The sequence below is a fragment of the Mauremys mutica genome, chromosome 12 (genome assembly GCF_020497125.1).
Source record: "Mauremys mutica isolate MM-2020 ecotype Southern chromosome 12, ASM2049712v1, whole genome shotgun sequence".
NCBI classification, from domain to species: Eukaryota; Metazoa; Chordata; order Testudines; family Geoemydidae; genus Mauremys; species Mauremys mutica.
The window spans coordinates 8,854,827-8,973,276 of record NC_059083.1 but is presented as its reverse complement, the minus strand read 5'-3'; the positions used below and the strand labels follow the sequence as shown (position 1 = coordinate 8,973,276).

Sequence of the window (118,450 nt, the reverse complement as noted above, 5' to 3'; positions counted from 1 at the left end):
TGAGCCCTTAGGGTGCACTGGGATCACATTTTGAAGCTTTCTCCACAGCCATGAGGGCTAGAAACTTACTTTTTCTTTAGGCATGAAGGCTGAAATCATCACATCTCCATTGGACTCCAGGAGCTGGGGCTTTAAGGAAAACAATTATCATGAGATGCATGACAAAATCATGGGAGTTGGCAGCACTGAGACTGGCTCAATAGAATTTGTGCCCACAGTAAAACTGTTCGGTTTGCATTCACACAGTGTCATGTCAAGTGGGAAATAGAGTTGGAGGGCACTGGTCATATGCTGGTAGCCTGCATCTCCTACAACACTCACTGCCACCTCTCAATTCGTTAAATAGAAGGCTGACGATACAACTATAAAGTTTCAAGTCTCAACTGTACAGCAAGCCCAGCATCTTACGTACAACAAGGAAATAACTGCCCCACAAAATCTGTCTTAATTTATAGGTAAGGCTGCTGAGTGCAATTCAAAACATTAAACATCCCTAGATGTTCAGGTTGAAAGAAGTCACAAGCTAAGGTTACATCAACAATCTTGAGGGGAAGCAGCGGAAGAGCTCTCAGGCATTTAAAAAAGGAAGTACTTATGCCTCTTAGCAGTACTTGGTGAGTGGTGGCTGCAGAGGTGAAAGTAAGCCAGTACGGTTTGGTACGGCATACCAGCAAGAGCCAGTACACCGTGCTGGATCGCACCAGCTTCTGCGGCGGGGATTGAAAGGGCTTGGAGCTCCCTGCCGCAGCGGGGAGCCCAGAGCCCTTTGAATCCCGCCCGCAGCTCCGGCAGCTGGGCTGGGGCCGGGATTTAAAGGTTTTCGGAGCTCCCTGCAGCGGCGGGAGCTCCGGGCCCTTTCATCATCAAAACTGACGGACCCTTTCATCATCAAAACTGGGGTTAAGCAAGGATGCGTTATTGCCCCAACCCCGTTCTCCATCTATTTAGCAGTCATTTTGGTCCTCATTAAAGACTGCCTCCCCAAAGGAGTTGACATTCAATACAGAATGGATGGGCGACGTTTTAATCTTCAGTGTCTCTGATCGAACTCTAAAGTTCTCAGGGCATCCATCAGTGATCTTCAGTATGTTGATGGCTGTGCCATGCTTTGCACACTGAGAATGACCTTCAGTCCACACTGGATTTTTTACACAAGCTTACAGAAACCTAGGACTCTCACTCAATATTGAGAAGACTAAAGTGCTCTATCAGCCTGCTTCAGACCTTGCACGTGACCCACCACAAATCACTATCAAGGGACAGACTTTGGAGACAGTCGAGCACTTTTGCTACCTTGGTAGCCAACTCTCTCAAAAAGCAAAAATTGACAGTGAGATCCAGCACAGGATCCAGTGCGCAAGTGCTTCCTTTGGGAAATTGCTCCAATGTGTTTTCACGGACTGTTACCTATGGCAAGACACCAAGATCCAGGTCTATAAGACAATTGTTATTCCCACACTCCTTTATGGATGAGAAACCTGGGTGACCTATCGACAGCACCTCAAGAGTCTGGAGAGGTACCACCAACAATACCTCCGGAAGATCCTTCGCGTCAAGTGGGAAGATTGCTGCACTAATGCCAGCATCCTCACTGAAGCCAATATCATCAGCATGGAAGCAATGATCCTCATGCACCAACTCTGCTGGACTGGACATTGTGTGCGGATGCCGGACTCTCGCCTCCCAAAACAAGTCCTCTACTCTCAGATCATCCATGGTCAGAGATCCCGTGGCGGTCAGAGGAAACACTACAAAGACACACTGAAAGCATATCTCAAGAAAACTGATGTGGACAACACAAGCTGGGAGGAGCAAGCCACCAACCGATCCCAATGGTGCCACATCCTCCATCAGGCAATGGCCTGCTTTGAGAAGAAGCGCCTTGTCCTCGAAGCTGGAAAGAGAGAGAGAGAGAAGAAAAGAGAAAGAACATTCTCCCAGCAGCCAACTGGCCTGCCAGGAAATGTCTGTACCTACTGCGGGAGGATCTGTGGTTCCAGGATAGGACTCCTGAGTCATCACAGGACCTATATGGAAATTCATGGTAGAGCTCATCCTCAAATCAAGGGATCACCGATGATGATCATGATGAATATAATATTATTAATTTTCTCCTGGAAGTTATGGTTCTCTTGCCACAGTATCAGAATGCGTCAGAAATATTAATGAATTGATCTTTGCAACACCCTTGAGAGGCAAAGTGGTATTATTATTCCCATTTTATAGATGGGGTATAAGGCAAAGGGAGATTAAGGTCGAAATTGTCAAATGTGGACACTAATTTTGGGTGCCCAACTAGAGACGTCTATGACTTTTTTTCAGAATACTTAGCATTTTTCTACCACTTTGTATGTTCAAAGAACAGTCCCCATCAGCTTCAGTAACAGTCATGAGCACTGAGTGCTCATCGCCTCTGCAAGACAAGCCCCTCTGGTGTCTTACACTGGGCACCCAAAAAATGAGGAACACACAATTGGTGGCCACCTATGAAAAGTTTGGTTTAAGTTACTTGTTTAGCATCACACAGGAATTCTGTGGCAGAGGCCGGGTTAGAATCCAATTTTTCAGGGCTGCAACCAACTGCATTAAACAATGAGATCTTCCTTCTTCTACCTGCAATCCCCTGTTTCATTCACTGTCACTACACACATTCCTACTTCCTCAACAAATGAGGCAGGGGCTCTCCTGAACTGCACAACCCCGATTCATTCCCAGATCACCAAGTATCCTGTGTACTGAATGAGGCAGGGAACCTGTGGAAATATAGTAGGTGATCACGTAATTAAAGACAGTTACACACAATGTATGCACAAAGGGACAAAATTAAGGTTGCACAGGCAACCTTAATTCTAGCATTTCTTAATTGCAGTGCTTGACTTCCCAACCATAATATTTTATTAACACAGTTTTTTTCAAAATGTAATACAGCTAGAGATTATTAATGTTCTGTAGGGACTAGGAGACTGGGACCCTTATGACCTACCCTTACACTGAAATACTTTAATGGAATGCAACAATATCATGCAATTCGCCCTGCTTCCCTGGTAAGCAAATATTACCTCAAACTCTGGCTTGAACTTTCTTTTCTTTAATGCTATTTTTTCTGTCTGCTCCACTATCGTAATGGAAATTATTTACCACAGAAGCTTCAACAGTGACAGGAGCCTGCCTAAGCAATGGTATACTTTGTGCTTCTTTCCTGTGTGATCTCAGGTGTCAGAACGTGCTCTGCATTTCACACTTGTGAAGGGCCTCTTCCCCTGCATCTTCTTTATAATCACTGAAGGGGACCAAAATCCTGCCATAGGGGAATAGAAATATCATAGAAAATCCTACCATAGGGGAATTGACATTTTTTTAGAGAACATATACAAAAATAGACTGAGACCTATGTGCAAATAGTCACAATTTCCCAGTGAAACAGATTCTCATGAGAGTGCTGTCCACATCCAAATATTGTACAGACTCATGCTGTGTCCTCTACACAGTTCTGCCAGCATACTTCAACCACCACCGCAAATCCCCGGCTAGTCCAGCCTTAAAACCATCATTAACATTTTATAGAAAAGTTACTTACTTGTACAGTAACTATAGTTTGAGAGTTGTTGTCTATCTGTATATTCCACTCTTGGTGTGCATGCACCCGAAGTGCTTGAGATTGGGGTGTTTTGGCCAGTGGCGTTGTTTGTTTGGGCCACACGTGTGCTCTGGTTGCCCTCCTGCTCCTGTATTAAAGCTATAAAGGGCAGCATGGATCCAACTGCCACTCAGCTCCTTCTCCACCACAGCATCCACGTACGTAACAGGACTCTAAAGTAAGAGGGAAGGAGGACAAGTCATGGAATACACATATGGACAATCCATCTTGACAAACTCCACCTACTCTCCAAGTAAGTAATTTCTCTCTTCAAGTACTTGCCCATATGTATATTCCACTCTTGTCGACTCACAAACAGAGATCTCAAATAAGAAGAGTCTATCTAAAAAGAGTTTGCAATACAGGTCTCCAAAGGAAGCATCTGCTCTGGATGCTTCCACCAAGTAGTGTTTGGAAAAGATATTTATGGCAACCCAAGGTTCTGCTTTGCAGACGTCTAGAATGGGAATGCTTCTCTAGGAAGCAGCAGAGGCTGCTTGTGCCATAGTGGAACAGGTTTCAATATTATTTGAGGACTAGCCTGTCTCTCACAGATCTTCAGAGAGACAGGCAAAGTCCTTGCTTACAGACAGCCCCCAAACCACCAGCAACCACACACCACAGAACAAAAACACTAACCCAGGAACCTATCCTTGCAACAAAGCCCGTTGCCAACTCTGTCCACATATCTTTTCAGGGGATACCATCATAGGACCTAACCACATCAGCCACACCATCAGGGGCTCGTTCACCTGCACATCTACCAATGTGATATATCATATGCCATCATGTGCCAGCAATGCCTCTCTGCCATGTACATTGGCCAAACCAGACAGTCTCTATGCAAAAGGATAAATGGACACAAATCAGATGTCAAGAATTATAACATTCAAAAAACAGAGAACACTTCAACCTCCCTGGACACTTGATTACAGACCTAAAAGTCACAATATTACAACAAAAAACGTCAAAAACAGACTCCAATGAGAGACTGCTGAATTGGAATTAATTCGCAAATTGGACCCCATTAAATTAGGCTTGAATAAAGACTGGGAGGGGATGGGTTATTACACAAAGTAAAACTATTTCCCCAGGCTTATTTCCTGCCCCCCTACAGTTCCTCACACCTTCTTGTCAATTGCTGGAAATGGGCCATTTTCATTACCACGACAAACAGTTCTTTTTCTCTCCTGCTGATAAAAGCTCACCTTAACTGATCACTCTCCGTATAGTGTGTATGGTAACACCCATTGTTTCATGTTCTCTCTGTGTGTGTATATATATCTATATCTTCCTTCTGTATTTTCCACTGCAGGCATCCGGTGAAGTGGGCTGTAGCCCACGAAAGCTTATGCTCAAATAAATTTGCTAGTCTCTAAGGTGCCACAAGTCCTCCTAGTCATTCTTCCTATCTAGTGTCCCATCACCAGCTATTGGAGGTATTTGCTAACTGCAGTAATGGATAGACTATTTGCCAGCGTAGCAACCTCATCATACCACCCGCTCCATAAACTTATCAAGCTCAATCTTAAAACAAGGTAGGTTTTTTGCCCCCACTACTTCCCTTAGAAGGCTGTTCCAGAACTTCCCTCCTCTGATGGTTAGAAACTTTCATCTGATTTCAAGCCTAGATTTGTTGACTTGCCAGTTGATATCCATTTGTTCTTGTACTAACACTGGCCCTTCACTTAAATAGCACCACTCTCTCCCTGGAGCTTATCCCTCTGACATATTTATAGAGAGCAATTATACCTCCCCTCAGCCTTCATTTTGTTAGGCTAACCAAGCCGATATCCTCAAGTCTCTTCTTGTAGGAGTTTCTCCATTCCTCTGATCATCCTAGCAGCCCTTCTCGGCACCTGTTCCAGTTTGAAACATGGGAGACCAGAACTGCACCCAGTACTCCAGATAAAGTCTCATCCGTGGCTCGTACAATGATGACACCACTTCAAGTTCCCTATCTCTACTGGAAATGCCTTGCCTGACATCCTAGGATTGAAGTGGCCTTTTTCACAGCTGCATCACATTGGCAGCTCAGTCATCCTGTGATCCGCCAATGCTCCCAGGTTTTTCTCCTCCTCTGTCACTTCCAGTTGATAAATCCCCTGCTTATTCTTGTTGCTAGTCTGTAAGTGTCCTTGCACTATTAAATTTCATCCTATTTCTATTACTCCCATTTTCAAGGTCACCCAACTCATTATGATATTCTATTCCTCCTCCATATTGGCAATACCGCCCAACTTTGTGTCATTCGCAAATTTTATTAGCACACTCCCACGCTGTGTGCCAAGGTCATTAATGAAAATGTTAAATAAAATTGGTACCAAGACTGATCCTTGAGGAACTCCACTAGTAACCTCCCTCCAGCCTGACAATTCACCCTTCAGTCTGACCCAGGGTAGTCTCCCCTTTATCCAGTTCTGTACCCTCCTTTTGATTTTCATATTAATCCCCAGCTTCTCCAATTTAACTAATGATTTCCCATGTGGATTTGTATCAAATGCTTTACTGAACTCCAGGCAGATTAGATCTCCTGCTTTTTCTTTGTTTAGAAGAGTGGTTATCTTCTCAAAGACAGATCAGGTTGGTTTGACTGTCTGGCACATCTATTGTAAAACCATGTTGTATTTTATCCCAGTTGCCATTTACCTCTGTCTTTAATTACTCTCCCCAAATTTGTTCTAACACCTTGCATATAATTGAGATCAAACTAATGGGCCTTTAGTTTCCTGGATTGCTTCTGCCCCATCTCTTAAAAAAAGGTACTGTATTTGTTCCTCCTTCCTCCTCCTTCTTCCAGCCTGACAGCAGCAGCAAGAGGTAGAGTAGGAGACTCAGCATTGTTAACCAGTCAGGTCCTCACACTTTCCTTGTAACCCAGGAGAGCACAGCTTACAGTTTGAAAACCAAAGCTTTAAAATGAACAGCACCACAACAGCATAGAGCTGGAAGCAACTGTGCATTTTTAAACAAAACCTTTAGCTCTTTGGAAACATTTTGAGACACTGCAGAACAGCTAGCAGCAAGTGCTCTGGTTGCTTAGCAGAGGCAGGCAGCAAAGAAATGTGCAATATTAGTGGTTACCAAGTGGTAACACAGGTATGCATGGCCACACAGGCTTTTGCTAGTAGTAAATAAACAAGTCTATTCTACTGAACTGACCAGTGTTAAGATGTCTTTATAAAAAGGCAGCTGAGCTGAGGAGCTTGCGGTACTGCACATTGAAGTGTACAGTTGTATTGTTGACACCCTGCATTTCCTTTCGTTGAAAAGAAGTAAACCGCAGAAAGTTTTGCAGAGCTACATTTAAATAAATGGGTTTAATGCCCACTCAAATGGAAGTTACTGGATGAGAGAATAGATTTAGAGGGACATCAAGATGTTTAATCACATCAAGCCTATCTTGAGACTATGCGGTCAGTTAAGAAATGCCTATAGAGTCTAAATCTCTGTACGATAAGTTCTCAGTATACAATGCCCATTTAAGTAGTCGTATTACTGCATGGATATTGGTATGATTGGCAACTGAGGAAAAAAATAATCGAATTCCAGCCCTGCAGTTACCATATTGTTCTTCACATCTTGATCTAAAGTGTTGTGTAATGTTGCTGTATATTAAACATTTCAGCCCAGAGACAACTGCCGTGAATGATGCTATACTTTAGAGTGTCTAATCCTGCAGTCCTTATTTCAAGCAAAACTCAAAAATATGGGGCCACTTTTCAAAAGTCAGTTTACTCAACTTAAACCTCAGACAAGATTGTGCATACAAAATCCTGACACGTTTAATAGCTAGGTTATAAGGTCACTTTGAACATTTTGCTTTGAACAAGTATAGTTTTCATTTACAAAATCTTTCTTTAAGTTCCAAAAAAAAAAAAAAAAAAAAGAAAAAGTCGAGACAGAATTCTTCTTCTTCCTAGGGAGTACAGAGGAATGTGTCTGTGGGTCCCGAGGCAAATTGCCCCACTTTCCGCCCCCCCGGGCAACCCTGGGAAAAATAAACATTTAAAAACCCTCCACATCTCGGCACAAACCCAGTTTTGAGAAAACTTCTTTTCAAATCACCTTTACAAGGTATCGCTGGTTCTCAGCATCAGCTCGTGAGAAAAGGCACTAAAGCTCAGTAAAAGGGTTTGCCGAATATTTTCCATCAAAACTTTTTTTGGATAAAATAACGAGTGGTTTTTAAAGAGCAGAAAAAAATCACGGACAATGTCTGTTTTCCTTCAAAATTTGTTGTGGTTTTTTTTATTGAAAAGCTGAAATTAGTCTGCCAAAACCTGAACGTGGTTTGGGGTTTCAGAAGTGTGTGGCCAAATATTTGCTGCTTGCTGTGTTTATTTAAAGAAACAATAACAAAATTCTGCTTAAAAAAAATCCAAAACTTTTGAACCACCTCAGCTTGTGACCAAATGCCTGAGCCCATCGAGTCAGAGATTTTTCCAGGTTTCTGATACTCTGCTGGCTTCCTTGACTCTTATCTGTCTCCATAACTTTGGGTTCATTTAGCTTAGAACATAAGAATGGCCATACTGGGTCAGACCAAAGGTCCATCCAGCCCAGTATCCTGTCTACCAACAGTGGCCAATGCGAAGTGCCCCAGAGGGAGTGAACCTAACAGGTAATGATCAAGTGATCTCTCTCCTGCCATCCATCTCCACCCTCTGGCAAACAGAGGCTAGGGACACCATTCCTTACCCATCCTGGCTAATAGCCATTAATGGACTTAATCTCCATGCATTTAGCTGTTTCCTAGAGACTGGCTCCATGTGGTCCCTCTGATCCAATGTCATTGGTGCTATAGAAATCACTGACTACTAATCACTCCTTTCTTATTTTCATCTTGTCCCTGGGGTGAGATCTGAGCACCACGATATCAGAACTGTAGAATGAGAGGTGGAACTGGAGATAAAGGGTCAGATTTCAGGAGGGAGCAAATATGGTTGGACACCAGGATCTCAGAAAGGCAAGATGGGGCCATGCTGCTACCAGACAGGCACAGCCCTCAGCAAGTGAGGCTGGCCCCTGTGCATGGTCAGTAAAGATCTCTGTCCTACAACTCTGCCCGCTGCATTGCTTAGTGCTAAGGAAATCAGAACTGTGCCGATTTCCTGAGAGAAGACCGGAAGAAGAGCTCTGTGTGGCTCGAAAGCTTGTCTCTCTCCTCAACAGAGGTTGGTTCAGTAAAAGATATGACCTCACCCACCTTGTCTCTAATACCCTGGGACCAACCTGGCTACAAAGACTCTGCAAACGATCTCCTGAGAGGCTAGTTCAGAGAAAAGCAGAAAAACAATGGCTCCTAAACAGTACTGCAATATAAATAATAATGAAGGGGGAGGGGAAGATATCTGGGGAGAGATTAAGAGCTAAATCTATCCAGCTTGGCTAGTGATGGCTCAAGAGGGTTCCTGTATGACCACGGTCAAGCCGGATAGATTTAAGATGGCCCATTACAGACAGTTTGACAAGAAGGTGTGAGGATACTTAACATGGGGAAATTGATTCAATGTGTGTAATGGCCGCTTAGCCATTCCCAGTCTCTATTTAAGCCTAAATTGATTGTATCTAGTTTGCATATTAATTCAAGTTCAGCAGTTTCTCATTGGAGTCTGTTTTTGAAGCTTTTTTGTTGCAAAATTGCCACCTTTAAATCTGTTACTGAATGGCCAGAGAGGCTGAAGTGTTCTCCTACTGGTGTTTGAATGTTATAATTCTTGACGTCTGATTTGTGTCCATTTATTCTTTTGCGTAGAGACTGTCCAGTTTGGCCAATGTATATGGCAGAGGGACATTGCTGGCACATGATAGTGTCACTTGACGATTTTCTAAATCCTTCCCTTGCAGCCTTTTTGCACCATCTGACCAACCATCACTTTCTTCCCTAAAATTTGAAAACTATGTGCAAACGTCAACATAGCAAGTTACTAGGAGACTAGTTTCCCATTCAAAGAATTCACTGTTCAAGGGATTTAAAAACTGTATCATGTTCAGAAATTATTCTGCAGATTTGAATAATGAAGTCAAGATAGTCACAATCTGCTTGCAGATGTAAAGAGAAAGAGAGGTGACCTCTAATTATTTTCTCAGCTCAAGTTGTACCTTTCCCATGACAAGAAGACACTGCTGTACAACATGGATATTTGTAGATTTGACAGAATATGCAAAAGGAAGGCGATACAAGGGATCTTTCCTCCAAGAATTTTCAAGCCCCACCAGTCACTGATGGGGGCCAGACATTCAGGAATCTGATCAAACCTTAATGGAGACGACAAACCCAAACCTCCTGCCCCAGTAGAACTCTAGGTTTTGGTGGAAACTCCATCAGCCACTGTCTGCTCCAATTCTTGTGCCTCCTCCATCAGCACTGGCACTGGCTGAGCCAGCAGCGGCCTAGCCTACTGTCCCTCCACACTGGTTTCTGAGACAATGACGTGTGGGACGGTGATGCTTCCATTTGGGGACACTACTTGTCCTGCATGAGAACATCGTCTTTCTGTAGTGTCGCCTCCTGGTGACTAGATAGTTTCAAGAGCATCTCAGAAGAGGGCCAATAGTCTGGAGCTTGAGGTAGGTACCTCTGCAGTGGAGTTGTTCAATGGTCTGCAGGCCCAGGTGAAAGAAAATGTTATTCCCACCAGACAGGGGCTGACAAATCCTACAAAGGACATTTGGCTGACTCTTGTGCCTTTCCCCCTAGTCTCTAGGAGAACAGGCCACAGGTATCCTCTCCCATTAGAAAGATGTCAGTTCCTTCAGCAACACCGTACCCCCAACTCTGTGATGGTGTCAGTGGCCCAGGACAGGCCCAGAGCCTTGCCTTTGGCTCTCACAAACAGACTGATTATTCCTCAAAAAAAGGCTTGTAATGACTTTCGACTATAAAGACAACACAGACAAAATACGAAAAACAGAATTAAAGACCAGCACTAAATAAGGATTAATATAAATGACCAGTTATACTGAAGGCAAGCACAAGTATATGTAATATTATGCATCAGGTACTTACTACTATTTTTAATACTGCAGTATTGATATAACCTGAGGTCAAATTATCCCTGCAGTATTGATATAACCTGAGGTCATATTATACTATTCTTAATACTGTAGTGTCAACACAACTTGAGATCAGATCAGCTCAAGCAACCCAGACTTCTTTACTCCGTAACCTTACCCTGCATTCATCCAAAAAATACATTACCCTTCAGTAGGCCGTTTTCTGCACTGGCCAGATACAGACGGTCATGAAGGGCACGTCCCTCCAGTTCTGGGGGTGTGAGTCAAGTTTCCCTTATGACCAAAACACACACACAGTCCCGTGCCTTCGTTCTTTTTATCTTATCTGTCAGCCATGTTCCAAAACAGACTGACCAATCAGGGTGAGCCAAATTCCCATTGTGGTTTGTGCTGTCACTTTTACTGTATAATTTATGTTTACTTATCTCCTTGTAGCCAATTGTTCAAAATATAGTTAATGTGAGTTAGACAATCTGTGCCTGCGGGGGGTACAACTTATCTCACTTTATAGGAGTCAGCTTAATGTGTTATCTGGTTGCAGTGCATTTTGACCACATGTTTCAGCTTAATTTTGCAAAGCTTGCTTTTTGAAGCTTCTGGAAGTTTGAGGCCTAACATTGACAACTTTTATTCATTTTAAGCTTGACAATACTTCTGTTCAAATTATTCACATGAGGGTGATGTGGTCTCAGAGTTTTAAACTCTGAGCATGATCATTTTCCTCCTCATATTACATGAGCCTGAACTTAATCCTTATCTCCAGCTGAGCAGCCTCCAATGGAGAAGAAGTTTCCATGTTTCATTATGAATCTTTACACAAATCCCTCAGTGCCCACGCTGGCATCAGATGGCTCTATGGCTTGGATGGGCTGGGAACATCATCCTGGTGGCAGCTGTGATCGTGTTTGGTGTTTGGGGTGAGTATCTCAGCACCACAGATTCATCGGCTCAGTGAATTCTCCTCTTCCTCTGTAGTTCCATTTAGATTCTATATTTTGGCCTCCAAAACATTTCTGAATAAATTACCAGGCATTTCATCACTGCCATAGACATCAAAAGTGTTACATAAACAAAGTAGAGTTGAGATCTTGATACATGAAACATGCATTATTTGGCTGTAACAGCTCCACTGTGAGATGTGCAAAAATGTGGAATGAACCTTACAATGGATAATTAGTCAGATTCCATCTCATGCTGCTTCTCTTCCCCATCGTAACTTGATAGATCTCCGACGGTATTTGGTGAGTTGATACTTTTTACCTTCTCTCTTTTGTTACACATCCCTTGTGAAGGTCAGACTGGAAGAGAGAGAACAACAAATGGAATTGAATGTAATTCCAGCCTGAAGGTTTCCCAGTCTTGGTTGAATCAAAGTTTGTATCCAAAGCCAGACAACAACTCAACAGGTAACTGTATCTGCTATTCTTTGCAACGTTGTGTCCACCTGGAAGAACGCTCACTCCAAACTCACTGATTGAAAATTCAGCTACTGTGTTAAAATTACTTCTACATCATTTCCCCGTCTTTATTTTTCTTGTCATTTGTTCTGTTTGATGGCTGCAAAATAAATACTACAACTGGCTGAAACATTTCTGATTCTTAATCAGAGAAGAGGGTTTTGTCAAAATTTATTTGTCATGATGACAAAATTTATTTTTTAATTATCTGAAATTTTTCCAAAGGGGAAATTTTCAGAGAAAAACTTAATATTTAGTTTCAAAATCATGGCCTTTTCCCCACTTTCCTGTACATTTTATCTTTTCACATCTTTTCTCCAGCGGGGAGAAAAAAGGAGAGAAAGCAAATAAAGTAAAAAAGGGGAAACCCCTTTGAAAATGTTTTGGGGATAGTGCCACATTTCAAGCAGCTCTAATAAATAAATTTTCAGCTGTTTGTGCAAAATAGTAGGAGTGACATCTAGTGGTCATTCATAGTACTTCCATTGTGTACGAAAAGGCACATTTTATAGGTTTCAAAGTAGCAGCTGTGCTAGTCTGTATCCGCAAAAAGAACAGGAGAACTTGTGGCACCTTAGAGACAAACAAATTTATTTGAGCATAAGCTTTTGTGGGCTACAGCCCACTTCATCGGATGCATAGAATGGAACATAAAGTGAGGAGATATATACACACATACAGAGAACATGAAAAGGTGGGAGTTGTCCTACCAACTCTAAGAGGCTAATTAATTAAGAGAAAAAACTTTTGTAGTGATAATCAAGATAGCGCATTACAGACAGTTTGACAAGAGGTGTGAGAATACTTAAGATGGGGAAATAGATTCAATGTGTGTAATGGCTCAGTCATTCCCAGTCTCTATTCAAGCCTAAATTGATGATGTCTAATTTGCATATTAATTCAAGTTCAGCAGTTTCTCATTGGAGTCTGTTTTTGATGCTTTTCTGTTGCAAAATTGCCACCTTTAATCTGTTACTGAGTGCGCAGAGAGGTTGAAGTGTTCTCCTACTGCTTTTTGAATGTTATGATTCCTCATGTCAGATTTGTGTCAATTTATTCTTTTGCATAGAGACCATCCGGTTTGGCCAATGTACATGGCAGAGGCAGGGCCGGCTCCAGACCCCAGCGCACCAAGCACGCGCTTGGGGCGGCATTTTGCCGGCAGGGTGGCAGGCGGCTCTGGCGGACCTTCCACAATCATGCCTGCGGATGCTCCACCGGAGCCCCGGGACCAGCGGACCTCCCGCAGGCATGCCTGCGGAGGGTTCGCTGGTCCCGCGGCTCGGGTGGACCTCCCGCAGGCATGCCTGCGGATGCTCCACCGGAGCTGCGGGACCAGCGCGCCCTCCGCAGGCACGTCTGCAAGAGGTCCACCGGAGCCGCGGGACCGGCGACCGGCAGCGCCCCCCCTGCAGCGTGCCGCCCTGCTTGGGGCGGCCAAATTCCTAGAGCCGCCCCATGGCAGAGGGGCATTGCTGGCACATGATGGCATATATCACGTTGGTTGATGTGCAGGTGAACGAGCCTCAGATGGTGTGGCTGATGTGATTAGGTCCTATGATGATGTCACTTGAATAGATATGTGGACAGAGTTGGCATCAGGCTTTGTTGCAGGGATAGGTTCCTGAGTTAGTGTTTTTGTTGTGTGGTTGCTGGTGAGTATTTGCGTCAGGTTGGGGGGCTGTCTATAAGCGAGGACAGGTCTGTCCTCCCTTAATTAATTAGCCTTTTAGAGTTGGTAGGACAACTCCCACCTTTTCATGTTCTCTGTATGTGTATGTATATATATATCTCCTTACTGTATGTTCCATTCTATGCTTCTGAGGAAGTGAGCTGTAGCCCACGCTAGCTTAAGCTCAAATAAATTTTAGTCTCTAAGGTGCCACAAGTACTCCTGTTCTTTTTGCACATTTTATAGTATAATAAAATTTCTATTACATAAAAAAATCTACATTAAAAGAATGTTTTGGCTGCGAAGTCAAGCACTCAGAAGTTAGGAAATGACAGACTAATAGTTGTCCGTAAAATCTTCACTTTGCCCTCTTGCATTAGAAAGACTCTTGCTGAACATCACATAGGAAGTCTGTGGCAGAGTCCAGTCCAGTGCTTTCAACACGAGAGCATCTTTCCTTTTTCTTAAAACCATCTGACTCATCCACTGTCATCCTATGCACTGAATGAGGCAGGGTCTCATGGAAAAAACAGAATGTGATCATGTCATTCAAGACTTTATCAATGTTTTACAAAGGCTGATTAAAAGTTGTCTGGGCAATCTTATTTCTTACACTTCCTAGCTTTCAGCTGCTTGCCTTTGCAGCCTAAACAACATTCTTTTAACATATCTGTAAATGTAACTTAAGGACTTCTTCAAAAGGGAAAAGAGAGAAACAATTTTTTATGTGACTGTATAACACAGGAATCCTTTCACTTACCATTGCAGTGTGACCACATGTGGGGTGAAACTTGCTAGCTGTTTAGCTGTACACAACACTATACAATACCTCAGGAAAGGGAGTGAAGAACAATTCCAAATCCCAGAGTATTTCAAATGTTTTTGTATAGTGCTGAACATTTGAATACAGAGCACTACTGGACGCCTGCCCTCCCATTTGTAAACCCACAGACCCTTCCCCCTCCCTTTTGCAATCCTATAACATCCCAATGACAATTGCAGCAGTTGCTCACATAAACAAGTAGTACTGGGAAAGCATTACATGTCATTGTAAATGTCTTATAGTGAGAAATAGCAGCTGGAATTGAGGAGGAGCCAGGCAGATGTGACCTGTCAGCTTTCATGGAGCACCTACAAGCACCCCAAAGACCACAATTGGAAATATCTTCCTCATCATCCAATTGAAATTGCCAGAGAATTTTAGGGAGGAAAAAATGTAGTTACACAACAAGATGGTAAATCCTCTGTTAGTCAAACGAGGATGCTGGGATTTTAATGATCACAAATGTAGACGCAGCCAGAGTGGGGCAGTGTCAGAGCTGGGTTTAGAACCCAGGTGTTCAGCCTCCCTACTCCACCACTAGCTAGCGCTGGCTTTCCCTATACTGACTTTTGAGGCACTGAGCACAGGTATTCAGGATGTGCATTTGCAGATTATAGGTGAGGCTGGTAGCACCACCTATTAAGATAGCACAATACTGCTCACTATGAGAGCCTATTTTCAGTTGCTTATATTTTTTCTGAAGATTAAATGTTGAGACCGAACCTTTCCATGTGGGGGGGTCTGCCTCAACCTGATTTTTTTTATTTATTTTTTATTTTTTTAGTTTCAGCCAAAACTGTCCAGCTGTTTCTGAGAACCAGGCTAGTGAAAATACATTGTTTTTCTCACGTTAAAAAATTCTGGAGATCTTGTCTTTCAGAAGCTCTAGTGCTGTCCCCATGCTGTGGAATAGGGACTTGAAATTTGGCAAGGGGGTGGCTTACGAATCAGGGATCTGTCTCCCTTTTGCTGTGCCTGTGAATAGCCACTCAAATTTGGCCAAGTTATAAGCCTTTGAAAATTCATGATTCTATCAAGAATGAGCATGCTCCAGCCCAGAGCTCCAGGGGGCTGAGTAGGACATTCCATGCAGGTCTGGGTCCTGACAGTGGAACTGAGAGCGGGGAGCCTGTCTCGCACATGCTTGCTGTGTCCTCCTGAGCCCTGGCAGCATGGAGGAGGAAGTTGCCTGAGTTGAATGCAGAAGGGACAAGAGCTACAAGGCTGGGGAGAGAGTACATTGGGGCTGGTGCTGGTGCTGGGGGGGAGTTACTTAGACCAGGGGAAGGCTCCGCCAGAGCATCTCTCTCCTGCTCTGCACCTCCATCTGCTATTTGAATAACGGGCCTTTCCTCAAACAAACAATGAATAAAGAGAAATGTCTTGGCTGAGAATGTTTGTCATTTGAAAGCCCCTCATGAACACAGGGAAGCTCAACATTGTTCAGAAGCTTCCAGCCCATGTAATGCTGCCTTTTCCATGTCTGTTTCTAGGGTGCAAACTGTGCCCCGCTGACTGGCTGCTGCACAGGAACAAGTGCTATTGGGTCTCTAAAGAAAGTAAAACGTGGAATGAGAGTCGTGAGGACTGCTCAGTAAAGAATGCTCAGATGCTGGTGATCCAGGACAAGGAGGAGATGGTACAGTAAATAAAAATGGCTTAACCCACCCCTTGAGAGATGAGTGTCACTAGTTATAATGTAATACAATGGACGTGCAGCAAAATAACAATGCCCCAGCTGTATGACATTTGGCTTCAGAAAAATCTATTCCAGAGCACATTAAAATATTATTGATACGTGGAGGGGAAGGAGGGGGTAAAACTGGGAAAGGGAAACACCAGAAACTGGGTTTATATCTATTGCAGAGCTGTGTAGCAAGTTCTCTTCCTTCATTTGCCGAGAGAGCAAAGAAGCCAGAGAATTCCAGCAGGTTATATTCACCCAGACTCCTCTGTCCTGTCACTTACAGGCGTATGTACTGAGTATTTCACAACTGAACCTGGTCTGGCTTGGACTCAGTGTTACATCCCCAGAGAGGAAATGGACCTGGGTGGACGGCTCCACATTTGATGAAACACTGTGAGTGTTCATGGTTCCTATTCTGGCTCTGAAACTGAGTGTGTTTTGCATGGTGCACACGTGGGAACACGAGATTAGTGCTCTCTAGTGCTAGCGGGAGCAGAGGCTGTCTGTGAGCACAAGTAAAGTTAAGCAGCAGGCAGAGTCCTCCCCATGGAGAGATGGTCAGTCTCAAGCCCCCGTGTGCTTGCAGGACCCCGGGATAAAGGGGGGTCAGGGTCTGTTTGGAGAATGGGCATGTCTGGGAAGACACTAGTTTAAGCACAATCCTTGTCTTGCTGAAGAGGCACTTAGCTGTTCACGCCTATGTCAGCTCTCAGCTGTGCTGCTCTGCCTGAGTAAGGTGGCCCTTGTCCAGCAATGCACTCGTTAATGCAGGGTCAGGGTCCCCTCTCCTGCTGAGCAGCACATTTTACCTTCACCAGGGCTGCAATGGGGGTGGGGAAAGTGGAGGTATTTTCCCAAGCCCCGCCCAGCACTAAGCTCCACCCGCTTCAGACACCACTCAGTGCACATGGCACAGTTGTACAAAATAGGACCACACAGGCGCTGTTGGGCTCCTCGGCTTGGCTCCCCAGCAGTGGGGTTTGAACACACCCACGGGCAGTGTTGGTCAATCATTACGGTTGGTTTTGCAAGTGGACAAGTGTTTTCCAGCACTGAACTGAGCCTCCCCAGCTCCTTCCCCACTCTGGGAGGCACGTTACTAACTAGGGCACTGTAGAAAAGTAGGGATGAAGGAAGCTAGTTTGGAGACAGGCCACCGCTCCGAACGAGGGATAGCTGCTATAGATCTTACTCATTAAAGCTAAACACCCAGTGACGCCTGCTCTTTGTTCCCCAAGTTCCAGCTCACAGGCGCTGCTGACAGGGAGAGCTGTGGGATGATCAAAGGGAACCACACTATTTCAGAAACCTGCACGGCTATAACTAAATGGATTTGTGAGAAAGTTGCCCTGAAATAAGCAGTCACACCAGTGAGCTGTACTTGCGTAACTGAAATAGCAAGCACCCTTGTTTATTTTCTAAAAGAAAAACACATTTGCTAATTAAAGAATTCTAAAGCCTCCGACAAACTCATTTTCCAAGGAAGATCCAGTCACTTGTTCCTCAGGAGCTGGGTCTGATTTCACGAGGAGCTGGCTGCCTCCTGGGCAGCGTGTGGGAGCAGACACTCTTGGGTCTTAGGAATAGTTTGAAAATTAAAAGTCGTAAAGCACCAATGTCACCACTGGAGACCTACGTGCCATCTGGCCACATCTCAGAAAGGCGCCGTTTTGAACATTCTTCCACCCTGCCCCACTTTCAGCCATAGCCTCTAATTCTGTGGGAGATTTAGGGGAAGAAGCGCCAGTTTGTATTCCCACATCTGGTAGTTGCTTACCATTTACGCACCCAAATCTGAGCACACAATAGTTCTCGTCACAGATCCACAGGGTCTGGTCTACGCCCAGCCTTAACTAGTACCTCAGTAACCAACTATCCTTCTCTCTCTCTCTCTCTGTGGCTCCCTGCAGCAAATCCAGACTCCTACACTGTGGAGGATTTAGAGGGCCCTGTGCTCAGCTTCATTTTTGGGTCCTCTCCTTGGGACCCAGCCAAGAAAAAGAACATTCTCTCTTATCTCCCCCTGAGCCCCGTTTTTCATTCTTTTTTTCTTCCTCCTCCTCCTATAAGTAATAGGAAGTAAATGAAAATAAAGTGAGGCACCTTGATTGTTTTTGTAGTCTAACTTATTTTTACCAACCACCTGAAAATCGCTGAGGGTCTTGGCAGACCAATTAATGATCTTTCCAAATATTGTTTGTACCGTTAGCTAACTATTGTAACTAAGTAAAAAAAGCATTGGGGTGCAGGGTCAGACCTGGACTTAGGATGCAGGAGGGGGTCAGGGCTGGGGGTGCAGGGTCTGAGAGAAAGTTAGGGTGCAGGAGCAGACTGGGGGCTGGAGTGCAGGGTCTGGCCAGGAGTTAGGGTATGGGAGTGGGCTCAGGGCTGGGGCAGGGAGTTGGGGTGTGGAGCACTTACCTGGGACAGCTCCTGTTTGGTGCAAAGGGTGCAGGTGGGGATGTGGAGGTGATGGTAGTGGTACAGGAGTCAGGGTGTGGTGGGAGGGTGTCATAAATATAGGTGGAAAGGTAGCAACTTTTATGTATGCAGTAGCATAAAATCCCGCATTGGCAGCTGTAGTGGCTTGCTTTACCTGTAAGGGGTTAAACAGTTCAAATAAACTTGTTGGCACCTGACCAGAAGAACCAAGAAGGAAAGAAGATGCTTTCAAATCTGCGGGGGTGGGGGGGGGGAGGATTTGTTTGTTCTCTTTGTTTTGTTCTCTCTCCAGACAGAGAGAGAAGCCAAGCAGGTACAACATCTCCGGAAAATATACCTGGAATAATCCATCTAGAAATCACAGAAATTGTAAGTAGGGCAAGGAAATACATTAGATTATCTTTTGCTTTAGCTTGTGAATTTTTCTATGATACAGAGTAGTTTTATTCCTATTTTTGTAACTGTGAAGCTGAGCCAGAGGGGAATCTGCTGTGTTTATTTACCCTGCAAAGTTACCTTCCATCCTGATTTTGCAGGTGTGATTCTTTTATGTTTTTCCTTATAAAGTTCTCCTTTTAAAATCCTGATTGATTTTCAGTGCCCTGAAGACAAAGGGTCTGGTCTTTACTCACATTGCATAGGCAATTGGTTGGCATATTATTCTCAAGCATCCCCAGGAAAGGGGGTGAAGGGGCTTCGGGGGGGGGGGGCCGTGCATGGGCACCCTGTGTTTGACTGTAAATCTGTCTCTGCTCCTACAGGAGACTTGTGTACACTGCACCCCTGAAGCACACACTGCTCCCAGGGAGTATTTTCACTCTTGTGCCAAGGCTTTAGATTCCTGTCCCGTTCCCCCCACCCCTCCTGCCCAGAGAGCTCTGCCAGTCCCACTGCAGTCCCTCGCTTTGCCAGCGAGTCCTTCCTGCTGGTCTCCTCCTGCCCTGGTACCTGACTCAGCTCCCTCCCCGTGGTTAAGGGACCCCACGGCCCTTCTCCTCAGAGCTGTGCTGCAATTCGAGCTGGCTTCCCCAGTCTCAGTGCTGGTTCCTATTCCAGAGAGACTCAAGCTTCCCCTGCAATTCTCCCCAGGCTCTCTGCCCTCAGCCTCTTCCTGGCAGTTACCCTAACAGCTGGGTGTTAGCACGCTAAGACGGCAGCCACCTTCTTCAGCTGGTCTGCTGCTTCTTTGGGTACCTCTTTCCTTAACGTAGCCATGTGATGGAGCAGGGTTTGCTGGCCCCAGGCTCCACCACCCCTTCAAGGGGACCGTACATGATTCCACCTCAGCCCCACGTGCCCCCTTGTGGCTCAGCCCCCCAACACTGGGTTGCCATCCCCGCTTGCCCTCTTCCTTAAGAACTATGTGACAGGCTCTTGTTTCTATCATACCCACGGTGGATTAATTTAAATCACTTTTGATTTTAAATTAACAATTTTAATCATGATTCAAATCAGCAAACAGGAACCCTGGATTTAAATCATCAATTTAAATTGTTTTGCATATGTACTTTTTATTTTCCTGAATTCTTCTTGGTTGATAACCATGAGTTCAGATGAGCATGTCTTTAAATACAGCCTTTACACTCAATGTGGTGCTTCTTTTTGCTAACCAGGAGGATACACCATACCTAGACACATGCATTTGACAATTATAGAGCTTACTGTACATTTATTCAGATTAATTTGTACATGTTTTATTACTAGATTAATCTTTTACTTGTGATTTATGTCAAGCTCTATTTGGATATACATTCAATCAAAAGTGCACAAAAATCAGCATTTTTATGTTTTATTTTAAAAAACTACCTTAACTGTGTTGGCTACATCAACTTATTTTCTTATCAAACCATAGTTTGCATTTAAAGCCGATTTATTAAACAAAGGCAGTAGTAGCTGCAGTTAGTGAATTGAACTGATTATTTATTTCTGGTCACCATGTCCCTCAGGATTTAGAACTAATAGATCTTGTCTTCTCACACCTAGTTTTTTATTCACACATTGGGGAAAAAACAACCAGAAAAACTAGTTTGCCAACTCCCCAGGTGGTTCCTTAACTTTAAATGAATTAGTTGAATACACTGAAAAGAAGAAAATATTCTCTCTACACCTACAGAAGAGGCTATTGCTGTCAAAAGCTGGTTTAGCACTTCAGCAAACTCTGGTACATGGTGCTTAGCCCAGGCTTTCCAGCAGTTCAGTGTCTGACCGTCATTAAAACTTGGCAGCAAATATATCCTGCTTAGTATTAAGTTTTATATGTAACATCTTATTGTAAGAGACATGTTTAGGCTTCAACACAAGTTTATTTGTAAAAATAAATAAAAAAAACCCTGTTTTAATTTAAATAATCAAAATTTGATCTTTTCAGATTTTTTTTAAAAATCACAGCTTATCCACCCAGATGAGACCCATCCCTAGGCTCAGTTTATTTAGTCCACGGCAAGGTTCCAAAAGAGAGTCCAATTATCACCCCCAGCGCATATAGTCCTTAAAATCCCATGACATCTGGTCCATCAATGGAGCACACTCCAGTGTCTTCCACCACATCTGGGCTGCTCTTGGTTCTCTCCTGTCCTTCTGCCATGTCAGCCAGCCCGGGTGTTCCAGCGGGAGTGCAAACCCACTCTTCCCAGTAGCAACCCCCACAGCCTCTCCCCTGGGAGTTCATCCTCACCAGGGAAATATCCAGCACTCGCCTTGTTCTGTTACCTTTCATCTCTAGCAGATCGGCCCTGCCACTGCTCCCCTGGCCCTCAGCTCCCTCTGGCTCCAGCATGGGGACATCAGCGGGTAAATCCATCTGCCAATCCCATCATCAGCCTTCCCCTAGCAACATCCCGTAACTTCCTTCAAGGACTTCCTCCTCCATGGCCAGTCTATAGCTCCAAGCGCTGCCCTGCCCTCTTAACTGGCCAAATGTGGAACTCCTGTTCTAGCACAGGGGCACTGGACCAACGTCATTTAAAGGGGTCAGCTTGTTACTGTGTATCCCTTCCAACGAGCTCCTCTACCAGTTTGGGAACCTCTGTGCTGGGCCACGATCTGAGAGGGGAGAACCCTAAGGAGGGAAGAGGCTGGTTAAGCAGAAACCATGTGGGGGCAGAGAACTCAAACTAATGGCATTAAACTGAGCAAAGGAAAAATATCATCTAGTCCTGAGGAATCTAACTCCGGAGACCTATTTGCCCCAGGGAAGCCCTGGGGAGAGTCTATAAAGAATACAGACCCAGCCTCCTTCATCTTCAGGTAGTGGCAGGTGTTATCCCCAATAAAGCTTTTCCAAGCCTAGTTCCTAAGAGTCTCAAAGTTTTGACTCCACAATACATTCCTTCTCCATTGTACAGGCATCGAGTTTGCTGCAGATCCAGCGTCTCCCTGTGCTGCACCGCGAGCTGCCGAACCAGTCCTCATCAATCAGAAAAGCACAGTCGCCACCTCCTCTTATCGGAAACCTGCAACACAGACCCAGGGGTGGGAGTCAGGGAGGGGCTGGGCATTACCCAGCAGTCACGGACAGGGGGAGACTCCACCACAGGGCAGGGCAGCCAGAGGAGCAGCTGCATCCAGAGGCATCGGCCTGGCTTTAGACTCCTCCCTGGCACAAAGGGGAAAATAAAGGTGTAGGAACACAAGTAGTGGCCATTGCAGGGCAGGGAGAGGAGAAAGGGGGTGGGGCTGAAAGACGACAGCTGGGGCTTCCAGAGAAGTCTCTGTGCTGGTAGATATTAGGCACGACTTGCCCACTACTCAGCTTTACCTGACGCTCTCCCCTAGCCCCAACCTTCTCTCCAGTCCCATTCGGTGCAGAGGGGAGAGAATCCACAGGCCTCTCACAAGGCAGCGAGCAGCAGCAGCTCTCTGCGGAGAAGAGTTTGATACGATCCTCCCCGGGCAGCTGGGGGACTGTCAGAGAGGCCGCGGGCCTGTTTCAAACCCGATGGGCTGTCAGGACAGACTGTTAATAGTGAAATGAGATGTCTCCCTACAGCCTCAAATTACCCCAACAGTGAAGGACCCTGTTCTTCTCCGCACACCACTCCTCAGAGCGGGCTTAGGGAGTCTAACTTCCACCCGGACAGCCCAATGGGGAAGGGGGAGCTCTGGTTAGTGTCTCCTCCAGCAACCGCCCTTGGGCCCAGAACTATGGTGTATTGTAAACCCCGTGGGGCAGGGACCATCTTTCTGTTCTGTGATCGTACAGCGCCTGGCACAATGGGGCCCTGGTCTAGGGGTGCTACGTTACTATGAATTACAAACAATAACAACACTGCATGGGGGACTCAAACGCTGCTGGAATACTGGTTTTAGTCCATGAAAACCAAATACCAATAAGACCCCAGACACATTCCCCCAAACAACCTTGGTTAAATATATTCATCTTTTGGCAGCACAGCAGGCACCTGTGATCTAACCCAGAAAATGTTACTGGAGGGAGAATGTAGCGCTGGGGTGCGGTCTCCCTCCCTGATGGGCGGAGAGAGAGCCACAACTGCCCCCTGGTGGGCAGAACCGGGATACCTGCAGCCACCCTGTCGGAAGCAGGGGGCGGGGCAGGAACAGGAACTATAAAAGGCCAGCCCACGAGCTCATTTGGGGCAGAGCTGCCGGAGGAGCTGGATGTTTCTCCCCTGCTGCTGGAGCCTGGACCTGATGGAGGCTGCTCCCATGCCAGAGACCCGGAAGGGCTGCCAGAGCTGCCAGACACTGGGGACACGGAGGAGCTGTTGAAGCTACTGCTTGCCCTTTACCTGAGCAAGACCGATGACAGCCCCAAAATGCAGGTACCCGGACTGGGGGTGTAGGAAGGAGCCCAGGGAAGCTGAATAGGGTTTCGCTGTGTGACTGGTTGCAAGCCAGACAGAGTATTGTGGTCGGATTTCCCTGCTGACTCATGGCAGAGCACTCCACCACTGTTAGGGCCCTGGGCTGGGGTGCGGTGGAGCAGGAGGGCCTGTGTCCCCCTACCCATCGTCAGGGGAGGCAGCCTCCCCACTTTGTGGTCAGGAGGCCTGCACTGGTGGCACCTGCCTGAACTAGGACACCAGATGGTTTGCTGACTCTCCCACCAGAGAGCTGATCTCCCCTACACTGCTGTGTGGCTCTGCATGACAGCCGGCCAGAGCCCCTTACCTGCCCTGATTGGGGGCCCTGGGCGAATACGCTCTCTGCGACTGCCTGAGTGACAGCCGGCCAGAGCCCCACTGGATCACTGTCCCGCCCTGACTGAGGGCCCCGGCATATAGACTTATCGCTGCTCGGCTGGACTGCAGGCCTGGGACACTAACTGAGCCCGTTTCCCCCTGAACCGAAGCACTCTGGAAGCGTCGTAGCGAAGGGGCGTGGTCTCCTGCCCTGACGGACAGGGAGAGCGCCGCGACCGCCTTACAGAAAGGGACTCACCAGTTGTTGAATTTGGTGCCGTTGGGCCATCTCCAGGGCTGGCCTGGCTCCCTCTGGAGGCCGATCCAACGGTCGAGGAAGCCCTTATAGCGCAGCAGGAAATCCTGAAAAATAAGGCCAGTCAGATTACGTTTAGGCCCCCAGCTGTGGTGCTCACCTGCCCCTCTGGCTCTGTGTGGCCCCTTCTCCGTTCAGGTTTGGATGGGCCACCCATAGTTTGCCAGCTGAGAGCCCTGGGTCCGATGGCACCAGCTCAGCCCATGCTGGAGGGAGTCTGAGAACAAGGCACAATCGAATGAGCCAGTTGTGGGTCATGAAGACAGGACTCAGTAACGGCAGGAGTTCTCCCCTCCACTCATCCCCTTCTAGGCTGGTAGGGGTCAGAGCTGGCAGCTCCCTCCTCTGACAGCAGCTTCAGCCGGTGAACCGATCGCTGGCTGAGAATCCCGGTTTGCTGGACGTCCCATCCGACTGGGGCCTGCTCAGCTGGGAGCCTGGGGACACGTGCAGGAGCTGGGGGCTGCTCAGAGGCCATTTTACCCCCGTCTGTCTCCATCCCCACATCCATGTTACATGGACAGACCTGCCCCATCCTTCTCCACTCCCCTCTGGGCACCTCTTTGCAGGCACCTCTGCCCTCCTTGCCAGGCTCCTTCCCAGAAGCTTTGCACATAGCAACTCCCCGCCCCCGCACACACACACTCCCCGCTGCCGCCAGACAGGTGGGAGCTGCTCTGAGGACAGGCAGAGCTCACCCCTTGCAGAGCCCAAGAGCCTGAGTGTTTCCCCTGGCAGGGGCACGGAGCCCCCACCCCACTGAGTCACTGGCTGTGGTGAGCTGCAGAGGCAGGTTCTCCACAGGCCAGGAGCTGATCAGGCCGGCCCAGCCCTACAGAGGGGGATCCTCCCACCTGGGGCTCTGGGAAAGAGGAAGGGGAGCTGGGCATGAGTGATCCCTGACTGTGAACCCAGCTCTAGCCAGGCCTGGGATTCAACCACCAGAAACGCTCTGAGGAGAGGCAACAGGGCAGTTTGTGGGACCCTGGGGCTGAGCCCAGCCCGTTTCCAGCCCTGCCAAGCCCAGTCTGCTGGGATAAAGCATCTGCCGCTCTCTCACCTTTTCCTGCTCACTATCGATCGCAGCCAGGGAGGCGTTGAGTGCAGAGCACTGGCTCTGGCTGTAGGTCCAGTTCCCGTCAGTCTCTGAGAAATAATAGCATTTCCCTCGGTACCCGATCCAGCCGTCCGGGCAGCAGGGCCCAGCAGGGAGGCCTGGAGCAGCCAGAGGTGGTTTGGATTTTTCCACTGAAAGAGGCAAGTGACAGGGTCAGAGTCTGTGTCCTCTACCCCCAGCCTGACTCTGTATCTGAGTGAATGAGGGGAGAGAATCCCTCAGATCCAGGCCGCAGGTGCCTTACACCCCAGGCAGCTGTGCTGAGGGAGAAAATAAGCCATTTGACACAAGCAATGGGCAACCGACCCCCTCGTCTTTAGTGGCTCAGCTTCTGGGGGTCAAATTCACAGAAAGTGCAGCTGACAAGCCACGCAGAGCAGAGCGCAGCAACACCAGATTCACCATGAAGGTGTGGAGCAGGCAGGTAGGGGGAGCGTTACCCAGTGGCTGGCACAGACAAATATTGACACCATATAAAGATAAAGTTCAATAAGATTGTGTGGGACACTAGTTCTAACCAACCCAGGGACGTCTTCCTAACCCAGCTAGCTGGCCCCCCCTCCCCAGGCTCTTTGCTTTAGAGATGCACCTTGGGATGAAGATGGGATTAAACCAGGGGTGGGCAAACTTTTTGGCCCAAGGGCCACATCTGGGTATGGAAATTGTATGGCAGGCCACGAATGCTCACGAAATGGGGGTTGTGGTGTGGGAGGGGGTGAGGGCTCCAGCAGGGGGTGTGGGCTCTGAGGGGGAGGCAGAAATGAGGAGTTCAGGGTGCAGGAGAGGGCTCTGGGCTGGAGCAGGGGGTTGGGATGCGGGGCAGGGGGGGCTCCAGCTGTGGGTTTGGGCGCTGGGGTGGGGGGGGATGAGGGGATGGCGGTACAGGAGGGGGCTCTGGGCTTGAACTAAGGGGTTTGGAGGGGGATCAGGGCTGGGGATTGGGGCATGCGAGGGGCTCAGGGATGCAGGCTCCAGGTGGCTGTGACCTCAAGCAGCTCCCAGAAGCAGAGGCATGTCTCCCCTCTGGCTCCTACGCGGAGCACGGCCAGGTGGCTCTGCGCGCTACCCCATCCACAGGCACCACTCCTGCAGCTCCCATTGGCTGTGGTTCCGGGCCAATGGGAGCTGCGGGGGCAGGGGTAATGTGCAGAGCCACTTGGCCTTCCCTACGCGTAGGTGCCAGAAGGGGGACATGCTGCTGCTTCTAGGATCCATGCGGAGCCACAGCACACGTGGAGCAGGGCAAGCCCTGGACCCCACTCCCTGGTGGGAGCTCGAGGGCTGGATTACAATGTCTCAAGGGCCGGATGTAGCCCCTGGACCATAGTTTGCCCACCCCTGGATTAGACTCACATCAGGAAACAAACCCTGACTGCACTGATCTGTGCAAGGGACAGCCTCCCCGAGAATCTGACACTAGACCCAGCCCAGCAGGGATGTGTTTTATGTAAGTGTCTGCACCAGTGAGAATCCCCAGCACGTTCCCATTCCAGGGTGGGGGGACTAGCACAGCCCAGAGCACTTTATCCTGGGCTTAAAAGTAGCCTGTGCCGAGTATTTGGAGCCACGTGAATTAGTTTTAAACAAGTGCTGTAATTCTCAGTGACAAATAATGGCCACAGCGTGGCACCAGAACCTCAGCAATAGGAACAGTCTCTAGGTTAAGACAGGGCTTCCCTGGACCCCAAACTGTGCCCCCCCCCCCGCCCCGGGGGGTGCAGATGGGTCACCGGGGAGGGAGCACCACCCAGCTTTGCTCTGCCCCCAGCCCCAGCAAAAGTCCGGTTACCCGCAGTAACTAGCTTCCACCATGGGGGGGCAGGAAGAGCCTGGAGGAGCACCCAGCAAAGGCTCCAAAGAGAGGTACCGGCAGCTCCCCAGTCCTGCCCCACTCACCCCCCTGGCTCTGGCTCCCCCTCCTCCATCCTGCCCCACTCACCCCTGGCTCTGGCTGCAGGCATGGACTGGGTAGCAGGGGGGGCATGACTGAGACAGTTTGGGGACCGCTGGGTTGAGCTGGGTTGAAAAGGTCAGTGTCGGAGTCACCCTGTCCAGAGACAGTTTAGCTGGGATCTCCCCAGCAGCCTCAAGCCAGCGAGTCTGTCACAGGCTCCCGGGGAATTTCAATGGGCACTGTAGCAGGGTGGACCCCTGCTCCGGCCCTGAAGGGGTTAAAAACAGCCCTGGGAAGGGGCCGCAGCTCAAGAAAACAGCCTTTAGGCTGGGCTGATTGGGAAAGTGGCTGCAGCTGGGGCCACGCCCCAAGGGAAGTCAGAAGCACAGACAGTCTCTCTCTGCCTTCAGAGCAGGGCCGGCTCCAGACCCCAGCGCGCGCTTGGGGCGGCATTTTGCCGGCAGGGCGGCAGGCGGCTCCGGCGGACCTTCCGCAGGCATGACTGCGGAAGGTCCGCCGGTCCCGCGGCTCGGGTGGACCCCCCGCAGGCACGCCTCCGGAAGCTCCACCGGAGCTGCAGGACCGGCGACCGGCAGCGCGCCCCCTGCGGCATGCCGCCGTGCTTGGGGCGGCCGGATTCCTAGAGCCGCCCCTGCTTCAGAGAGAGAAGGGCCTAGCTGCAGGGAGCTAGAGACAGGGTACCAGAGTAGAGTAGGGCTGGGGAAAGGCAGAGGGGCTGGGGAGCTCCAGCCTGGAAAGCCCCAGGCTGCGGCCTAGCATTGGGCTAACAGGTACTGGGGGTTGCAGAGGGCAGCCCAGGGGTAGGCCAAGGCAGCAGGTCCAAACCCTCCTTGCCAGTGATGAGTGGCTGATACTGCAGCCTGCCCCAGGGTGTGGGGCTAGACAATGACTGGCAGTAGCCACATACTGAGGCAAGGTGGGGATAGAGGGTGGGGGTTCCCTGAGAAGGGGAAACCCTGAGAGAAAGGGGTTACTGCCAGGGGGCAGCACCCCCATGTAAAAGGGCACCGGGTCCAGGGAGGGGCACGGGGGCCAGAGGACAGGCAGATCACCAGCCTGCAGAGGGCGCACCAGGGCTGGAACAGAGCTAATTCCCGGAGTCACCAGCAGGAGGCGCTGCAGGGGTGAGTCTGACCTGTCTACAGGCACCAACCCCCACAGCTGCCTTTTGGAGACCCCACCCCCGCCTCCTTCCCCCCGTGCAGCAGCAGGGACAGGGTCACACAAACTCCTGGGAAAGCCTCCTGAAGATTAACCCTTTCGGGGAAGCAGCAGCGGTGGGGTCAGCCAGGCCTAACACCCAGGCTACATCTGAAGGGCCCGTGCAGTTGGCTCACACACAGAGGTAGGGAGGGTTATTGTGTCACTAACAGGTGAGCAGGACAAGCCATTCTAGACCCACTGGAGTCACTGGTTAGTAGCTTCCCCGCCGCCCCACAGACAGTCCAGGGGAGCAGAGACAGGGTGGACCATGCACTTACCTGCTAAAAGTGCTGCTAGAGTAACGATGATGATGATCAAAACTGTGATGGTAGCTGGGACAAGGACTTGATGGGAAGCACGTTTCCTGAGCCAAGACCCAGGGGCTGAAAGAGACAAAGCCATGAGTGCTTCTGGGGAGCAGAGTCATTAACGGTATCGATGCCTGAGCCGCTGTCAGCAAATATCTACTGTGATTCCCAGGGTGCGCTGAGTCGGAGAAACAAGGGGTCTGGTTTTTCTGTTTGCAGCTACAATACAACCAGGTTTGCAGCATTTAACAGGGTCTCCCAGTGACTCTTCTGAGGGGAGCCATTCTGGGACAGACCCACTGGGTTCTCTCAGGCTCCTTCTCTAGCTCCAAGTGCAGTTACATGAGGGCAGAGTAGCCAAGGTGTCAGATGTACAACGGAAGCTTTAAATCTCCTCCCGGCCCCCCAAGACTAAGGACTGGCCTCTCTCGGCCCTACTTCAGGGTTCACACAGGGGGTCTGATCTCTCAGACTCCCTGCAATCCTTGACCCTCCTTGTCTGAAGGAACAAATTTCCTTTGAAGTCTTGATTCTCAGGACAAAGGGGATTTCAGTTAGTGACTGTGAGACACAGACACAGTGTTACTCAGGGGAATGACCCCTGGCCGCCCCCATGCGAGATGAGGCTCCCAGCTCCAGCAGCTGAGACATTTGGAGATCTCAACATCCCCTCTTCACACTTGGTAGGTGCAGCAGCAGCGCCGGCAAAACCCGCAGGAACAGACGGCATTACCTGCCACCCCCAGACACGGGCTCACTTTCATGCACACCCAGGGCCCTGCCTCCGTGCGATGGTGTTCGGTGTGAGTCTCTCACACAGAGAGGGAACGCAAAAGTGAAGTGGACCAGAGGGAGATGGGGGCAGGGCCGGCTCTAGACCCCAGCGCAGCAAGCACGCGCGTGGGGCGGCCCTTTCCTGGGGGGGCGGCAGGCTGGGCCGGCGGACCTGCCGCAGTCATGCCTGCGGGAGGTCCACCGGAGCCCCGGGACGACCGGACCTGTCGCAGGCATGACTGCGGAGGGGGCGCTCGTCCCGCAGCTCCAGCGGACCTCCCGCAGGCATGACTGCGGACGGTTCGCTGGTCCCGTGGCTCGACTGGACCTCCTGCAGGCATGCCTGCAGCAGCTCCAGCAGAGCCGCCGGACCTGCGAACCGTCCGCAGCTGCGGGAGGTCCAGCCGAGCCGCACGACCAGCGGACCCTCCGCAGTCATGCCCGCGGGAGGTCCGCTGCTCCCGCGGCTCCGGGGCGCCTCCCGGGCATGACTGCTTGGGGCGGCCAAAAACGTAGAGCTGCCCCTGGATGGGGGCCAGGATTTCAGAGGGGTAACAGCCCCTGCCCACTGCGAGCCCTCTGGCCACATCCAGGCACGCAAAGTACAAGTAGCAGGAACAAGCTGGGTACCTGATCCATCGGAGCTCATTGAGGCAATCAGTTTCCTGCAGCGTCCACACATGAGAGTTTGATCAGTTCCATCCACCACTGAAAGTGTGGCCCCGTCTGGCCGTGCCTCAGTGTCTCTGCCCGGCCTGTTCCCGTATTATAATCTCTTAAAAGATTTAATTAAAAAGCAATATGCTGAATCCATCAGCCTATATCAAAAACTTTGAGTTAACGGCTGCTTTTCTATATAAAGAGAAAAAATCAGGGGACAAACATCAAACTTTCCATGTTGAGCTTTATACATATGGCACAATAGGCCATGGACGGTATAAAGGGCTTGATCCTCCGAGGGACCCAGGAGCTATGCTACTGGGTGCAAGATTGTTTAAGAAAGAAATGTTATCTGCAGCTTTATTTAATTAAATGCCACTTACCATCCTAATGCAGCTTGGCACACGTCACCAACGAAAAGTTAATTATGTAGTAAATAAGCAACATCTCATTCGTCATTGTCTAACATACTCAGGGCCGCCCAGAGGATTCTGGGGGCCTGGGGTCTTTGGCAGCAGGTCCCAGGGCAGCCTTCGGCAGCGAGGGGCCCCTGCCGCGGGTCTTTGGGGCTCTTCGGCGGCGGGTCCCGGAGCGGAAGGACCCCCCACCGCTGAATTACTGCCGAAGCGGGGGCCCGCTGCCGCCGAAGACCCCAGGCCCCCTGAATCCTCTGGGCAGCCCTGCTCGGAGCAGAGCCAGGCTGGCCCCGAGCTGCAACCCCGGCCAGAGGGGGCAACACACGTCATTTTGGAACAGGCGAAGTTGAAAGCGCACTGAACTGATCAGCTCCTTCAGCCTGCAACCCACACACAGTCTATGGGTCTGTGTCCTTCCCCCCCTGCCCCAAGCAGAGAGACACACACACTCACAAAGCCCATGGGTCTGTGTCCTTTCCCGCCCCCTCCCCGCAGACACACACAGCCACAGCCCGACAGTCTGTCCTTGCCCTCCCCGCCCCCCAGCAGGCACATACCCTGCTCCCCCATCCCCGGCGCCGCTCTTCTCCTCTCTCCCTCCTTCCCACCTCCCCCCCCCAGGGACCACCCCTCTCTGCCGCCTGGGGCCCACTCTTCTCCCTCTCTCTCCCTCAGGCCTACCGGGGACACCCCTTTCTTCCTCCCTCCCCCCCTCACCACTCTGGGACTGGGTCTCTTCCCCCCTACCCAGGCCTGCTGTCCCACTCCTAGTATCTGTGGGGCTGGGTCTCCCACTCAGCTAAAATGGCCGCTTACCGACTCCTGGCGCAGGGGAGGACGTGACAGTGGGGGTTCACTGCCTTCATACAGCTACTTCTCCAACGCACCTCCCACAACCCTCGTGATCCTCTTGTTCCCAGTATAGGGAGCGTCTGCCCTTTGTCAGCAGTTCCCCTTCCTTAAATTTTCCTGCCGTTATATGGCCTGCCCAGCTCATTTCTGGGTCGCTGTTCTGTGGGGTTTGCAGGTCTCTGGCCTGGTTCCCTGCTCCCTGTGCGCCATGGTGCTGTCCCCCCCGTCCCTTCGCTATGTACGTGTCTGAGGGACAACAAGGTGCAGGGCAGCGGGGGAGAATCAGGCCCATGGAGCATCAGGAACAAACGGGGCCTTTCGCTTCAGTGGGGCCCCACCGACACTTCCATTGGGGTCAGCGTTACCTGCCTGTGGCTGAAAGACAGCTGTCAAAATCAGGGCAGGCCAAGCTGGACACGTCAAATGTGGGTCACAGAGGCTTGAATCTCTCCCCTCTCCTTCCAGTTCCCCCCTCACGCCACTACCCGTTGGAGCTAGTGGTGGAGGCTTGGAACCAGGGTGGGCTGGCAGCCCCCTCCCCACTCCCCTAAGTTCCCTGTGTGGTAGCTGCCCAGCAGGCTAATGATTCCCCCCACTGCCGTGTGCTGCTCCTGCCCTCTGCCTTGGAGCTGCTCCCGGGAGCCTCCTGCTTGCTGTGCGGGGGGTGTGTGTGTGCAAATGTCAGCATGTCTCCTGTCCCCTGCTCCTTTACCCCATCTCCACAGAGCAAGCGGGGACACGACAGGGCTCAGGACTAAGGGAGCTTGCTGGCAGCAGCTGCTGTCTCCACTTGCTGATCTGTTTAAAAAGGCAGTGTGCTTAGAGGGGGGTCAGCGTACAGTAACAGAAAATGTGGAAATGGCAGAGCTGCTTAATGACTTCTTTGTTTCAGTTTTCACCAAGAAGGTTGGTGGTGATTGGACATCTAACATAGTGAATGCCAATGAAAATGAGGTAGGATTAGAGGTGAAAATAGGAAAAGAAGAAGTTAAAAATTACTTAGACAAATTAGATGTCTTCAAATCATGAGGGTCTGATGAAATACTCAAGGAGCTGACTGAGGAGATAGCTGAGCCACTTTGAAAAGTCATGGGAGACGGGAGTGATTCCAGAGGACTGGAAAAGAGCAATTATAGTGCCCATCTATAAAAAGGGAAATAAGGACAACCCAGGGGATTACAGACCAGTCTGCTTAACTTGTGTACTCAGAAAGATAATGGAGCAAATAATTAAGCAATCAATTTGCAAACATCTAGAAGAAAATAAGGTGATAAGTAACAGTCAGCATGGATTTGTCAAGAACAAATCGTGTCAAACCAACCTGATAGCTTTCTTTGACAGGGTAACAAGCCTTGTGGATGGGGGAAAGCAGTCAATGTGGTATATCTTGACTTTAGTAAAGTTTTTGATACTTTGTCACATAGTCTTCTCAGAATCAAACCAGGGAAATGCAACCTAGATGGAGCTACAATAAGGTGGGTTCAAAACTGGTTGGAAAACCATTCCCAGAGAGCAGTTATCAGTGGTTCACAGTCATGCGGGAAGGGCATAACGAGTGGGGTCCTGCAGGGATCAGTTCTGGATACGTTTCTGTTCAATATCTTCATCAATGGTTTAGATAATGGCATAGACAGCACACTTTTAAAGTTTGCGGATGATACCAAGCTGGGAGGGGTTGGAAGTGCTTTGGAGAATAGGGTTAAAATTCAAAATGATTTGGACAAATTGGAGAAATGGTCGGAAGTAAATAGGATGAAATTAAATACGGACAAGTGCAAAGTAGTCCACTTAGGAAGGAACAATCAGTTGGATGCACACAAAATTGGAAATGACTGCCTAGGAAGGAGTATTGTGGAATGAGATCTGGGGAGTCATGGTGGATCACAAGCTAAATATGAGTCAACTGTGTAACGCTGCTGCAAAAAAAGGGAACATAATACTGAGATGTATTAGCAGGAGTGTCATAAGCAAGACACGAGAAGTAATTCTTCTACTCTACTCTGCGCGGATTAGGCCGCAACTGCAGTATTGTGTTCAGTTCTGGGCGTCACATTTCAGGAAAGATGTGGACAAATTGGAGAAAGTCCAGCAAAGAGCAACAAAAATTATTAAAGGTCTAGAAAACATGACCTATGAGGGAAGCCTGAAACATGATAACCGTTTTAAAGTACATAAAAGGTTGTTACAAGGAGAAGGGAGAAGAATTGTTCTCCTTAACCTCTGAGGATAGGACAAGAAACAATGGGCTTAAATTGCAGCAAGGGAGGTTTAGGTTGGTCTGACATTGCACTCGACATGATTTTATAAAAATATGCTAATGAGTGTGAATATAATGTAACTGGAATAGGCTTCATGTAAAAGGTCTCTTGTAAGGTATCATTACAAAGTTTATAATCTACTGAGTGTGGTCATCCTGTTTGTATAAATGTATCACTCTTGTATCTGAAACTAGAAATATGAAATATAACTCTGAGGGCCTATTGTAATTATGCAAAGTGTGGGCCATTAATGGTGGTTTGTAATCTTGCTGGCTCCCATCAACCAGGACAATTGATTGCAGATGGCTCTGTTTTACTGGTAAGTCTTCCTGTATACCTGTGTGCTGGCAAGTGGATAATGAAGTCTCTCAGTGACATGTGACCATGTCATCTGAACTGGAATCCATCTTTAACCTGGTGCTTTTCCATTGAGAAGGAGGGCTGGGAACCCAGAGAGGGACAAAGGATTCCCTCCTTATGCAAAAGATATATAAGTGGGGGGAAGAGAACAAAGGGGGCGGCCATCATGAGAAATCCCCTAGCTACCACCTGAGCTGGAACAAGGTCTGTACCAGGGGAAAGATTGGGCCCAGACTAGGAAGGTGTCCAGTCTGTGAAAGAAACTTATTGAAACATCCCTGAGGGTGAGATTTCATCTGTATTCAGTTTTATTACTGTATTAGGCTTAGACTTGCATGTTTTATTTTATTTTACTTAGTAATTCACTTTGTTCTGTCTTACTACTTGGAACCATTTCAATCCTACTTTCTGTATTTAATAAAATCACTTTTTACTTATTAATTAACCCAGAGTATGTATTAATAAGCTTGATACAAGGTAAAATGGATTTATTTGGGGTTTGGACCCCATTGGGAGCTGGGCATCTGAGTGTTAAAGACAGGAACCGTTTTGTAAGTTGCTTTCAGTTAAGTCTGTCGCTTTGGGGCACGTGGTTCAGCCCTTAGATCTGTGCTGGAGCAGACTGGCATGTCTGGCTCAACAAGACAGGGTGCTGGAGTCCCAGGCTGGCAGGGAAAGCAGGGGCAGAAGTAGTCTTGGCACATCAGTTGGCAGTTCCCAAGGGGGTTTCTGTGATCCAACCCATCACAGTTGGACATTAGGAAAAACTTCCTAACTGTCAGGGTGGTTAAGCACTGGAATAAATTGCCTAGGGAAGGGAATCTCCATCAGTGGAGATTTTTAAAAGTGGGTTGGACAAACACTCATCAGCAATGGTCTAGATCAGAGGTTCTCAAATGATGGTCTGCGGAACATGCTCCATTTAGGTGGTCTGCAGATAGTTTCCTCTAAGGTGCGTGCCTGGGCTGCCATACATGAGATAATGAAAAGCCACCCAGCTAATTAGTAAAGTCATACAGGCATGGCTCCACTAATTAGGTGCCTGGACCCTGGAGAAGATGCACATGTAAGGTGAGATGGTAGCCTTGGAGGGAATAGGGGGTAGGTGGGAGCGGACAATGGGGTGAAAAGAGGGGTGGGGGAATTTGGGATGTGCAGGGCTGCGGCGGCCAGAGTAAGGTGACTTTCTCCAGCTCCAGGGCTGCGGCTTCCGGGGAGAGACCCCGCTCCTTCCCGGCCCCAGCTCGGGGGCTGCCACGGTGGGGGAGAGAGGGCACATCCAGTGGTGAGCTGGAGCCGGTTCGCGGAAACCGGTTGTTAAATTTAGAAGCCCTTCTAGAACTGGTTGTCTTGTGCGGGACAACTGGTTCTAAAAGGGCTTCTAAATTTAACAACCAGTAAGTTGAAGTGACCCAGGAGTGTAGCTAGGGGGAGGAGGCGGAGCGGCCGCTCCCCCCGGGGCACGTTATCCAAAAGTGGCACCTTAGGCGCTGACCCCGTGGGTGCTTCAGCTCCCTGTCCCGCCCCCAGCTCACCTCCACTCCGCCTCCTCCCCTGAATGCTCCACCCCACTTCTCCCCCTCCCCCCTGCAGGGGCAGGGATTCCAGAGGGAGTCAGGGGACAGAGTGAAGGGGTGGTTGGATGGGACAGGGGTCCTGGGAGGGCCATCAGGAATGAGATGAGGCGTGGATGGGGCAGTGGGGGGCAGTCAGGGGACAGGGAAGGGGGGTGGATGGGTCAGGAGTCCCAGAGGGTGGGAGCGGGCCACGACCCCCTTGTGGGGTGAGGAGGGAACTGGTTGTTAAGATTTTGGCAGCTCATTACTGGGCACATCCATTGCATTAGGAAGGTAAGACTACTGATATTAAAATATGAGCTGTGTGCTTTTATATGTAAAACAAAAAAACTTGAATTATTATTAAGGCTTCTTTTTAATATAGCGCTTTTATCCACAGCACTTTACAATAGTTGGCTAACGGTACAAACAACATTTGGAAAGATCATGAAGTGGTCTGCCAAGACCCTCAGCAATTTTCAAGTGGTCCCAGAATAAAAAGTTTGAGAACCACTGATCTAGATAACACTTTGTCCTGCCATGAGTGCAGGAGACAACAAGAGTGCAGGGGACAAATTGCTCCCTGTCGGCATTTGCTACGTCCAGTAGCAGTATTTTACAATAGCAGTTACTTGCAATCCATTGCCTACCAGTAACTGCTACAGGTAGCACATTCCTACAGGGAGCCGTTTCCAATACCATAATGTGTGTGTTGGTTGTGGTGTGCTTGCTGCTGGACTGAAATATACATAAAGTTGCCAAGTCTCCTGAGATAAATGCGACCCTGCCATTCTAAAACAAGCCCAAGCCGCCCCAAAACAAGCAGCTCCGTAAGTGATGATTTGAGCTTCCTCTCTCCCCTTCTCTCCCTCCACAGGCTGGCCAGCCCCGAGCTCCCGGTTTCATTTCCCCTTTCCCTCTGCACTCCTGGTTCCACTTCCCCTTTCCCAGTGCCTCTTCTCCTCTCCGCCTCTCCTCTCCCTCCAGTTTCCCCAATAACGATCCCATCTCCAGCCCCTCCCCCCAGGCTCCCAACCGAGGGCTTGCTCGTCTCTCTGCTCCCCCCCGCCCACTTTAGGAGCGCTAAGTAAACACACGGCCTGCAGGTAAAGCGCTGTGCTGTTAATGTAAAAGGCGGGGCTTGGGGGGGGGGGAGAGAAGTAACCTGGCCCCTTCTCGTTGTATTTAAAAACCTGCCAAGGGCACTAATCAGAGCTTCCCACAGACTAGGTTCCTTTGAAACAAATGGTCCTGAAAGGACGAAACCGCCCACAGTGCAGCAGAAAGGGAACTATGAGCCTTCCTCTGACCACGGGCAGCCCTCCCCTCCCAGATGCTAAAGCACGTGAAAGTTGTCAGTACAGCAGTCACATGCCAGGCTCTTTAGAAGGGTCATGGGACCCCGTCCCTGCCCCCAAAGAGTTTACAGTAGGTAGGCCCACTGCTCAGTGAGGAGGGAGAAACAGTAACAGGAAACTTGGAAATGGCAGAGATGCTTAATGACTTCTTTGTTTCGGTCTTCACCGAGAAGTCTGAAGGAATGCCTAACATAGGGAATGCTAATGGGAAGGGGGTAAGTTTAGAAGATAAAATAAAAAAGAACAAGTTAAAAATCACTTAGAAAAGTTAGATGCCTGCAAGTCACCAGGGCCTGATGAAATGCATCCTAGAATACTCAAGGAGCTAATAGAGGAGGTATCTGAGCCTCTAGCTATTATCTTTGGAAAATCGTGGGAGACGGGAGAGATTCCAGAAGACTGGAAAAGGGCAAACATAGTGCCCATCTATAAAAAGGGAAATAAAAACAACCCAGGAAACTACAGACCAGTTAGTTTAACTTCTGTGCCAGGGAAGATAATGGAGCAAGTAATTAAGGAAATCATCTGCAAACACTTGGAAGGCGGTAAGGTGATAGGGAATAGCCAGCATGGATTTGTAAAAAACAAATCATGTTAAACCAATCTGATAGCTTTCTTTGATAGGATAACAAGTCTTGTGCATAAGGGAGAAGCAGTGGATGTGGTATACCTAGACTTTAGTAAGGCATTTGATACGGTCTCGCATGATATTCTTATCGATAAACTAGGGAAATACAATTTAGATGGGGCTACTATAAGGTTTGTGGATAACTGGCTGGATAACCGTACTCAGAGAGTAGTTATTAATGGTTCCCAATCCTGCTGGAAAGGTATAACAAGTGGGGTTCTGCAGGGGTCTGTTTTGGGACCAGCTCTGTTCAATATCTTCATCAACGACTTAGATATTGGCATAGAAAGTACACTTACTAAGTTTGCAGATGATACCAAACTGGGAGGGATTGCAACTGCTTTGGACGGCAGGGTCATAATTCAAAATGATCTGGACAAATTGGAGAAATAGTCTGAGGTAAACAGGATGAAGTTTAACAAAGACAAATGCAAAGTGCTCCACTTAGGAAGGAACAATCAGTTTCACACATACAGAATGGGAAGAGACTGTCTAGGAAGGCGTACAGCAGAAAGGGATCTAGGGTTATAGTGGACCACAAGCTAAATATGAGTCAACAGTGTGATGCTGTTGCAAAAAAAGCAAACATGATTCTTGGATGCATTAACAGGTGTGTTGTGAGCAAGACATGAGAAGTCATTCTTCTGCTCTACTCTGCGCTGGTTAGGCCTCAACTGGAGTATTGTGTCCAGTTCTGGGCACCGCATTTCAAGAAAGATGTGGAGAAATTGGAGAGGGTCCAGAGAAGAGCAACAAGAATGATTAAAGGTCTTGAGAACATGACCTATGAAGGAAGGCTGAAAGAATTGGGTTGTTTAGTTTGGAAAAGAGAAGACTGAGAGGGGACATGATAGCAGTTTTCAGGTATCTAAAAGGGTATCATAAGGAGGAGGGAGAAAAATTGTTCACCTTAGTCTCTAAGGATAGAACAAGAAGCAAGGGCTTAAACTGCAGCAAGGGAGGTTTAGGTTGGACATTAGGAAAAAGTTCCTAACTGTCAGGGTGGTTAAACACTGGAATAAATTGCCTAGGGAGGTTGTGGAATCTCCATCTCAAGATATTTAAGAGTAGGTTAGATAAATGTCTATCAGGGATGGTCTAGACAGTATTTGGTCCTGCCATGAGGGCAGGGGAATGGACTCAATGACCTCTCGAGGTCCCTTTCAGTCCTAGAATCTATGAATCTATGAAAAGTATGCAGGGACTTGCCCATGTGACTCCAGACTCCATTTTGCTGTAATTTTCCACAGTAAGGACAAAGAGGTGTTCTTACACCTGGAAAAGAACATAAGAACATAAGAATGGCCGTACCGGGTCAGACCAAAGGTCCATCTAGCCCAGTATCTGTCTACCGACAGTGGCCAATGCCAGGTGCCCCAGAGGGAGTGAACCTAACAGGCAATGATCAAGTGATCTGTCTCCTGCCATCCATCTCCATCCTCTGACGAACAGAGGCTAGGGACACCATTCTTACCCATCCTAGCTAATAGCCATTTATGGACTTAGCCACCATGAATTTATCCAGTCCCCTTTTAAACATTGTTATAGTCCTAGCCTTCACAACCGCCTCAGGTAAGGAGTTCCACAAGTTGACTGTGCGCTACGTGAAGAAGAACTTCCTTTTATTTGTTTTAAACCTGCTGCCTATTAATTTCATTTGGTGACCCCTAGTTCTTGTATTATGGGAATAAGTAAATAACTTTTCCTTATCCACTTTCTCAACATCACTCATGATTTTATATACCTTTATCATATCCCCCCTTAGTCTTCTCTTTTCCAAGATGAAGAGTCCTAGCCTCTTTAATCTTACCTAAACCCCTAATCATTTTAGTTGCCCTTTTCTGAACCTTTTCTAGTGCTAGAATATCTTTTTTGAGGTGAGGAGACCACATCTGTACACAGTATTCGCGATGTGGGCGTACCATGAATTTATATAAAGGCAATAATATATTCTCAGTCTTATTTTCTATCCCCTTTTTAATGATTCCTAACATCCTGTTTGCTTTTTTGACCGCTTCTGCACACTGCGTGGACATCTTCAGAGAACTATCCACGATGACTCAAAGATCTTTTTCCTGACTCGTTGTAGCTAAATTAGCCCCCATCATGTTGTATGTATAGTTGGGGTTATTTTTTCCAATGTGCATTACTTTACATTTATCCACATTAAATTTCATTTGCCATTTTGTTGCCCAATCACTTAGTTTTGTGAGATCTTTTTGAAGTTCTTCACTATAAAAGGCTGATGCCTCATCTCCATCTTGTCTTCAGTCCTGCTTCTTACCTTTGGAGGAACTTTGCTACAAACAGAAGCTCTACACAAAGGACTGATGACCCATCCCTGTGGGGGATGTACTCCAGAGACTTGATTTGAACCTGCAGCAGTTTATTCTATCACTGCTACAAGCCTGAACCAAGAACTGTGCCGTTACTGTATGTAATTGATTCCATTTACTCTCTCATCTGTATTTTTTTCCTTTTATGAATAAACCTTTAGATTTTAGATTCTCAAGGATTGGCAACAGCGTGATTTGTGGGTAAGATCTGATTTGTATATTGACCTGGGTCTGGGGCTTGGTCTTTTGGGATCAAGATAACCTTTTTTCTTTTACTGGGGAATAACCATTCATCCCCATAACAAGTGGTGCTGGTGGTGATACTGGGAAACTGGAGTGTCTAAGGGAATTGCTTGTGTGACTTGTGGTTAGCCAGTGGGGTAAAACCGAAGTCCTCTCTGTCTGGCTGGTTTGCTTTGCCTTAGAGGTGGAAAAACCCCAGCCCTGGGCTGTAACTGCCCTGCTTTAAGCAATTTGTCCTGAATTGGCACTCTCAGTTGGGTCCCACCAAGGCCAGCATCATTACAGTAGGCACCATGCCAATGCAGGGAGATGAAAGGAAGGCAATAGAAAGCCACACACCTGAACATCAGAGTAAGGCGCAGGCGCAGTGTCTGGTTTGTTCCCTAATTGTTTTGAAGCATGTGTTGGGAGGGAAGTCGGAGGAATGGTGGGAAGATCGGGGTTTGAAGGAAGACATGCATGTTAAAGGTGGGCATGGAGGAGAGAGTGGGTACATGGCAGCTTGGTGCTAGGAGGGGGATCATCCAAAGTGCATGAAGTAAGTCAATTCATCCACTCCTGGGCTCTTGGTTCCCTGAATCCCTTCCCTCATTGGCCTGTAGTGCCCTGTCAATCAGGCTGACCTGGAGCGTTGGCCTCTTCCCATTGGCCCTTGGGTCTGTCAGTCTTCTCCAGATCCTTTCTTTTGGTTATAGGGATTGTGCAACCAGGAGCCAATCATGCTCTCCGGAGGGAAATTAAAAAAAATAAAATAAAAAGCAGCAGCCACTCCTTTGGAAGCCCAAAACAAGCAACAATCAATAAGCCACTTCAAGCAGGAAGCCCAAAACAAGAAATAACAAGCCCCTTAAAGAGCCGGAAAAGCCCAAAAACAAGTCAAAGAAATTACTAGCCACGTCCACTGAAAAAGAAGTGAAAATTGGCTTGTTTTAAACCTACTGGGCAAGCTGATGTGGGCGCTAAGCCGAGCTTCTTAACGAGGCTTTGATCCCTAAGCCCTTTATCACCCATCAGCCCTTAACCGGGGGACGGGGCTATTCAGGAAGACCAGGGCTTTAAAAAGCTCACTCCTAAGTGACCAGAGGAGCTAGTGAACAGGAGCAGCTAACAGGGGAGTTTTGCGAGGGGGTTTATAAAGGGGAACTGGAGGATGGGCTACTAGGGTGACCAGATGTCCCAGTTTTATAGGGACAGTCCCAATTTTTGAGTCTTTTTCTTATATAGGCTCCTATTACTCCCCAACTCTGTCCCGATTTTTCACACTTGCTGTCTGGTCACCCTACGGGCTACATACACTTAACATTCCTTAAACTTCTTTAAACTGAAGCCAAAAAACACCTCCTGATAAAAACAAAACAACAACAAAGGAACGAGCTGCAGGAGTAAAAAGAGAACGCAGGCAGAAGCCCAGCAACAGAGGTGCTACCCAGTTTATTACACCCAATGCAGCATGTATGATTCCCTGCCTTATGGGCGGGTGGTGTTTGTGTGCATTCGGTGCAAGGAGCTCCTGGCCCTCAGAGACTGTACGACTTTGAAGACCAGGGTGGCTGAGCTGGAGGAGCTAAGGGAGGCAGCAAGGTACATAGATTAGGCTTTCTGGGACAGTAGAATGGTCCCGCCTCCGGGTCTAACTGCCTCTGTGCTGTTGAGGAGGATGAAAGCCTCAGGGAAGGAGAACATCCCACTGGAGCAGAGAGAAACGATTCCATAGTTGGGATCCTCCTTCCAGATGATGTTGTGGTATCCTCTCGCACTGAGGATACCTCTCCAAGGGAGGGAACTCCAGTTTTTAGGGAGAGACAGCTATTAGTAATGGGCGATCTGATCATTAGAATGTGAGGCTACATTAACAACGTGTTAACCCTTGAGGCCTCAGCTGAGTGCTAGTTCATCATTTAGCAGCAAGGCATCCCTGGGAAATATCCCACCCTCTGACTCCACCACCTCAACCAAGCTTCACAATTATCATTGCTGTGCACAGTATTAAATTGTTTGTTTAAAACTTATACTGTGTATATGTGTGTGTATATATACAGTACATAGCGGAGGGATGTGGAGGGACAGTACCATGGGACACAGGGAGCAGGGAATCAGGCCAGAGACCTGCAAAACCCCACAGGACAGTGACCCAGAAATGAGCTGGGCAGGCCATATAACAGCAGGAAATTGGAGGGAAGGGAAACTGCTGACAAGGGAAATTGGAGGGAAGGACAGAAACTCTCTGAACTGGAGACAAGAGGATGACGAGCTGTGGGAGGTGCGTTGGGGAAGTAGCTATATAAAGGCAGCAAATCCCCATTGCGACATCCTCCCCTGCATCAAGAGTTGGTAAGCGGCTGTGTTAGCTGAGTGGGAGACCCAGGTCCCCTGATACTAGGACCGGGAAGGCAGGCCTGGGGCGGGGAGGGAGAAGAGACCCAGTCCCAGAGTGGTGAGGGGGGGAGGGAGGGAGAAATGGGTGTCCCCAGGGAGAGCAGTGGCCCCTGGGGTCAGGGCCAGCTCCAGGGTTTCTGCCACCTCAAGCAGCTTAAAAAAAAAAGGCATGATCGTGATCTGCGGCACTTTGGCAGCAATTCAGAGGCTGGTCCTTTGCTCTGAGTGGGAGTGAGGGACCCACTGCCAAATTGCCGCTGAATAGCCCGACATGCTGCCTCTCTCCAGGACTGGCCGCCCCAAGCACCTGCTTGCTAAGCTGGTACCTGGAGCTGGCCCTGCCCGGGGTGGTGGGAAGCAAGGAGGGGGAGAGGGGCGGCTCCAGGGATGGAGGAGAGGAGCAGCTCCGGGGAGGGGGAGAAGGGTGGTGCTGGGGAGAAGGAGGGGGCAGCTTCAGGGAAGGGGTGGCCCTCGGGGGGGGGGAGAAGGGGTGGCCCCAGGGAGATGGGGAAGAAGGGAGAGAGAGGGGCTGCCCCAGCTGGAAGGGAGGGGGAGCCATGAGGGGAGAGGGGTGGCCCCCGAGAGGGAGCCATGACAAGAGGAGGAGAGGGGCGGCCACAGGGAGGGTAGGGGAGAAGGGTGGCCCTGGGGGGGGGTACCGAGGGAGAGAAGGGGAGAGGGGCGGTCCTGTGTGAGGGAGGAAGGGGGAGAGGGTTGGAGGGAGAAAGGGGCAGCCCCGAAGGGAAGGGGAGAGGAGAGGGGTGGCCCGGGTTGGGGAAGCGACGGGGAGAGGGGTGGTCTGGGAGGGGCAGTCCTGGGGGGGGGGGGGAAGGTGGGCGGAAGAGGGGGAGAGTTGCGGCTGTAAGGGGGGAAGTCTGGTGGGAGCGGGGAGAGGAGCTGAGTCAGGATGCCTGGGTTCTATACCTAGGTCTGTTACTTACTGAGTATGTGAACACGACCAGGGTGTTGGTTATTGCCTCTGCCTTAATTTCATCCTCTCTAAAGTCCGTGTAAACAGGCTCACCCTAAGCACCTTGGGATCTGTGGATGGTTGGCTGTGTATAAGTGCAAAGAATGGATAATCCGTTAGTGTTCGCAATTATCCTTGGAACTGCTCGGCGCCACCACGTAAAACATAATTCTGCTCTTGATTACGGAGGGGCGTGTCTGTGTAATGCTGACACCTAGTGGAGACTCTCAGCACTGATACAAACAAGTTACGTGTTACTCCCTAGATCAGTGGTCTCCAAAGTGGGGTGTGCGCACCCCAGGGGATGCAAGAGGATCCTTCGGGGTGCACGGCAGGAGGAGCGCTGCCAGAGCAGCGCTGCTTCGGCAGTTCGGGCGGGAGTCCAAGTGCCTTTTTCTTTTTTTTTTTTTTTTTTTGCTACGGGCGGCAAAAACTATAGAGCCGCGCCGCAGGGTCGTGCTCAAATTTTTTTTACTGATAGCGGTGCACGATCAAAAAAGTTTGGAGACCACTGCCCTAGGTATCGTTAGTTACCATCCTTATCCTTGTACATCGAACAAATCATCCTCATTCACTATCCTGCCATCCCCTCTTTATTTTTGAGAGGTCGGGGTGTTCCTGGACCATCTCAGGAAAGTATTTACATAGTTACTTGAGAACTCTTGTCTCTGCACCATCCTCTCAGATCAGGAACGTGTTTACTTGGTTAGCTGACACTTACTGTGTTACTATTCTGCCAAGGCCTACTCTGGATTGTACGTAGCTCCAGCAAGGCTACATTATGACTAAAATAGTGTGTAGGGAGCCGTACTAGGGGTCATTCTTCTGAGTTAGCATTAATAAGCAATCGTGAGGTTCCTTCCACCAATCCCTGCTTCTCCAAATTATTAGTAATTTGGGAGATTAAAATTACATCATGATCAACACCTTAAATTAAAACAACCCTTTCATTCCAGGTTGCATCCACAAGCACCGCAGAACTCCTTCCAATGGATTATTGACTTGATCCTCAGGAGATGGGTCTATCACAGGAGTGGGTGGGTGAGGTTCTGTGGCCTGCAATGGGCAGGAGGTCAGACTGGATGATCATGATGGTCCCTTATGACCTTAAAGTCTGAGCTTTGCTTAACAACTTTCCAATACTTCCTTTGCAGGAACGTTCCTGGGGCCTATGGAGACTCTCACTGAGCACTGACTGATCAGATAAGTATTCTCCAGTCACTCTGCTCCTGCTCAAACAAACTCTAATCCCAGTCTTGGTTCTCTGTAGGTACCATTGATTCTTTAGAGGATCTTTCTGCTCTCTCCCCTCAGGTTCTGCTCAGAGACCAGCTCATCATTCGTCCCAGGAAATGACAATCAGTTTATTTGACTACTGGGGAGGATTAGGCTGCCCATCCTCTGCTGGGATTTCTGATAGCTAGGAAGGGTTCAGGAATCTCAGAAACAGGCATGAATCAGGTGAGTGGCTTCCCTTCTGAATGACCCCAGGGGTTTCAGGCCTGGCTGCTTTGGTGAAGGTTGCAAACCCCAGTTTACTTTGTAGCTCCCCTGTTCTCAGATGCTCCTGAGTTTGTTGATTTCCCAGAGCTGGGAGGGAGCAAGGCCTAGATCCTCAATGGTATTTAGGTGCCTAACCCAAAATCTGGAGGGGTGTTTTAGTTTGATCCCAGCAGTGAGCCTGCTTAGTAGATGGAGAGGGACCTTGCAATTGGAAGGAGGTTCTCTGGCTGTGGGCTTCTCTCTCTGTGAGTAGCTGAGAGCACAATGAGAAGCTACAGCTGGTTGTACGGTTCAAGTGTTCTCAGCCTAGGAGGCTTGTGAATGGGTGTCAAACAGCTGCATTCGTACCTCCCTAATTGATAGTGGGGTCCAAGCTAGGACAGGGTAGGGGGTCCTGGCAAGGAAAAAGTTATAAACCTGTCATGGTTATAACCATGCATCTGTCCAAGTAATGAGAGCTCAGGAGTGACTCTGTTTGAATGGGATTGAGCAGGGTCAGTTTAAGGCATAACCATTATCAGCCCTGACTAGGGCCCTGGCTCCTGGAGTCATGTGATTACCAAAGACTGGCTTTTGGTTGTTTTTGTTTTTGTTAAAGTTTTGAGTCCTTGGGAAGAAAAGATTGGAACTGTGACTTGAATGTAAGCAATGCAGAAACATCTGCCTGAGTCTGCAGAGAGCCTGAGACCATTCTCTGAAATGGGGGGAGTTGCGCCATGCATCTCAATGGAGTGTTAACCCAAAGACCTGCTGTTGTGGAGGCCCCCCATGAAGATCATTCCAGTAAAGGACCCTGCATGTAGCAAGAGGGGAAGCGTACAGTGGGCCCAGTTCCTCTGCCCCCATCCAAATAAAGACACCAGCCTCTCATGATCTCCTTGCCCCCTTCGCTCCCCTGCATCTTGGGAGGAAAAGGTGGCATGAAGACCCTGGAGTGGGAATTGTGGACTTCTGTGAACTCTGCAACCAAGGGGCGATGCTGGGACGAGGACTGTGGCCCAGGAAGGGCGAAGGGCTTGTGTTGTTTTGTTTGGATTCTCGCTTCCCCTGGAAGAGGAGGGAGGACACTTGTTGGCACGGTGACTGTGGAGAGCTACACTGAATTTTCTACCCAACTGCTGAGGGGAAAATGAGGCATGGCCCAAGTTAAACTGAGGAACAGACCCACTGGATGCCAGGCCAGGTAAGGGCCTCTTACAGAACCCATTCACTGAGAACTTGTGGCTGTTTGGAGTTTTTGATGCACAGTTTTATGCTGCTTCGGAAGGTGGTGGTGGGGATTTTTGTTACGTAAAGCTATTTATAGCATGAAGCTCTGCTTTCGTATGTGATTATTCAGGTTTATACCACACCATCCCTGTGGTATCTGAGCGCTGTCCAGTGCTCTAGTGGTGTGATTAGCATCCGTCGTGCATGGTTCTGTTTTAGGGGTTTGTATTGCCTCCCATCCCCCACAATATCTGAGTGTCCTCCATGTAGCCCAATCTACAGATAGATAACTTGAGAATCCCCAGTCATCACTTTGAATGTTGACAGGTTCTTGTCCCAAGATCAGGCCCAGTATTATTAAAATTATTGTATAGTTGGGAACCCCAAGGTGCACAGTTGCGACACTTACAGTATAGGAATCTTCTCTATTTACAAATAGTTTTTTAATGCATTTAGCACAGTCACAAACACCCCAACTCAGTAAGGTAGGTAGAGGTATTATAGAGAGCCCATATACTCACCCCATCCCTCGTAGAACAACCTGAAATATTAGCCATCGTCTTCCTCATGACCATCATCCTTCGCCCTCATCATCAGTGGCCATCATTCGGGCACCTCCCAAGGGCGACATCTCCTTCTTCTACTGCCCCTAGGCTGGGATGCCACTTTTATAACATGATACACGGACGCCCTTATGTTTGATGCACATTCAGTGGGTCCTTTTTCCCCTTTTCGTTATTCTTATTTCCTCACCTTACTGGTAGGGAGGAGAGCGGGCCCGGGGCTGTCTAAGCGCGGGGTCCCCCTATGAGTGCTGATGGGCTCCACGTCAGAGCCAGGGGCGGCTTTAGCCATTTCGCTGCCCCAAGCACGGGGGCACGCCGCGGGGGGGCGCTCTGCCGGTCCCACGGCTCCGGTGGACCTCCCGCAGACGTGCCTGCGGAGGGTCCGCTGGTCCTGCGGCTCCACTGAAGCCGCGGGACCAGCAGTCCCTCCGCAGACACGCCTGTGGGAGGTCCACCGGAGCCGCCTGCCGCCCTCCTGGCGACCGGCAGAGCGCCCCCCGCGGCATGCTGCCCCAAGCACGTGCTTAGCGTGCTGGGTCCTGGTGCCGCCCCTGGTCAGAGCTGAGCCAATCAGAAGGGGCGGCAGAGTCTGGCCTCGCTTTGGGGCGGGTCACTGCCTTGGGGGCCCCGCGCTTGGCTCCGGGGCTGCCAGGTCTCGGGTCTCAGGTGAGGGCCGGGCGGCGCGTCTCCGAGCCGGGTCAGGGGCGCGCTGGCTGGAGGGGGGCGGGGCTGTTGCCCCCACACATCACGGGGGCAGTGGGAGAGGGAGGGAGGCAGCAGAGGAGGAGAAAAGCAGAAGTAGGTGCTGCGCTGAGCGCCGGGACTTCCGGAGCGATGGCGGCCCTGGGTGCGGGAGGGGAACCACCGGCAGCCGCCCGCGGAGGAACATGGGCCCGGCCCAGCGACCTGCGCTGCTGTCGTGGGGAGCTCAGCCCGGGGCAGCACGTCCAGATCTAGCCGGGGGGGGATACGTAACCAGGTGCCCAAACATAACGCGCCACCCTGCCCAACCCCCACCCCACCCCAATGCAGAGCCCTCTCCTGTCCCTGGCCCCCAGAGCTGTCAGTGCAGGGTGGGGCTGATGCCCCTCCAAGCCCTATGCAGCGCCCCCCCCCCGGGCCCCTTCCAGTGGTGTCAGTGCAGGGGGGAAGTGACCCCCCCCATCCAGATCCCCACCCCTCAGAGCTGTCAGTATATGGGTGGGAGGGATAAATTGTTCAGCGTGATTTCAAGCAGCAAGCAGGTACCGCCACTTAAACTGCCAGTTTTCATCTAGTTTGGCATTTTTACTGTTTAGTCACTTTTCCTAAAGGGAGGCTGATTTTTTGTCAAACTTTATTTGGATGGAACTCAGAATTAAATTACATTTGAAAATTCAGCATTTAAAATTTTTAAATAAAAATATCTTAAATATGCTGGATACATAACCTTTTTTCCCTTATCAAAACATGCTTTGTGTTTAAAACTGATTATGTAAAGTCATGTGTCCTGGCCAAGACCAGGGTTCCTGGATGCTATGATGATATAAATACATAACAAGGTAACAATTACCTGTAGTTAGTAAAATGAACTGATTGTTTTTAGTCACCATGGGTGGGATCAGCAAAAGTACTTAGATGCCTAAATCCCAGTTTTGGCTCTGCTGCAATCCACAAAGCTTCGGACGAACCTAATAGCCCCCCTAAACTCCCTTGGCACCTAAGTTTATGAGAGTAAAAGTTCTCTAGGTGTCTCCCCCACCCCCAACTTCCCAGAGTTGCCAGTGCCAGCGCAGTTCTGCATTCTGTTCCTAGTACACTCCAGATAAAAAAGACATGTGCACATCCCTGCCTTCACACTACACCCAGCGTCCATGTGTCCCTCTCCTGCCCAACTCCCAATTGAGGAGTGAGAGGAAATGGGGAATCTTCAATGAGGGGCCTGATGACACAGGAGGGGGTTGGTTACTGCACTATTCATACTCTGGACTTTTGTTCTGATGAATGGCGGATGGGGCACCACAAACAAACCCACTGACCCTTATGCTGTCCTGACTCTGTCATTGCAGATTCTAGGTCACCTGGGACTGGAGCTGACTCTGCCATGGCTGCGTAGAGCCATCTCTTTCAGCTGGCTCCGAGTTGATCAGAGTCCAGCACCCACTGCTGCCTCCCTGAGAGGAGAGATGCTGGAGGGAGCAGAAGCAGATCCCTCTGAACAGCCTCTTAACAGCTCCATAGACTTGAAGAGTAGAGGAGAACCAGGTAACTGGAGCTTCCCTGCCTAGGAACAGGCTGGAGAGAGATGCTGCATCTCCTCCCCCCGCCCCATGCAGCAGAGGCTGGATTGCTCCAATGGTCTCAGCTTGTGCTGCACGTGCTCTCTTGTGTGGCAGTTGCATGTATGGTTTTTAGGACTGTACGTGTTCTATCCTTCTGAAAATGTTTGGCTCACGTCTCCCTGGGTCGCTACTTTCACTGCTCTTTCTTTCTGGTTGTTTGTCCTTCTAGTGTGTGAGTTGAGGTGTTTGCACTTGTAACACATGCAGAGCCCTGCCTTCATGCACGGCAAGGAGCGGGTGTAGAGCGGGTGTGGCCACAGCACATTCATTTGTGTTGTGCCAGTGAATTTATCATGCCCTCAGATGTGTCTCTGGGTGCTAGGGAAGAGGATTTGCTAAGATTGAACTCCAGCAGGGGTTCCCTGGATTTACTCTCCCTGGGATGGAGGAGGCTCTTCCAAAGTTCCTGCCAACCTTTGGTTGTTAATTATGACAACTCTGGATATTCATGTTAACCATATAAATGCTCAATCCCTTTTTTAACTTTCCTAAATTATTTTTACCAATTTCCTGTGGCAGTGAATTCCACAGTTTAATTATACATTGGCTGGAAAAAATAGTCCCTTTCCCACCTTTTTAATCTCATTGAACACCCCCTTGTTCTTGTGTTATGAGACAAGGAGAACAATGGGAAGGGGATAACTGTCCCTTTAAGGGACAGGCAGGAGGCTACATCTGGCACAGGTGTAATCAAGGCGGCCCTGCCCCACCATAGGCCTGGGCTATCTGAAGAGGAAGAGGGAGCTGAAAGAGAGAGGGGAGTTAGAAGCCAGGCAGGCTGCAGCAAGTGGTGGTAGTTTCTCGCAGGCTCTAGGAGACCAACCTAATCAGCCTGAGACTTGGTTTGATGGACGTTAACTTTGGGATCCCTGACCCAGGGTCCTGAGGTGAGGACCATATGAACTGTTTGTTGAAATTGCTCCTGTCCTGAAGCCTTATTAAAAGGGGACAAGCTGTTTTGTTAATTAGTGTTGGCAGTGATGAGCTGCCAAAATATTAACAACCGGTTCCCTCCTCCTCATCCCATGAGGGGGTCATGCCCCCCCCGGGGACTCCTGCCCCATCCAACCCCCCAATGTTCCTTGACAGCCCCCCCCCCGGGACCTGTGCCCTATCCACCCCCCTTCCCTGTCCCCTGACTGCCCCTTGCCACCCCATCCAACCCCTTCTCTCATTCCTGATGGCACCCCGGGACCCGTACCCCATCCAACCACCCCTTCTCTCTGTCCCCTGACTGTCCCTGGAATCCCTACCCCTAACTGCCCCCCACCGCCCCATCCAACCCCTGCTCCTTCCTGACTGCCCCCCCGGGACCCTTGGCCCCGTTCAATCCCCCTGTTCCCTGCCCTCTGACTGCTCCGACACTAATCCACCCCCCAACTCCCCTGCCCTCTTCCAACACCCGCTCCCTGCTCCCTTACCGTGCTGCCTGGAGGTGGGGGCCCAGCTGGGCTGGGGCTGGGACAGGAGCTGCCCGGTTGGGGCCGGACCCGGGGGCCGGGCAGGAGCCACACCGCTGGGCCCCAGGGTCTGGCTGCGACCTCATCAGGAGCCCTCCTCCCGCTGGCGCCCCGACCCCCCAGCCCCAGCTCACCTGGTGGAAGCCTCTGCTTTCTTCTCAGCCTTCCCGTGTGAACAGCTGATTCACGGGAAGCTGGGGAGGGGGAGGAGAAGCCCGAGAAGCTTCAGAAGAGGAGGCGGAGTGAGGTGAGCTGGGGCCGGGGGAAGGGCAGGGAGCTGCTAGAGCTTTTGTTAAATTTAAAAGCCCTTTTGGAACTAGTTGTCCCTCCAGGAACAACCGGGTTCTAAACGGGCTTCTAAATTTAACAACCGGTTCTAGCGAACTGGTGCGAACCGGCTGCAGCTCACCACTGAGTGTTGGCTTCTCCTTGCCTTGGGCTTTTAAAACAAATGTACTGCTGTCAATCAAGGGAAATTAAGGAGGGGTGCACACACAGTGCCACACCAGTCCACAAGGGGGTGTGCAGGGACTGCCCACAGCTTTACCAACAAAAGCTCCCAGTCTGCCATCTGTCCTATCTGTTATTGCATAGACTGTTTATCCTGTCCCCTCTCATTCACCTCCTCTCCATGGCGAACAATCCCAGGCATTTCCTCAGACTCTTGTCATGGATTTTCCAGGCCCTTGATCATCCTCCACCCTCTGATATCTGAATCCCTCTGATATCTGCAGGGTCCCTTCTGGGGATTAATTGAACTAATTAACCACACAGTGGTGATTTGGGGAGTGATGTTCTCCTTCGCAGTCTGGATGGGAGTTCAAGTTAATATTTGTGTCCAGAGCTGGGACAGAACCATTTACGACAAAATAAATATCTGGTGTGTGTCAGATCAGAGCCTCATGGCAAATAATTCTGATCTCCGTAGCCCCAGGAACATTAGCAGGTTTTTATCTTCCAGATGATCCAGCTAACGACAACTTCAGGAAAGCTGCTGTATCTAAAGGCCGAGCTGCATTCATTGCCATTGTCGGGGTCTTGGTGGTGATCATCATTGCTTTGGCAGCAGCTTTGGGAGGTAAGTTCCCATGGTCCCACCCACTGATGATTCAGTCTCTGACCGTGGGGGACTTTTTCCCTTCATGACTCAGCTTCAGGTCCCCTCTCCCTGGCCTCTCTGCTTTAGCAGTCAGGAGTCTCTCTAGGTTCTTTCATGCCTCCCCCCATCACTGTGGTACCTGAGAGTATCACAGACACCAGTGGATTTCTCCTCACACCCCTGTGAGGTAGGGATGTGTCCTTGTCCTTGTTTTGTGGCGGGGGAGCCAAGGCACCGTGGCCCAGTTCCACAAAGGGCACTAAAGGCCTGAAGTTCCCATTTCAGGCACCCTGTGATCTGCCAACCCCCTGCCCGGCTGCCGCTGAACCTGGGGGCGCCTGAGCTCAGCTGGGGACGACACTTTTGCTGTAGAAGTTCCCTCAGCGCTTCATGTTCTGCCTCCAGGCGTGTGCTGCTGCTTGGCTCTCGGCACCCAGAGGCCTGTCGTACCCGTGGGGCGGGATCTGGCAGGTGTGCTTAGGCTGCCGGCCTCTGTGAAACAGGTGGAGGACAAGGAGACCACCCCACCCTTAACCCTGCCCCAGTGGTTAGGGCCCTTCCCTGGGATGTGAGAGACCCTGGTTCCGGTCCCGCCTCTTTCTGAGGTGAGACAGGGCCAGAGAGTTAGAATCCCTCTGTAATCTCGTGATTAGGGCATCCACCTGAGAGGTGGGAGCCCCCTGCTCTCAAATCCCTGCTCAGCAGGGAGAGGGGGACTGAAGCAGGGTCTCCCACATCCAGGGTTAGAAACCTTTAACTCACTGGTTAGGGTGTCTGCGAGGTCGTCTTCTCCCCCCCTCAGCCATTTTCAGTGGATTTAGGCACTTGCGTCACCCGCTTTCACAAGAAGTGACGTAGGTACCTGACTCCAGGGCGGGGGGGTCCGCACTGCAGGTTGTTAGCAGGGCTGGGCCCCTCCCTGCAGCCAGGGCTGAGGTGCTGAGCTCTGAGAGGGGCGGGGCGGAGGGCACAGGCCTTGTCACTGTCTCCTATTGGCTGGTTTGGGCAGCCCCTGTCTAGCGAGCTGGATGTTGTGGATCCCGTTCTTAGCCCCCCCCCCCCCTCCCCCCATTCACTGCGTGGGGCACCCGGGCACCCAGCTCAGGCCCTGTGGGTCCCGTTGTTGTCCCAGGGGTTTCCTTGATGCGTAAAAGTTTGGTGTTGTGATGCTGGACGTCAAATGCCACAGTCCCTTTGTGGATCCGGCCTCAGGGACTCGCCCTGGGTCAAGCAGGGAGTCTGGCAGAGCTTGGAATTGAATCCAGATCTCCTGAGCCCCTGTTGTCCGGGGCAGTGAACACAAGATAGTCACTCTTTTCTGTATTCCAACCCCCCTCTGTTGCTGCTTTTTTATACTCAGGGATTCTCTTCATGCTCGTTTGGGGCGATGGACTGACACGGATCCTGTGTCTAAGCTTCACTGTAACTTGACTGCAGCTCAGTGCTCTGAGGTTACCGGCAGGGGCTATAGCATCGCTGGGACGAGCTTTATTCAGCTGTGGGGAGGTGCTGGGGGGTGGGGAGCCCCCATCCCTGCAGTGGTGTTGCAGAGAATTTAACCCCGGGCTCAGGGATCTCCAAAGGGAAGGCTCCCCAGGGACGTTAAACTTGGCCAGTGTCCAGTATGTGCGATTACAAACTAGTTCCATTCAGTGTGAGCCTCACTCTAATGTACAGCCCCACACATTGCTGCAGGGGATCAGTGGGGTGCAGGAGGATCTAAAAGCTGGGAGTGGCGTCAGAGTGGTGCTTGCTGGGGTTATTACAAGGGGTGCTCACTGCTCCCACATCCCACTCCAGTGTAGGGCGCTCTGGGGTCAGGCTGCAGATTCCAGGGGATCTGATGCTTTGATATGAGATGAGTGAGGAAGGAAACCCGCTCAGAGGTGCTGTCAGAACTGAATGGATCTGAGGGCCCCTCGTCTTCAAGGCGGCATTGGCTGGGGCCCAGCAGGTCTGGTAGCTTCTCTGCTTGTGCCTCTGCCTAATGCACCTGCTCCCACAAAATCAGTAACAGAAGTGACACACTCAATATTTGCTCTGCGCTGCCTGCTGGACTGAGGGTCCCTGCTCCATAGATGTGCTCACACCTTCTGTAGTCGCACATGAAAGTGCAGTTAACCAGGCTGTAAGGGAATGGATGGGCTGGGCATACCCTTCCCTTGCTCCCACCTGTCTTGTTCCCTTCTCTGCACACCTTGTCCATCACCTAGCACGGTGGGGGCTGTGACCTGGTTGGCGTCTGGGACTACCACCATGTATCTTAAAATGAACGCAAATAAATGTGCTGGGTTGAGATTCCATCAGGATGTGTCCCACCAGGCCAAATAACTTCCTCATGTTTCCCCAGATCCTCACATAGTTCCTCTTCCTCATGGATTATATAAAAAAAGTGTTAAACCAGAAACCTGCCCTTTGACTCATGCAGAAGTAGCTGCAAAGATCTGAGTCAAACCCCTTCCCCCAACCCAAGAACTCTAAACGTTTCCAGGGATTGCTCAGAGGTGACTTTCTTTGCAGTGAAGGGGTTAAGTTTCAGGGAGGAACTTCAAGTGGTTTTGTTTAACCCTCTCCCTGCTGCTTGCACTCGGAAGGGAATGCTGCGCCAACAAATTAAAAATTCTGACAATATTTTAAAATTCTGCAAATTTTGTAAATAAATGTGGAGTCTCCAGCAGGGCAGTGGGGAGCCCAGGCCACTGGCTGCACGGAGGTGGGAGATCCCTGCAGCCCCCCACACCCCAGGACAAGGGACTCAGTGGTGAGGCTGCACCCGACGCTGACACAGCGCAAGGGCCTGGCCTGTCCCAGAAACACCCTGGGGCCCTGCCCCTCTGTGTCAGGAGCACCAGGTGAGGACAGAAGGCTCAGCCTGGCAGGATTCAAGTGTGGAACAGCCTAATGTGGGGGATCCAGGTGTGGGGTGAGGGTTCTGTGTGGGTCAATCTGGGTGCAGGGGGGTCTGTGTGTGTGTGTGGGGGGGGGAGCTGGATGCACAGAGGCTCGTTGGGGGTGTTCTGGGTGCAGGGGCAATGGGACTCTGGGTGGGAGGTCCAGGTAAAGGTGATCAGGCTTGGTGTGGGGGGCTTAGCAGGGTTGTCCGGTTGCTGGAGGAGTGGGGCTGGCGGGATGGGGGTCCGGGTGCAGCTGGTTAGGGCTCAGTGGGGTGAAGGTGCGGGGGGTCCAGAGGCAGGAGGGGTGGGGCTCAGCAGAGTGGGGGTTCTGAGTCCGGGGGTCTTGGTGGGAGGGTTCTGGGTGCAAGGCGGGGCAGTGAGGCTCAGCAGGGATGGTCTGGATGTGGGAGGAGTCTGGACTCACACGGGTTGGGCAGATGGGGGAGCAGCTACATGTACAGTGACCCCTCCCCCTACAGCTGAGAGCAATGGGGGCACTAAGCATGGGGGGTGCCGAGCTTCCTGCAGCTGGGGGCGGTTTCTGGGGCACGTATGACCCAGTCCTGGCAGCTCCTTGCAGGGGAAAAGGAGCTGAGCCCAACACAGGGTAGGAGCCTCCAGCCGGGCTGTCTCCAGTCCTCTTCAGCCCTCCTGACAATTTCCCTCTCTGACTCCTGCTCCGTGTGCCCAAAGTAACACCCCTGCGCTGCTGGGGAGGGGCACGTGACCGCTCTTACAGCTTCCCTTTGCCTCCCCATCAGACAGTCATTTTTCTGCAGGGAAGTGAAGAATTCTGTGAGCAGGCAGTGGCACAGGATTCCCCCAAGAGTATTCTTTACCTGGAGGAAAAAACCTGAATCAACATAAGAATGGCCATGCTGGGTCAGACCAAAGATCCATCTAGCCCAGTATCCTGTCTTCTGACAGTGGCCAATGCCAGGTGCCCCAGAGGGAATGAACAGAACAGGGAATCATCAAGTGATCCATCCCCTGTTGTCTGTTCCTAGCCTCTGGCAAACACAGGCTAGAGACATCATCCCTGCCCGTCCTGGCTAATAGCCATTGAGGGACCTGTACTCCATGAACTTATCTAGTTCTTTTTTGAACCCTATTAGTGTCTTGGCCTTTACTACATCCTCAGGCAAAGAGTTCCACAAGTTGACTGTGCGCTGTGTGAAGAACAACTTCCTTTTTATTTGTTTTAAACCTGCTGCCTATTAATTTATTTGGTGACCCCTCATTCTTGTGTAAAGGAGTAAATAACACTTCATTTACTTTCTCCATACCAGTAATGATTTTATAAACTTCTATCATACCTCCCCCCTTAATCATCTCTTTTCCAAGCTGAAAAGTCCCAGTCTTCTTAATCTCTCCTCATATGGAAACTTCTATACCTTTAATCATTTTTGTTGCCCTTTTCTGAACCTTAAGTTCCAGCATATCTTTTTTGAGATGGGACAACCAGATCTGCACACAGTATTCAAGATGTGGGCGTACCATGGATTTATAGAGGCAATATGATATTTTCTGTCTTATCTATCTCTTTCCTAATGATTTCCAACACAGTTAGCTTTTTTTGACTGTCGCTGCACATTGAATGGATGTTTTCAGAGAACTATCCGCAATGACTCCAAGATCTTTCTTGAATGGTAACAGCTCATTTAGACCCATCATTTTATATGCATAGTTGGGATTATGTTTTCCAATGTGCATTACTTTGCATTTATCAACATTGAATTTCATCTGCCATTTTGTTGCCTAGTCACCCAGTTTTGTGACATCCCATTGTAACTCTGCGCAGTCAGATTTGGACTTAACTATCTTGAGTAGGGCAACCAGATGTCCTGTTTTTAAAGGGACAGTCCCGCTTTTGGGGACTTTTTTTTTTATATAGGCGCCTATTACCCCGCCTATTACATCCCATTTTTTCACAGTTGCTATCTGGTCACCCTAATCTTGAGTAATTTTGTATCATCTGCAGATTTTGCCACCTCACTGTTTACCCCTTTTTCCAAAACATTCCTATCTTTTAACCAGTTACCAATCTGTGAGAGAACCTTCCCTCTTATCCCGTGACAGTTTATGTTGCTTAACAGCCTTTGGTGAGGGACCTTGTCAAGGACTTTCTGAAAATCTAAGTACACTATATCCACTGGATCCCCCTTGTCCACATGCTTGTTGACCCTCAAAGAATTCTAGTAGATTTAAGACTGAAATGGTCTTTGGGAGCAAGAAAATCCAGCAGGTCACTCCCACTCATTGGTGTCTGATTTCCCCCTAGTGGCCATTCCATGGAATTGATTGACTTATTTCTCTGTCTCCTGTTGCATTGAATATGTAACTAGCAGCTTTGTGCCCAAGGTAAATCGCTGCCACAAGATGTTACTGAGCTCAGCAGGATTCATAAAAGGACTGGCCCTTGATGTGGATAATGAGACCATCCAGAGTTACCCTGGAGAGGGTTCAGTGTCTAGGGGGTATGAACTCTCCTGCTTCAGGCCGTGAGCCAGCCACTGATGGAGAGGAGTGTCCTCCTGACCCCTCTGGGCAGGTTATTCTCTCTGAATCAAGATACAAACTGAAGGAATATGAATAGTGTGACCAGATAGCAAGTGTATAAAATTGGGATGGGGTGAGGGGTAATAGGTGCCTATATAAGAAAAAGCCCCCAAAATTAGGACTGTCCCTATAAAATCGGGACATCTGGTCTCCCTAAATATGAACCTTCCTGCTTTGGGGCCTAGCCACCTGCTAACTGCATTTGGGGGAAATGTTCTCTGGGGCCGGCTACCCCACCACTGCCCACTAGGGGGTGCATTGCCCTCCCTCTGAAGCAGGTAGTGCTGGCTGCTCTCAGATCAGCCGCCTACCCCACTAGTCTGATCCAGTCTGGCAATTGCTGCGTTTCTGTTGCTGCTTGTTCTCCACAGGGACTAGAGAAGGGACAATCTCTCACCCTGGGTGCGCGCTCTCTCTCTCTCTCTTTTATTTTTTTAGTGGAAAAATCTAAGCGCTCTTCTCCGTTCCCCCCTGCTGCCTCTCGGTGCCCAGACGGCTGGATCGGGATCAAGGGGAAATTCTACTATTTTTCTAATGCTCCAAGGAATTGGACCTACAGCCAGAGCTTCTGCTCGTCACACGCTGCCTCCCTGGCTGGGGTTGATAATCTGCAGGAGCTGGTGAGAAGCCAGTTAGATGCTTTGTGCCAAGCCCAGCGATCGCTGGCACCACAGACAGGGCTGGAGTCAGGCTGGGCTCAGCCCCTGTAGGGCAGAGAGGAGCCTGGGTGCCTCCCAGGCTGGGCAGCCAGAGTCAGTGCGGTTCTGGCAGCTGAATCCTGGACCTGGGGCTCCAGCCACCTCGACCCTGCATCTGCCAGAGCCCCAGAGGGAGACTCGCCCTGTGCAGAGCTGGGCCAGCTCAGTCAGCTCCCATCCAGTGCGCTGCCTGGGGGCTGGAGGGGGTGAGAACCTGCCCCCTCAGCTCAGCCCAGCTGCAGGGTTCCCGCGGGGGTGGGGAGGGGGGAATCCAGCTGAAGGTGAGGCCTGTTGTGTGCCTGCTCCCCTCAGGTGCCCTGCCCTGGTGGCAGGGGTCTGTCTGCCCTCCCCCTGCAGCTCCCTCTCCCTCCTGGCCCTGCTGTGCTCTGAGAAGGGGCTGCTGGGCAGACAGTGACCTTACAGCTCAGTTCCTGCTTCAGCCAGTAGGTGCCACAGCCCCAAAAAAGAGGAGGGGGGACGGTGAAGGGTTAATACTTATCTGATCCCTTCACCCAAGAACCATGGAAGAGGCCTCTAGAAATCCCCTGCAGCCCAAGGTGGGGAGCAGCAGAGTCAGGGTCTAACACAGCTGATTACGTTTATTGGGTTTCTAAGGGTTCCCTGCTGCCATACAAAGGCAGACTGGACCACTGGATCGGCCTCCGGAAGGACACGGGCCAGGTCTGGAAGTGGGTCAACGGGACCGAGTTTGACCATCGGTGAGTCTCTTTTGCGCTGCGTTGGTCAGAGGCAATGGAAATGCCCCACTGGCTGCTTTAACGTCCCCTCCTGACGGGAGTAGGGCCTGGGGCTGGTGTAGGGAGGGGGATCCGGAGGGGCTGTGAGTGCAGCTCCCCTCCCAGAGTTGGGGTGTCACCCCCGGTCTGTGCCTGTCACACACTGACTCTAGCTTCAATTTCTTCTGGGTTACAGGTTTAAAATACAAGGAGCAGCAGATTGTGCGTACCTGGACGAAGACCTCACAGTCAGCAGCTCCAGCTGCAGCACACCAAGAAATCAGATCTGCAGTAGACCTGATGCCCCTACGTAGGAAGAGGCGTGTGTAGTGGGAGGAGACTTGTACACTCAATGGACTCGCAGACCAGACGTGGCAAAGGCTGGTTCTCATCTCCTCCATGGCCCTACATGCTACAGTCTGGTTCCTTGTTTCTTAGTCTGCCTCCAGGGTTTTATCTGGTCCTAGTTGTCAATTATCCTAATACTTGGCTTGTGCAACCGAATGACACTAGCCAATATCTCCAGTCCCAGACACAACCCTAGGAACCTCTGTCTTGCAGTGTCCAGTTATGCATGCTGGAGGCTGCAGGCTTACATGAGTTTGTCAATTTAACAAAGCAATTGATATTCATAGATTCTAGGACTGGAAGGGACCTTGAGAGGTCATCGAATCCGTCCCCTACCCTCATGGCAGGACCAAATACTGTCTAGACCATCCCTGATAGACATTTATCTAACCCACTCTTAAATATCTCCAGAGATGGAGATTCCACAACCTCCCAAGACAATTTATTCCAGTGCCCTGACAGGAACTTTTTCCTAATGTCCAACCTAAACCTCACTTGCTGCAATTTAAGTCCATTGCTTCTTGTTCTATCCTTAGAGCCGAAGGTGAACAAGTTTTCTCCCTCTTTCTTATGACACCGTTTTAGATACCTGAAAACTGCTATAATGTCCTCTCTCAGGATATGTACAAGGCTTGTTATCCCATGTTATCTGACATGCTTCAAACCAAACACACTGCTTCAGGTAGAACAAATAAACAGATTTATTAATTACAAAGAGAGGTTTTAAGTGATTATAAATCAAAGCACAAGAAGTCGGATTTGGTCAAATGAAATAAAAGCAAAACACATTCTAAGCTGATCTTAACACTTCCAATGCCCCTACCCTTGTGAGCGCGACGACGCAGAGGCGGAGCGAGATGGCCAAGGCGGTGCTGTACGCATCAGCGCTGAGTACCCCGGTGCTGTATGGTGCCGGGGACTGGTGGCGTGAGGCAGAATGGTACCGAGATGTCGATCAGTGCCTGCGCTCGTATCGGTACTGGGAGCCTGATCTGGATCTCGATGGTGACCTCCGGCGAGATCGGCGCTGGGATTGCCTCTGGGTCGAGTGCCGCTCTGACCAGTGCCAGGGATCTGATTGGTATCGGCCGTAATGTGATTCGGATTTCTGCAAGCCAGAGTGGTGGTGTGAGTATGACTGGCGCCAAGAACGAGATCGGTGCCAGGACTGCAAGCGACACCATGGTGGGTGCCATCCTTCACTCGGCGACGGTGGTCGCATTTGGGACGGCTTTCCCTTCGACAGCACCATCTGTGCCAGAGGTGCTGCCAGCTGCAGAGGAGTCAGATCTGTGAACGCGATCAAGTCCCGCACTGTTGAAAAGGTCTCTGGTGTGGAGGGTAGTCTCAGGTCGACTGCGGTGTGCACCGGGGAGCTTACATGCACCGGACTCGACGGCTCTTGCAGCACCAGAGTCAACAGTGCAGGAGCTGTTATATGTCCTATGTGCTCCGGCAATGGACGCAGCTCCAACTGCAGTGTGGGAAGCGTCGGTGGCTGTCAAACCAACAAACATGAAGTGGACGGCACCTGCTTGGGCTGCTGTTTCTTCTGGCTCGGAGATAGGGACCAGCACTGTAGTGGTGGAGGTGCCGGGGAGATCTGGCGCCGCGAGTCTTTAGCAGAGTCCGAACACGGTGCCGGACCAGTCGGTGCCACAGGGGCACTCTGCACTGAAGACAACGGTGCCGAGTCTCGGCGCGCAGAGGAAGGGAAGGGGCTAAGTGCTGCCTCCATAAGGAGCTGCTTCAGTCTAAAGTCCTGCTCCGAAGACTTTGCAAATGCGGCACTTGTCTGCTTCGTGGGATTCCCCCAGACACATCAGGCAAGAGTCATGGAGGTCTCCCGTTGGCATCAGCTTTTGGCAAGCTGAGCAGGGTTTGAAGCCTGGAGACCCAGGCATGGGCCTGGGTACCGGGAGAGGGGAGAAGACCCTGTTTCCCCCCTACTAAGTAAATTAAATCTAACTATTCTAAGTAACTTAACAACTATAACTAACTATTAACAACTAATCAGAAACTATTAATAGGTACTAAAGTGAATGCTAGGGAGAGTGGAGATCAGCTAAGCTGTGTTCCACAGTTCCAACGACCGCCACAGGCGGTAAGAAGGAACTGAGGGGGCACTGGGTTGGCTGGGGCATATATCCGGTGCCATGAAGGCGCCACTCTAGGAGGTGCTTGAGCTGACCCACCGAGTGTTACTAGGGTAAAAATTTCCCAACGATGGTGTATGCGGTGCGCACACACCTAATTGGAATCAATATGAGCAAGCACTCAAAGAAGCACTAACAAGCTATTGTTTGCCTGCTTCCTCATAGCACAGGGCATTTATTCCTCAGGTGATCAGTGAAATTACACTGATAGCACCTTTTGGGCTTCTCTACTTTTACAGGAGATTTGGGATGAGGTTTAGAGAAGTGATTTTGGAGATTTGGGTGCCCAGCCTCCCTCCCTCTTGCAAGGGATAAAATGGGATCTTCCTTTCCCACCAGCTTTAAACACCTCTTTCAGGGGGTTTGTTTTCAATTGATGCCTGGGTCTGCTCAAAGACATCAGCAAGAGATGCCATCTCATCCACAGACACTGCTTTACATCAGCCTTACATATGCCTAGGAAATGCTCTTGAGCAACAAGATCCAACATTCCCTCAAAGCTTGTAACACCTTTACCCCTCACCCATTTTCCCATCAAATCTTTCAGTCTGTTCACATTTCCTGATTACTCTACCAATATCCCTCTTAAGATTCCTAAATTTAACTCTATATGTTTCAGGGGTAATCGGAAACATTTGCAAAACAGTGTTTTTAAATTTACAGTAGTCTAAATCTTCATTAATGAGCATTTCATTGAATACATTCAGAGCTTTGCAGTTAATTTTGCAATCAGGGTAGGAACTCTCTTGGCATCAGGGGTCTCATGCACTGCACACAGCCTTTCAAAGGTAGTTAGATATTCAACAATATCATCTGCCTCATTGTATGCAGGACATAGATGGTCCCAATAGTGGATTTATGGAGTGATAGGAATCGCTGGGGTTGGTGGGTTCTGGGTCTGCTTCTCTACACGTCCAGCTGGTGTTTTCGCTCTTTCTTTCTATTCTTTCTTTTTCCTTCCACTCTTTCTTCGCATTTCTCCTTTATCTCCAATTCTTTCAGTTATAACAATCTGTGGTGCTTCCTCTCTCTTTCTGCAAACTGCGTCTAGAAAGCTCCAACTTTGCAACTACTTCCACCCATTTTCCTGCTTTTCTGTTCCTACTTCCCTTTCCCAAAATCAGCAAACACAAAATAACAAATCGGTAGCCTCCGCCTAACGTCCCTTAGCCACCACACTTAAAAGCCTCACGTAAAATCTTTACACCAGTGTATGAAGTGCAAATCTTGCTCAGTACAACAAGCTGTGTATTTCACCCTGCTTCCTGCACCACTGTGATGTTCCCCTGGTGTTATCTGGACTGGTGATCTGCTAGGTCACTCCAATCCTTGACTCTGGGAGCCAGCCTTACCCTGCTCTGCTATGAGAACCCCCACTCGGGCTGTTCATGCACAGCCTCTGGCATATAAGTTGCTTGGATTGTGCAACCGAATGACACTAGCCAATATCTCCAGTCCCAGACACAACCCTAGGAACCTCTGTCTTGCAGTGTCCAGTTATAACCACTGGACACTGCAACTTTATATGAGTTTGTTAATTTAACAAAGAAATTGATATGTACCAGGCTTGTTATCCCAAGGGGATTCTCTGACAGGCTTCAAACCAAACGCACTGCTTCAGGTAGCACAAAGAATCAGATTTATTAACTACTGTGATGCAGCAGGAGAGTGTTAGCAGGGAGCCTTATTCCCTGCAAGGGGAGGAAGGTTTGCTATAGATTAACTGGAGCACCTGAAGCCAATTAGAGCACCAGCAGTCAGTCACATGATATAAACCCCCTGCTTCAGCCAGACAGTGTGGGGGTTGGAGCAGGGAGCGGTTTGAAGGAGTTGAAGCAGAGAACAGTTTTGAAGAGAGGCAAAAGGAAAGTTTGGAGGAGTGCTGCGGTGGGCTGAGAAGTCCAAAAACCCTAGGTAAGGGGCACCTGGCTTGTGTAGAAGGAAGGCAAGAAGCCCCTCCACAAGCTGAAGGGCAGGAGAGGGAAGTAGCCCATGGGAAGGAATCACCAGTTCAAGTGGTTCACCACTAACCTCAGGGCCCCTGGGTTGGGACCTGGAGAAGAGGGCAGGCCCAGGTCCCTCCCTCTCCCCTCCCCTCCTCAAGGACACTAGTGGGGTAATTAAAAATACTGGTTCAGAGGCAAGCAGCGGTGCCCTGAACCTTCCCCAAAGAAGAGAGAGTACGAGACCCAGCATAACAGTACCGGCAATTTGCCACACTACAAAGATAGGTTTTAAGTAATTATAAGTCAAAGCACAAGAAGTTGGATTTGGTCAAATGAAATAAAAGCAAAACGCATTCTAAGCTGATCTTAACACTTTCAATACTCTAACAAACTTAGATGCTTCGCACCACAGGCTGTCTGGCTGCCCTTCAGCCAGGCTCTCCCCTTCAGTCACTTGGTGGCGGTGTCTATAGGTAGAGGTGGAAGAGAGAGGCGGAGCATGGCAAATGTCTCTCCCTTTTATCATGTTCTTTCTTCCCTCCTGGATTTGGACACCCCCCTCCACCGCCCTTCAGGGTCAGGTGGGCATTACCTCCTCATAGTCCCAGACTGCCCAAAGGAAGGGGGGTGACTCACTGGAGAGTCCAACAGATCCTTTATTGCTGCCTAGGCCAGTGTCCTTTGTTCCTGTGAGGCTGGACTGACTTTGTCCCATACATGCCTGATGAGGTGTGAACTGCCCCTCCTGGAGAGTTTTGCCTGGGCTTGTTTTAAGCCACGAGGACACATTTTTAGCCTCATAACTATATACATGAAATTACAACCTATAACATCACTGTAACAACAATGCTCAGTGCATCAAGAACCTGCCGAAGACACCCGACATGACAAACTTTGCAGTGGATACCACACAATCATAAGGATGAACATGGGGTACCCTTGAGATACAGAATGTCACACCTGTGAGATACAGCTCTACTTGTGATGTCACTTCACTAGTTCTCCCTTCACTATAATATTCCAGCCCAGACTGGACCTGAATTTCAAATGCAAGAAAAGCCTGTCGTTCTGTCTTTATCCACCTTATAAAAGCAGGGGGGAGGGGGAAGGGCACAAGCCCAATTTTTCCCTTCGAAACTCCCCTTCAATATTCATCATTCATGGGACAGATTGAAACTAAAGACGATTTCTCGTTCACACACAGAAAATACAGATAATGTGTCTGTCTATAGCTGGAGAGGGTCTTTTTCACAAATCCATTTAGATGCAGCACCGCAGGTTTCAAAATTAATCCCATCTTTTATCATCCCGCAGCTGTTCCCTTCAGCAGGAGCCACCACCTTGAACCTGGAAAACACACCAAACAAACAATCACTGTGTAGAATTTTTGAACAAGATTTTTAGCAGCTTTGCCTCATTCTGACACCTCTCGAATTTCTTCCTTAACACCTGAATTGTTCCTACAGAGCCCTCGTTGATAAACCGCTTCCTAGTGCATGATCCCTGTAGTAGCAGCTCGTTGGCCTTGGTCTATTTCTGGAAAACACTTTTCCATATTAGAAAACCCGGCCCTCAGGATTAGCCCGACTGCTGTGGAAGCCACTGAATGAGGCTCAGGACTCATCTCTCTGTGCAGAGGACTGTTCCAGCGCTTAACATCGCTTGCACCCATATGTAGCCTGTGCCCCCTGCTGCACATCTTACATGGACTGAGAGGATAAAAACACTCACAGTGTTGGATTGAACAGGGAGCCGTCCACCCAAGTCCATTTCCTCGCGGGGGATGCAACAGTGAGTCCAAGCCAGAGCTGGTTTGCATCTTTGGAAGTATTTTGTATGAATGTCTGTAAATGACATGGAAGAATGAAGTGATGGGGAAGGAGGGTTAAAGTGGTTAAGGTGCTAGCTAGAGACTCTGGGAACTGGGTTCAATTCCCCAGACTCCCTCTGTGACCGTGGGCCAGTTATTTCGTTTCTGTCCTGACTGGGGCAGAATTAAGGCCTTGGTACAGTCTGTGTGGGGTGGGGGGGGGTCATGCTGTCGGTGAGGTGTCACCGCTGGGGGGCTGGGCACAGGTTATGTGCTGTTGCTGGCCTGAACTTTTCATTTCCTTGCTTTTTAGTATGTGTAGAACAGGGGTGGCCAAACCATGGCTTGTGAGCCACAGGCATCTCGTTACAGTTAAATTGTGGCTCCCGGAGCCCCCTCCCAGTCCCATTCTCTGCTTGTCAGACTTGGGGGGGAGCTCAGGGCTTCTGCCCTGCGGTGGGGTGGTGGGGCTAGGAGGGGCTTTTGCTACAGGCGACTGGTGCCTGCTAAGAGTGGGGGCGGCACAATTTAAAGGTTCCCTCTCCCAACAGCTTGAATCAAGCCCTGCCCACCCCCAGCTGTCCCACCTCTTACCCTCAGTGCCCCCACCCTGCAGCTCCCAGGTGTTAGCTCTGCATGGAGGGGCAACGCCAAACAGCTGGGAACTGCCGTGAGGAGCTCCCAGCTGTTTATCGCTGCCTCTCCCCACAGCTGCAGCTCCCAGTGCAGGGAGTTGGGCCCAGCAGCACCATGTGACTGAGCGGGGCCAGCAAACCCTGGGGAAAACTGGGGGGCACGTGCCTCCTCGTGCCTCAGCTCTGGCTTCCTGCCCAGTATGGAGTGTGTGTCTGGGGGTGTGTCTCAGGGCTATAATCCTGCAGGGTGCACCTCCTGGGGCTCAGGGCTTCAGCAGGAGCAGGGCTGAAGCCTTGAATCCAGGCAGGTGCCTTCCATGGGGCTGAAGACAGAGACTCCCACCCCTGCAGGGCCCAGGGCCCAAGCCCTGGCAGATGCCTCCCACAGGGCCAAAGCCCTGAGCCTTGTCAGGTGCCTCCTGTGGGGCTGAAGCCCTGAGACACCCCCCACCCCCACTCCTTGCAGGGGTGAGTCCCAGCAGGATAGAGTGACCGGATGTCCCAATTTTATAGGGACAGTCTTGATTTGGGGGTCATTTTCTTATATAGGTTCCTATTACACACAGACACACACACCCGTCCCAATTTTTCACACTTGCTGTCTGGTCACCCTACGGCAGGAGCACTCTGGCTCTAGAACTTCTCAAGATTGTTGTATGCGGCTTGGAAGGTCAGTAAGTTTGGCCACCCCTGATATAGAGCAACCATGACAGACACACACCACATTGGTTTTGTGGATTAATTGTTACTAGTGATGCTCATATCCCCAGGACAAGTTTTATTTACCATCTCATCCTGGTCCCGGATCACCAGCAGCCGAGAGCTCCTCCTTGAACAGTCATCGCGGCTCTTGTCCCAGGGATTTCTTTCTTTAGACACCCAGTAGCACTTGTCCCTGTGCAGCAGCCAGTTTGGGGGGCAGAGCTTGCACCCTGATCCCTCTGGAGGGGAAGTGGAAACGTTTAATGGAGCTCAAGGTTCTGAACTGCATCACACTCATGCACAGGCCTTCAGGCTCATCATTTCCAGTAGAGCTATGACTTGGCTTTGTTTGAGGACGGGTCCAACATTCCACTCGCTGCAGGTGCTACAGGCCGTGAGGGAGGGGTATTGGTGAAGCTGTGAGTACCTCGGCCCTGAAATAGCACCGGCTAACGCAGGTCAGGCTCCACTGGAGTCCTTCACTTCCTCCCCTCAGCTACTGTAGTGTTCTTGTGCACTGCTAAACAGCCATTACATTTCCCCTTAGAGATGGCTGCATGCCAGTTGGGGTAGATAATACTACATATTAAAAGAGTTAAAAGAACTTTATTGTGGTTGCAAAGTCAACATTGGAAATGCCACATTCATGGCTTGCCCTTGCAACTGTAATTCAGCCTGTGTGTGAGGTCATCCAGTACATTGAATGCTTCGGGAGCCATCATGGACATGGAACCAAACAGGCCTGTGCACTGAATGAGGCAGCAGTCCTGAGATAAAAATAGTAGATAATCATGCAATAAAGACCGTATCATCAGGCACCACACACAAAGGGGGCTGAATTAAGGTTGTGCGGGTAATCTGGCATTTCCTAACTTTCCGTAGCTTGGCTTTGTAACCTTCCTGTTCTCTTAATGCAGTATTGTGTTTAATTTCCTAGTTTTTAAAAAACATATAAAACAATTCTGGAACTGGAACAACTCCACCATCCTGAATCAGCAGCAGCATTTGGACCTTGGATCTTCAGTATCACACCACACTACTATCGCTCCATCAACAGGAACAACTCCGCTTGCTGGTTACAGGAAAAGTCTGTTATCCTGGGGGATGGGGGCAGGGAAAAGGCCTGGGTGGTCAAAGGGAGCCCAGCCAGCTCTCTGTCCCTCCCCAGGAGGAGCTTCTGCTCCATGTGGTGTTCCTGGGAGCAAGGGGTTGATAGACCACTGGGGCCATGTGCTGGGTGAGGGGGAGCCTGGCCCAGCTCTCACCCCCTCCCCACCTCCATCTCCACCTGCTGTGGTAGCTCCCAGTGCAGGGTGTGCGGCTGTGGCAGCTGATCCCAGCACTTTGACTGTTATTTTGTTGCACTGCAGTGTTTTCCTGAGGATCCCAAGCAAGGTGGGAAATGGCGGCTCTTCCAATGTTTCCATCTCAGCAAAACCTGGACGAAATTTCATGGGCCAAAGAAAACATGTTTCTCCGGCCTGAGGGCTCCTCTCACCCCCCTATTTCAAAGGTTGCTTCGAACAATGGACGTGTGAGAGCTCCTCAAAGATACCACAGGACCCTTTTACCATGGAAGCGTTAGGGACCCTAAACATAGGAGTCGCTACCAGCTGCCCTAGGCTATAAGTAGTTATTGAAGTGGCTTGTGTCCTGCACTGGGTTACCCTAGCTGACCACTAGATGGCACCACAATACAGGAAGGTGCTGAGAGAGAAGGAGCTGAGGTTACCTGCTGAGTTGCTGTGAGATGATTCACACACAAATTGTTTCAACTGGAAATGGAAATCTTTTAGGCCAGTGCTGCAGTTGGATTGATGGATGATTCTCTCCCTGGTACTGTTGTTCTCCAGTGAATTCAGACGTCCTTTGAGCTGAGAAACTTCAGAACAGCATGAGCATGAACTTCAACTACTACTTAGGGATTAGCAAACTGAGAATGAGTGTGTGTGTAGTAAACCGTTACATACTGTAGCTATCAAATTCAGAACTGGGACACACACAGAGAGCATGACATTGAAAGAGAAAATCTCATTTATTACACATTTTAAGATGTCTTCCACTTTTCCCTGTGCACACTGTACAGTGACGTTGTGAGAGCTGGATCACCAGGGGCTCATGTATCAAGTTCTAACACTACCTTCTTCATGTGATATTGTTCCCTTTGTGATGAGGATGAAGAGTCCAGGATATTATTCACAAAAGCATTGGAATCAGAAGTGTGCGGGAAGGGGAAATTTCAGGGTGCCGCATTTTGCGCAACTTTATTTTGAACTGCTTACCCCAAATGCCCATTGCTATGACAGCTCCCAGCAGGATGAGGATCCCAGCTGCTCCAAGCCCTGCAGCGAGCCGATGCCAGCAGGGACCCTGGTGAGCTGTAAGAAGCAGTGTTTGGTGAAACATCTTCAGCACATAATGCAAGAAATAATAATGGACTTTCCCGTGGAGCCTGTGCAGCATGCTCCAATAGGGGTTATGTTCCTCCTCACATAATACCAGGAATAGTTTTAAATCTGTCAGTTAAGGGCCACGTTACTCTGAGGGCACCCCTGTGACAGAACAGAGCAAAATCCTGCAAAGGTGATGACAATACTAACAAATCCGTACTGTCAATTATTTAACACGGTTCTATCCCACTTACAATGGCTCATATTTGACCATGCTATAGGGCAAGTCTGTGCGTCGGCCCCCTCAGGCCTTGTGTTGACCTGGACAGTGGTTCTTAACCTTTCTGGGGTCAGGACACATTTGTAAACCTCGATGGCCTGTCACGACACCGTAAATAGCATTAGTGCAAAACACACCTGCCTTACTACATATCTTACCCATGACATATAAATATACACATTAGTGTACCAAGTACTAAATTGTAAACCATACATACCAGAGCAGCAGCGTCTGCGGCTCCTGTCCTGGGGCTGGCTGGGTTCAGCTCCCCACTCTGGGTGTTGTGGCTTCCTGGGTCACAGTGCTGCTCAGGTTTGATCTGACCTCCCTGACGGGGGGCAGCTGGGCCAAATTTGTGTGAGTGGCATTGTGACCCGGTGCACAGGTTCGTAGTGCCACTCATACAAATTTGGCCTTTCATCACCCTGTCATCATGACAGAGGAGAGGCTGGGCCAAGCCTGAGTGATGCTATGCGCCTGTGCAGATCACAATGCCCGGAGCAGCTCCCGCCTGCAGACTGGAGCTGCAGGATCCACAGCTGCAGGGTGAATACAAGATGGACTCTGCAACCCCCAAGTCTTTCCTCCCTTTCTGCAAAAAGTAGTTACCTGTGTTCAGTCTGTTACACCTCTGTTCAAGGCAGAGGCGGCTCTAGCCATTTCACCGCCCCAAGCATGGCGGCACACTGCGGGGGGCGCTCTGCCGGTTGCCAGTCCCGCAGCTCTGGTAGACCTCCCGCAGATGTGCCTGCGGAGGGTCATCGGCTCCATGGGAGCCGCGGACCCTCCACAGGCACACCTGCGGGAGGTCCGCCGGAGCCATCTGCTGCCCTCCTGCGACTGGCAGAGCACCCCCCGCGGCATGCCGCCCCAACCACACACTTGGTTCAAGGACAGCCAAGTGTTTTGTAAGTAAACAAGCTCCACTGAGAAAATAGCTTGACCGGATCACTAATTTCACCTCCAATGAGAAACTGACCTGCCAGACCCAAAGTCTCCTAACGCTGGGCTAAACAGCAACAATATCAAGGAAGTCAGAGTCACTGGATCTATACCAAATAATTGCATATTTTCATATTGACAGAACAGCTGAATATAACCAAAGGCTCGCACACTTTGTAGCATCTGTCAGCCAAGCTTGTTGAATACACCAGGGGCTCTTTCCCATCCTCACCCCCCAAGCTTCATGGGTGCCCCCTTCACCTCCCTGTACTGCAGGGATTCCCTGCAACTCCCTCAATCTCCCCCTGCCAGGAGATCTGTGCCCTCCATTCCCTCATCTCCCATACCAGTGTCCTCTTTTCTTCCCCCATGCTGTCCCCCTTCCACACCAGGGTCCCCCATCCCCCACCCCCCACCCCCACACACATCAGCAGTTCTGTGTTCCCCTCATTCCTCCCTCCTCCCCATTCCAAGTCCCCCATTCTCCCCTCATAACAGGGATGCTGTGTGCACCCACATGCCCCCTTCCTCCCACTTCCCTCCATGCCAGGGGCTCGAAACATAGGCCCATTCACTTGTGTTAGTACGAATCAAGAGTAGATGCTAACTGCATTTGTCTGTAGTTACCTCCATCCTGTTAGATGTAACCAAATTTAAGCTTGTAGTTGCTAAATCTTTTTCATGTCTCTTTACATTATGTATGTGTCCTGTGCTCAGTCAACCTGAAGATCAAAGATGTGTGTATACTGCATGAACCTAATAATGTTACCTGTATGGTCTTCAATTACCTGTCCCTGTTGCAATGGCTGGCAGCAATTACATTATGTAAATCAATGTAACAGGATTATTTGTGCATGTAAGGAAAAAGCAAGGGTCCTTGGTTTAACAATGAAGAGAGCAATAAATACTGGACCTTGGGGATGGCCCTGCTATCTCTGATCTGCTGAGGCTACGTCTATGCTGCCAATAGAGTAACAAAACTTTTGTCGTTCAGAGGTGCTAAATCCTCCCCCTTTCTTCCCCCCCGCCCCCGTGCCCCAAAGACAAAAGTTTTGACGTGGCAAGCGTCAGTGTGAACTGCGCGCTCCTGCCAGCAAGGTGAATGCTGCTCGTTGGGGGTGGGAGTACAGCGGCTACACTGCCCGATTTTCGCTAAAAGCTGTGTAGTGTAGACAAAGCCTCAGCTCTGGCACAGGGGGAGCTTAAACTATTGGACTGAGATCCCCAGTGGGATGCTCTGAAAGATTCCTGAAAGGCCTCTAAGAGATTGACAGAGGGTTAGCTGACGTTATACCTCTGCCAACAACTGGACTCATATATTCTGATGCAAAAGTAATGTATCTTATCTGCTTTAACTTTTACCAACTCTCTTTTCCTTTTTTAATAATAAATCTTTAGTTAGTTTACTAAGGATTGGCTACCAGCATTGTATTTTTGGTAAGAACTTGGGCATCCTGTTACCTGGGGAAAAACCCAATGTACGTGATTTTTGGTTTTAATAACCTTTTCTCATAAAGTCCAGTTTGCCTGGGTGGTAAACAGGGGAGTGGAGAGCCTAAATGGACTGTCTGTGGCTTCATGATAACTAGTATAGTATTTTGGGGGCACATATTTGTTACTGGCTGGTGAAATCTTATGATAGAATAGGGTGACCAGATGGCAAGGGTGAAAAATCGGGACAGGAAGTGGGAGGTCATTGGTGTGTATAGAAGACGAAGCCCTGAATATTGGGACTGTCCCTATAAAATTGGGACATCTGGTCACCCTATGATAGACTATACCACCAGTCTGGGGTACTTGCCCTGTAGTTTGGCAGTCTGACCTGAGATTGGCCCTCTTAGCTGTGTCCCAGTGTGACAGTGGCACTCTACAGTTATTGTGTTACAAAGAGACAGACAGAAATGCCACCCAGCTGAATGTAAGGCCTTGCAAACTTAGCCAATTACAATTAACATGTTCCATATGCCCTATGTAACAGCATAGTTGGGATATTAATATTTATTTAGCAACTGCAATGTTAGTAGAATAAATATAGAGGCTGACAACGTAATAATCTAAAATTTTCTCACATATATCAGTAAGCTCATGTACCTATAGAAGTTACACTCCAAAGATATCTATTTTGTAAAACAATTTGTATAGTTACATTTCAAATACACCCAGCCATTTTCAAGGGAATCCTTTAAGAAAAGAGTGTCCATCCTTTGTTAAAATTTAATTCATGATTTCTTGTTTCCTCGTTATTTTAGAAATACTGATGCATATTCATTGCTCACCCCGAATCTCCTCTCATACGTACCACAGGTTCCCTCCTGTCTGTTCTAAGTCACAACTTCCCAAACTTCGACTGATCCACAAATACCGAATCTTATAGCTTCTCTCTGCGCTCAGGAAACGTGAACACCTCATCCCTAGCCTTGGAAATGCCCCTGGCATCCTGTCCATTTCAGAGCCTAGGAGAAGATATCCCTTTGTGCCTTCATCATTCCCCCTGGACCAGGCTTCCCACGTTTCATCCTTTTCAGCAGTCCCCTTTCCTGTATTCCTCAGATACGGGACTTTATTCTTGTCTGCACAGACACTAGTAGTCGCTCTCTACACTTAGCCCATCGAGTGGCACAGACTTCACAACCCTCTGCACTGAATTGGCTCCCCAACTATTTTCAGATCTCATCATTCCTCCTTGGACTGTGAGAATCCCACACCTCTCCTAAAAGAACAATGAAGTCCTGCCAGATCCCTTCTGCCCAGTCATTCCTCTCAAGACACCACATTTACTGGCTTTTACAATATATACTATAGTAGGGCAAGTCAAATGGTAACTGCAATACTTCATTTGCATCCTTCAAACAGGTTTATGAAATATATGATTTATTTTATTGCGGTCACACCCAAAGGTTCCAGTCTGGAGAAGTAACCTATACTCTTACTAAGGCCAGATCTACACTAGGAAATTGACAGGTGTTAGTCTGTATCCACAAAAAGAACAGGAGTACTTGTGACACCTTAGAGACTAACAAATTTATTTCAGCATGAGCTTTCGTGGGCTACAGCCTACTTCATCGGATGCATAGACTGGAACATACAGCAAGAAGATATTTATACATATAGAGAACATGAAAAGGTGGAAGTAGCCATACCAACGGTAAGAGGCCAATTAGGAAATTGCTCTTACACTAGGAAATTGGGTCAGTATAACTGTCACTCAGGGGTGGGGAAACTCCACACCCCAAGTGATGCAGTTACACCAACCTAACCCCTGGTACAGACAGTGCTGTGTTGCTGGCAGGGCTTTCTCCACTGACATAGCTACTGCCTCTTGGGGAGGTGGAGCACGTACACTGATGGGAGAAGCCCTCCCGTCAGCATAGGCAGCATCTGCACTGAAGCGCTACAGTGGCTTTGCGGCAGTTGCACCACTGCAGCGTTTTAAGCATAGACCTGCCCTAAGAGACTGTATCATAATCTTCTCATGCCAGGGACGCTCTCACTGAGTACAGGACACAATGGAAGAGAGCCTGAGGGTAACAGTAATAAGATCAGACATTACAGAGATTAGCTGTGTGCACAGTTTGATGGTGAATTTAATTGTGTAATTATGTTAGGATACCTGGAGCCTTGGGTAAGAATCTTTGTTATTTTAAATCTAAACAAACAAACAAACAAATAAAATTTGAAATTTGTTTCCTCCTTTGGTAAAGTTAAATAATTTACCCCAAACTATCATTCAACTTAGGCATCATTGGTTGCCTGATTTTTTTGTGGGTATCACAGCAGAGATAGGGCTTGAGGAATTTGAAAGAAAAGAGGGTAATCAAAATATAACAGCCTGGTCCTTGTATTTGTATGTAGAGCCTGTCACTGACTATGACATTGTCTGAGACAATTTGTATTTACACTGAAGTAAAGTGCCCCACAGGGCATTAAAGAAATTCAGCATCCAGCTCCAGGAGTGGTAAAGGACTCAGGTTAGCTAAGTCCTGCCAGATGCATGTTGCATAGAACACAGACCTGTCCTTTGTTGCTAGAAAACCAGTGTCTAAACTACCTGACTGTGCTTCGAGTTACCTATGTGGGGTAACTATTGTGTGATCCCTGTTGCACCTTTAATATAGCTGGTGGATTGCTGGTGATGCCAGGGGTTCGGCTGATCACCAGTTTGGAGGTTAGAAGGGATATTTGCAATATGACAGAATTGGCAAACTGCTGTGTGGGTTTTTTCCACCTTCCAGTCAGCATCAAGGTGGTCTGGGTTTAGATTATAATTGTTGCAACTTTGGCAGGTTCCCATGTGGTTGGTAGATTAGAAAGGGCTTGTTTACAGGTTTCTGTAACCCAGTGGGCTGCCTGGGCCATGGTCCTAGCACAGTATTAATTGGTGAGGGGGGTTGCCTGCGCTTTGAGCTCGGGGAGCAGTTCCCTGTGCTAACTCTGACTGAGCTAGAGCCCTAAAAACAGAATGTAGCTGCAGCAACGTGACAGGCAGGAGGGGTGTTAGCCACTCTAAGTGCCTGTGGTCTCGGCTGGGTTCATACTGATGTACTTGGGGTGATGAGTCCGTCCTGCTGCTCGAGCTAGACACACTTTTTTTTTTTAAATATCCTCTAGTTTTAGCACACTAGCTCAGTCAGAACTAGTGCAGGGTTTGTCTCCCCAAGCAGGGTATCACACCTCCAGCTCAAACTGTAGACGTACCCTGTGTCTCATGCAGCTTGTGGCTCACCTCATCTTGTCTCTAGCATGGAGGAAGGGGTGGGACTCTGGCTTACAGTAAGGGTGAGGGTGCAGAGGGGGCATGACTGTCACATTTACCCTCTGGTCTGAGGTAGACCACGGCCATTCGTGCCAACTGAGCTCCGCACTGGGACAACCTTTCTGGGTAGTTACCCTAGTTAGGTAATAATTTAAGTCACAGCCTCCACATTTAACCATATAATGGTGTCTATGTCTCATTGTCTTTATATCCACATTAACTTCTAATTGTACTTTCTCAAGTGGCTGAATTTTTAAATGCAGTTTAAAAATAAAGCAGCCAGTCTGAGCTTCATACATGTGGAGCAATGACAGGGGAAGAGATGCCTCCTAACCTGATCACCAAATAGCCCCCTTCTTCCTCAGCAATACTCACAATTTCCTACTGTGTCACACACCATACAGCTGTTTCAGGATGCCTTCCCACAGACCAGTGCTATTGTCGGCATCCCCTTGGAGACCTCCCCTCCCCAAATTGGATTGTATCTGTATCCCAACCCATCAGCTCCCCTTGTGACCCAACATAGAGAGCCTGTCAAGCTATCAGGACAGGTAAGGCAAAGGCAGCCCTGCATTAAGGTGTAGGTACCTCTCCAATATTATGGTAGAAAAACATTACTCAAGTGAGAATTGTGTGACAGTTGAATGTGTCAGTTTCTTCATGTAAGAGGCATGTCCTGTGAATCCTTTGCTGAAAGCCCTCTGTCATAGTAACGCTATGTTTGAAACACTGCGTCATCATAACTTCTAAAATCCTCTGTGGGAACAACTCCTATACTGGTAACAGAGTGTCTTCTGAACTTGTGTGCCAAAAAGCATTGCATTATCAGTATCAGACTCCAGGGTTCTCTTTGTCTTTAACACCAACTATTTGAAGAAAACATTAAGCTCGGAAGTAGATATTTATAATTGTTATTGTATTAATTCAATTGCCATATGGAAAGTAATATGCAAGGCAAAAACACAAAACAAAAAGTTCAGAAAGTCAGATTTGTTGCAAAAGAGCTCTGAAAGAAGGTAATACACCCCCTTAATTTTATTTTTTTGATAGTTGGAAGTGGTATTAATGTGTGTTTATCACAGAAATGTAGGGATGGAAGGGACCTCAACAAACCATCTAGTCTATCAGCTGTGCTGAGACAGGATTTGGTATATCAGGTCCTAGCCCAACCTTGACAGGTGTTTGGAAGCACCACACGCCAGAACTTTCAGAACAGACAAACTGCATCCAGACCTGACATTAGTGTGTGGCAAGCTGGTGCTCTGTAGAGTCACACCCTAGTTACAGGGGCCTGTAAAGTTTCCAAGTAGACAAGCCCGTACATACGACACTCCTGTTACTACAAACCAGAATGGCATTAGCCTTTTTTTGCAGCAGTATCACACTGTTGACTCATGTTCAGTGTGTGATCCACTATAACCGCCAAATCCTTTTCTGCAATACTAGTGCCTAGCCAGCTATTTGCCATTTTGGAGGTATGCATTTGATTTTTCTTTCCTAAGTGTAGTACTTTGCACGTGTCTTTACTGAATTTTAGCTTGTTGATTGCAGACCAATTCTCCATTTATCAAGGTCATTTTGAATTCTAATCCTGTCCTTTAAAATGCTTGCACTACTCCTAGCTAGAAACTGTCATTCACAAATTTTACTAGTGTAGTCTCCACTCCGTCATCTAAGTCATTAATGAAAATATTGACTAATATTGGACCCAGGAAAGCCACCTGTGGAACTCCACTTGATATGATCTCTCAGTTTGACAGTGAAGCATTGTTAACTACTCTCCGAGTATGGTCTTTGAACCAGTTGTACACTCATCTTATAGTAAATTCATTGAAACCACATGTCCCTTGTTTGCTTATGCGACTGTCATGTAGGACTGTGTCAAAAGCCTTGCTAAAATCCAGATACATCATGTCTACTGCTTCCCTCCAGCCCCTAGGCCAGTTACCTTGTCAAAGAAGGAAGTTAGATTTGTCTTGTATGATTTGTGCTTGACATATCTATGTTGCTACTAATTATCACCTTATTTTCCTCTAGGTCTGAACAAATTCATTGATAATTCGTTCCAGTATCTTTCCAGGTATTGACTGGTCTATAATTTCCTGGGTCTTCCCTTTTCCTCTTTTTGAAGATGAGTACTGTGTTTTGCTTTCTCCAGTCCCCTGGGTCCTCACCCATCCTCCATGAGTTCTCAAAACCAATTAATGGTTCTGATATTGCTTTGGTTATTTCCTTAAATACTCTATTGTGAATTTAATCAGGCCCTGCTGTCTTGAATGCATCTAGCTTATCTAAACATTCTTTAACCTGTTCTTTCCATATTCTGGCCCAAGATCCTTCCCCCTTGTTAACAGTGTGTTACGTATCTGCTCAAAGTTAATGTTTTTAGTGAAGACTGAAGCAAAAAGGGCATGAAACACCTCAACTTTCTGTGTCAGCCTTTATTTGCTTTCTTTTCCTGTTAAGTAATGGACCTACATTTGCCAAATTAACAGGTAAAATTCAAATATCAATTTTAATTTGTGTTTTATTCATTGTCACTTTGAAATCATTTCTTAATACTAAAAGCTTAATACTCCTATTAAAAGGCGAACTGCCACAGTCTTATTGGGTTATCACTCTACCGTACTACCGTGAAAAGAGATTAACATCTACACTATTTTATCAGTTCTAAAAGATCATCATAAAGATTTTAAAGTTTCAAATAATACCAATTTTCTGGCAAATCCTTTAAAAATTGCTCTGTAATTTTTATGCTTGCATTTTGCATCCTTTGAAGTCAAGGATTCTTAGCCTCACTGGGGCATAAACAGGTTTCAGGGGGCCGTGACCACACTCCCTGTCTTTTTGGATACATGGATGGGTGCCCTAAAACTTGTAGTAACATGGAATCACAGTATGGAAAGCTTGAGAACCTCTGCCGTAAGTTAAACATTTAGCTCAGTTCCTTATTTCTTCATTATTCTGATATGCATTTTCCCTCTCTCCTCTCATCCTTGCTACTATGTTCCTCTTTGAGAGTCTCCTTTAAGTTACAACTTGTGAAAATTCATTTGGTCGGAGACATGTCTACTCCTCTTCTGCACTCAGAGATAGAAGGGAAGGTGGGAACGTGTTCTCATTTCTGAATCCTGTGTAAAATCCCTTGGTTGCCTGTAATTTTTTCTGGTAGCCAAACTTCCCTTTTTCTCCAGCCACAGTTCCTAACCTCCTCAAATAAACATTGGGCCTTTAACCAGAGGCTACTAAATCCTTTTCTTCACTCTGCTCCTATTAGTGACGCAGGCTCCATGACACAGTTACCTAAATATCTCCTCACCTCTTTTCTTCTAATCCTGTCTAATGAGACAATGAAATCCTTCCTGTTCTCGGAGCCTCCCAGGTTCCTTCTGCTCTGTTCACTTTTCCCAAGACTTGACCAATGCCCTGCTCCTTACCCCTCTGACTTATCCCACTATAGTAAATTGTAGATTCACTAGTTTACTTCAATCCTCCAAATATGTATGAAAGATAGCATACAATAATGTATTGTATTGCACTTGTAATTGTGTATCTATATAGGCTGCCAGTGGCTACTCTTGCAGTGTTGTGGCTGTTTTATTACTGACATAATGCACATTATAATAATGCTTTAAAGAAATTCCATATCCAGTTCTGACAATTGTAGGGGATTTCACATTCTCAGAAGTCCCACTCTGTGAACATAACATATAGAGCTGCTCCTTGGTTCTAAAGACCTTCTTTCTGAGCTATCTGTGCTACAATTCAAATAATAAAAAAGTACATTAGGACTGCATTTTTGTAATAAAAAAGAGAGATCATACTAGTACAAAACTAAGAAATTAAAGACTTACTGAGGTGCCGAGGTGGATGCAATGGGCTGGAAAAGGCTCCCAAAATGTTTAAATCAGCATAAACTATTTCACTTGCCATGATAAGCGCAGAGGAGGGAGAGCACGTACAGAAGAGGACGGAGTCTAAGAGCAGCCTCATTTATATATGAGCTAATGTATCCAAACTCAGGAAGTGTCTGTCATCTCTCTGAAGCTTTTGTACTTCCTTTCCCCTTGGTCATTTGAGAAGTCCATGCACCCAGGCTAATCAATTAATGCCTATGTGCTAGCAAGCAGGCTGAGTTGTGCTTGAAAACACTCAGGACAGGAGAGCTGTTCTGCAGTAGGGTATTTAGGATTTCAGAAGCACAATTATTTTTCAGTAGTACAAGTAAGCTGAGCCCTGATGCATTTAGCATGGCAGCTCTGAAAAGTCACATGGCAAGAAAGTCTTGTTAAAGCATAAAAGAGGGAAATAGTCAATTGGCGTTTCCCCTCGCCTGTCAGTGGAGCAGCCATCTTCCATGTACGCCCTTCACTCTAGTTCTCTCTCTGTTGTTGGGCACTCAACTCTTGTGGAGTGAAAAACGCTTTTGCATGTGGTGGCTGAACTGCCTTCCCCAGGGAAAAGAGGCTCTGCTGGATCAGGACCTGAACACAGGAGTTGTGGTGCAACCTCAGCTCTCACTGAAGTCAATGGGAGGCAAGGGCACTGTAGCAAGGTCAAGACTCACCACTGCGGTGTCTCCTGCTGGTCGTCCTGGGAATTAACTCTTTCCCAGCCTCTGGAATTCCTCCCGATGGCCAGTGTCTCTCCTGCCTCAGGCCCTCATGGTGCCCTTTACCTTGGAGGCCTGCCCAAGCAGGACCCCCTCGCTCTGGGTCTCCCCTCCCAGGGGAACCCCCAACCCTCTATACCCACCTTGCCTCAGTGGCTACTGCCAGTCATCACTCAGCCCCCTTTCACTGGGGCAGACACAGTCTGTAATGGCCACTCATCACTGGCAAGGGGATCGGACCAGCTTCTCTGCCTATTCCTGGGCTGCACCTCCCAGCCCCAGTACCTGCGTATGCCTTTATCAGGGCCTCAGCCTGGGGAGCTACCAGGCTGGAGCTCCCCAGCTCAGCTCAGCTCGCCCTAGGTACCTTGCTCCCAGACACCTAGCACTTCCCACTCCCGAGTCAGAGTGAAACTCTGACCCAGTTCCTCCCTTAGGCCTTCTTATACTTCCAGCCCGGCCCTGATTGGCTGCCTCAAGCCTGCTCCTGATTGGCTTCCTACAGCAGTCCTTCCCCAGGGCTGTTTTTAACCCCTTCCATGTCAGAGCAGGGTGAAGGCCCTGCTACAGGCACTCAGCACCACACAGGATAGGACTCCATGTCTGAGGACTGATAATACCAGAATCAGTTCAATAGACTGCAGTACTGCCAGCCCCAAATGTTCAAAAATCATGAGTCAGGCTCACCAAAAATCATTAGATTGGCTTTAAAATCATGAGATTACATAAAAAAATAATAGAGTTGATGTTCTTTATTTGCCTTCTGCTTTTTGAGCCCTTAGGGTGCAGTGGGGTCACATTTTGAAGCTTTCTCCACAGCCATGAGGGCTAGAAACTTTCTTTTTTTTTAGGCATGAAGCCTCAAATCATCACATCTCCACTTGACTCCAGGAGCTGGGGCTTTAAGGAAAACAATAATTATGAGACTCCTGACAAAATCATGGGAGTTGGCAGCACTGAGACTGGCTCAATAGAATTTGTGCCCACAGTAAAACTGTTCGGTTTGCATTTGCACAGTGTCATGTCAAGTGGGAAAGAGTTGGAGGGCACTGGTCATATGCTAGTACCCTGCATCTCCTACAATACTCACTGCCACTCTCAATTCGTTAACTAGCAGGTTGACAATACAACTATAAAGTCTCAACTGTACAGCAAGCCCAGCATCTTATGTACAACAAGGAAATAACATAGCATGGAAGAGATGGGAATTGAACCACTTTAAATTCACTCAGAAATTTTATACTTTACCTATATATCTATACAGATATATAGATATGTGTGTGTGTCACACACAGAGAGAGAAATTCTGGTGGATTTCCTGCCAGTAAACGGATTAAGAGGAAGAGAAAGTTTAAAAAGTCCTGATCCATTCTTACAAAGACCAAAAACCATCTCTATTCCTCATTGGGAAGCAGTGTTGTCCACTGGCTCTGCTACTAGACTTGCACTCAGGAGATCTGAGTTCTGTTCTGTTTCTGGTTCTACTACTAGCCTGCTGGGTGACCTTGGCAAGTCACATTAATCTCCCTGTGCATCAGTTTCCCCAACCCTACAATGAGGATAATGATACTGGACCAGATTTTCAGAGATATTTTGGGGCTTTTGAAAATCTGGCTAATTGACGACATGCTTTGAGATGCATAGATAAAAAGTGCTTTATTATAGGTGACACAGCTAGAGAAACCTATACTTAATGTTGCTTCACACTTTCCATTATAAGACCCTGTTTTCAGTTGCTTATAACTTTGCCAGATTTAACTGTTCATGCTGAAATTTCCTGCTGTGTGTCTGCCTCAGGCTGATTTTTTTTTTAAGTTTCAGCAAAAGTATTCAGCCATTTCGGAGTGAGATTAGGGAAAACCATATTGTTCTACCCATGTTAATGACCTGGTTATGAGAATTTTCTGCAGAAGCTCTAGCACCTCCAGGCTTTGGCGCAGGGACTTCAGTATGACATTGCGGAGTGGGAGAAATCACCCTGCTATCAGGGAAAGGCTTTAGCAGTTCCAGTGAAAAGCCACTCAAATTTGGCCAAGTTATGAGCCTTTAACAAATTGTACTTTGCACAATTTCAGTAGAGACTTGTTAGAGCTCCACTGCTAAACCCCCAAATCACTGAGCATGCTCCATTCCAGCACAGCCCCTATACGTGACAGGATTTCACATGTGCCATCCCAGAAAGCAACCGAGCAGGAAGGGATTAAAGACTGCCATTCTCTCAGCATGTGCTGAGTCCATTGGCTATGTCAGCCACCATCACCAAGACTGGTTTGATGAGAATGATGAGAACATTCAGGGCTTGCTAGACCAGAAAAGAAAAGCTCATCACATATGGCAAAATGACATATTACACCAGCAGAAGAAAGAGTCATACAAGCAACTCAAAGCTGAAGCCCAAAGGAAAATCCATGACATCAAAAATAAGTGATGGTGAGCAAAGACCAAGGAGATTGAGTTTTATGCTGATAAACATGACATCAGAAGCTTTTTTCAGGCAAAAAGGGCCATTTATGGTCGATGCTCCCATGGTCCCATACTACTCTGAGCCCAAGATGGATCGACATATTTTTTAAGAAAGCAAAGCCATCAAAGCCAGATGGAAGGAGCATTTTGAGTTACTCCTGAACTGTGGGTCAACTGTCTCTGATGCCACTATCAAATCTATACCTCAATAAAGTGAAAGAGAATCTCTTGCTGACCCCTCTGTCCTTGAAGAAGTAACATGAACCATTATGCATACCAAGAACAACAAGGCAGCAGGACCAGTTGACATACCAGCTGAAGCCTACATGATTGGAGGTGAAGAACTGGTAAGGAAGCTCCACAAACTTTTTCTTCATATCTGGTATAATGAGAAGATTCCAGAAGACTTGAGAAATGCCAACACTGTTACAATCTTTAAGAAAGGAGATCAGTCAGAGTGTGGAAATTGAGGTATTGCATTGTTATCTACAGCAGGGAAAATTCTTGCCCGTATCCTCTTAAACCGATTACTTCCCCTTGCTGAGGAAATATTGCTGGAATTTCAGTGAGGTCTTAGACCATTCCACAGGACAACAGACATGATCTTTGTTGTCTGCCAAATGGAGGAAAAGTCTCGGGAGCAAAATCAGGATCTGTACATGGCCTTCATCAATTTGACAAAGGCCTTTGACTCGGTCAACCACGAAGCTCTGTCGAAGGTGCTGGCCCGATTTGGCTGTGCTCCAAAATTTATTAAGATCCTAAGGTTTTTTCATGATCAGATGACTGCCACAGTTCTCTGTATGGTCTTGAGATGGACCCTTTCCATCATCAAAACTGGGGTCAAGCAAGGATGCGTTATTGCCCCAACCCTGTTCGCCATCTATTTAGCAGTCATTTTGGTCCTCATTAAAGACCTCCTTCCCAGTGGAGTTGACATTCAATACAGAATGGATGTGCGACATTTTAATCTTCGATGTCTCTGCTCAAAGTCTAAAATCCTCAGGCATCCATTAGTGATCTTCAGTATGTTGATGGCTGTGCCATGCTTTGCACACTGAGAATGACCTTCAGTCCACACTGGATTTTTTACACAAGCTTACAGAAACCTAGGACTCTCACTCAATATTGAGAAGACTAAAGTGCTTTTTCAGCCTGCTTCAGACCTTGCACGTGACCCACTACAAATCACTATAAAGGAACAGACTTTGGAGACAGTTGAGCACTTTTGCTACCTTGGTAGCCAACTCTCTCAAAATGCAAAAATTGACAGTGAGATCCAGCACAGGATCCAGTGTGCAAGTACTTCCTTTGGGAAATTGCTCCAATTTGTTTTCATGGTCTGTTACCTATGGCAAGACACCAAGATCCAGGTCTATAAGACAACTGTTATTCCAACACTCCTTTATGGATGCGAAACCTGGGTGACCTATTGACAGCACCTCAAGAGTCTGGAGAGGTACCACCAATAATGCTTCCGGAAGATCCTTCGCATCAAGTGGGAAGATCGCTGCACTAATGCCAGCATCCTCACTGAAGCCAATATCATCAGCATGGAAGCAATGACCCTCATGCACCAACTCTGCTGGGCTGGACTTTGTGTGCGGATGCCAGACTCAGGGGCGGCTCTAGGCACCAGCAAAACAAGCTGGTGCCCAGGGCGGCAAAATCTAGGGGGCGTCCCCTGCGGCCGGAGGGGGCGGCAGGCTGGGCCGGCGAACCTGCCGCAGTCATGCCTGCGGAAGGTCCACCGGAGCCCCGGGACGACTGGAGCTGCCGCAGGCATGACTGCGGAGGGGGCGCTCGTCCCACGGCTCGGCTGGACCTCCCGCAGGCATGACTGCGGCAGCTCAAGCGGAGCCGCCGGACCCGCGAACCGGCCGCAGCCGCGGGAGGTCCAGCCGAGCCACGCGGGACCAGCGGTCCCTCTGCAGTCATGCCCGCGGGAGGTCCGCGGCTCCGGGGCGCCTCCCGCGCATGACTGCTTGGGGCGGCCAAAAACGTAGAGCCGCCCCTGGCCAGACTCTCACCTCCCAAAAGAAGTCCTCTATTCTCAGTTCACCCATGGTCAGAGATCCCATGGTGGTCAGAGGAAACACTACAAAGACACGCTTATGACTTAGTTATCTACCCTTACACTGAAATACTTTAATGGAATGCAACATCATCATGCAATTTGCCCTGCTTCCCTGGTAAGCAAATATTACCTCAAACTCTGGCTTGAAGTTTCTTTTCTTTAATGCAATTTTTTTGTCTGCTCCACTATCGTAGTGGAAATTATCTACTACAGAAGCTTCAACAGTGACAGGAGCCTGCCTAAGCAATGGTTTACCTTGTGCTTCTTTCCTGTGTGATCTCAGGTGTCAGACCGTGCTCTGCATTTCAGACTTGTGAAGGGCCTCTTCCCCTGCACCTTCTTTATAATCACTGAAGGGGACCAAAATCCTACCACAGGGGAATTGACATTTTCTTAGAGAACATATACAAAAATAGACTGTGATACCGACATGCAAATATTCACAATTTCCCAGTGAAACAGATTCTCATGAGAGTGCTGTCCACATCCAAATATTGTACAGACTCGTGCTGTGTACTCTACACAGTTCTGCCAGCATACTTCAACCACCACCACCACTAATCCCCAGCTAGTCCAAACTTGAACTTTTCTATACAAGTTTCTTACTTGTACAGTAACTGGAGTTTGAGAGTTCTCTATATGTATATTCTACTCTTGGTGTGCATGCACCCTGGTGCTTGAGATTGGGGTGTTTTGGCCAGCATTGTTTGTTTGGGCCACATGTGTGCCCTGGTTGCCCTCCTGCTCCTGTATCAAAGCTATAAAGGGCAGTGTGGATCCAACTGCCACTCAGTTCCTTCACCACCACAGCATCCACGTACGTATCAGGACTCTAAAGTAAGAGGGAAGGAGGACAAGACATGGAATACACATATGGACAATCCATCTTGACAAACTCCAACTACTCTCCAAGTAAGTAACTTCTCTCTTCAAGTACTTGCCCATATATATATTCCACTCTTGGAAACTCACAGAGATGTAAAATAAGAACTTGGGTGCTCAGACTGTCTAAAAAGAGATTGCAATACAGGTCTCTACAGGAAGCATCTGCTCTGGATGCTTCCACCAAGAAGTAGTGTTTGGAAAAGGTGTGTATGGCAACCCAAGTTTCTGCTTTGTGGATGTCTAGAATGGGAATGCTTCTCAAGGAAGCAGCTGAGGCTGCTTATGCCCTAGTGAAAGGGGTTCCAATATTATCTGGAGGATGTAATCTAGCTGACTTGTAACAGAGTATAATGCACCCCAAAATTGATTTTGACAGTCTTTGGGCAGAAACTGGTTGGCCTTCATCCTCTCAGCCAGGGTCGGCTCCAGGCCCCAGTACACCAAGTGCGTGCTTGGGGCAGCATGCCGTGGGGGGTGATCTGCCGGTCGCCGGGAGGGCGGCAGGCGGCTCCGGTGGACCTCCTGCAGGCGTGCCTGCAGAGAATCCGCTGGTCCCGCGGCTTCGGTGGAGCATCCACAGGCGTGCCGAGCAAGACAGGTGTTTACACAAAATCAGACACAAGTAATGATCCCTGGTACAACCCAGGAAAAGACAAATGATGGACCATTAGTGGTAAGACACAGAAGCCCCAGCTACCAAGTTGAGAGGGAATTTCACCCCCACTCCCCACCTGCTGAATAATTGTGAATTACCATAGTCTGGGAGAAAGAAAAAACAAAGAGCCCGCAAACCCAGTTAAAAGAAGGGGGTTGAAGTGAAAGGTATCCAGAAACTGAGGGACAGCCTCTAAGCTGTCCGTGAAACACCGGATCCCCTCTATGACAAGGGCACACTGGGAAATTGTTCAGAGGCAACAGGTAACTCAACGGTTCCCAAACTAGGGGGTTGGTTGGGACTCCAAGGGGAGGTCACACCATGAATGAAGGGGGTCCCACTGTTTTGCTTTTCACAACATGACCTTGCATGTACGTTGCATGCAAGGTCAGCTATGCAGAGGCCACCATTTTGTCAAGGCACCCTTCATGGTGTCTGAGGTTGCAGAAAGCCATAAGGCTGAAAATGGGGTCACGCAGGGAAAATGTTTGGGAATTGCTGAGGTAACATATCAGAAAAGGGAATTTATCTGATATAGAAGTGCAAAGCCTGAAGTTGCATCTCTATGTTTATTTTCTGTGTAACTTGGGTTTGCTTTTCCTTACTATTTCATTTACTGAATCTGATTTTTCTCTGGTGTCCAAACTTTGTGGCGGGTGTGTGCCAAAGGATACAGGGCAGATGGTTACAGATGCTCATTGGATTGGATGTCATGTGACACACTATCCCGTTTTGCCCTGTATTTTCTCCTCCACATCAAGGACATGGTCCACACAAGATGTCCCTTCCTTCCTTTGCTCTCCTGCACCGAGGCACACTTCCTCATTGCCTGTATCAGGCCTGTAAACCAGCACTGTGTGTGTCCTGGTGGAAATCCTTTCCCTTATCCTCATGTGTTGTGCAGTGCACAGTATGCCCCACTAACACAATTTGCATTATCTACACTGGCACCCAAATGGTTTAGTAGGCAGAGCCATCGTGTCTTCAGTCAGCCAAATGCACATTCCACCACAGTCCTGCAACTGCTCAGTATTTAGTTAAACCTTGTGCCAGGTGCTCTGAAACCAGGGTCAGGCTTCATGAGCCAGGGTAGTAGAGGATAGGTTGGATGTAATAAAATAACAGTGGGTACAGACACCGCATTGAATGATATACACACTATTATGAAGGAATAAATATGAAAGTGCCAGATCTCTGAAATATCCTGGCATCATGCACCCTGCCGGTGAATCCCACACTTGCGTTCACAAACCTTTCTCTGTGGTCAGCCAAGGCCTGCATAATGAGTGATAAATATTGAAAACCAGAAAGGACACTAATGTGCATATGTGCCACTGATGACTCTAGCACAGTTTGGGAAGCTCATTCGCTGAAAGCCAGCTATTATTTTGGGGACATTAGCAATTTTCACCACCCATGGGTAAACCACAGCAATAATTGCCTTGCAAACCTCCCTCATCACTACACCAACAGTTGAGTACACCAAACTAGTTAGCCACCAATCCACAGCAGTCGGGGCAAGCCAGCTTCCAGCAACCCGCTTTGGCACTGGTATGGCCTCCCTCATCTGCATAGCCTGGTGCTGGAGGGTCAGGGAAAATTCCTCACACAGCTCCAGAGTGTCCTTCCTCATGAGAACAGTTTTCAAGTACATAAAAGTGGAGTTACAAGGAAGAGGGAGAAAAATTGTTGTTCTTAACCTCTAAGGATAGGACAAGAAGCAATGAGCTTAAACTGCAGCAAGGGAGGTTTAGATTGGACATTAGGAAAAACTTCCTAACTGTTAGGATGGTTAAGCCCTGGAATAAATTGCCTAGGGAGGTTGTGGAATCTCCATCATTGGATATTTTTAAGGGTAGGACAGACAAACACCTGTCAGGGATGGTCTAGATGGTGCTTGGTCCTGCCATGAGTGCAGGTGACTGGACCAGATGACCTCTCACGGTCCCTTCCAGTCCTATGATTCTATGAAATATCATGACCTTTAATATTTCCTCACCATCACCAGTATGGATAGAGGATTATGTTCTCACCAACACAGAGACATTCACATACTTGGGCAGCACCATCAGCCTGAATAGTGGAAGCCAAGACATCAAGAACAAAATCAGGTTTCATGAGTGCTAATAACTGGAACAGGTCATCATCCTGAGCTGGATCTATACCTTGCTATTGGTTGGCATGGAGTCTAGAACATGCCAGCTACGAAGTGCTTTACTTTACTGAGTTTGTGGGCTGAGAACACTCCAGCAGAAGGGCCCAGAAAGGACAGACAAGTTCTCCCACAATACACTGCCAAACAATTCATACAACACTGCAGTTTTGTGCAGTGCTAAGCAGAATGGGATATGCTTCTAGAAGTCCTAGTACCTCACCCACGTTAGTGTAGCACCAGAGTGGCTGTGGCTACACAAGTATGACTCAACTGTGGCCTAGCACTATGGACTCTCGTACCTGGGTTTAGCTAATTTGGGTTTCCAGAATTAACTTGGGTCTGCAGTGCACATATACCCTCCGTGTGGCAAACGTGCTCAGTTAAAGTCAAGAAAAGCAAAAGTTAAGGCTCCAAAAGCCTAGAGAAATAGGAATAGGAGAGGGTAAAGTATTTTGTAACTTGAAAAACTCTTAGAAGAGGTTCCCACACTATTTTACTGCACCTTCTCTCCAGAGAGTCATGTCCCATGCATGAACACCTCTAAGGAAACAGTTTTCCCACAGAGGCTTAGGGCCTGATAGCCCATCCCAGCTGGGGCATCCTGATGCTCCCCAGTACACAAGCATCCCCAGCCAGGCACATGCTTTGACCAGGCAGCCCCAGCAGGACTCAGGCAGCCAGTCTGAGCCTCTCTCCTCATGCTCATGCCCTGGGACCCTCCAGAACCACTCACAGACCTCAGGCTCCTGGCACGATCCCAGCAAACATGCAAGAGCCTGTGTGGGAAGGGAGGAACTACTTCCCAAGGGGGTGCCTATACTTCAGCCTCTGGAGAGGTGAGCAAGATAGACCAGATCCTCCTCTCCTGCTCAGGGAGAGGGCTTGCCCCTGTCGAAGAAAAACTAAGTTTTTCTGCTCTGAGGATCTCAGAGCAGACCTGCTGGCCCCCGTGTCCACAAGACAAGTAACAGATTTTCCAGCAATATTACAATCAACAAATGGGCCTTCTTGATTAATAGGAATTAAAGGATTCATGATGCAGTTACGTTCCCTCAGGCTGTCCTAGTAAGGGGTTCCTTGTGGGGAAAAAACAGGCGCTTCAGGATTTGGGAACTGAGTAGGATTTTGAGCTAATCGATTTGGACACTCATTCCTCCAGTGTCCCTCCTGACCACAAAAGTGGCATGCAGTGCTCCCAGTCGGGGCAGGATTCTGGGCAGGATATGAGGAACTCCTTCCCATACCTCTCCCACGACCTCGTCCCCGTCCTCTTCTCATTCCCCCACGACCCCTGTTCTGATAAGTTTGTAACTGCAAAGCCATAAGTTTCGTTTCACTATTGTCTTTCTTCTGTTCTATGCAAGCTGTACAATGATTGGCAACTGTCACCAATTCTGAAAGGGGTTTAGTTTGCCAGCCAATACAAATAGTTCTTAATGGTTGCTGAACTTTTGGCAAGAGTCCCTGAACAAAAGCAGCTCCTACCGCTTCCCTGGCATTATCAGCCGGATCAGTAATTCCCGAATGCTGTTCAAAGACCTTTGTTAGTCGATCAAGATAATCAGCAGGGGATTCACCCTTGTTCTGTTTACAATTCGCAATTTTAGTCCAATCTGTTTTCTTAGGACAAACTTCTGAAATAGAGGTCAAGAGACGATTCCTAGCCTCTGTCAAATCATCCCCAATACCAGGGTCGGCATCAGGCCAAGCTGCCTGTCTGTTAAGCCGTTGCTGAACTTCAGCTGGCAGTACAGCTCGTAAAAGTTGATTAATATCTGCCCAAGATGGATTATAGCACTGAATCACTGTCTGGACCTCTTCTCTAAACTTTACTGGCTCCTCCCTGATTTTAGGAAATTCTTTTACCAAGTTTCTAAGATCGCCAGGTGTCCAAGGGGCATGTACCTTAACTAACCCCCCTACAGCTCCAGCTCCAGGCAAGTCTCTTAAAGGAGCCTGGAGTGCCTGTGTCGTGCTTCTAAGAAAGTAGCCGGCATTATTATCAGCAGAGGCAGGGTTAACCGGACTACTGGTGTCAGTCAGTAGGGAAGAAGATAATTCTTCCGAAGAAGGAGAATGAACAACTTGTGCAGTTGATACTCGCGGCGGCGATACAACCACTGCCTGCATATTCCGAGAAGGGGGGGCCGTGGGAGGAACCGGCTGCGGCTGTGGAATGCTGCTAAAAAAATCCACTATGTCTTCAGCAGTCTCCTCCTCACTTTCAGGCTTAACTAATTGGGGATAAAGAGAAGCAGAGGGCTGCACTGGAGCAGGAAGACATTTGGATGTCTTACATTGAAGTTTTAAATCCTGTACTTCAGTTTTTAATTTGTCCTGGGAGTCCTTCAGACTCCGCACCCGAGACTCATGGAGTCTCTTTGTTGCTTCCTCCCACCAAGACAGAAACTGCTCGCACTGCGCAGCAGAGGCGTGTGATTTAAGGGTTTCTCTGAGGTATGTAAGTTTATCTAACTCAAAGGTAACTTCTAATGGGCATTGTTTAAATGAATTTTCACGCGTGTACAGATTCCAATCATTTAAATACCTGCAGGTTTTAGGACCATAATGTACGTACATGTAATATGCTGGGGTACCCTTAGGGGGTAAGGTGGAAAGTTTAGACTGTCCCCCCCCATTTTTCAGTCACACCAACTGAGGGGGTCCCTGTCCGCGCTAACGGATCAGAATCTAAGAATCCCTCCCTACAGGGTACTCACATACAGGAGAGACTCACAAGAAAGACTACGACCCTCGTACACCTCCTTTCAGCAAAGAGCGTCGGCTAGTCTCTGGGAGATAAAGCCGCGTACTCTAATTGCTTCCAGGGAGACGATCAGATTGTCAGTAGCCCACACAGAAGGGAAAGGGGAGGGAAGATGGGTTCACACACTCCTAGACCCAGGCAGCCTCCTCGCCGGACTATGCCAAGCTGAGTCAGCCCACCGTGGGTCGGATCTCCTAAAGATCCACTAGTTACCGGGCTTGCGTTAGAGCAGTCCTGATCATTAGCTTCCGCTTCACAGGGTACTCTGGGCGTCTTCCGATAACGATCACTCACACTGGTGTACACACACACACACACCAAGGCCTCTTTTCCTCTTTTTAACCCTTTTTTAACCTTTTATCTCTTTTAAAAAAAAAATTATTTTTTTTTAACCAAGATGCATCGTTACCTGGTCCGGACCAATACCATGAGGCGGTATGACAACCCCTCTTGAGGCGGTAAAAACCCCTCAGCACCGGTGCATTCTAATGCATTTACCTATGCATTACCTTATGCATTACCTTATGCATTTACCTGTTGGCCAACTCAGCAGTTCCCAGTACTGCTATAAAATAACCTTATTGGGGCCTCACCCCAATACCACTCTGCATTTGATCCTGCTGCACAATCAATAAGTTCAGATGGCGTGAGCCCAGCAGAAACAGACGTCCCCCACAGACAGTCCTCCTCCGACACCCCAATAGAGATTTCAAAAGGTCTCTTACCTCTATTGTGGCGCCATGGGGTTCGAAGGGGAACGATCCGTAGCAGCTGTCTGTGTGTCCGTGGGCGTTGCCATCCCGGACGAGCCCCCAAATTGTCGAAGAAAAACTAAGTTCTCGCTTTTTGTTTGGGTGCAGCAAAATTAAATACTTTATTTCTCTAGTGAACACAAGAGGGAGAGAGTGTCAGGAACTGGGTTGCCCCTTGTCCCGGACGGATCTCTCTCAATTAGTAAACAATCATAGCAATTTTTATACCTTTGTTAAAGACAGTGGCTAGCAAACCTGGAGACAGTAAAAGTAAACATTTGCATTTGTTTATACATAAGCCTATTCGCTATCTTATTTGTCTGCAATACTAGAACAGAAAACAAAACTGCAATTCACAAGGTCGTAATAACTCTTCACACAATTCTCTCTGTACCACATTAAGATCCCTTCAAACCTTCATTAATTAATTCTTGGCCTCCACACCCCCTTTCTCATAGACTTTAAGGCCAGAAGGGACCCTCCTGATCATCTAGTCTGACCTCCTGCACATTGCAGGCTACAGCACCTCACCCAACCACTCCTGTAGTGGGTCCATAAATACTGGCTGAGGTGCAGAATTCCACAATTCTTGATTTAAAGACTTCTAGTTAAAGAGACTCCATCATTTACTCCACTTCAAACCAACAAGTGTCCTATACTCCATACTTCAGAAAACGGTGACCCCCGCACAGTGTTGCTGTAAATATAACCCACTTCCTGACCCCAAAATATGGCAATGAGTTAGACCCTGAACATTTTAGCAAGACCCAACAGCCAGACAACAGAGAATTCTTTCCCATGGATAACTCAGAACTCTTCCTATCTAGTGTCCCATCACCAGCTATTGGAGGTATTTTCTAACTGCAGTAATGGATAGACTATTTGCCAGCATAGGCAACCTCATCATACCACCCACTCCATAAACTTATCAAGCTCAGACTTAAGACAAGGTAGGTTTTTTGCCCCCACTACTTCCCTTAGAAGGCTGTTCCAGAACTTCACTCCTCTGATGGTTAGAAACTTTCATCTAATTTCAAGCCTAGATTTGTTGACAGCCAGTTGATATCCATTTGTTCTTGTACTACCACTGGCCCTTCACTTAAATAGCACCACTCTCTCCCTGGAGCTTATCCCTCTGGCATATTTATAGAGAGCAATTATACCTCCCCTCAGCCTTCATTTTGTTAGGCTAACCAAGCCGATATCCTCAAGTCTCTTCTTGTAGGAGTTTCTCCATTCCTCTGATCATCCCAGCATCCCTTCTCTGCACCTCTTCCAGTTTGAAATCATCTTTGTGAAACATGGGAGACCAGAACTGCACCCAGTACTCCAGATAAAGTCTCATCAATGGCTCGTACAATGTTAACACTTCCCAAGTTCCCTATCTCTACTGGAAATGCCTTGCCTGACACATCCTAGGATTGAAGTGGCCTTTTTCACAGCTGCATCACATTGGCAGCTCAGTCATCCTGTGATCCATCAATGCTCCCAGGTTTTTCTCCTCTTCTGTCACTTCCAACTGATAAATCCCCTGCTTATTCTTGTTGCTAGTCCCTAAGCGCATGACCTTGCACTATTAAATTTCATCCTATTTCTATTACTCCAGTTTTCAAGGTCACCCAACTCATTATGATATTCCATTCCTCCTCTGTATTGGCAATACCGCCCAACTTTGTGTCGTTTGCAAATTTTATTAGCACACTCCCACTCTGTGTGCCAAGGTCATTAATGAAAATGTTAAACAAAATTGGTACCAAGACTGATCCTTGAGGAACTCCACTAGTACCCTCCCTCCAGCCTGACAATTAGGATGACTAGACGTCCCAATAAAATTGGGACTCTCCTGATATTTAGGCGTTTGTCCCGCATCCCGACCAATGTATGGTTGGAACGCAATTTGTCCCAATATTTTGCACTCCTGTTTTTTGGGTTTTTTTCTCTCACTGGCGGGACTCCCCACCAGTGTGTCCTGATATTTTCTTCCGGTCATCCTACTGACAATTCACTCTTCAGTATGACCCAGGGTAGTCTCCCCTTTATCCAGTTCCTTACTCTCCTTCTGCTTTTCATATTAATCCCCAGCTTCTCCAATTTAACTAATGGATTTCCCATATGAAATTGTATCAAATGCTTTACCAAACTCCAGGCAGATTAGATCACCTTCATTTTCTTTGTTTAAAACAGTGGTTATCTTCTCAAAGACAGATCAGGTTGGTCTGGCTGTCTAGCAAATCTACCTTTTGTAAAACCATGTTGTATTTTATCCCAGTTGCCATTTACCTCTATCTTTAATTACTCTCCCAAAATTTGTTCTAAGACCTCGCATACAGTTGAGGTCAAACTAATGGGCCTTTAGTTTCCTGGATTGTTTCTGCCCCCTCTCTTAAATATAGGTACTATATTTGTTCCTCCTTCCTCCTCCTTCCAGCCTGGCAGCAGCAACAAGAGGTAGAGTAGGAGACTCAGCATTGTTAACCAGTCAGGTCCTCACACTTGCCTTGTAACCCAGGAGAGCACACCTTACAGTTTGAAAACCAAAGCTTTAAAATGAACAGCATCACAACAGCATATAGCTGGAAGCAACTGTGCATTTTTAAACAAAACCTTAAGCTCTTTGGAAACATTCTGAGAGACTGTGCAGAGCAGCTAGCAGCAAGTGCTCTGGATGCTTAGCAGAGGCAGGCAGCAAAGAAATGTGCAATGTTAGTGGTTACCAAGTGGTAACACAGGTATGCATGGCCACACAGGCTTTTGCTAGTAGTAAATAAACAAGTCTATTCCATGAACTAATCAGTGTTAAGATGTCTTTATAAAAAGGCAGCTGAGCTGAGGAGCTTGAGGTACTGCACATTGAAATGTACAGTTGTATTGTTGACACCCTGCATTTCCTTTTGTTGAAAAGAAGTAAACTGGAGAAAGTTTTGCAGAGCTACATTTAAATGAATGGGTTTAATGCCCACTCAAATGAAAGTTACTAGATGAGAGACTGGATTTAGAGGGACAATATCAAGATGTTTAACCACATTAAGCCTATCTTGAGGTGGTGTAGTCAGTTAAGAAATGCCTATAGAGTCTAAATCTCTTTACAGTAAGTTCTCAGTATACAATGCCCATTAAAGTAGTCGTATTACTGCATGGATATTGGCATGAATGGCAGCTGAAGAAAAAAATATTCTAATTACAGCGATGCAGTTACCATATTGTTCTTTGTATCTTGATCTAAAGTGATGTGTAATGTTGCTGTATATTAAACATTTTATCCCAGAGACAATTGCTGTGAATGACTCTATGCATTAGAGCACGGGTCGGCAACCTCTGGCACACGGCTCTCCAGGGTAAGCACCCTGGCGGGCCAGGCCAGTTTGTTTATCTGCTATGTCCGGAGGGTTTGGCCAATCGTGGCTCCCACTGGCCGCAGTTCACTGTCCCAGGCCAATGGGAGTGGCGAGAAGCCGCGGCCAGCACATCCCTCTGCCCACGTCGCTTCCCGCATCCCCCATTGGCCTGGGACGGCGAACCACAGTCAGTGGGAACCACAATCGGCTGAACCTGCCAATGCGGCAGGTAAACAAAATGGCCTGGCCCACCAGGGTGCTTACCCTGGCAAGCCGCGTGCCAGAGGTTGCCAACCCCTGCATTAGAGCATCTAATCCTGCAGTCCTTATTTCAATATGGCCAATTTTCAAAAGTCAGTTTACGCAACTTAAACCACAGACTAGATTGTGCATACAAAATCCTGACATGTTTAATAGGTAGGCTATAAGGTCACTTTGAATATTTTGCTTCAGTATATTTTTCCATTAACAAAATCTTTGCTTTAATGAAAAAAATCCCCACAAACCCAAGAAGTTGGGTAGATGTGATGGGTTTGGGCCTTTTGATCTGATGTGCTAGGGTGCCACTGAGTCAGCCTATTCTGCCAGCCTGGGTCCCCCTTACCTGGCCTGGCTGTGTTAGCCTCACTAGCCTCTTCCAGCCAAGCACACAGGCAGGCAGGGACGGCTCTATGTTTTTTGTCGCCCCAAGCATAGCAGTCAGGCGACCTTCAGTGGCACGCCTGCGGGTGGTTCGCTGGTCACACGGATTTGGCGGCATTTCTGCAGGAGGTCTGCTGGTCCCACGCCTTTGGCATACCTGCTGCCAAATTGCCACCAAAGCTGCGGGACTGGCAGACCTCCCGCAGGCATGCTGTCAAAGGCTGCCTGACTGCCGCCCTCATGGCAACTGGCAGGCTGCCCCCCGCGGCTTGCCGCCCCAGGCATGTGCTTGCTGCGCTGGTGCCTGGAGCCGCCTCTGCAGGCAAGGCCACACCCACCTGCACAGAGAGACAGAGATCCCCTCTGGAAAGATTCAGCTTTAGGGGCTCACCTCAACGCTCTGGTGCCCACTCCCTTTAAGGGGTACAAACCCAAAGGTTTTATGAAATTCACCCCACCCTCAATGTGGAGGGAGATATGCAATGTGGAGGGCGATACTACACATTTTTGAAAATCTGGCTTAGTAGCCAAAAAGTGAGCAGGAGCTTAGCATTACATGTTATGTAAAAAGCTGCCAATACAGCAATACAAAGCACCTGAGTTACTTTTTAAAACAAGACCACCTCTTCCATTACCACAGCATCAGTAGCACCTTGCTAGGACACTGATTCAGAAATAACTTGTGCCATGTGTACACTAGAAGACGTTTGCCAGTAAAGCTATACCAGCAAACCCTCCTAGTGTAAATGCAGTTTATAACAGCAAAAAAGTGTTTTTGCCAGTAGAGCTTATACCAGTTCCCCGAGCAAAATAATATATACTATCAAAAGTACTTTTATGTTGCTATAACCGCATCTATACCTAGGACTTTGCCAGTATAGAACAGAGACGTCATGATAAAAAGTCTCACCCCTGACAGACAGTACTATACTGGCAAAAGTTTCTAGTGTAGCCCTGGCCTTAGAAGGACAGCTAGCTAATGATCTATTAACACCACTACTTGAGGCATCCTGTTGTTACATTAGGGGTGGTCAGTAGTGGCATAGAAGATCTGCAATCCTGTTTTCCTCCAAGATCTTTAAATACACATAAGTCCTCTGGTTACTTTTAAGTTTCTGATTTGAAATAGTTATGCTACTAAGCAGCTTGTTACAGCTGAAGTGAAGCAAGTTACTGACAAGGCTAAGAATCACAGTCCTGAATATTAGAGATGGAAAATTATTGGCCCTATATAGTCCAAATGACAAGGGTAACACTTGGTAGCAAGCAAGTTTTTAGCAGGTTAAGAACACTGGAATTAAATGCATTTAGTACCTACCCAAACAACCATTCAGATTCTAGGCATGCTGCATGTGATATCAGTTATAAAGCTCTAGCCCAGTTCACTACAGTATACAACGCAATAGTGTTGACTGGATTTGGAGACATCAAACATGGTGGAAGTTAGCGTACATGGACCCAACCTGACCAACCCCTTCTCCCAGCCTCAGGTCCCCACAATGTCCTTGACTGATTGCCAGTAGTGTCCTAGGCCCCATTCCCCTATTTTCCCCTACTCAGTAGTCAGAGCAACCACCTAGATCCCAAATCTCAGTCTTGGCTGACTCTACCTAGTTACAGCGAAGAACCAGTTCCCTATCTCCCCTCTCCACTCACCATTTGGAAAGCTGCAGTTCAGTTCCACCTCCTGACTCCACGATCCACATGCTGCAGGCGTGAGGGGGTCACCAGCTGATGCAGGGCAGGGAACAGATGAAGGAAGGGTTATCAGAGCTTGAAGGCAGTCGCAGATACAAAGGAGAATTTGCAGGGAGACCCCAATCAGAGGTGACTGGACAGGACTAAAGTAGACTGGCACACTGCCTCCCCAAACTCGATAGGGTGACCATATTTCCCAAATGGGGCTAGTCTGAGCATCCCCCACCCCCGGGGCTGGCCCAATCCACACATATGAGCCCCCACCCCATGGGGCTTACCCAAGACCTGCCCCCTTCCTCCCACCCTCAGGCTGGGACTGGCAGCAGGGCTGGTCTGAGCCCTACCCCCACCCCACCCCACCCCACCCTGAGGCTTGGGCTGGCGTCACTGTTAATCTGAGCCCTGTTTGCCCCACCCCCCCATGTGAGGCTGGGGCAGGCATTGCTGCTCGCCCAAACATCCTGCCTGCCCCCCCGTGCAAGGCTAGGGCTGGAGTCACTCCTGCACAGGACTGTAATCGCTGCTCACTCCCCTCCCACCACAAGTTCCTCCACACCCCAATTTTTTGACAAAAGTGGGCATTTGTCCTGTTTGCTCTTGCTAACTGATCAAGTTGGCAAGAACAAAGGGGACAAATGCCCACTTTTGTGAAAACAATCAGGACAGGGCTTAAAAAAGGGATCATCTCTGCCAAAACGGGACATATAGTCACCCTACAACTCTACCAAAACTTCCCCCACCCTCTCCAGGCCCCTGCAATTCCCCTGACTAATCTGCCAGTCCCCACCCCTGGAGCTGCCCCAGCACTAGAGCTGGTTGGAAATTTTCCAACAAAGTTTTTCAAATCAGAAAAACCAAAACTATTTGCGGGAAGGATTAGTTTTGAGACAAACCTCCTGATTTGAAAGAAATGTGAGAAAGTTTTGAATCTGAAGTGTCCTGTTGTGATGTTGTCAAAATGAAGATTCATTTTTTGATTCAAAACAACTTTTCATTTTGAAATTTTAGTTAATTTATAGTTAAAAAAAGGTTCAAGGTCAATATCAAGTGTTTCAACTGACCTCAATATTTTTTCTCCTCCAGGTTCATGAAAATTGTTGGATTTTGACTTTTTGTCGTGATTCAGGATTGCAAGACTTCAAAGACTGCAGAAATTCCCACAGGATGGGAAAACCGTTCCCTACCCTGCTCTATCCAGTACTTCGGGAGCATTTCCCTTCAGCTAATTGCCGCTTCTCCAGGTGCTGTGATATCCTGCAATAACTGATAGAACTGACTGAAAACTTTTTTCTTTGGTGAAAAATTTCAACACAACAAAAAAAACCTTGTTTAAATCAAGCTTTCAGGTTTTGATTGAAAATGGAAGAATTTGCAAGTTCTGGCAACTGAATCATCAATATATTCTGGCTTTTAGACAAAAATGCAATACCGAGGTAAACTTAATTTTTTCTCTATTTTAGTTTTGATAAAAAAAGACAACAAAAAAAGGCTCGGAATGAAAATTTCAACCAGCTCTGCTAACCACCAATCTGTCTCCCGTTCATGCGTTGCCAGAACCCGTTCTCAATTGTTCACGTCTGTACCTCCTTAGTAACTCCCCCGATTCTGCAAGAGCCTCCCATTCCTACACTCTACCCCTCATTCTGTTTCCCATTCACAGTCAGACTCTTGCTCTTCCAGAATCTTCCATCCCTACAAACACACCCCTGACTGACTGTCTGCCCGAAACTAAGAGCCAGAGCTTCCTTCCCACCCCCTTGTGCTATTCCTGACTAACTGCTGGTCTATTCTCTACCCCACCCCCATCCCACCACCACCTCCTGGAACTGCCCTGGCTATGGCAGAACCTTCTAGCCCCCGACTCCACAATCTCTGATTAACTGTCAGGCTCTGCCCCCAACAAAACCAAGCTCTTCCAGAACCTTCCATCTCTATACTCCTGATGGCCATTCAGTCTGTGCTTCACTAATAAACCCCATTACTTCTCAAAGCTGTCCTCCACACACCATCCCTGACCTGCCTCCCTGCTAGTCTGTCCTCTGCCTCCATCTTATTAACTGCCCCAGCCCTGCCAAAATCTTCCCCACTTCCCTCCACAGCCCCAGTGATATCCCTAACTGCCAGTCAATTCCCCACCACCCGCAGGCCCCCATCCCATGAGCTGAGCTCTGTCACAAACTTTCCTCCACTGTCCTCATCACTGACTTACTGCCAGTATCTTCCACCCCCCCCCCCGCCCACATCACAAACAGAACTCGGCACTTCCAGAACCTTCCTTCCCCCCTTATGCCTGGCTGACAGTTGGCTCTTCACGAATGGAAGTTGCTCTTACAGAAACTTCCATCCAGCCATTATGAATCCAAGTGCAGGTCTGTCTCTCAGACAGAGCCCCGCTCTTCCACACCGTTCTTCCCCACATCCCTAACTACCAGTCTGTCCCCACAGACAGAGCCCCGCTCTTCCCGACCCTCCCCCATGTCCCTGACTAACTGCCAGTCTGTCCCCACAGACAGAGCCCCGCTCTTCCCAACCCCCCCCACTCCCTGACTAACAGCCAGTCTGTCCCCACAGACAGAGCCCCGCTCTTCCCGACCCCCCCCACGTCCCTGACTAACTGCCAGTCTGTCCCCACAGACAGAGCCCCGCTCCTCCTGACCCTCCTCACATCCCTGACTAACGGCCAGTCTGTCCCCCCAGACAGAGCCCCGCTCTTCCCGACCCCCCACATCCCTAACTGCCAGTCTGTCCCCCACAGACAGAGCCCCGCTCTTCCCAACCACCCCACATCCCTGACTAACTGCCAGTCTGTCCCCCACAGACAGAGCCCCGCTCTTTCCACCCCCCCCTACATCCCTAACTGCCAGTCTGTCCCCCACAGAGCCCCGCTCTTCCCAACCCCCCCCATGTCCCTAACTGCCAGTCTGTCCCCACAGACAGAGCCCCACTCTTCCCGACTCCCCCCCCACATCCTTTACTAACTGCCAGTCTGTGCCCCACAGACAGAGCCCTGCTCTTCCCAACCCCCCCCACGTCCCTGACTAACTGCCAGTTTGTCCCCACAGACAGAGCCCCGCTCTTCCCAACCCCCCCCCACATCCTTTACTAACTGCCAGTCTGTGCCCCACAGACAGAGCCCCGCTCTTCCCAACCCCCCCACATCCTTTACTAACTGCCAGTCTGTCCCCACAAACAGAGCCCTGCTCTTCCCAACCGCCCCCCCCACGTCCCTGACTAACTGCCTGTCTGTCCCCACAGACAGAGCCCCGCTCTTCCCAACCCCCCCACGTCCCTGACTAACTGCCAGTCTGTCCCCCACAGACAGAGCCCCGCTCTTCCAGACCCTTCCCCCCCCCCCATGCAGTGACAGATTTACAGTAAAACACAGGGTGCCCTGGCATCGGGTCCCCAAATGACAGGAGGCCCCAGGGCTGGGCAGCTGCTGGGGCAGAAGCTTGGTCCTGCCAGCTTCTGGGGCTCCTGCTGCAGGCTCCCCTCCCTCCCTGCCCTTTTTTTCTCCCCCATCTACCACCATAGCCCCCTGTGATGAAAGTGGGAATTTACTTTTTTGAACAATAAATGCAGGGGGCTTAAAATGCTTCCCCTGGGCCAGAGAAAGCAGGTGGTGTTTGGGACATGGAGCCATTAGGGCTGTCTAGGTTCCAATCCACATGGTTGAATGGGAGACCCTACAGAACAATGGAAACCTCAATGCCTGGGCATGAACACCTACCTGTGATGGGTTCGGTCACAGAAACCCCCTTGGGACTGTCACCTGACGTGCTGAATTTGCCTTTGAGTCCATTTTTCCTGTCAGCTTAGGACTCCAGAACTCTGCCTTGTTGAGCCAGACACGCTTGCCAGCTGCAAACACAGACCCAGGTCTGGTCCATGCCCCCAAAGCTGCAGACTTTAACCAAAAACTGCTCAGCAGGTCACCTATCTCCAGCACCCAGACACCCAGTTCCCATTGGGATCCAGACCCCAAATAAATCCATTTTACTCTGTATAAAGCTTATACAGGGTAAATTGTCCACCCTCTATAACACTGATAGAGAGATATGCACAGCTGTTTGCTCCCCCAGATATTAATCACTTACTCTGGGTTAATTAATAAACAAAAGTGATTTTATTAAGTATAAAAAGTAGGATTTATGTGGTTTCAAGTAATAACAGACAGAACAAAGTAAGTTACTAAGCAAAATAAAACAAAACACGCAAGTTTAAGCTTAATACATTAAGAAATTGAATACAGGTAAAATCTCACCCTCAGAGATGTTCCAATAAGCTTCTTTCACAGACTAGACTCCTTCCTAGTCTGAGCCCAATCCTTTCCCCGGTACAGACCTTGTTAGTTCCACCAGGCATCTTAGGTGAAAAGCAAGGGATTTCACATGATTGGGCCCCTTTGTTCTGTTCCACCCCCTTTTATAGCTTTGGCACAAAGCAGGAATCCTTTGTGTCTCTCTGGGTTCCCACCTCTCCTTCTAAATAAAAAAGCACCAGGTTTAAGATGGATTCCAGTATCATGTGATATGGTCACATGTCCTGTGAGACCCCAGCCTTCATCCTTCCAGTACTGGCCTGCACATACCCAGGAAGTTTTGCAAGTAAACAGAGCCATTGGCAATCAATTGTCCTAGTTAATGGGAACCATTAAGATTCCAAGCCACCATAAATGGCCCACACTTTGCATAATTACAATAGGACTTCAGAGTAATACTTCATATTTCTAGTTTTAGACACAAGAATGATACATTCATACAAATAGGATGACCACACTCAGTGGATTATAAGCTCTGTAATCATAATTTACAAGAGAGCTTTTGCATAAAGCATATTCCAGTTACATTATATTTACACTCGTAAGCATATTTCCATAAACCTATGGAGTGCAACGTCACACTACCAAAGGGGGAAGCTGAAGCACCTGAGCCTGGATGTGGCTGGACAACAAAGGCGTGAGGTTGCTGCTGGAGTCAGAGCAGGACAAGGAGAGAACAAAGGTGGACCCCACGGAAGCAGGCATGGTGAACCCATGGGACCCTGACCCATCTGATCCCTGGCCTAAGGCTACCTCTTTGATGCTAGCCTACAGCCTTTCAGCTTCTGTATTGCAGGTGACTGATGAATTGGTACCTTATGTTGAAAAGGCTGCCTGGGGTCGCTGCAGATATTCACTGAGGGCACTGCACCCTGGAGAGGAAAGTCTGAACAGAACCCTACCTCAGTTCAGTTGCCAAGTGGGTTGCTTGAGCTCCAAGGCTCCGGTTTCAGAGTCACTGAGGTTACAGTCTGGCTGTTGCAGAACAGTGGGGATCCTTGGGGTCCAGGACCCTAAAGTAGTTACTAGCAGGAGACTGATGGAAGGTTCGAGCATAGCACAGATGCTGTGAGTCAGTGACACTGCCCTGCCCTGCCCCCACCACCAGAAAAACTGGCGGGTCAGACTGGAGGAGCAGGTTATGGGCAGAGAGCAATGACTCTCAATGGCTAGCAAGTGCCAGCTCTGAATCCTGTGAATTCCCAGAGCAGTATCTGCAAAGATTAGGATCAGATTTTCCAATGGGAGGTCTCACTGTGGACTGTAGATTAGCACACAAAGAACTGTACCTACAAGGGTGTTTTCGGAGGCAAATACTGTGACAAAGTGGGCATTTCCTGTAATATTTTGACACCTGTGTGCCTCAGTTTCCCTGTGTGCTTTTGCATTGCTACCCACGGGGTGCAAATGGGTTAAATCTGCTCTTGGGGGCAGATTAAGAGACAGGAGGTGTTTGTGTCACACAGCTGTCCGGGTGGTATAAAGGGGGGTCATTAAAGGACTGGTAGAAACTGACCCAAATCAATGGAGAATTTTGAAAGGCAATGGGAACCCCACTGGCCGTGATGTTCAGACCTAGCAAACACCAACTAAAACAAAGGAGATTTCCCCTGTCACATCTTGGAAGAGAAGCAGGACAAAGGCCCCAGCTAGAGAACAAAGGGGAAAGGTGATGGCTGGGAGAAGGGCTGGCCTCTGGGGAGAGACAGAATCTCACCCTTGGGACTGATAAGGAGACTGAGACAAAAATGGATCCCATACTAGCTTGGCTGGCTGATTGCACTGGCTTGGCCACTGGGGACCAGGCCTTAACCTTTGCCTCTCTATGCTGCCCTAAGAACTTACAGATTCTGTAGCCAGGTGACTAATAAATTGTTACCTTGTTTTGAAAAGGCTGCCTGGTCCCTGCTGCACATGCTCCCTGGGAGCAGTGTGTGCTGCAGGGGTACAGTGGACACAAGCCTCCCGTAGGAGTCTGGAATCGCTGCAGGGAGCCACAGAGAGAGAGAGAGGAATAGCTGGCTGCTGAGGGCCCAGTTTCAGAGTCCTGGAGACCACGGGCCAGGCCCAGCCCAGTAAAGGTGCTAGTTACAGGCTGGGCATAGACCAGACCCTGTGGATCTGTGACGAGAACTATTGTGTACCCAGATTGGGGTGCGTAAATGGTAAGCAACTACCAGATGTGGGAATACAAACTGGTGCTTCTTCCCCTAAATCTCCCACAGAATTAGAGGCTATGGCTGAAAGTGGGGCAGGGTGGAAGAATGTTCAAAACGGCGCCTTTCTGAGATGTGGCCAGATGGCACGTAGGTCTCCAGTGGTGACATTGGGGCTTTACAACTTTTAATTTTCAAACTGTTCCTGAGAGCCAAGAGTGTCTGCTCTCACACGATGCCCAGGAGGCAGCCAGCTCCTCGTGAAATCAGACCCAGCTCCTGAGGAACAAGTGAATGGATCTTCCTTGGAAAATGAGTTTGTCGGAGGCTTTAGAATTCTTTAATTAGCAAATGTTTTTCTTTTAGAAAATAAACAAGGGTGCTTGCTATTTCAGTTACGGAAGTGCAGCTCACTGGTGTGACTGCTTATTTCAGGGCAACTTTCTCACAAATCCATTTAGCTACAGCCGTGCAGGTTTCTGAAATAGTGTGGTTCCCTGTGATCATCCCACAGCTCTCCCTGTCAGCAGCGCCTGTTAGCTGGAACCTGGGGAACAAAGAGCAGGCTGAGGCGTCACTGGGTGTTTAGCTTTAATGAGTAAGATCTTTAGCAGCTATCCCTTGTTCGGAGCGGTGGCCTATCTCCAAACTAGCTTCCTTCATCCCTACTTTTCTACAGTGCCCTAGTTAGTAACGTGCCTCCCAGAGTGGGGAAGGAGCTGGGGAGGCTCAGTTCAGTGCTGGAAAACACTTGTCCACTTGCAAAACCAACCGCAATGATTGACCAACACTGCCCGTGGGTGTGTTCAAACCCCACTGCTGGGGAGCCAAGCCGAGGAGCCCAACAGCGCCTGTGTGGTTCTATTTTGTACAATTGTGCCATGTGCACTGAGCAGTGTCTGGAGTGGGTGGGGCTTAGTTGGTGGGTGGGGCTTGGGAAAATACCGCCACTTTCCCCACCCCCATTGCAGCCTTGGTGAAGGTAAAATGTGCTGCTCAGCAGGAGAGGGGACCTTGACCCTGCATTAACGAGCGCATTGCTGGACAAGGGCCACCTTACTCAGGCAAAATAGCACAGCTGAGAGCTAACATAGGCGTGAACAGCTAAGTGCCTCTTCAGCAAGACAAGGATTGTGCTTAAACTAGTGTCGTCCCAGACATGCCCATTCTCCAAACAGACCCTGGCCTGACCCCCCTTTATCCTGTGGTCTTGCAAGCACACGGGGGCTTGAGACTGACCATCTCTCCATGGGGAGGACTCTGCCTGCTGTTTAACTTTACTTGGGCTCACAGACAGCCCCTGCTCCTGCTAGCACTAGAGAGCACTAACCTTGTGTTCCCACTTGTGCACCATGCAAAACACACTCAGTTTCAGAGCCAGAATAGGAACCATGAACACTCACAGTGTTTCATCAAATGTGGAGCCGTCCACCCAGGTCCATTTCCTCTCTGGGGATGTTACACTGAGTCCAAGCCAGACCAGGTTCAGTTGTGGAATACTCAGTACATACACCTGTAAGTGACAGGACGGAGGAGTCTGGGTGAATATAACCTGCTAGAATTCTCTGGATTCTTTGCTCTCTCAGCAAATGACAGAAGAAAACCTGCTACACAGCTCTACAATAGATATAAACCCAATTTCTGATGTTTCCCTTTCCCAGTCTCACCCCCTTCTTCCCTTCCACATATCAATGATATTTTAATGTGCTCTGTAATCGATTTTTCTTAAGCCAAATGTCATACAGCTGGGGCATTGTTGTTTTGCTGGAAGCCCATTGTATTACATTACATCTAGCGACACTCTTCTCTCAAGTATCAGGGGATAGCCATGTTAGTCGGTAGCCACAAAAACAACAAGGAGCCCGGTGGCACCTTAAAGACTCACAGATTTATTTGGGCATAAGCTTTCGTGGGTAAAAAACCCATTTCTTCTCAAGGGGTGGGTTAAGCCATTTTTATTTACTGTACCATCTCCTCCTTGTCTTGGATCATGAGCATCTGAGAGCTCTTCGCTGAGCAGTCCTCACGACTCTCATTCCATGTTTTACTTTCTTTAGAGACCCAATAGCACTTGTTCTTGTGTGGCAGCCAGTCAGCGGGGCACAGTTTGCACCCACAGCCCTCTAGAAATAGACATGGAAAAGGCAGCATTAAATAGGCTGGAAGCTTCTGAACAATGCTTAGCTTCCCTCTGTTCACGAATGGCTTTCAAACGATAAACATTCTCAGCCAAGACATTTCTCTTTATTCATTGTTTGTTTGAGGAAAGGCTCATTGGAGGTGTGGGTCAGGAGAGACGTGCTCTGGCAGAGCTGTAATGTGAATAGGAATTCATAAGCTCGGGCACACCATTCACATTTTACAGGCTCAGTATCACACAATGCATTTCCCCCCAAGGAGCACCGAATCACTGAAATGAAAGACACAACAAAATTGTCACCTTCTTTGCTGAACCACTTCTGGAGCACTTTAAAAGTAGTAGTAGGGAGGTAAGGGATTCTCATAGGAAGCTCTGAGGGCTGCGTGTTGATCACACACACAAACACACACAAAACCACCTTACAAGAACAGTATTGCGGTTGCAAAGTCAAGCACTCAAAAGTTAGGAAGTGTCAGAATTAAGGTTGCCTGTGCAATCTTTCTTGGGCTCCTTGTGCATATGCATTATGATCCAGTCCGTAATTACATAGTCACATACCAGTTTTCTCCACCAGACCTGTGTCATTCAGGGCACATGACGGATGGGCCTTTAGTTTCCTGGATTGCTGCTACCAGGTGGTGTTACAAGCCTCACGTATAATCTGCAAATGCACATCCTGAATACCTGTACTCAGTGCCTCAAAAGTCAGTATAGGGAAAGCCAGCGCTAGCTAGTGGTGGAGTAGGGAGGCTGAACACCTGGGTTCTAAAACCAGCTCGGACACTGCCCCACTATGGCTGTGTCTACACTCGTGATCATTAAAATCCCAGCATCCTCTTTTGACTAACAGAGGATTTACCAGCTTGTGTAACTACATTTTTTTCCTCCCTAAAAATCTCTCTGGAAATTTCAATTGGATGTGGCAAATATTTCCAAATTATGGTCTATGAGGTGCTTGTAGGTGCTCCATGAAAGCTGACAAGTCAGATGTGCCTGGCTTCTCCTTGTTTCCAGCTGCTGTATCTCACTACAAGACAGCTACACTTACATGTAATGCTTTCCCAGTACACCTCTACCCCGATATAACGTGACCCAATATAACACAAATTCGTATATAACACGGTAAAGCAGTGCTCCGGGGAGGCAGGGCTGTGCACTCCAATGGATCAAAGCTAGTTCGATATAACGCGGTTTCACCTATAATGCGGTAAGATTTTTTGGCTCCCGAGGACAGCGTTATATCGGGGTAGAGGTGTACTACTTTTCCTATGAGCAACTTCTGTAGTTGCCATTGGGATGTTATTGGATTGCAAAAGAGAGGTGAGGAGGGTGGGGTCTGGGAGTTTACACATGGGAAGGCAGGCATCCATTAGGTGCTCTGTGTTAAAATATGCTGCACCATGCAAAAACATTTGAAACTACCTGGGATTTGGAATTGTTTTTCACTTCCTCTCCTGTGGTATTGTATAATGTTGTGTGCTACTAAACAGCTAGCAAGTTTCACCCCACATGTGATCACACTACAATGGTAAGTGAAAGGATATAAAATGTGCTTGTTTTGTACACATTAGAAGTACTTTGAATGACCACTAGATATCACTCCTACTACTCTGCACAAACAGCTGAAAACTTATTTATCAGAGCTGCCTGAAACGTGGGATTTTCCCTGGCAAATTATCAGAGGGTTTTCCCGTTTTTTGCTTTCCTCCCCACTGGAGAAAAGATGTGAAAAAGATAAAATGTATAGGAAAGTGGGGAAAAGGCCATGATTTTGAAACTAAATATTTAGTTTTTCTCTGAAAATTTCCCCTTTGGAAAAATTTCAGAAAATTGAAAAATAAATTTTATCATGAAAAATAAAATTTGACAAAACCCTCTTTTCTGATTAAGAATCAGAAATGTTTCAGCCAGCTGTAGTATTTATTTTGCAGCCATCAAACGGAACAAATGACAAGAAAAATAAAGCCGTGAAGATGAAGCTCTGGCACATCTCAGCTATGTATAAGTTATTGTGACACAGTAGCTGAATTTTCAATCAGCAAGTTTGGAGGGAGTGTTCTTCCAGGTGGACACAACGTTGCAAAGAGCGCAAAGAATAGCAGATACAGTTACCTGTTGAGTTGTTGTCTGGCTTTGGATACAAATTTTGATTCGAACAAGACTGGGAATCCTTCAGGCTGGAATTACATTCAATTCCATTTGTTGTTCCCTGTCTTCCAGTCTGACCTTCACAAGGACATGTAACAAAAGAGAGAAGGTAAAAAGTATCAACTCACCAAATACCCTGGGAGATCTGTCCAGTTACAATGGGGACAGAGAAGCAGTGTGAGATGGAATCTGACTTATTATCCATTGCAAGGTTATTCCACATTTTTGCACTTCTCACAGTGGAGCTGTTACAGCCAAATAATGCATGTTTCATGCATCAAGCTCTCAACTCTACTTTGTTTATGTAACACTTTTGATGTCTATGGCAGTGATGAAATGCCTGGTAATTTATTCAGAAACGTTTTGGAGGCCAAAATATAGAATCTAAATGGAATTGCAGGGGAAGAGGAGAATTCTCTGAGCCAATGAATCTGTGGTGCTGAGATACTCACCCCAAACACCAAGCACGATCACAGCTGCCGCCAGGATGATGTTCCCAGCCCATCCAAGCCATAGAGCCATCCGATGCCAGCGTGGGCACTGAGGGATTTCTGCAAGAGTCAAAATCTAGTGTAAAGATTCATAATGAAACATGGAAACTTCTTCTCCGTTGTAGGCTGCTCAGCTGGAGATAAGGATTAAGTTCAGGCTCATGAAATATGAGGTAGAAAATGATCATGCTCAGAGTTTAAAACTCTGAGGCCACACATCACCCTCACAAGGGCAACATTAATTGTCCAACTAGATGGAAGTAGAGGAAAGCTGAAGAAAATACCAAAGATAACTAATGTTTACTAGTTAGCAAGTTCACATCAATGGTCAAGCAAGAGGTTTCCTTCTGATTATTGATTAACCAGGTGTGGGGTTTTTTCCCCAGAGTTTGCAGCCTTGCGGCCCCTAAAATGCCACAGCCCTTGTATTGGTATCCAAGGCATCATATGTCATGTTAAGAGGATGTTTACCCATTGTACAGCCCCTCCAGTACCGGTGCCCTTAGCCGCCTGCTTCTGTTCCTCTGGAAGAGACTCCAATAGGGGTTCAGGGTATCCCAGAGAGCACAGATCTACCTGGCCATTACTGCTTGGTAACTCAAGACTCACAGTCCTAGAGAGCCTGAGCAATATTCCCTACAGCCAAAGGAGACAAATCCTTTCCTTTCCCTGTTTGTGAGAGCAGAAGGCAAGGCTCTGGGCCTGTCCTGGGCCACTGACACCTTCACAGAGTTGGGAGTACAGTGTTGTTGAAGGAACTGACATCTTTCTGATGGGACAGGATACATCTGGCCTGTTCTCTTAGAGACGAGGGGGAAAGGCACAAGAGTCAGCCAAACGTCCTTTGTAGGATTTGTCAGCCCCTGTCTGGTGGGAATAACATTTTCTTTCACCTGGGCCTGCAGAACATTGAACAGCTCCACTGCAGAGGTACCTCCCTTGAGCTCCGAGTATTGGCCCTCTTCTGAGATGCTCTTGAAACTGTCTAGTCATCAGGAGGTGGCACTACACAAAGACTATGTTCTCATGCAGGACAAGGGCATAGTAGTGTCCCCAAATGGGGATTCTTCCATGTCCTGGAAGCATCACTGCCCCACACGTCATCGTCTCAGAAAGCAGTGTGGAGGGACAGTAGGCTAGGCCAGTGCTGGCTCAGCCAGTGCCAGTGCTGATCGATGAGGCACCAGAATTGGAGCAGACAGTGGCTGATGGAGCTTCCACCAAAACCTAGAGTTCTACTGGGGCAGGAGGTTTGGGTTTGTCATCTCAATTAAGGTTTGAACAAATTCCTGAATATCTGGCCTGCATCAGTGATTGGTGGGGCTTGAAAATTCTTGGAGGAAAGATCCCTTGCATCGCCTTCCTTTTGCATAGTCTGTCAAATTTACGAATATTCATGTTGTACAGCAGCGTCTTCTGGTCATGGGAAAGGTACAACTTGAGCTGGGAAAACAGGTCACCTCTCTTTCTCTTTACATCTGCAAGCAGATTGTGACTATCTTGACTTCATTATTCAAATCTGCAGAATAATTTCTGAACATGATTCGGTTTTTAAATCCCTTGAACAGTAAATTCTTTGAATGAGAAACTTGTTTCCTAGTAACTTGCTATGTTGACATTTGCACACAGTTTTCAAATTTTAGGGAAGAAAGTGATGGTTGGTCGAATGGTGCAAAAAGGCTGTGAGGGAAGGACTTAGAAAATCATCAATGGACCGTGGCAGAGAGAACATGCTCAGTCCCTTAATTATTCACTTCTTGACATTCTAATGTTTGGTGCTTTTAAAATGGCTCTGATATTTTCCTATTGTAAAAAAATTAGAAAAAACACCAGGAAGTACAACCTTAGAAATCACTTTACATTTTCAAAGCTGTCTTCAAAGAGGAAAAGGGCTAGAGACTTTAAAAACGTAATTTAAAATAAAAAAAGTAACAGTCTCTAGGCTCCACTGAGTTTGTAATCACAACAGAAGACTTTCAATATCAAAGAACTTAACTTCAAGTAATTTTTAAAACTGTAGCCCATTATTCATAGAAGTCCATCTTATGTGAGAGTTCTCACTGAGACTTAATAAAAAAAAAGTATGACCTTAATAGAACAAGATATTCTAGAGACATAGGTGGACAAAAAAGTGGTGTATTTTTTAAAAAGTAAAAAAGCTGCTTTTCTGTTTAATTTAAATAATTAAATGATTTGTTAAATTGACTTCAGATTTTCAAAAAAATAAAAATAAAATTCTTGTCTGGCCCCAGATTAACAAATTTCAGGATAAAATGTGGAGGGGGAGAGGGAGGTGAGAGATGGTGTTAAAAAATTAGGCTTATACTAGAAACTCTTTGACAAATGTAACTACTGTGGCTCCACAGTTTAAGCTCCAGATTCCAAGGAAAGTAAAGGACATGTGTAGGGACCCACCTCCTGGCCACAGCAACCCATTTTCATTTTCCAGCCCCAGAGGGAACCACATGGGGCTGGAGCTCCCCCAACTCCCTGGGGGCAGAGAGCTGGGTCAGGTTTTCCCCAACAGCATCCGGGACGCAGCTCATGACCCCAGTGGCCTGGGTGCATTACAAGGGACAGGAGTTCCAACTCTGGAGGCTTGAAGGGAGAGAGATCTGGCACGGACTGGGCTCCCCCAAGAGCCATACCAAAACCCAACACCTGAACCCAGTGGTCTATTTCCTCCCTCTGTGATAAGTCTTTTGCTGAAGCCAGCTAATTAAATTAGTCTTGTTGTTCAAGCAGTAGCAGTTTGTGCTGCAATGCTGAAGCTTCAGGGTTCAAACTTTGCTGAAAATACATGATGGGGGTTGCTACAGTGGCACATAACAGAATTTGGTTTTACCCTTTTCCTTTTAAAAAAATCTAGTACATTACATACAAAGAAAACTCCCAAAAGAATGATTTCAGAGGGGTAGCCATGTTAATGTGTATCAGCAAAAACAACGAGGAGTCCTTGAGGCAACTTAGAGACTAACAGATTTATTTGGGCACAAGCTTTTGTGGGCTATAATGCATCTGATGAAGTGGGTTATAGCCCATGAAAGCTTATGCCCAAATAAATGTGTTAGTCCCTAAGGTGCCATAAGGACTCCTCTCATTGTTTTTTCTCAAAAGAATGTTATTTAGATTGCAAAGTCAAGCACTCAAAAGTTAAGAAATGCCAGATTTACAGTTGCCTCAGGAAACTTATCTCTGCTCCCTTGTGCATATCCATTATGACAATGTATGTGCATGTAATTAAAGACTACTTTTTTTTCCCAAAGGATCCCTGCCTCATTGAATACACAAGATGGTTGCACAGTGAGGCAGAATTAAGGTTGTACAGCAACTGTATGTCTGGCATTTCCTAACTTTTGAATGCTTCACTGTGCAAACTAAGTAATGGTTTTTAACTTTTTATATGTAATCCTGCATATACTGTACTATACACAGACTGAGTGATAAAATATCTGAACTAGTAGTATTTAATTTGCTTGTCAACTGAAATATCAGCATTATATATTTTGATTCTAAGATTAACAGCATAATAGTCATCTAAAATGGCCTCTCATTAGTAGCCTGACTCTATTTATAGAAAATATGCTCTGAAAATAGCTAATATATTTACTATTTTATTATATTATTAGGATTTTTTTATCTCCAGATACCAACCTTTTCAGGAGAGTCTTGTAAAAAATTATACTATGATTTATATATTTACATTTTACATCCTTTTAAGTTTAGTTTCCAGTTCCTTGTATACTCATTATTCCTGGAACACTGACAGCTATTATTTTTCTTCCTCTTCTTCCTACTGTGATCATCTTTGTTAAGAGTTGTCCAAAGTTTAATTGCTCTGCAGTGTAATGACTTGACTCCTCACAAATCCTCTCTTTCCAGGTCTATTCAGAAACCGGTACAACCCCCAGCTGCATCCCCCGCTGTTTTCTTCATCCTTTATAGACCAAGTTGTCTTTCATTTCTTTCTCTTCTCCTCACCTATTTCCTAACCTGGGATACTAGACTTCAGTCTCCCTACTTGCCTCTTCATGAATCCTTTTCTCCTCACTTCCCTCACCATGTGGAATCACCTCCATGACCCTCTGCACTGACTTCTCAGCAATTTTCCAAATCCAATCTTTTCTCCTTGATCCGTGTGATATAAGGTTCTCTCCAAGAAGAAATGAAAGACACTGAAACGAGTCTCCCAGATTCCTTGTGTTCAGTCTTCCCAAGCCTTGACCAGTGCATTGCTCTTTACCTCTGACTTACCCCACTACACTACGTACTGCATCTTCAATAGAGCATGAATATCCACCCCCAAGTATAAAAATGCCATAAAATAAAGCTGTCTTGTTCTTCACATGTAATTTGCATGTATAGGCTGTCAGTAGCTCTGAAGATTTCGGTGACACTTTGTATTAACATTAAAGTAAAATTCACAATATTACATTAAAGAGATTCAGTTCCTAGTTCTGACAGGTGGTAAATTACCTCATATTTGCTGAGTCCTAACATAAAAATGGAACATAGAGACTCCCACCTGCTCTTTGTTTCTAGAAAAATCTTTCTTTAAATATCTGTGCTACCTGTAAAAACAAAAAAATACAAAAAAACCCCACAAAAAACAAAAAAGTGGAATCCAAACCAAAAAAGAGAGCCTACCACTACAAAACTAAGAAGCTAAATACACTTACTGGGGTGCTGAGCTGGATGCAGTGACTTTGAAGTGGGAAAAGCTCCAGGAATGTTTAAATCAGCATATACTATTTCTCCAGCCATGGCAAGTGCAGAGGAAGATGAGAGGGTACAAGAAGGCGGACTGTCTAAGAGTTGCCTCATATTTATGCATGAGCCAAGATGACAGACGTATCCAGTAAGAGGAAGTGTCTATCAGAAGGTTTTGACTTTCTTCTTTCCTAGCAAGCGAAGAGAGAAATCCAGGCACTAGAGATAAAGTGTTTGAAGTACAATTGCACGAGCTAATCTGAGACATTCTCTCAATACATTAGAGCTGGTACTGGGATCAGATGAACTGTTGATTTTTCCTATATTAAAAGAAAGCTGCTCCCTGTTATGTTTGGTTCAGAAGCTCTGGACATTTTAAGATGAGAAATTCTTATCATCACATTAAACTGGAAAACAGATTGAAAAATAAGAACTTTTTAATTACAATTCATATTTCCCATTGGAGACAGATGTCTTTAATTTATCTCATCACTAGGGACAGTCATACCCCCCTCTCTAGCTGTTCTATTCAGGCTCTACACTGTTACCCCTTTTAACCTGACTGTCTGCTCAAAGTCGGGAGCTCTGTGGGTTGTCCCAGTTAGGAAGAGAAATTGCTGATGGAGTCTGTTACCTTTGATGCAATCTTATTTACAAAGAATGTACAAAGTCCTGTTTCTCCAAACACAGGAGGAACCAAACAGGAGCCAGTGTCCTTGTTCACAGGTCCAAAACTCATTTCAGCTTTCCAACCCAAATCCTCTCTCTAGGCTACTCCTCTGGCCAAACCATGCTCCCAGTGGCTTGTTGCTGAGGCTGCGTCTGTTCCCCTCTCACCCTCCACCCCCGGTTTCACTCTCTCTGCTCTGTCTCATGCTTCTCTTCACACATCCACACACACATATATCTCTGGCCAAACAATGCACGGTGGAGCCTTCTCCCACACAGTGTTCACGTCCACCTTTGTCTTAAGTGGGGACTTGTGATTATAGAATCACAGAAGATTAGAGTTGGAAGGGACCTCAGGAGGTCATCTAGTCCAACCCCCTACTCAAAGCAGGACCAATTGCAACCAAATCATCCCAGCCAGGGCTTTTCTCAACTTATCTTAAATCGGGGGTTCTCAAACTGGGGGTTGGGACCCCTCAGGGGGTCGCAAGCTTACTACATGGGGATCACAAGCTGTCAACCTCCACTCCAAACCCTGCTTTGCCTCCAGCATTTATAACAGTGTTAAAGATACAAAAAAGTGTTTGTAATTGATAAGGGGGTGGCGGCACTCAGAGGCTTGGTGTGGGAAAGGGGTCACCAGTGCAAAATTTTGAGAACCACCATGGCTTAAATGAAGGCCAATGGCTAAACCTGCAATAACATCATTAGTATCATTCCTTTGAGATATTCCGACTCTTGTAATAGCACTTCCTTGGCAACCTGCACCTGACCCAGGGAAAAGCTGCTCTGTTGCACTAGGACTACAAGGCACTGAGTGACATCCTACTGAAGTAATGGGAGGAAAGGGTGCTCAGCATTGCACAGGACAGACCCCTGTGTCTGATCCCTGGACTGTAGGAGTCAGCCAAGGTTCTGCAGAAATTTTGCCCACAGGAAAATAATCAGGTTTCCTAGTCACACAGTGACCTGACAAGTAAGAGGTACAGTTGGAGGAAACTGGTCTTATGCAGTAATGCCGGCACCTCTACATCTCACGTAGCGCTTGCTAGTAACATTAGTTTATTAACTACCTGGTTGATAAATCTGCAGCTCCAGAGGTGTCTCCTCCTCACTTCTCTGTCCATCCCTCGTACCCCTCCTGTTACTGCAGCAAATCTGCCCCTCTGTACAGAAATCCTAATGACTACAGCACTGCAGTAAAGGAGGCAAAACAACCCATCTGATTCTCCAAGATCCATGCAGCAGAATTATAGTCAACGGAGCTAATTTGCATGGTGAACTGGCTAAGCAATCCAGGCTGCATAGCCCAAACATCAGACCCAGACGTCAACTGCTATGAAGAGCTGTCAACATGCTTCACTGACAAGATCAATCAAATATGTATGAATGGAGCTGACTGGGAAAGAAAATTCCATTGCTCACCAGATTGTATTATTCACCCCACCATCCCTGAGTTTGCCCCCATCATACGTACTGAACCTCAAGAAGCCCTGAGATACAACCTGTGAAACAGATCCATGCCCCTCCTTGCTAGTACAAGTCAGGTAGGAACAGCTATGCCCACTATTCATGGAAATAATCAACACCTCCTTCAGAGAAGCACACCTGCCAAATTCTTTGAAAAATGCAATTGAAATGATTTGGGGAATCTGTCTATGTATAATTTATAAACTTTGGTTAATTTTATGAAATTTCTATATCACTAAATGCCTCAGTGTGTCTGGCAGGATGTATAACACCCCCTCTTCCTTTCCTTCCATGGTCAGGAAGAACCTGTAGAATAAATAAAATAAATCATTAATCTTAATACCTGGTCTCTGACCAAACTATGGGTATGCTAAGAAGGGTGTCTGATCTGGGCGAACCAGTTTGACCCAGATGGTCTGAAGGGAGTGGGTTTTGGAGAACAGAAAGTCCACAAACCGGAAAACAAAGAAACCAGGTGGTGATTTTCACCAAAGACTCAGAGGGACTCTGACAGAGGAAGTTTGAGCAGGAGAGAGGAATAGAGAGGCATGTTTTTGTAGCAGAGGGGACCTTCTTTGACTGTGGGACCAACAAGGTCAAAAGAAGCAGGCAGGAGGAAAGAGCAGACTGCACGTTCCAGAGGAGAAGTCATGAGGAGAGAGGTACAGAGGAGGGGACTTGGAACTGAAAGCATACTCCCCCCACATCGTGACAAACACTCCAGCATGATGAGGAAAGTGAAACAGGAATGGTGTATAGATGTTTTAGTGTTTTGACAAGATCTGTACATCTCTGGAGCTATCTAAAAGAACAGTGATTGGTTTGGGAGCCATTTGCAAAGCCTCTGTGTTACATGCTTCAACTATCACACTTCGCAGGAGAGGTCAACTGTAAACCCAAATACCCATTAAGGTCAGACCTCTGGAGAAAAGTGCTTAAGCTACTGGGATGTCTATGTGGAGGTCAGTACTGGTCCTGGGCCCCTAGGGTAACTGGACCACAAGGTCCCATTGCCATGAAGGGGCAATAGACATACTGTCTTTGTCCAGGGAGCATGCCAGAGAAGCCAATGAAAGAGAGAGCGTGCTGAGGCCTGCTCAGAGTCAGGTAGCTTACAGCACAAGGGTCTAGCATGATGGGACCCAACCACAGAAACCTGGTGAGTGTCCAGCAGGGGGAGCTTTACCAGGACTAGTTAATTAATCTATTAACAAAGAATTAATGGAAGGTAATATAATCAATGCTAATCAATAAGGGTTTATGGAAAATAGATCCTGACAAAATAACTTGATATCTTTTTTATGTTGACATTACAAGGTTAGTTGATAAATGTAATAGTGTTGATGTAACATACTTACGTTTGACTTGGTACCAAGTGACATTTTGATTTTAAAAACTAGAGAGCTATAAATTAACATGGCAAACATTAGATGGATTAAAAGCTGGCTAATGGATATGTCTCAACGTGTAGTTATAAATGGGGAATCATCATCCAGCCGGTCTGTTTCCAGAGGGGTCCTGCAGGGTTCGGTTCTTGGACCCACACTATTTAACATTAATAAAAATGACCTGGAAGAAAACATTAAATCATCACTGATAAAGTTGGGAGATTAATTGGGGGAGTGGTAATCAATGAAGTGAACAGGTCACGGATACAGAACTATCTGGATCACTTGGTAAGCTGGGCACAAATTAACAATATGCATTTTAATATGGCTAAATGTAAATGTATACAGCTAGGAACAAAGTCTGCAGGGCATGATTAGAGAACAGGGGACTCTCTGCTGGGAAGCAGCGACTCAAAGAGATTTGGGGGTCATGGTGGATAGTCAGCTGTACATGAGCTCCCAGTGCAACACTGACCAAAAGGGCTAATGCGATCCTGGGGTGCATAAAGAGGGGAATCTAGAGTAGGTGTAGAGAGGTTATTTTACCTCTGTATTTGACACTGATGTGACAGCTGCTGGAATCCTGTGTCCAGTTCCAGTGTCCACAATTTAAGAAGGATGGTCATAAATTGGAAAGGGTGCCGAGAAATCCATGAAAATGATTAAAGAATTAGAAAATAGGCCTTGTAGTGATAAACTCAAGAGGCTCGATCTATATAGCTAAACAAAGAGAAGGTTCAGGGGTGACTTGATTACAGTCTAGAAGTACCTACAGGAAGAACAAATATTTAATAATGGGCTCTTCAGTCCAGCAGAGAAAGGTCTGACATGATCCAATGGCTGGAAGTTGATGCTAGACAAGTTCAGACTGGAAACAAGGCGTACATTTTTAACAGTGAGAGTAATTAACCACTGGAACAACTTACCAAGCATCGTGGTGGATTCTCTCTCACTGACAATGTTTAAGTCGAGATCAGATTTTTTTTTCTAAGAGATCTGCTCTAGGAATTATTTTGGGGCAGGTCTCTGGCCAGTGTTTTATAGGAGGTCAGACAAGGTGGATCCAGACCTTCGACCGTGTGAGGTCAGACAGTCATCCCTTCTGGCCATGGAATCTCTGAAGGGCTGTGACAGCAATAGCTTGCTCAATCCTCAAGAAACCAGCACTCGACCCTGAAGACCAGGGCATGTTTAGTTTTGTGAAAAGAACCCTGTGGGGTGGGAACCTGATAACAGTCTTCAAATATGTTGAGAGCTGTTGTAAGGTTCTATGGTCATTTGCTGTCATTTACTGTTATTTTGACATTTTTCCTGTCGTCGCCATTTCGAATCTGTATATGTTGTTGTTTGGGGGCCATATTGGGGTTCCTGCTTGTTAAGCTTTTGGGGCTCTTTTCAACTGTGGCAGGAAAAGACTGAGGACGTGACCTGGCTAATCTGCCTAGATGCTGCTGGGTATATAAACCCTGTGCGCCAGTCACCAAGTGCTGTCCGCCCCAGAGGCACTCCGTGTCAGTTGTGTTTGTGCAGTCTTCAAGAGACAAGTACCATCATCAGCGCTTACCTGAGGTCCTGCTTACCTGAAAGATCATTCCAACTGATCCAAGTTCCTCCTGTGTTCATCCATCACACGGTCGAAGGTCTGGATCCACCTCATCAGGAGCTGTGGCAGACCAGATGGACACGCCTGCTTTCCTTGTTCTGATTGTCATCTCATCTGTAAAATATTAATCTTGTTGTTAGTCCATAGTCTGTATTGGGGAATAGTAAGACCGGCTCCAAGCCCTCTGTTTCTCAGACCACCAAGTTATTATTATTATTGCTTTATCCTTGTTTACCTAACACTGTTATGTTAATAAACTCTCTTTGGTTCACCTTTAATTCTAGTAAAGTGTCATTGTCGCTGTGTCTATGGGTGATAGACCCTAACTCGGGGAAGCAGAACACAACCTTTAGCAGGGGTCCTTTACATCTCTCCTCTTTTCCCATAACACGGTTATTAAGAGGACAGTGATCAATTGTTCTCCTTGTCCACTGAAGGTAGGATAAGATGTAATGGGCTTAATCTGCAGCAAGGGAGATTCAGGTTAGACATTAGGAAAAACTTTCTAACTCTCTGGGTAGTTAAGCTCTGGAATAGGCTTCCAAGGGAGGTTGTGGAATTCCCATCATTGGAGGTTTTTAAGAACAGGATGGCCAATCACCTGTCAGGGATGGTCTAGGTTGATTTTGTCCTGCCTCAGTACTTTATGACTTTTTGAGGTCCCTGTCAGACCTATAATTTTATTTGCTAGGTGGATCTGCAAAAAGGTTAGACTTAAATAAAAATATATAATTCACACATAAGGAAGTGCTAGACTCAGATTACTGATTCATGTAAATT

At 48.0% G+C, this 118,450-nt stretch overlaps 5 protein-coding genes across 12 annotated transcripts; 2 read left to right on the top strand and 3 right to left on the bottom strand.

Annotated features, from left to right (window-relative positions):
- The first annotated feature begins 11,504 nt into the window (after window positions 1-11,504).
- On the top strand, window positions 11,505-16,693 carry LOC123345867 (killer cell lectin-like receptor subfamily B member 1C). Its single transcript, XM_044982926.1, has 4 exons — window positions 11,505-11,574; window positions 11,950-12,063; window positions 16,103-16,248; window positions 16,580-16,693. Exons 1-4 carry the CDS (start codon window positions 11,505-11,507, stop codon window positions 16,691-16,693), a joined length of 444 nt encoding a protein of 147 aa, XP_044838861.1.
- Window positions 16,694-20,202: 3,509 nt separating this feature from the next.
- Window positions 20,203-47,031, bottom strand: LOC123345642 (C-type lectin domain family 2 member D-like). 2 transcript variants are annotated; one of them, XM_044982637.1, is made up of 7 exons: window positions 46,759-47,031; window positions 43,497-43,610; window positions 30,143-30,287; window positions 28,709-28,813; window positions 25,256-25,443; window positions 24,139-24,242; window positions 20,203-22,190 (listed from the first exon to the last, which is right to left on the bottom strand). In XM_044982637.1, the coding sequence occupies exons 3-7, from the start codon at window positions 30,192-30,194 to the stop codon at window positions 22,040-22,042; spliced, it is 600 nt and encodes a 199-aa protein (XP_044838572.1). In that variant the 5' UTR covers window positions 30,195-30,287; window positions 43,497-43,610; window positions 46,759-47,031; the 3' UTR covers window positions 20,203-22,039. The 2 variants fall into 2 exon arrangements, with proteins under 2 accessions (XP_044838572.1, XP_044838571.1); XM_044982636.1 differs by lacking the exon at window positions 43,497-43,610.
- A 391-nt stretch (window positions 47,032-47,422) lies between these two features.
- On the top strand, window positions 47,423-68,452 carry LOC123345641 (C-type lectin domain family 2 member D-like). 4 transcript variants are annotated; one of them, XR_006572827.1, is made up of 8 exons: window positions 47,423-47,469; window positions 48,852-49,047; window positions 51,546-51,662; window positions 57,575-57,756; window positions 58,450-58,553; window positions 58,768-58,891; window positions 64,336-64,812; window positions 67,106-68,452. XR_006572827.1 is itself a non-coding variant. In XM_044982635.1 (7 exons), exons 2-6 carry the CDS (start codon window positions 48,969-48,971, stop codon window positions 58,883-58,885), a joined length of 600 nt encoding a protein of 199 aa, XP_044838570.1. In that variant the 5' UTR covers window positions 47,423-47,469; window positions 48,852-48,968; the 3' UTR covers window positions 58,886-58,891; window positions 67,106-68,452. The 4 variants fall into 4 exon arrangements, 3 of the variants coding, with proteins under 3 accessions (XP_044838570.1, XP_044838569.1, XP_044838568.1); XM_044982635.1 differs by lacking the exon at window positions 64,336-64,812; XM_044982634.1 differs by having other exon boundaries at window positions 64,336-68,452.
- LOC123345618 (killer cell lectin-like receptor subfamily F member 1) lies at window positions 63,833-96,594 on the bottom strand. 4 transcript variants are annotated; one of them, XM_044982607.1, is made up of 7 exons: window positions 96,533-96,594; window positions 83,941-84,053; window positions 68,451-68,546; window positions 67,901-68,050; window positions 66,253-66,407; window positions 64,753-64,865; window positions 63,833-64,368 (listed from the first exon to the last, which is right to left on the bottom strand). In XM_044982607.1, the coding sequence occupies exons 3-7, from the start codon at window positions 68,461-68,463 to the stop codon at window positions 64,248-64,250; spliced, it is 552 nt and encodes a 183-aa protein (XP_044838542.1). In that variant the 5' UTR covers window positions 68,464-68,546; window positions 83,941-84,053; window positions 96,533-96,594; the 3' UTR covers window positions 63,833-64,247. The 4 variants fall into 4 exon arrangements, with proteins under 4 accessions (XP_044838542.1, XP_044838543.1, XP_044838541.1 ...); XM_044982608.1 differs by lacking the exon at window positions 96,533-96,594 and adding an exon at window positions 90,873-90,927; XM_044982606.1 differs by lacking the exon at window positions 96,533-96,594 and adding an exon at window positions 84,292-84,417.
- A 6,420-nt stretch (window positions 96,595-103,014) lies between these two features.
- Window positions 103,015-112,654, bottom strand: LOC123345617 (killer cell lectin-like receptor subfamily B member 1B allele B). The gene is made up of 6 exons (XM_044982604.1): window positions 112,510-112,654; window positions 107,792-107,890; window positions 107,304-107,417; window positions 105,020-105,174; window positions 104,455-104,564; window positions 103,015-103,598 (listed from the first exon to the last, which is right to left on the bottom strand). The coding sequence occupies exons 1-6, from the start codon at window positions 112,652-112,654 to the stop codon at window positions 103,478-103,480; spliced, it is 744 nt and encodes a 247-aa protein (XP_044838539.1). The 3' UTR covers window positions 103,015-103,477.
- Window positions 112,655-118,450: the final 5,796 nt, after the last annotated feature.

What these genes read in the sequence shown, in the direction of transcription:
- LOC123345641 (XM_044982635.1), top strand. Translation starts at nt 48,969, where the DNA reads ATGCTGGAGGGAGCAGAAGCAGATCCCTCTGAACAGCCTCTTAACAGC. An exon ending in GAAGAGTAGAGGAGAACCAG is followed by an intron (nt 49,048 to 51,545) that starts GTAACTGGAGCT and finishes TTTATCTTCCAG; the next exon opens with ATGATCCAGCTAACGACAAC. An exon ending in GGGACCGAGTTTGACCATCG is followed by an intron (nt 58,554 to 58,767) that starts GTGAGTCTCTTT and finishes TCTGGGTTACAG; the next exon opens with GTTTAAAATACAAGGAGCAG.
- LOC123345617 (XM_044982604.1), bottom strand. Translation starts at nt 112,654, where the DNA reads ATGAGGCAACTCTTAGACAGTCCGCCTTCTTGTACCCTCTCATCTTCC. An exon ending in GATCGTGCTTGGTGTTTGGG is followed by an intron (nt 107,418 to 107,791) that starts GTGAGTATCTCA and finishes GTCCTTGTGAAG; the next exon opens with GTCAGACTGGAAGACAGGGA. An exon ending in GCCAGACAACAACTCAACAG is followed by an intron (nt 105,175 to 107,303) that starts GTAACTGTATCT and finishes GTCTATTTCTAG; the next exon opens with AGGGCTGTGGGTGCAAACTG.
- LOC123345642 (XM_044982637.1), bottom strand. Translation starts at nt 30,194, where the DNA reads ATGTGTGGACGCTGCAGGAAACTGATTGCCTCAATGAGCTCCGATGGA. An exon ending in TCTAGCAGCACTTTTAGCAG is followed by an intron (nt 25,444 to 28,708) that starts GTAAGTGCATGG and finishes TGCCTCTTTCAG; the next exon opens with TGGAAAAATCCAAACCACCT. An exon ending in GGCACCAAATTCAACAACTG is followed by an intron (nt 22,191 to 24,138) that starts GTGAGTCCCTTT and finishes TCTGTGTTGCAG; the next exon opens with GTTTCCGATAAGAGGAGGTG.
- LOC123345867 (XM_044982926.1), top strand. Translation starts at nt 11,505, where the DNA reads ATGGCTCTATGGCTTGGATGGGCTGGGAACATCATCCTGGTGGCAGCT. An exon ending in GCCAGACAACAACTCAACAG is followed by an intron (nt 12,064 to 16,102) that starts GTAACTGTATCT and finishes GTCTGTTTCTAG; the next exon opens with GGTGCAAACTGTGCCCCGCT. An exon ending in TCCAGGACAAGGAGGAGATG is followed by an intron (nt 16,249 to 16,579) that starts GTACAGTAAATA and finishes TGTCACTTACAG; the next exon opens with GCGTATGTACTGAGTATTTC.
- LOC123345618 (XM_044982605.1), bottom strand. Translation starts at nt 68,631, where the DNA reads ATGCTGCACAGGCTCCACGGGAAAGTCCATTATTATTTCTTGCATTAT. An exon ending in TCCGGGACCAGGATGAGATG is followed by an intron (nt 64,866 to 66,252) that starts GTAAATAAAACT and finishes TGTCATTTACAG; the next exon opens with ACATTCATACAAAATACTTC. An exon ending in TCCCTGTTCAATCCAACACT is followed by an intron (nt 64,369 to 64,752) that starts GTGAGTGTTTTT and finishes TGTGTTTTCCAG; the next exon opens with GTTCAAGGTGGTGGCTCCTG.